Raw genomic sequence first — 143,238 nt, forward strand, 5'->3', positions numbered from 1 at the left:
AAATATGGTGTATAGTTCTACTGAGCATTGCTGCCCTAGCGGTGCAAGCTCTTGACATTAGGAAAAGTCTCTTTAAATAACATCTGCCTAATGTTTGGATTTATGTGGGCCTGATAGGGAGAGAGGGAGGTTGGATGGATGATGACAGTGTTAAGAATGGCAAAACCCAATGCACCACAAATTCATTTCTTTGTCCAAGTACAGAAGAGAGGTGGCAAAGAGCACAGTAGCTGCTTCCTCAGCAGCCCTTGGGCAAGGTTGGCTGCAGCGTCGTTTAAAGTCTGTTCGCTTGGTCCAACTCTAACATGAACAATGGGATCATGGCTTGGGCCTAGCCTTGGTTGTCTCTAGTCCCTGGCCCAGTGGTAAAGCACATGCTTTGCATGCAGAAGCTCCCAGGTTCAGTCCCTGGCAGCAAGCATCTCCAGGGTACAGTTGGGAAAAATTCCTAACAGGTTTGCGAAAGCTGCTGTCCATCAGGGTTAAACAGATAACTAAATGGATCAGTGGTTTGGCTCTGTGTAATATGCCTTCATATTCAACTAAATCTAACTTTGGTGGCAGAGATGCCAAGCGGCTTCGGTCTTGCCGAATTCTAAATTATGGGCATCATTGTTCTCAACTCCCTGTAACAGTTGCCTCCCATTCCTTTTTGAGAAAGCTGCAAATCAAGACTTGTCATATTCTCTTCCTTCCCTGCCACAATCTTTCAAGACTTTAAGCTTAGACCCATAACTTTTCTGTTCTTGGACTTGGCCCTGGGCTGTGAGGAGTCAAGTGTTTCTGACTGTGTGTGGAGTGGCTTCTACCAAGAGTTGTGAGAGCAGGGGAAAAGGCTTCCTCCTGCTTCAAGGCACAATACAGGCTTGCTATAATTGCACAATTCGGCCACTAGGCGGCACTGTATCACCATATTCAAAGCACAAGCTGGTCTGAGTGGGCGTGCTTTCCACTTTACCAAGCTTCTGTTTTTGTCTGATAGATCTGTGAATTTGTGATTTAGTGATGAATTTATTTACAGATGATTGCAGCCATGAGTGGATATGTGCAGGGGTGTATGTATTGGCTGTGGCAGTTGTAGGGCATGATAAAAGAGCTGGGGGGCTCAGCCCCATCAACCTTATTCATAGTGTCCCAGCTGATTATCACAAGCTACTTACAACCATATTTACAGCATCCTTTTTCCACACGGGGATTAAGCAGGATCAGTGGTAACTGGCTTGGGGTTAAAACGCCATGCAACAAGAGGGACAGGGAGGGATTATATAACCTTCCTCTTCTTTCCCTGTGCAATCCTCCTAGTCATATGTTGAAGCAAAGCTTCTGGAGGGCCAAAAGGGAGTTAAAGACAAGACTGGAAAGGAAGGACATGCAGCACTCCTGGTTTGTTAGGCCAAGATTGCTGTCTTAGTTATGGTCATGTAAACAATAGAAATAAGGCAGAAATTCAGCAGGTAGAGCCTACACAAGGACAATGAAGATGCAGTTATTCAAGACCCAGATGCTTGCTAACTTGCAGGTGAGCAAGAATGTATTAGGCAGATGAAGCTCTTTCCACTGATTACCTCCCTGCTAAAAAAAGTTACTCCTTAGGTTTCTGTGTATGTGCTGTTGCTGTTAAAGGTACAACTACAGTGTTAGATTAAAATTAAACACAGGTTGCAATCTCTGTATGGTTACCTGGGTGTTAGCCCCATTGAACATAGTGGGACTTGTGTCTGAGTAGACATGCATAAGATGGAACTGACAATCTGGCAATCTTAAGGAACTTCAGAAACCAGGACTCCTGTGTAGGGTTATGTGGATTGTGAGTGAAAATTCAGACTTGTATATGGGAGTCTTCTGAGTTAAATCTTGAGAATTGGAAGCCAGGATTCCTAGGTAAGATTGCCAATTCTCTCCCACCCCCAATTAGGTATACTGGGCCATCTGCAGTGACATCCCCAGGGGAAGATTTTCATAGGCTTGTGTTGCATGCTGGGGAAAAAGCTGCACCTGTGGAACTGTAGCTAGCCACTTTGACTTGTTGCACACCTGTCTTTAAGACACAGTAGCCCAGCAAGGGCTACAAGGAGAAGATCCTTGTAGTTCAAGTTCATATGATCTGCAGAATAGTTTCAAATGATCATTTGGATTACAGTGGTTGCTTAAAAGCTTCCTTGCTTGCCTCCCCATGTGGCCAAAAGCTGTAACCTATTGGCTTTTCACAGGGTTAGACAATGATTGCAGCATCATTGTCCTTTGAAGGAAGCCAACTTTCTCCCAGTATCAACAGGCTTTTGAACCCAACCAGTTCAAACCCACCTTCTGAACAGCCTCAGGGCCAAGTCTGTTACACACAATGCCCTTTATTGAAAAAGAGACACAATACATAAATTTAAACATAGCCCCCTTTAGTAAATTAACCCCTGCCACCCTCTCCTCATTTAGCCCCTTAAATTTAGCCCCTTAAATAAAGTAGTAAGAAGTCTGCTAGTGTGAAGGAGGGAGGAAAGCCACAGAAATGCAGAACAACCCCACATCTAGAAGTGATGTCTGCTCTCTCTGTATAGCTCAGCCAACCTGCCTCCCCCCTCCTTCAAAACAAGCAAAAGTGGAGGGAGGAATTTGCAAGGTAAATTTCAAATACACCCTTGGGAAGAATGGAGTAAGACCTGAGAAAGAGAATTAATCCTTTACAGAGAAGTACAACCAGAAAACAGTGAAGGTACATGGTGAGAAAATGTTGCATTAAGCTCACTCTGCAAAGTGTAGGAACTAGTGGTCCCTGGTCCTGATCCAATGACCTTTAGGCCTGGTCTGAAAATGTGGTAGAACAAAGGGGAGAATCCTAAATTAGTAGTGAGCTGGCATTAGTAGTAGTGCTGGAAGCCATTTTGGTATGTTCCCCTATGTTTTAAAAAAGATCATACACATGCAAAAGAAAACCTGCAAATGAAACGAGCACATCAGGCAGAAAAACTGTAACCCAAACTGCTCCCTGCTGTGCTTCCTGTTTGCAGGATGCCTTTCGCTTAAAACTTTCAGTGTGTCATTCCCGCTTCTCAAGTGAGGCAGTTCCATTCTACCATCTCATTCCACACACATGGGCTAAGCTCCAGTTTTCCCCATAGGAGTGAATGGCAAATACAATTCCAAACTTGTTCATTCTACCACCTCAGGAGTTGTGTCCTCATTAGGACCCCCATCCCAAGCCTGTTCAGCTGTTCTCAGTGGGCCTTACGTCTGAATATGCTTAGCTTTGGTGTCTGCAGGGCACAGTGGCGTAGCTAGAGGGGGTGCAAAGCACTAAGTGTTACAGGTGCCTGAACACGCCATGCAAGCGGCCCCTCTCCGCTTTGGAGCCATTCTGAGCGATGGGATCAAAACAGGCTGAATTCTCTGGGAATGGAATGTAGAAAAGATATTCATTAGAATTTCTGTGTTTTTTGGCTAAGCAAGGGAGACTTAAGGAGTTAGCAAGCAACCAGGCTTCCTGGGTGGCCTGGGAAAGAAATGGGTATTGGAGAATAGGACAATAGTCTGTGGGGACCCAGGACATTTGCGTGCTCTGAGGGTGGAGCAAGTTCTTGAATATAATAGTAGGAAATGTTTGAGGTTCCTGTCCTGTCCTGCTCCCACTACATAAGATCTCTCATATTGTTCATTTTATGTATCATATTTGATTCACCTCATTTGCCTCCTTGCAGTGTGTTCTATAAAGGGTTTTCCTCACTTTATATTCCTGTGGGGGACATTAAGGTGAGAGTGAGCAACCAGCCCTACATCTCCCAGTGAGTTTTATGGCTGAACGTGACTCTCAAAAGTCTGCCATTCTACTTCTTCATCTCTTTTTTTTTCCTTGTTTCTCTTTTTTACAATTACGTAGTCAAGGCTACATTCTCTACACCCATCGCAAAATCTTTGCAAATTGAATAGGACTTACTGGGACTACCACTAATAGAGCAATGAGGCTTGGGGGGGAAATCCTTGTTTTATAGTTGTACTCATTTTTTTGTTTTTGCACATGTACAAACACACACGGATGATAGGGGGTGTTGCAATTTTCCCCTGCCTTTTTAGCATGCATGCACACCACACACAGACATACACACACACACTTTCCATCTCTGTTCTTTCTCTTCCTCCTGTCCAATACCACTGCCCCTACTTTTTCTTGGGTTCATACTGGATGAGCTTCATTATTTCTTCGTTCTTCATCACCCCTGCAATAAACTCCTGTTCAGCAAGTTTATCTGCAAAGAAAAGGGGGGAAAGTGTTGTAAGTGGAGCATAGTGCAATAAAGGAGAGCATTTGAGATGGGACAAGGGATGAGGTTAATGAAGATCAGGATGGAAAGAGTGTATGAGGGAAGGGCAGCAAAAAGACAAACTGGAGGGGGAAGTATTGCTCCCTGGTTCTCTAACTATTTGGGGCAGCTTTGCAAAATAAGGAATGCTCCATTGCTCATTGGAAGAGTGGAAGATTTGGGTATGGAAGGTACAGCTTCAATCCCTGGTATTGCTATGGTAGAGCAGAGAAGAGTTCCTCTTTCAAGCCTTAGAAAGCCAGTCAGTGGCAACAATCCTGAACAGGATGGGCTAGTAGTATAAGGGCATAATGTTCATAAGAAAACTTTGCAATGTGTGGTGCTTCAACATGGTTTGCATATATTGTTGCAGTGTAATCTTTCCAAGAACCTTGAAAGGTAGGTCCAGATCATGTCTGTGCTACTGAGAGACAGCAGATTGCATAAGGCCATCTAGAGAGGTTATAGCCCATGTGAGATCTGCCAAAGTAGAGGCTTCCTGGTTCACATCTTAGACAGAGGATTTCCAGTTAAAGAAATCTTATTCATCACATGAGTTTTCATTGTCTAAATATATACATCTTTGCATATGAATAAGATTATTGCTGTGATGGAAAAGAGCATACTATACTTTCCTCTTAGGATGGAAGAGGCACCATCCTTAGAAGAGGCATTCCATGAGAGAAGTTAGCATGTCTCTTACAGGATGGCTCCTGCCATTTGTTGCTTTTTGTAATTGTACAGTTAATTTTAACAATCTTTAAAGAAATCGTGTTGACCAAATAAGCATTGTTACCTTTTTGGTCCGATGGGAAGTTTTTAATCCATCTAAGCAATGAATTAGCCCAGTCTTGCAGTCCTACTTATGAGCCCACACGGTTTTTCTTCCCCAGTCCGTCTGATTGTGCATTACTGTAGCCAACTGCAGGCCTGACAGAAAATCACCATGCTCTGAGATTCAAAAACCTCTGCCTTAAGTGCTTGGGAAGGATACTAACATGCAGCTTGAAACCAAGCAGGTGATATTTTGAGCCAGAGTAATGAAGTGGTTAAAAAAATTATTCACATGTGACACCTGCCATGTCCTGGTCCCCAATGGATCTACTTGGATCTATACCAGCTCTTTTGCTGCTGTAAAGCCGGTAAGTCCTAAAGGTCGTGTTGGGCCTAGGCTGGGGGTTCCAGATCTTGTGGATGCTGCTGATACCCAGATCCACTCTGACCTGCCCCCACCCAGCCCACTGCCCAGCCTGATTTCTCCCCACACCCCCTCAGCCAACCTACCTGGCACGGTGGAGGTTCTGTGGACCACCGCCACATGTGCATGGCCAGTAGGCCAGAATATCCTGTCCATAGGATTGGGCTGTAACCTTTCAGGTTTATTGTAACAATAAAATAGGAAAGGAGCTACCTATGTCACTCTCAACTTCTTCAAGAGGAAAGGTGAGATTTAAAAAAAGTATATGCCACATGGATGATGTGGAACAGTGGCTCAGGGACTTCTGTTCTAGCATCCGTAATAGCACCCTTTAACTTAAAATCATTATGCCACTTTCTGAGAGTCACAAACCTCTTCACTGAGCAAAATGGAGACATATGGCAGGAGTCTCCAAACTTTCAACTGCGAAGACCACGTCGCTCCTATCATAGGCTGGAGCAAGTCAATTATAGAAAAGAATGTATATTTTGTATACAACGCTTAAGAAGTTTCACAATAGGAGAAAAATATTTGTAGTTGTGGCGCCACTGGTGCTCTCAGCAAAAGTTGCTAAGCCCAGCAGTCACTTTATCTAGGAGGAGGAAAGTGATGTGCAGTGGTGGGTGGGGGGAGAAGAGGAGGGAGTGGAGGAGCTGCATGTAATTATACTTTGGCTGGGCTCAGTGGGCTGGTGAATATCTTGGTAGGCTGTAGTTTAGAGGCCTCTGATTAGAACAAGTGAGCATGCTGAATTATAAGCAATTGCAAAATATGCATTTCTGGTTAAGGACTGTATCAGATCATCTTCCCACCCACTCCCATTCTGAAGCTTTCTTTCACTTGCTATCCTTCCACTGATGAGAAAGCTTACATCAGAGTGAACTTTGGGGATATCACGAAAGCTTTCCATATAAACGAAACTGATATTTTTATCTTGGGAGAAAAGGATTTCTCTCTTTGAGAAATTTAAAAGAGAACATCTTGAAGTAAGACTTCCAAATGTGGGTTGGTCCCCAGTGTGAGAAAACACCATGAGACTATTCTCAAGGCCAGGTTAACACACATGTTTAGCCCAATTGATCTGACTGGGTAAAAACAACCTTAATTGGAAACAAAAATACCCTGAGAAGCATCTACTCATCTTGTTTGGAGAGGGATTTGAGAGACCTGGTTATAGTTGTTTTGAACTGATTATAGGAGCATAACAGAAAAAAGAACCCCAGAATATTAGGCAGGAGTTCTGGAGTTACAAATAAAAATCAAATCTAAAAATTATAAATAAGTTTTATATCAAGAAAATATCAGCAACTGCTTATCAGTCAGTGCTAGAGGTATTGGAAAATAGTCTTATTTATTTTACTCAGAAGTAAGCCCATTGTGTTTAGTAAGACTTGGGCTGTAATCTTATCTTACTGGAAACAAACACCTCTAGTCATTGCATAGGTCAGGCCAACAGGCATACTTGTCAGTATTTGGCTGAGGTAGACACAGCTAATGGAGAGCAATCTGCTCTCCATTAGCTGGATATCTAGTGGATTGGATATCTAGTGATATCCAATCTCTGATACAAGCAGTGCATGTTGCAATTGACTCTTTTCTGCTACTTGGTCCTTGTAAATCACGGTCTCTCTTGACCTTTTATTAGATGCTTTGCTAAAAGTGTGAGCTGACAGTTTTCTAGTCTTCAGGCTTCATCTCCCTGTTCCAGGTTTAAAAAATGTAACTGTACTGAGGTTTGTTTATGTGGGGTGGGGGCAGGTTTTAATGTTCAGGTTCCTTCTCTCCAAATGGCATCAATCTGCTATCCTAGAACTTCCCTTGACTTCCAATCCAGTCTAAGTCCTGGGGTGGACAGATATGTGATTAATCCAGGGCATCTGAAAATACTGTCTAGAGATGGATTTCTTACAAACATTAGTGTGGATGCTTCTTGCCTTGAATGCACATACATGTCAATGAGCTCACCCAGCACGTTAAAGTGTCCCATGTAATGTGCTGTCTGTCATCTCACACACTTGATCAATGACTCTCGTGTCCATAACAGATTGCAGGGCAATTTTTTTTTGTTCCGCTCTACTCGGTGGAAACATAAAACTAGTCCTACTGTGACTGCCTGGGGATGTTGGGCAGAAAAAAATCAGCTGTCTGCTAGGTAGGCCCATAAGAGGGACTGACTATCATGTTTTTCCTACTTGATCTCGTGGCAGAGGAGAGTATGAAGAAATACTGCAGAGAGAGAGCAGTTACCAGTGTCACCCTTGTTAAAATATTTCCACAGCTTGTCAGCCCGTTTCTGGGGGGTGTTTTCATCATCAGGCAGGATCTTCTGCTCTTCTGGAGGGATCATCTTAAATATGGCCTGGCAGAATTAAAAAGAAAAAATGACAATCATTTATAACACAGTCTGATAACATCTAGTATCAGGAGATTTTAGAGCTGATACTACTCAGCTTCTCCATAAAATCTGCCCCTTCCCTGGAGAACACAGGAGTCCATCCTCTCAGCTTCTTCTGTTACCCATGAGGTTCTTCACAGAGCTCACATGGGTCACATTTTCCTCAAATGCACATTATCTTCACAGATAGTGTCTGAATTCTCACCCCACCCAATCTGATTGATTGGAATTGTTCTATTGGGGAGGGGGAGGTGCCATTTTCTCCCCCTCCCCCAGCCATGTAAATGCATCAAATTGGACAGCTCATTCCCACCATTTTGTTTGGTGATTCAAAAGATGACTTTAAGCCCTAGATCAGCCATTTTCAACCACTGTGCCGTGGCACACTGATGTGCCACAGGAATTTGGGGGAAGGTCATTTATTAGTAGGGCCAATGGGAAATATGAGCCTCCCCCCCCCCTTGGTGTGCCTTGTCAATTGTCAAAAACCTAGTGGTGTGGCTTGACCATTTTCGTGCCTTGTCAGTGTGCCCTGAGATGGAAAAGGTTGAAAATCACTACCCTATATCTTGTTTAACCCATTTTTGCCCAGCCCACAGGTGTACACATTTGATCCCTTTGCGTATAGCAGAAATGGCTTAATGGAAACATAAACTCAACAGTAGTGAGGGGTATACTTAGAAACAGGGTTGTGCCAATCAACTGTGGTGAGACTCGAGCTGAGTTCTGAGTCCCCGCCTCCCTTTGATTCAACTCTTGCACAAGTCTTGATGGGTGCTCCTTGGGACTTGGACAGAGCCTTTTTGGAACTCTGACTCAAGTCAGAGTCTTTTCAATAAACAAGTCAGGAGTGAGAGTGTGTGTGTGTGTGTGTGTATGTGAGAGAGAGATGTCCCCATTTCATCTGTAACCAAAATATCTGCTATTCTTTGAGTGTGTGCAGCAGTGCAGAAAGTACCAAGTTTCCAAGTCTCCCCTGGTTTCTGAGAAAAACTCCCAAGTCACTTCTGGTTTCAAAACTCATGTGTCTTGAGTCTGCACAAGCCTGGGAAACATGTTTGGTGACTTGCACTCGAGTCCAGCTTGAGATAGAAAGTAGGATGAAAGGGTGTTTGCGATTAGGCGGGTAGAGTGTAGCTTTTAGCCATCATCACAGAAAATTACATGGGCAGAATAAGATGGTACTGCACATGGCGGTGAGCCCTATGTTATCCTTACAATAACTCTGTGAGGAAGATCAGGCTGAAGACCAACAATACCCAGTGAGCATCATAGACTGGAGATTTGTAGTCATGTTTACAGTCCAAGGCCAACAATTAGCTGCTGCATCACACTATCTAGATAGGCAGCTTGGCTAAATGCAGGTGGAAACAAATGAGTCCTCTTTAGAGGCTCTCAAGCCATGGAGAGTGCCCACAGTTAGAGAAGGTCCAGGAGCACACCTATCCTGGTGTGTGCACTGTAGCTCCCCACCAAGACAGTGTTTGTCTGTACAAATAAATGGTCTCCTGGGGCATGGGGGGGGGGGCCCAAAGGATCCACAGAAGGCCACATAGTCTTGCACCTTCTCCAACCATGGAGATTCTCCATGGTTAGACAACATTAGACAAGTAGTTAGCGTATAGTGTAAGCCCACAGATATAGGAGGAAAGGATTGAATGAGCTACAGGGATTAAGAACTATATGCAGCTACACAGAATTTAATCTGTTACCTTTCCCTCTGTGCTTCTTTTTTTTGACTTCATCCTCTTCCAAGGAAGCCACCATTTTGTTTGGGGGGAAATTTTCATTTCCCAGCCTCTCTTCTTGGGCTCCCTCAGTTTGCAAACTCTCCATGCTGTAGCTCTTGACCCGGCTCAAGCACTACTCTCCCACTCAGTTGAAGGTGGCCATTTTCTAGCATTTCAGTATGATGCACTCTCCTTCTCTGTGGCTCATCCATCCTGCAGGCCACACCTGTTCCTTCCTGACTTTTACTGTAGTGGGCAGGAAATGTAATAGGATATGTATTTACCATTTACACTTTGATTTAAGATTGATGCTTGATTTACAGGCAGTTATATGGACCTCCAGGTAACTCACGAGTCACAGGAGGTGCCAGGCAGGAAGTCTGAGAGGGTCTGTTGATGTGGAATGGTGAAGGATCTGCAGATGCAGATGGGGCTTGGAGGTAGTTATACAAACAAGGGGTGCAATCCTAACCAACTTTCCAGCACTGACATAGCTGTGCCAATATGGCGTGCACTGTGTCCTGCAGTGGGGAGGCGGTCGAGGGGGCCTCCGTCAGGTAAGGGCATGTTTGTTACCTTACCTTGGGTCTGCATCGCAGCTAGATCAGTGCTGGCAAATTGGTTAGGATTGCGCCCAACCCCTACTAGCCTTCGTCCTTCTTGTTATCCAGATCCATGTCTCATGACCCATCTCTTCCGCTGTCAGAACTGCTTACTTACAGGTCAGAACTACAAGCCGACCACTTAGCTCCATATCTGATCCTATTTCTTTTCATCCCAGTTCAGACCAGTGCAGGCCCATCCCACTGGGTTTCAAGTTTCAATCCTTTTCCCTCTAAAATCTCACAGTGTTTAAATGCAGGGAGCTGGGTTCCGTTCGTTTCCAAGTCAGACACTAACAGAGAGCAGTGGTTCTCAGACCTTTAGCATCGGGACCCACTTTTTAGAATGAGAATCTGTCAGGACCCACCAGAAGTGATGTCATGATCGGAAGTCATGCCAAATGCTGCCCCCCTTTACCCAATGATGTGCCAGCTTTTGTACCGCTCAATCTCCTAGCTCAGCACTCTCCTCATGTCCACATTCTCTCTTCCTTTTCCAATCCAAGGAGTGGGAGGAAAAAAAGTAATGGAGGCAGGCAGAGATGGGCATCCGTCACCAATCTGCTACCTGATGCGCCTACTTCAGTTGGCCTCATGGATGGGCCTGCCCTGCTCTGAGCATTCTGTTCCATGTTGATGTATTTATTTCCATTATTTTGTTTCACATTACAATACTACTGGTCTCACTCTTCATGCTCAGGCACAAAGACCTAAAGAAAGTGACTTGCTCAGAAGTTGAACCTAAATGGGGTTATTAACCATATTTAAAGCGGTTAAAGTTCCAGTGCTGCAGCCACAGTCCTATACACCCACAGTATGACCTTCAGAGATATGGGTTAACAATCATTTGGCATTATACATAAGTGAATGAAAAACCAGTGGAAGGTAAAGCAATTAAAAATCTGATACTTCAAATGTACCAAGTCATTTTTGTATAGTTTAAGCTGCAACCCTGTACTCGCTTACCTGGGAGTAACATCTCAATCCTAATTAACTTTCCAAGTGTCAATTCAGCCATGCCAATGGAGTGTGAGCTGCATCCTCCATTGGGGGGGCAGTCATGGAGGCCCCCTCAAGATAAGGGAATGTTTGTTCCTTTACCTTTGTGGCTTCATTGTGGCTACATCAGCATTGGAAAGTTGGTTAGGATTGGGGTGTAAGTCTCTTTGAATTCAATGGGACTTACTTTGGAGTAGATATGTATAGGATTGTGCTGTTCATCTGCTACCTGTTGACATTTGAGCATAGTGAATGTGCTGATTTGATTCCAACAGTGTCATGCTCCATCTCCTGGCTGGTTCTGAAGGCCTTTTGAAAGGTGGCAGGCTGTTGCCTTTAGACATGGGTTGTGTCGAGACTTTGGTTGCCTTTATCACATGCAGAACCCTAAATGTTTGTGTGAGCAAACTGGCCTTAAAGAGGTCTAACATTGATTAGTCAAATGGCTGATGCTAATAGCTTTTGTGGGGAGAAGGACTTAATCACAAACTGAGAATGTCAGATAGCCTGAGAAGACCTTTTTTCTGTACTGGTAATAGCAGAATAGAAGCATAAGATATATTTGTCCACAGGAAGCAAACCACTTATTAAGGGGAAAATTTGCTCATATTTCTTGTACAAAATGAAATTCTGGTACAAGAAAGTAAATTTCACCAGAATGACAAATCACAGATTATGCATTTACCATTTTGATAGTTTTAATTAAATGACATGACTTTTATTCATATTGTACCATCTCTTGCAGCATCCAGACATATTATTTTTGTGGTAAGCTTACTACAGAAGAGTATTTTCTATTTTTGCATTAGATGTACAGTCTTCTCCTGTGCTCAGGGAAAACCGTTCTGTTTGCAGCAAAAGCTGCTGAGTACAACACTGATTGGCTAGGAACTAATGATGTCACTAACTTACTTATTTTAAATATGATACGAAGAAATTGGCGAAGAGAAAATCAGCACCCCAGAAGAGAGCAGAACCATTAAAAATGTGGATTCAGCTTTCATTCAAGCCCATAGCTTAAAACAAACAAACAAACAAAAACTTTCTGCTTTGAGTATAGGGGAACCTCCTTATCCAAGGATTCTGCAGCTATGGATTTGACTCAGTGCAGGTACTGACCTGCCCTACAGGGCCTCACTTGACCTCCCAGGTACAACTGGAAGCGCCTTCTGGTCACTTCAGGGAGCTGTTCTGAGGCATGGGTAGGCTGTGTGCAGCTTCCCCAGGCCTTAGAATACTTCCCAGACACAACCAGGCATCTGGTGGCATCCAGTAGGTCATTTAAGGGCTTTCTATGAACCCCAGTATCTGTGGGGGTTTCTAGAACTGATCTCCTGCAGATACCAAGAGCCCACTTTACTACCTTTAAAAAGGGTCCTGGCAGCCAGTTTCAGGTACTTTGAATTGGTTTTGAACTTGTTAAATTCATTTCATGCAGAATAATATCAAACTCTTTTGCTTGCAATGTAACTCTCTAATGCAGTGGTTCTCAAGCTTTTTTGCACGAGGACCCATTTTTTAGAATGACTGTCTGTCAGGACCCACCAGAAGTGATGACATGAATTTAGAAATGATGTCATGGCTGGAAGTGACATCATCAAGCAGGAATATTAACATCCCCACATGTTCAAATTAATTACAGATATTAATATTAATTGCAAATATTAAGTTTACAATAAGTTGAAAAATTTATTTAAAATAAAGGACCCTCCTAACCCTCCCAAGCAGTTGCTCCTCAGTTAGAAAAAAGTCCCAAACATCTGAAAGGCTGCAATCCTATCCACACTTCCCTGGGAGTAAGCCCCATTGACTATCATTGTTAAAAGCATATACATAGTAGCCTGAAAAAATACTGATCTGTAACATTTCCCCAAATGCAGTCGCATACCATGGTAGCATCAAATCTAATATATTAAAAAATAAAATATATATTGAAATGAATAGGGACCCATCTGAAATTGGTTTGTGACCTCCCAACCCACAGTTTGAGAAACACTGCTCTGATATATTCCTTTTGAAACAGTTGTTTTTAAAGTTTTAACAAACAAAATGCAGGATTAAAACTGAATAAACTTTGGGTGGCATCCTGTATAATACTTGAATGAATGGAAGTACCCTCTGAGAATAGAAGAAGCCACTCTCCTGTGAACATAAGTACCTTCTGTGAACATCTTCCATTTACAGACGCATGACTCTGATTGCTGCCCATTCATGGCAAACTTGAAAGTTGAATGCCTGATTACTGAACCACTTATTTTTAACTTGTGGCAGTTTTGTGTCCAAAGCAGCGATTTTCAGCCAGTGTACCACAGCACATTGGTGTACAATGAAAGGTCCACAGGTGTGCTGTTGGAGTATGGAGCACACCATTGAAAATAGCTGAAAATCTTGTCCGGCCTCTGCGGCTGTTTCTAGGGCAACTGCCTATAATAACAAATTGTCCTTCCAGGGACACAATTTGTCACTACAGACAGTTACCCTAGAAACAGAGCTGCAGAACCCAGACAAGTCTGCAGGAAGCCGAAAGTGACATCACAAGAGGTGAAGACCAAAGTGATCAGTGCGCCGTGAGAAGAACAACACGGAAAATTGCCGGTTTAGAGATTGAGTTCCCGTAAAGGTTCAAAGCAACCAAGAGATTTTTGACTCGGGTTCAGTTCTGGTTAACTGAAAATGAATCTCTGAATATATTTTTGGTTTTGGGTTCAGTTTGGTTTTTCAAGTGAGGGACCATTCAGGAATGGTAGCCCTTGCTTGCAGTCTGGAGGAGTGCCACCATACCACCGGATTCTAGTGCATGTGTAGGTTTGGTTTCAGAAGGATACATGCAGTTGTGCTTTTTCCTTCTCAGATAACGCTTCCCCACCCCCCCAACCACTTAGAAGGAATGTCTAGGGTCGTGGCCTTGGTTCAAATTCCAGCTCTACCCATGGAGTGGCTTTGGGCACAGAACAGGTTTGCTCTCTTTTTTGGCCACAATTCCCTCTGCCTGTAAAATGGGAATAATTGTGACTTATCTACAATATCTAGCTTTCTGTGACTTTTCTCACATCCTATTGTGGGGATGAACAATATAAAACAATGTAGCTATCCTTCTTTAAGCTTCACCTGTCAGATTTCTACCTGTCAAACAGCTGTTTGGAGCCCAGTTAGGACAAAGCGTCCTATTAAGTTAGAATTAGATTACTGGGGGGACAACTAAAAATACCCTGAATTATTAGTGCTAAAATTTTAGTAGGAAAGAATATGGCTGAAAAAAGGACTCCTGAGTTCTCAGGAGGAGTGTCTTTACACCATTAGATTTAATGGTTTTCCATATCAAGACTGGGACATTTTTCATTCCTTGCTCCATTCCTACACCTACACCCAGAAAGATGTACTGCTTCTTATCTTCCCTCCCCAAGGCTGGAGGAAGCTATCAAACAACACAGTTGAAACAAGGTAAATACTGTACTGAGAGGGTTAGAGACTTAACCCTGCCTGCCTAATCCATCTTTAATCTCAGATTGCTTTGTCCTTCTTCCAAGACTTGTGGCGGATACGTTTTGGAGGGCAGTCTGGGAGCTTGGTATAGCAGCAAGGAAGGCCAGCAGCGAGGAATTACGTGTTACATATACATATCTGTTAAATCCGTGGAAATGGAAGTGAGGCCAAACATTTATGGTCAACTAGGCATCTCCTAACCTAATGTTGCCACTTTCCAGTCTGCCCTAAACAGTTTAGTGCAGTGTTTCTCAAACTGTGGGTCGGGACCCACTAGGTGGGTCTCGAGCCAATTTCAGGTGGGTTCCCATTCATTTCAATATTTTATTTTTAATATATTAGACATGATGCTACTATGGTATGTGACTGCATTTGAGGAATGTTACAGATCTGTGCTTTTAACAGACTACTATGTATATGCTTTTAATAATGATAGTCAATGGGACTCACTCCTGGGTAAGGATGGGTAGGATTGCAGCCTAGGATTGTTAAAAAATATCCTGCTTCATAATGTCACTTTTGGTCATGACATCACTTCCAGTGGGTCCTGACAGATTCTCATTCTACAAAGTGAGTCCTGGTGCTAAAACTTTGAGAACCACTGGTTTAGTGCATTTCAAACCACAGCCTTAATCCACCTGAGGAGGAATTTCCTAACCTTTGGGAGTGTACCAGCCCGTCAAAGGCATCTACACTCTAAATTTCAAACTTCAAGCCTGTGATGGATCTCACTCAGAGTATTGGGGGAATCATATTTCCATCTGAATCTCTATCAAGTACGACCATTTCAGCACCACAGGATTAGCTTACCCAGGCTCCTTTGAGGAGGCTGTGATGGTTGAACAGGCTTTTGAGCCCTTTAGATTAGTAGCATAGATGCTGTTAACATTCTTTACTCTCTGACTGTCAATTCCGTAGTGCTCTCTCTCATTTGTTCCCCAAACAATGAAATTGGTTTCCTTCATTTATTTGCTTCCAGAAAGGAACCAGTTGAGGACAGTTGAGGCCAGCAAGATAAAATTAGGAAAGGATTTAGAATTGTTTACTAGTGTGTCAATCCAGTTCATCCTGTTATATGAGCATAACAGGATTTCCCCCATTGGGCAAGGCTAATTCCATTTGGGTACAATACATAGCCTTCTGCCGAGGTAATCCGTTGTCATCCTATCACCTAGAGGTGAGTCAAGAGAATCACATGTCCTGCCATTACTTCCTCCTTACCCTCCCGTTATGAATTTTGACTTGTGAGGCTGCCTTCCGAGGAAGCAAAGAACTGTATTCATAGTTCAGAAAAACAAAAACAGTAGACCTGATCCAGACCAGAGGAGGCCTGAGAATCATTTAGACAGGCCTCTGCACCTCAGCCTGGAATTGGGCTGAACACCCATGTTTCTAGGTATGGTGTGAACAGGATAGTGGGGTGCAAGGGGCCATTGTTTTGTCTGGTACTGAACAGAAAAGGGCCTGATTCAAAGGTAGATGAGTCTATAGATATCCAAGAAGGAATGGAAATATCTGACAACTATTTGAGAGTATTTGGTTTCTTCACTGTCCTCCTTCCATGTTCTTACTTCCTGATAAAAATGTTGAAAAGTTCCACTTTATAGTGCTATGGTTGGGGCAGTTCACTCATCTCACAACTGAAAGTGAGCCCAAACCCAACCCATATGCTGCCGTAGTGGGGAAGCGTATCCCTATATACACCCCCTTGTGCCTTCCCCCAAGTTATTCCTGTAAAAATAACACCTCTCCACCCACTTTCCACATGGTCTCACTCACCGAGATTATCTCAAGGACCTCATTCTTGCTGATCTCTCCATTGCGGTCCACATCAAAGAGCGAGAAAGCCCACTCTAGCTTGAGGTCAGTCTTGCCAGTGGAGGTGAGGTGGAGGGCAATTATGTACTCCCGGAAGTCAAGGGTCCCATCATCGTTAGTGTCAAAGCTTCGGAAGACGTGGCGGGCGTACACCTTGGGATCAGAATTGGGGAAGAAGTTGGCATAGATCTTCTCAAACTCAGCCCGGCTGATGCGCCCATCAGGACACTGCTTCTGGAAACTTTCATACCATTTACACAGCTCATCCTCAGAGTACTTTGTGTTTAGCTTTAGGTCTTCGAGGATCTCCTTGGACAGGGCCCCACTTTTACTATTGCCCATTGCGTGGCTGTATGGTTGCTTGCCTCTTTGCCAAGGTTCCTAGCTTGTCCGCCCCGTCCTGTCTCGTCCAAGCCAGTGGAACTGCCAGTGCCTGGGGCACCTTCTTATATAGACTCCCTGGGGTGGGGGAGTGGGGTTGGGACCACAGAGTTCTCTCCTTGTTACAGTCATGCGTGCACACACACACATATAGTCACAAAGAGAAGTTATTTTGGATATGCTGATCACATTTGCCCCAAGCTCTTTAGCACAAGGAAAATCGGATTTGGGCATTGTGGGCCTCCCTCCCTGTTGCCCTCCTGGCCTCCCTTCCCCTAACGCCAGCTCTGTTTTCTATCCATGTGCCAGCTCTGAGAGTGATTGGTGAGATGAAAGAGAGAGACAGAAGAGAAGGCTGAAAACGTGGACTGAGGTGGAGAGTGTGGGGATGAACAGACAGGGTGATAGTTATCCTGTAGGAATGGAGATAAGGTATGGGGGGGGGAATATTTTAAATAAATAAAACACACAGTTCATCCTTCTATCATTTTATTGTCACAACTTTCAACTAAAGCAGGATGTGACTAGTAGTTCTTTATGAAAAGTAATAAATAGCCAAAGCAGAAAAACAGACACAGAATCCACAATCCAGCTAAAGTTAAGGACTTTGAAGTCCCGTTGATTGCAATGGGAGAGGGTTAGGAACATGCCTCCATTAAAATTTACTTAAGAGAGATGTATTTATATTTATTAAAATAAATTTATTAAAATTTATTTAAGAGAGATTTAAGCACAGACCTCCTATTAAAATCAGGGGAGAAAAAAAGATCTGCTGGGTAGCTATTTACAAGGCAGAGTTAAATCATTTCTTCTCTTCCTAGTATAAATGTGTGCGCTCTCTCTCTCGCTCTCTCTCTCTCTCAATCCACTTAATATTTCAGTGAATATCTCTTGACTTTCAACCATATGGAGAGGAAAGACAAGCACTTCCTCTATCAAGGCTAAGGCACATCGTGAACTTCACAAAAGACAGGCACATGTTTCCATGGTCACAGACACACACACAGTACATGACTAGCTACATCAAGGAAAACAAAGAATGAGTATTAAAATATATATATTGACAGCCCAATCCTAACCTGTGCTGGCATAGCCAGGCCACATGGCCTGCACGATATCCAACGCAGGTCGGGAGGAGGCTGGAGATCTACTTAGGGTAAAGGGGATATTTTGCCCCTTTTGCTGGGTCAAGCCCCAGCCTGCCCTTTGGGGCTCCTTGGATCTGTGCCAATTATTTAGCTGGCGCAAATTCAGGAAGCCCAGTGTAATGTCACAAGGCACAGTATGGGGGTTAGGATGTGGTGAAGGCCTGCTCCGCTGCTCCCGCCCCTCCCAGACCGGTCCCACCCTTCCCCATCCCAAAACGCTGCCTCCGGAACCCTCTCCCAGTCCCTGCACTGCTCGGCACAAACTCACCTCTGCGATGCCTGGGACTGAATGCAGCGCCAGTGGGCCACACCTTTCTGGCAGTGCTGCTGACTCTAGAGTAGCTGCAAATGTGCTTTAACAGCGTGCTGGTGGAATGGCAAAGTTAGGATTGCGTTGTGATGGCATGTATGTTTTATGGTGCAAGTTGCCTTAAGCAGTATTTGAGAGAAAAAATATAAGCTACTGGTCCTCAGTATTGGGCAGCCCAATCCTACCCCGTGCTGGAATTGGCTGGCCAACTGGCCTGCACTGTATTCAGTGCAGGGTAAGGGTTGGCTGCTGCGCAACAAGAGTAAGGGGATTTATTTCCCCTTACTCCATGGTGTGTGGCAGCCACTCCAATAGGGCTACTCAGATCTTGCGATTTTGCTGTTGCAGATCCAAGCAGCCTGGTGTAATGCTAGGATACTCGGGAAGGAGGTTGGGTCCCAGGCCATCCCCACCTGCCCTCCCGGTTCTCGAACCCTAAAGCCCTCAAGGCCCCCCGTCCAGTAGTACTGCCACCACCCTGTATGTGCCAGTGCCTCAGTCCAGGGACACTGAGACTCTCTAGGCTTAATTCTATCCCTTGCAGGCACTGAGCGCTTTCTCCAATTAAAGCTTCAGTCCTCAAGTTACTAGACCTCAATGAGCACTTGGTAGCTTGCTGAACGGCTAGGCAGGATTCTGAAACTTTGTTCCCAACAGGCAATGAAACAACTTAGTAAAAGAGATTTTAGTTTATTAAGTACATAAGGTTACATAAAGTTACAGTAAGGCAGCAAATGCTAGAGGCATGAACATCTAGGAAACATATCAGCAATAAAATAATAAAGCTAGCTGGCTATCTCTACTAATCCCTATCTCTCACCTGGGTCAGTTACTCTTGTAGATCTTTTAGCCCCAAGGTTACCTATTAGGCCAGGCGCCCATGGTAGACAATGGAGCTCGCAGCGTGCAGGATGTTGCACCCAAAAACTCTGCCCAAGAAGAACCGGGCACACCCCTTGGGGCACTCATTAGTATACTTCTTATGCTAATAGTACTGAGGTGACTGCATACTTATTTAGACTGTCCAACCAGAACCTTCTTGGAGTGGGTCTGGTTGCTAGCCCTCCTAGTTCTTACCCCTCCCAACTGGAGATCCATAGCTGCATTCCATTCTGCTTGATCAGGCGCCCCTCAGTCTACTGAGGTGCTAAACATTCCAATGGGTTGTAATTCTTGTTGTCTGTTCTTTCTGGGCAGCAAAGGAGAGACAACAATCTTTTTGTTTATTTACTCGCACTCTTGCAGCTAGGGACTAGCAGCTTCTCAGTTACATTGTCTTAGTGTGGTTCAGGCTTCTACTGCCAACCTAGGCCTAACATGTACATATTCATGACATCCACCCACTGGCTCCTCTGCCCCGAAACACCCCCTTCTGCCCTCGTGCCGGCCTCACCAACGCTGGAGTTGTCACAGATGTGCCTTACCATGCATTTGCTACACTCCTAGGGCGGCATAAGGGACTTACCATCAACCAGTTAAGATTGTGCTCTCAGAGGATCCCTTTTCCACATGAACTCTCTACCCCCCATTGCCCCAATCTTTGCTCTTACCCAATGATGACCTGTACCAGATGCCACAATAGTCAGAGGTCAGATTGTTCTTCACTAGGGGCAGGGCCTTTTTTGCTATGGCCTTTAGGTTTATAGAATGCTCTTCCTTGAGAGATCAGATGGTGTCATGGCTTGTCTCCAAATGAAGACCAGTGAAAAGTAACCAAACTTTTGGGAGTTGATGCCTTCATCTTTCCTTTGAATTAATTGCTGCTGCTATGATTTTTAATGACTACTCTTGTTACTAGATTTTTAGGTGTGTTCATTATTTAAATTTTATTGAGTTTTTTTGTTTAACTGAAAGACAATATATGAATTTTAATATTATGAATATTAAATAATATTTAATAAAAGGCTATGCATTGGTAAATAAGTATATTCAGGGTTTTTGTCTGTGTTGGTTTTATTTTGCTGGGATGTTGTAGAATTTTACTTTGCTTCATATGCATGTTTTGTATTTCTGTTCATATTTCTTGGTCTTGAGGATGAGATCCTTAGAGATGGCGGGATAAATATGAAAATAAATGTAATATTAAATAAATAAAGACAAAGACAAAGAGAAGACCAGACATGATTGTGAGGAGCTCCAGAAGGATCTCTCCAAACTGGCAGAATGGGCAGCAAAATGGCAGATGCGTTTCAGTGTAAGTAAGTGTAGAGTCATGCACATTGGGGCAAAAAATCAAAACTTCACATATAGGCTAATGGGTTCTGAGCTGTCTGTGACAGATCAAGAGAGAGATCTTGGGGTGGTGGTGGACAGATCAATGAAAGTGTTAACCCAATGTGCGGCGGCAGTGAAGAAGGCCAATTCTATGCTTGGGATCATTAGAAAGGTATTGAGAACAAAATGGCTAATATTATAATGCCATTGTACAAATTGATGGTAAGGCCACATCTGGAGTATTGTGTCCAGTTCTGGTCGCCACATCTCAAAAAGGACATAGTGGAAATGGAAAAGGTGCAAAAGAGAGTGACTAAGATGATTACTGGGCTGGGGCACCTTCCTTATGAGGAAAGGCTATGGTGTTTGGGCCTCTTCAGCCTAGAAAAGAGATGCCTGAAGGGGGACATGATTGAGACATACAAAATTATGCATGGGAAGGATAAAGTGGATAGAGAGATGCTCTTTACACTCTCACATAACACCAGAACCAGGGGACATCCACTAAAATTGAGTGTTGGGAGGGTTAGGACAAACAAAAGAAAATACTTCTTTACTCAGCGTGTGTTCAGTCTGTGGAACTCCTTGCCGCAGGATGTGGTGACAGCATCTGGCCTGGATGCCTTTAAAAGGGGATTGGACAAGTTTCTGGAGGAAAAATCCATTATGGGTTATAAGCCATGATGTGTATGTGCAACCTCCTGATTTTAGAAGTGGGCTATGTCAGAATGCCAATGCAAGGGAGGGCACCAGGATGCAGGTCTCTTGTTATCTGGTGTGCTCCCTGGGCCGCTGTGAGATACAGGAAGCTGGACTAGATGGGCCTATGGCCTGATCCAGTGGGGCTGTTCTTATGTTCTTAGAGTGTGCAAAACATGGCTGGAAAGGTAGGACAAGAAAGACATCACTATGAACAAGAGCTAGACAATACAGAGAGTTAGGAATTGACAGGTAGGCTTGAGCTAGTGTGGTATAGTGGTTAGATTATAATTAGGGAGACCTGCATTCAAATCCCCACTTGGCTGAACATGCTATTGGGTTTTATCTCCTGCTAGATGTCTGATCATGCCCCCCATACCCTCTCCATCAGTGTGGCTGCATTGGCACCAATGGTGGGGGATAGGATTGGGCAGTAAGGTGGCAATCCTATGCACACTTACCTGGAGAAAATACCATTGAACTCAATGGGACTTACTTCTGGCTAGACATGCATTGTCCAGATGTGCGAGAATTCTATACACAGTAACCATAACCTAGCTCAGAATCTGTTCTTAGGAAGGTCCAGAATTTTGCTGTGAGTGCTGGGGTTTGTTTTGGGGTATTCAGAACCTGAAATTCTGCAGCAACCTCCCAAATGGTGAGATAAATCCTTGTGATCAGGGACCAAAAATCAGTGTGGATATTAACCCCTTATTCCCTGTTCCTGATCAAACTCTGGCTAATAGCCAACACACAGCACTATCTGGGGTTCAAACTCCTTATTAATGGCACAATATAGTCCTCAGAGAACTTCAAGGACTCCAGCAGAATGCCCCACTTGGAAAAACTCAACAGCCCCACCTCCTGGTGGTTTCTGCTCCACTGCCCCCACTTCTTTAAAAAAAAAAAAAAAAGGTCCTGGCTCACACCTCAGCTCCCTCCTTTAGTTACTTAGGTCCTGCTCACCTCCCCAACAAACCCAGCAGTTCTGCTTCCCAGCCTTCCCTCCCGTGCTCTAACCATTAGGAAACCCTCCCTAGTGCTGTGCAGTTATGTAGACTTTGACCGCCTCATAACCCTTCACTCTGATGGCTAATTGCAATAGGCCATTGCTAATTTGGCTGCCCCTTCCTGCCCTTAGCCATATGTTCAATCCTCTTTGTCCATCCAGATCTGTCAGTAAAGCGGTATTAGTGTCAACAATAATCTGTCAAAATTCAGTTGGGGTGTGTGAATGTGTGTGTAGGAGAGATCACCCCCAAATGCTGCTCTTTGTAGCAAGGGGACTGGGGTAAAGGTACGCTGCATGGAAGGATCACACAGTCCCCTTGTGAAAGCCCCTCTCGGCATTAGAACAGATGGGAGTCAGTCTAGAGGGGAGCTTCTTTTGCCGAGCAGTGTGCTGGGGGAGCATCAGAGCCTGGAAACCCACCCGGACTTAAAATATCTTGGCCTTGCTGAAACTGGAGAGAAGCAGGTAGAACCCTGAATCCCAAAGGTGCTCTTCCAAACAACATGTTTGCTTCTGCCCTCTGGGAATGCATTGCCCACATCAACTTGTCTGCTGTGTGACCTCTGAGTGTTCTAGAAGATTCCAGAGTATGTTATACACAGCATTCTGGAGCTAGGGACACAGTTTATCCAGGAACATGGCCAGGCCTTTTGGAGCTTACACAGAGGATGCCCAAGACAAAAGTCAACACTTCCATGTGTACAGTGCATTGCAGGAGACAGTTGGTCCCTATAGGCCTAGCCCATCCATCAGGCCAACTGAGCAAATTGGCAAGGGGTGCACACCTCCATCCTGCCCATTTGTCTCCATTGCTTCTCCTCACTCTCTCTGGATTGAGGAAGGAAGGAGGGCAGAGCAGAAGAGTAAATGTGAAGAAGACAGTGGTTAGCTAGTGTTTTACAAATTCCCAGTACGAGCTTCACCTAGAGAACCTATGTCCACTGTCAGCTAATTAGCTCCCCAAGAATGGCCCTAGTTCTCCACTGCAGCACTGCTGGATCCCACCACCAGGGTAGCTCGCTTGTTCAACCTGCAGAGGTCCTCCTGCCAGCAGCTTCTCCAGCCACCACAGCAACACTATGGTCCTCAGTAGGTCTTTGGCATGGCAGCCACACACCAGTCTCCAGCAGTCCCTGCTCTAGCAGAAGTCTATTCACCCATCAGTCAGTCAGTCAACCAGTCAGTTAGTCCATTGGTCAGCCAGTCCACTAGTTCCTCAGTCCATTAATCGATCAGTTTAGTTCTCCCTCCCTCCAAGTTTTTCTCCTTCTACAACCCATACCCCCTTTCCTTCCTGCAGTTGCTGCTTTTAATCCTGAGGGCCTTTTAACCTCCAAGTGGCTGCAGCTGTGTAGCACACTCACTACAATCTACGGCCCTGGTGTTAACCCCATGCTTGCTTGCCAGAGGAAGGGGCCACTGTTGACACCACACCCTATCTCCTCTAGGGATCTTGCACATTTCCAATACAGGTAGAACAGTATTTCTCAACCAGTGGAACAGGCACCACCAGTGGTACTTGGGGTGGTGTCTGGTGGTACTCATGGGACCCCTGGACACCCGCCGCCTGTCAATGAGACCATGAACGTGCCACAACAGACAGTAGTAGGAGGCTCGGCTCTGCAGACGGAGCTCTAAAGCATGCTTTTCTGAGGTTGAAAAAGCCCTCCTGTCCACCCTGAGGCTCTTACCAGTGTTTGTTGTGTCACATCTGGCCTCCCAACTCAGAAGTAATGGCAATGATATAATCACAAGCTACTTCTGGTGGTACTTCCAATAGGTGGACCATGCGAAATGGTACAGCGGAGGACAACATTGAGAAATACTGAGCTAGAACATTTCCAATGCTCTAGCCCATCGCTCCCCTCTCCGTTATACTTTCTCTTCCATTCCTTCTCCCTTTTCCTTTCCCAGTCCAGGGAGGGGGAGGATCAAAGGCTGGCACATCACCAGGTATGGGGGGGCAGCATTAGGTACCCCACCTTAGGTGACAGACAATCTTGGGCTGGTCTTGGATATCAGGTGGACAAGTTGTTTCTGAGAAAGGTTTTCTGCTATTAATGACATTCTCATAGAAAAACTCCCTGATGAATTTAGTTTATTCTCCAAAGCCTTCCAAGAACACAGTTTTAAAACTTCTAGAATATATCCTTTGCCCACAGAACCCCAATTCTGCAAGCAAGTTTGACTCTGAAGCTGATTGTTTGACTCCAGAAACTTTGTCTTTGTTGGTGGTCAGTAGAACTTGCTTGCAGTCAGACCTAGAATTTGGTATTTTGATGTCCTACATAGTTTCATGCTCAGCCCCCATGGGTAGTGACTTTGTTATGGTATGTAAGGAGGGAAAATATATAACTCTATGAGCTGGTCATGTGTGGAGTTCTCTGCAGCTGTGGAAGAGAGTTTGTTAGTTGTCAAGAGCAGGGGCTTCCTTTGCATCAGAGCTTGGCCCCAGATCTTGATTTTAGTGCTAGAGCTGTTCCTTTAGCACATGTGAAAGAATATTATGCATCTGAGCATGTACAGAATGCATTCTCCTCATCATTCCATGCTCAGGATCATTAAAAAAAGGGATTGAGATTAAAACAGCCAATATTATGATGCCATTGTACAAACTGTAAGGCCACATCTGTAGTATTGTGTCCAGTTCTGGTTACCACATCTCAAAAAGGATATAGTGGACTGGAACTGGAAGAGATGCAGAAGAGAGCAATCAGAATTAGTGGGCTGGGGCACCTCCCTTATGAGGAAGGGCTACAGCTTTTGAGGCGCTTCAGTCTAGAACAGGGGTGTCCAAAGTTTTTGGCAGGAGGGCCACATCATCTCTCTGACACTGCATTGGGGAATTAATTTACATTTAAAATTTGAATAAATTTACATAAGTTTACATAAATGAATATATTAAAGATGAACTTATATGAATGAATGAAGGTCTTGCAATAGCTCAAGGCCTATTAAAAGGCCTTGCACAAAGCAAGGCTGGCCTTTCCTTTGCTGCCACTACTGCATCACAGACATGAAGCAGCAAGCAGTGGAGGAAGCCCTCATCCCACAGCTCATGCAAAGAGGCCAAACAGTTGACTTCACAGTGAGAGCAGTTGTGTTGGGCCAGTGCGGGCTGCAACAAATCTCTGGAGGGCCAGAGGCTCATTGGAGACTGGGGGCTCCCTGAGGGCCGCATTGAGAGGCCTCAAGGGCCACATGTAGCCCCAGGGCCGGGGTTTGGGCACCCCTGGTCTAGAAAAAGGTGCTTGAGAGGGGGCATGATTGAGACATATGCATGGAATGGATAGCGTGGATAGAGGGATGTTCTTTTCCTTCTCGCACAACAGCAGAACCAGGGGACATTCACTAAAACTGAGTGTTGGGAGAGTAAGAGCAGACAAAAAAATTCTTTACCCAGTGTTTAATTAACCTGTGGAACTCCTTGCCACAGGATGTGGCAATGGCACCTGGCCTAGGTGCCTTTAAAAGGGGATTGGACAGAGTTGTGGAGGAAAAGTCCATCACAGGTTACAAACCACGAGAAGTAGGCTTTGATATTTGATATATGAAATTTGATATATGAATGCCAGATGCAAGGGAGTGGTAATGGTATGCAGGTATCTTGTTGTCTTGGGTGCCCCCAAGGCCTCTGGTGGACCACTATGAGATACAGGAAGCTGGACGTAGATGGGCCTTTGGCCTGTTTTAGCAGGGCTCTTCTTATGTTCTTATGACTACGATCAGGCTCCAGAAATGTAATATTAGGAAAGTGGGCTTCCAGGACAGAGGATATGACTTGCAAGCAGACTTTCGACCCAGCACCCCTTACTTTAGAAATTTTTGTAATGTTGTAAATATAGATGATATGGGCAGCTGTGCTGAGTTAGAATCATCTCTAGGTGACCAATCAAGGGACTCGTAAAAGAAAAAAATCTAGATATTTCAATAAAGCGGACCCAGGTTCAAAAAATCCATGAAGCTCATTGGGTGACCTGATGCCAGTCATCATCTCTTGGACTGACTCCATAGACTTGTTGTGGGGCTAAAGGGGGGTGTGTGTGAATCAAATATTCCTTGAAGGATAAGAGGCAGCCCTGCCCCCACCAGTGGCGTAGCTAAGAGGATGCAGGGGGTAGCAATTGCACGAGGCAATAAACTTTAGGGGGGGAACTATCTGAGCTTGACATTAGTGACCAACATTGTGAAAACTTTGGTATGTGCAAATAATACCTTCATGTTATATATCATTGGAAAGGTAACTTAATGCAGAATGCAATGAAACAAACTACATTGTTTGTATATCTGTATTCTATCAAAAGTTATGGCCAATTAACCAGAAAATGAAAACATAACTGCCTTATGGAACAAAAAGTAGATTTTCAAACTTTGACCTTTGAGACTAATTGTTCTGAGAGTCAATAAGATGTTATTATGATACAACATGGAACCAAAAAGGTGTTAATATGTGTCAGCTCTCATTTTCATGTATCATAATATAGTTAGCCCGGCTAACTGGGTAAAGAGGCACTTTTTCAAGTGGTGCTCCTCTTATATTTAGTGGGGGGAGAATACAGCACAGTGTCTCTAACCAATAAGGGGCACACTTTTTATTTATTTACTTAATTAAATTTGATTTGGTCATGGGGGGGGCTACAAAATCTTTGACCCCAGGTAGCAGATATATGCCTTAGCTATGCCACTGGCTGGGGGAAGTAGTGGAGCAAGTGCGGGGTGAGCTGCTGGGGGGAGGGAGCGGGTTTCCCCCGATTTTAACTTCTTAAAAAAACCTGGGCGTGACATCACTTCCAGTTGTGACATCACATCACGTCATCATTGCGAGCTTGGCACTGCGCTACGTAATCATTAACAATGCCACTGCTTTCCCCCCCCTTTTATGTCGGTCTTGTGGCTCAAATGAAAAACAGGTGTGTGCAAATATGAGTAAATCATGATGTTAATATTTTGAGTGTTGACACAGGATATGTTTCATGCATTATAGACATATAGGATTTAGATGGATTGTGTGTGTAGTACTGTATGATGCAGTGTATACATTGTAAGTATGCTATACATGTTTTTTTGGGCATCTTATAGCATTTTTCAGGAGAAAGGCAGGATATGGATGTTTTAATAAAAGAAATAGGTTGTTGAGTAGGTTCTGCCTATTTATTTATGGGATTTTCTGTTTGGCTGGGTGTGTACCTGGGGTGCACAATGCACTTTGCTTGCACTGTGTATTGTGTCCAAGTTTCTCTGGAGCTTACTCAGTACAGGAACTCCCTAATGGTCTCCTTATCATTCCATCATCCGTGTCCCAGCAATGATTGACACAAAAATGGGGTGGCAGGGTGGGAACCAGCCAGGCTGGGAGTAGAGAAGGCCAACTGAGCCCAAGGGCAGATGCCTCAGGGGTGCTGCAGAAGGAGGACGGAGAACAGAATTGTGTCAGAGCCCGGGGACCAGAACGAAAACACTTTTGAGGTAAGAAGGGAGGGATATGTCCCAAGGGAATGGACTGGATGGTCCAGCTGGCTGGGGAGAAAGGACTCCTTTAAAGGATGCTGCTATAGAGAACCAAAAAGGCTTTGGGTTTCCCAACTTTTGAAATGGCCTCTGTAGATGTCCCTTCCTGTCAGAAGTTTCCACAGGCGATTTCTGCAGGTGATGCTTCTCTTGAAGGGACAGGAGCATCCCAGGCTTTTTTTTCCAATTGACACTTGCAAGTGACTTGCTCACAAGTCACAAGTACCATCACCACTTCCTGCGGCAAGGAGTTATACAGCCTCTTTCTTTACCCAGTGTGTAATTAGTCTGTGGAACTCCTTGCCACAGGAAGTGGTGACGGCATCTTTGCCTTGCTTTTAAGAGGGGACTGGACAAATTTCCGGAGGAAAAGTCCATCACAGGTTGCAAGTCATGATAGGTATGTGCAAGCTCCTGATTTTAGAAGTAGACTACTTTGGAATGCTCGATGCAGAGGAGGGCACCAAGATGCAGGTTGTGTCTTGCTGTTGTTTGTGCTCCCTGAAGCATTTGGTGGGCCACTGTGAGATGCAGGAAGCTGGACTAGAAGGGCCTTTGGCCCGATCCAGCGGGGCTCTTTCTTGTGTTCGTAGGTTCTTACAAGACACAGCTGCAGGCTGGCCTGACACCTGCATAACTCTGTGTGTGAGGGAAAAAGAGAGAGATGTCTGTGTCCATTCCTTTGCAACTCTTCACCAAAAGAATTCCACTTCAGCTTGGTAGTTTTTGAAACAACCGCTTGTAGATGTAACTTGAGCAAACACTAAGCAGATATCAGAAGGGAGATGGAGCCTTAATCTTCACTTGTTGATTTCTGTTCATCAAGTTTTTGCTGAAGGCGCAAAAGCAGGTTTGCCTGTCATTGCCCCCCCTTCCTGGCAACACTAGGTCTTGCTGTTCACAAGCAAGATGGTTTTCAGAAAGAGGCTTAATTTTAGAATAATAATTATTAACAATAGTTATATACCGCTTTTCAATGAAAAGTTCACAAAGCTGTTTACAGAGAAAATCAAATAAATAACTAATGGCTCCCTGTCCCAAAAAGGCTCACAATTTTAAAAAGATGCAAAGGAATCCCAGCAAACAACCACTACAAAAGACATTGCTGAGGTGAGGAGGGCCAATTACTCTCCCACTGCTAAATAATAGAGGAGCATCCACTTGAAAAAATGCCTCTTACCCAGTCAGCAGGGATAGAATGCCTTATGATCTTGGATGATACACATATACAGGGGCCGTGTTATCCTGTCTGTGTTTTATTTTCTCATATCTGGTCAGTTACTAGATTTGTAATGGATGTTCCTGTTATGATATAGGGCTGGGTATGGATTTTATGGTGTCATTTGGATGGAAAATGCCTGGAGTTCTTTGCCAGTAGATGGGGATGCCAATCTAATAAAATAAAGCAAATGTGTTCAGACCAGAGAGGGTCATGCCTGATAAGACCAACTGATGAGATAGAAACAAATTCCAGAGGGGTAGCCATGCCTAGAAACAAACTATGCCTGCCTTTAGACGCAAAAAACCAACAGAATCTTATGACCAAAAAGGCACAGAGAGAGAGAGAGAGAGAGAGAGAGAGAGAGAGAGAGAGAGAGAGAGAGAGAATGGAAACAGATGAGCGAATTTACTACAGGAAATGAAACAAGGTTGATCTGTAATAAGCTGAAAATTACACAAGATAACAGTGACAATTCACAAGCAGCTCACTCATAGTCCTGCTAAGTCAATTTGCAGTGTGAATTGTTACTGTATGTATTTTGTATAATGTCATGCTATTTTCATTATGCTAGATCAACCTTGTTTCATTTCTCTCCTGCAAATCCACTTTGCTGGTTTTCAGAGTTTGTGTGTGTGTGTGTGTGTGTCTGTAAATCAGTTGTCTTTAAAGTGCCACAAAGCTCTTTGTTGTTTTTATTATGTGGCTGAATGGATGGATAGACAGGTGGTTTTACAAAGGACAGTAAAAGGTCTGTGAGGCTTATATGCAGAAACAATAGATCACATATGGAAATGTGTTACTCATATTCAGGTTAGACACTAATATGTTCTATTTATTTTGTTCCAAGAAAAGTGAGGCTTCTATTTTTCCCATGAAGCCTAGGATCTTCTTTACTCAGCGTGTGGTCGGTCTGTGGAACTCCTTGCCACAGGATGTGGTGCTGGCGTCTAGCCTAGACGCCTTTAAAAGGGGATTGGACAAGTTTCTGGAGGAAAAATCCATTATGGGGTACAAGCCATGATGTGTATGCGCAACCTCCTGATTTTAGAAATGGGTTATGTCAGAATGCCAGATGCAGGGGAGGGCACCAGGATGAGGTCTCTTGTTATCTGGTGTGCTCCCTGGGGCATTTGGTGGGCCGCTGTGAGATACAGGAAGCTGGACTAGATGGGCCTATGGCCTGATCCAGTGGGGCTGTTCTTATGTTCTTATGTTGAAGCCCTAGTCCCCATACTCCCCTGTAGCTAAGCTTACGTAAATGTAGCTGAAATCATTATATGTTCTTCCCCAGTCTCCAGTTTCCCCATTGTCTTCTGTTGTGCCAAATCCCAGATTCTAAGTCCCTCCGAGAGGGGATCTCGATTTCCTAAGCTCTGCAAATTAAATTAGCTTGTCATCAAAAACTCCCTTGCCTAGCCAAATAAAACAATATTATCCACAGGGTTTGAGGAAGCCATGATGAGGATGATATTATATTATTATTAAATAAACATTTTGGATAGACATTGGTGAAGACGGGCAGGTCAGCAGTGCTTTCAGTACTCATTCTCTGCCCTAATGTGAATGTTTTTGGGTTCAATTCTGGATGCTGACTCGTATTTGGCTGCCTGAGTGTGACTGAATACCTGACCTCCCTTGCCCTTCTCTGCTCCCTTTTTCTGTCTTTCACCCCAGATTGGATGCTGGCATTGTCTTCCTGGCCACCATGTCTTACGATCATGTCACAGTGAACATGGAAAGGGAAGAGGTTTGCCTGGAGCGCGCCAAATCCTGCCTTGACCCCCGCCTTGTAAGCACCACCACAGGAGGTGTGGAGGCCTCATGTCCAGACTGCCTGCTTCCCTTTGGACTGGTGGTGGGCATCATTGGATTGGCAGCGACCAGCGTGGCTTGTGTCCATGATCCTCCTGGCTCAGTGCTGTCTATCCTGGGGTGGCTCTTGCTGGGGGTTGGGGTGCTGGGGATGGGCGCCAGCTGCTTGTGGCGGCACTACAGGAAACGGAAGAGGAAGCAGCGCCGTGGCAGCTGGTCAATGCTGGTGGGGGAGACAGAAGCAAAGAAGGTGGTGGTGTGAAGATTCCGGCTCAGGAGGTCCTGCTAACTGGCATCCCTTTTGATGTAGTCGGAGAATCCAACCCAGAAGGCTGGGTCCGAGCAAAGCTGTGGGCTGAACTGGTGTCAGGTTTAGAAATCCATTCCATGTTTCAATCTGAACCAGCGTCCATCCATTCCTGGTTTAAAGGCCAGCTAAGTGACCTCATTCCACGATATCCACCTAAGTCCTAAACTAAAGAATCATGCTGGATGGCCTCTTATTCAGGTGTCTTATTCAGTCCAAATCTATCAGTACCGCTCCTGTCACCTTGTTTGAAGTGTTTGATGCTGGCACATCTGGACTGCAAGAGTTTTGGAAAAGCCTTGACATGTTGTTTTTACCTGTAACACTGTGCCAACCCTTGGGCACGGTCCCAGTGCGCGCACATGCTTATCACTGACCAAGCTTATGTGCAACGTCATGTGATCAAACAACTGAGCATTCTGAGAATCTCAGCTCTGTCTTTAAAAAAGAAGCAAATTTTTAGTCCCCGAGGCTCCTCAATTTGAGCCTTAGCAAGATTTCCATGGGTAGTGGCTGATGAAGCTCTTTGTCCTTCCCTGTTAGTGCTCTCCCATGCCTATCAGAAGCAGAATAAATAGACTGGCAAGGAGTTCTACCCCCTGCTTTCCCCCTTTTTTCTACACGAATGAATCCTTTTTCATGGAGCAGCATTCCATTATGGAGCTCCACTACAGCTGTCTGTAGTACAGTCCAGGCACAATCTTACCATTTCATGTGTTCCTTTCAAAAACTACTCCTAAGCTTTGTGCAACATATTTGGCCCAAACCCATCCTCAGCAAAGGCAAAATCCCAAGAGGAAGGGAGAGCTCCCACTCCCAGACAACAAGCGTAACTGCATACAATATTCTTGCTGGCTGGCTTGATCTCTACCATCTTGGTGCCCAAGTGTAAACAGACAGCCTTATCACCCCAGTCCATGGTGCCACTCCTAGGTCAGGACATTGTTTGGAGAACTAGACTGAATTTCCTGGTGAAGTCACTTCCCAGGCTCAGCTGGGGCTCTGTCTAGGTACCACTCAGTCCAGATTGCATAAGGAAAGTCAGACGTGTACCTCCCTCATTATATACATCTCTCTAACGTCCCTACATCCTGGTTCTTGTCCCTGAATTGTATTATACAGTCTAATTCCCTGACAATGTACAGCCTTGATGCACACATTCCCATCCCAAACGTTACTCAGGGTCTCCAGCCAGTCCACCTAGGCTGTAAATTGCAGCCTGTAATGCCTAGAAATACAAGATTGCCCTTATTTTAAAAAGACACCTTTAAACTCTGTATAGATGCCAGTGGTTCAGAGATTGGGAGGCAATTATTGGGACCCATCCTTTCCCAAGGTCCACAGGCTTATTGAGTATGTCCCGCCATGGCTTAAGTCTAATGTGGTATGTTACACTTATGGCAAATGTTTCACATCCCAGCTGAATGTAACTTTACCAGCAGCTGCTGCTGTTTTGTCACTCTGCTTATCTTGTATACACATTTAAGTTTAACATAGAATTATCAGAGGTTGTCTCGCTTGCATTTTATGGCCATTGGTTCCCACAGTTTACATACACCCCCAACTTATTTATATAGAATAGATGCATGTGCTTCAGGCAACTGATGAAGTGGATCATAGTCCATGCAGTAGCTTCTGCTGCAATAATCTGTGCGTCTTTAAGCTATTTCTGCCTAACTTTGCATATATGTAACAGGGATCAAATGTATAGACCTATGAGCGGGGCAAAAATGGGTTTAGATGCCACAAGACCATTTTTACCTTGTATACAGGTTATTAGTTAGGCACTTCTTCATAATCAGGATTTTTAAAAAAATGGGAAGGGCATTTTTAGAAATAATTATGGGAGATGAAAGCACTGTACAAGTAAATATAATTATACTGTACTCATTATTCTACAAAATGCAACACAAATTGAAAACTAGTGTTCCTACAAAATTCAGCACTTGTGAAATCTTAGTGTTTTGTGTAACATATGCAAATTTCTAGTCCTTAAGATAGGCCTGAAAAGGTGGGATCAATGCATAGCAAATACTGAGCTTGCTCTTTGTGTTTGTTTGTTTAGGCTTTCCAATGGTCAGACATTCAGTGATCGGAATATATTTGCCTTGCCTAACAAGAGCTAAATAAATTATGCAAATCAAGCATTTATATGCAAATTGGCAGTCTTTTAGCTGTACACCTGTCACTATTTTTCAGAGTGAGGGATTCAAGAGATCAAAGACCATTGATAATCTAGTTAACCAAAGACATTAATCAGGGTGGTATGATAGGTTTCATGAGGAAGGGGAGGAAGCCTGCAAAGGTGGTTATAAGTTAGAGCAGGGGTCTCTGAATTTTTAGGCTAGAGTGCCACATAAAATATCTGGCATGATGTTGAGAACGGAAGAATAAATTTTAAATATAAAATTTAAATACATTAGAAAGCCTAAGGCCTTCACACGGCCCCAAAACGTCACTACTTTTTTCTTCTTCAGGAAAACCAGGAAGTGATGTTTTTAGGCCTTTAGAAGGCATTCTGAGGAGAGGGTCATGGCCTCCACAGCCCTCAGAACACCCTCCAGATGCAACTGGCACACAGCTCTGGTCACATTCGATTGAGCAAGCCAGAGGCTTGCAGGGGTCCAGAAAGGCTACGGTGTTTGGGCCTCTTCAGCCTAGAAAAGAGACGTCTGAGGGGGGACATGACTGAGACATACAAAATTATGCAGGGGATGGACAGAGTGGATAGGGAGACGCTCTTTACACTCTCACATAACACCAGAACCAGGGGACATCCACTAAAATTAAGTGTTGGGAGAGTTAGGACAAAAGAAAATATTTCTTTACTCAGCGTGTGGTTGGTCTGTGGAACTCCTTGCCACAGGATGTGGTGATGGCAACTGACCTGGACGCCTTTAAATGGGGATTTTCTCCTCCAAGTTTCTGGAGGAAAAATCCATTACGGGGTACAAGCCATGATGTGTATGTGCAACCTCCTGATTTTAGAAATGGGCTATGTCAGATGCAAGGGAGGGCAGCTGTGAGATACAGGAAGCTGGACTAGATGGGCCTATGGCCTGATCCAGTGGGGCTGTTCTTATGTTCTTATGAGTCTTGCCGCAGGCTGGATAGAGGCTTGTTGTGGGCTGCAACCGGCCCCCAGGCCAGGGTTTGGAGACCCCGGAGTTAGAGAATAAATTTTGAAGGTTTAGGTTTTGTATATGGATGGATAAAAATGACATTGATTATCAGAGGGGGAGGAAAGCAAGTGCAAAAGATCTTGGACTAGATTTTTCCCCCTTAATTTTATTAAGCATCAGATACTACACACAGTAAGAGTTTCTGATGATTTTATCAGCATTCTCCCCAGTGTGGCTTCAGGTATTTTTCTATTGTTTTGCACTTTTATTAACACAGTCACTGTACTCTTGTTCTTAGGCTTTACAACTTCATAAATCTAGAAGAAAGTAGGCAGGGGCAGAACCAAGGGGGAAGAAATGCTCCAAGTCTGCTAGTAAAAAAAGGTAATTAAGGGCCCAGTTGTATTCTCTAACCCTGCAGATGCTGCCACATCGAAAACAGGCATCTAGTTGTGGATGGGGAGGCTTTGGGGAAAATTATTCCCGACTGCTCCACAAGCCTTCCACGTTGCAATGGGTCTTCTCAGACTGGCACCAGCTCTGTAGCTGACACACATCTGAGGAAAGGGGACAGGGAGGCTTGCAAGGGAGGGTTTATGATCCAGTGCATTGGATCCTATCCCCTCTCACAACCTCCCCACCCCCACCAATGTCTTGTCTACTCCAGTGGGTGCAGTAAGGTCCGGCAATGGCCCTTGCAGCATCACTCCCAAAATGGTCACCAACAGAATGTGCCATGCACTGCCGGCAGTATTTTGCAACAGTGGAACTCTTTTCAGCTGTCTCAAACTCTGGCCTGTTTTCAGATTGCCAAGGGAAAATGGTTATGGACTAGCAACTTTTAAGGTATATTGGCAAGGCTCCAGCAGTGAAAAGGATTGAACTTGGGCTGGGGAGACCTACTTAGAAATCACTGCTCAACCATGAAACTCATTGGGTGACACTCTTACCCTAATTGACAGGGCTGTTGTGAGGATGAAAGGGTACAAAAATGAGCTCTTGGGAGAACAAGCATGATGGTAGAATGGTCCTGGCTGGACTTGCTTTCATTTGTTCGTTCATTTTCATTTGAACAAATTCAAACACACAAAACCAACCATTAAGCGAAAGGGAACTCTTCATCCTAAATCTGGCTGCTGGCTCCAGTGTGGCCCCCAGGAAGAGCAAGCAGGGCAGGAGAGGGCAGAATGTACGTCAGCACGGGGCTTCAAAGAGCCACCTGCGGTCAACGGGAGGCCTGCCAAGTCCCTGCTGACTCCATTAGATCACCTTGCTTTGGCTCAGCAGGCACCTCAAAGCACCAACAAAGATAGCCTTCGGATGGAAGCCAGGCAGAGACTATCAAGCACCTCTTCTGGCATTTCGACGGCTGGCCACTGCCTGCTTTGCACAGAGCTCCTCTCACCCAAGAGGCACGTACCAAGAAAAGAGACAGGGGAGATTGACAGAAAGCAGCTCCTCATCCCTTGTCCAGGTTATCTGCCATTGCACAAGGCAGTCAAAGTGGATAACACATCCCCACCCACTGCCAGATCTAATTTCTCAAGTCCATCTGGCATATGTTCTTCCCACAGGCCTCATGCCTCCAGTCAACCCCAGTGGGAATTAGTTTTCAGAGATTCCAAGGCAACTGAGAGCCACTGTATAGTGGACAGGCACTGCCCGTCAACAAAAGCAGTCACGGATTCAGATCACTATTCAAGCCATGAAACGTGATACTAATGATCTCTGTACTAGTCTCCTTCACAGGCTTGTTTTGAAGGTAAAAACAGAGGAGGAAGAGAACATGCTTTAAGCCTGTTGAGCGTATTGTGATGAAGAGGTAAGATGAATATGCAGTTATGAAATAAAAAATGAAATGTTCTTTATCTGCATTGAGTCTTATCCTAGATTCCCCACCCCAGTCCTAGGCAGGGGGAAGCTTGTGCCTGAATGGAACAGAAATAACTCTTCACTCTCAAGTGATTTGACCAGGAAGGACCCTCACCATCTGAACAATTACACCATACAGGAAGGAAAAGCCCACCCTTTCCCAGTAACTTCAGTGAGAACTCAAGAACTAGTTTGCTTTTGGATGCCTGTAAGAAATTGAAGTGTCCCGCACAGGCAGAACACCATCTGATACTGCTGCCCAAGGATGGACCAAATTTACTTCTCCAATTATTGAGCAACCACAGACAGAACCACATCTCTGAAAAGGCAGAATTTCCAGGTACAGGTGCATGTTTCAGGCACTTTGGAGTCTCACAGTACATGCATTAGGAAACTCAGTTTTTAACATGCATTGTAGTAGGCCAGAAGGACAACAAAAACACACTGTGCTTTTGCTGCAAAGGGGCTTTAAACATAACTGAGGGGTAGCTCCAGCCATCTGGAAGGTGTGGGAGGGGCTCATAGCCCCATCTGCAGGCCTCCCTATTACTGAGAAAGGCTCTCATCTCTGATCCCAACCCTCTTCTGGGTTCACAATCACAAACAGGAAGTGGGTCGTGATAAGAGCCTCTCAGCAGTGGGGAGGCCTGCAGAGGGGGCTGTAAACCCCCTGCACTCACCGAATGATGAGAGTTACCCCTCAGGTACGTTTAAAAGCCCCTTTTTGTGGCAGCAGTGCAATCGCTGTGGTGTGGTCACTGCTCTCCCACTCTTGCAAACACTTACCAGGTTCCCAACTCCACTGAAGGAGTTTGGGAACCACAGAACTAGAAAGAACCTCAGTATGTTGACAGCTGCATCTCCTCTGGATTCAATCTGTCAAAGAGAAGAGATTTGGATAGTCTTCTAGTCAGAGAAAAGCTGGTAATGGGAAGGAGGCTGAGGACAAGGAAAATTAAGGATTTGAACACTTACACTGCTGAGATTTTCCTCAGCTCTTATCTGCCACCTATTGGCTGCCAAGGCAATTAAACAAGGAAATTCCTCAAGGATAAATATTCCCAGCAGTTTAGTTATGTTTCCAGCTAATGCTTCCTCCTACTGATATTCCTGCCATCTTTTATTCTGGCAGCAAATTCCAGGGTGGTAGCTGTGTTAATCTACTTTCCACAAGATATGTATAGACGTGAATACAAGAGTCTGCAAACGAGAGGGACAAGAGATAATTATATACACAGATGCCTTACAAAAACAAACCACTGGCCGGCCCATCTTGTTGAGTACTGTCCAGACTGGCAGGAACTCTCTTGGACAGCAGGGGCGAGTTAGGGATCTATTGACCTATAGATCTAATGATTAAAACAGAAACCTTTCACAGACAAAACATTAACTCAGAGTGCAATCCTAAGCCTGGGATCCACTGGCACAGCAGTTCCTGTACCGGTGAAAGATGTCGCAAACATGCCACACAGCAGACCATGACACGTGGCAAGCATCGTCAGTGGAGGCCGAGTAGTGGAAGGGTAAGATGCCAGTGGAGCGACACCAGTGGAGGTGATGGAAGAAAAAATGGAAATGAGGAGGGAGTGTTACTGGGCTGGGGGAGGTGGATTAGATCCAGGTGGGGGTGGGATCAATGGAGCAGGTCACCACCATATCTGAAACCCTGTCCTGGGTCTTGCAGCATTGAAAAGGCTGCTTGGACTTCTGCCAACGAAATAGCTGGCAATAGTCCAAGCAACTCCATATGGCAGAGTGGGGCATTACTCAGGGTAAGGGGAAAATATCCCCTTACCCTGAGGAGACCTCCAGCACGTTCCTAAGCAGCATTGGATGTCTCGGAGGCCATGTGCCCCGCTGCACCAGCATAGCCTAGAATTGGGTGCCTGTGATTGTCCCAACTCATTCACAAAAAATTCCACCAGCACAATAAACCATAGGAAAGATTAAACTTGGTAGGAGTTACATTGATCTTGTGCAAGTGTACCTGGAAAGATGCCATAAGAAATATGCTACCAGCCCTGTAGAACCCATAAAATTCTCCTTACTGACCACCCCAGTCAGCTGTCCAAGGCTTCAGAAGGCAAACAAGAAGCCCATGTACCTTCCCTCATTCTACAAAAGGGACCAGTGTGTGCCACCTTAGGTGCTACTCTATGCTGCACCAAGTTCCTGTCTCTTCCCCACCCCCACCACACGTAGGCCTTTGCTCAAAAGCAGAGCATGGTTAACTCCAGGTTGCAAGAACATTTCAGGCCACTGTCTGTGCAGCACCACACTCCTCCATAGGATACTGTGAAGAAAAGTAGAGTCACCTGCCACTTTCAGACAGGCTGCTCTACCTCTGTTTGTCCCTCCACACAGGCACTTTGCCCTCTCTGTCTCAGCAAAGATCATCTCATTACAGAAATGCAAAGATCAATTAAATGAGAAAGGCAACCAGGATTCCAACTGCAGGCCAGGATTCCTACGTTCAGTAGGAAAGAAGCAAGCCTGGAATTCACAACCTTATCCACACTACTCAACCACACTGTTTCTGGGTCTAAATTAATCCTTTATTGGATATTTTAGGAACTCTTATGCAGCCTTGGTAGCCCGGGTCCGCTTCTTCTTCACCACCACTGGCTTCTGGCTACGCAGAATTGCGCTGGCACGACGCAGTGCAGCCTAGAAAGGGAGAGAGGATGAGTGGGTGGAGCTTCAGATTGTCCCACAGCCCCAGTTGCTTTTTCTACAGAACTGTATCCAGTCAACCTTCCCATAACCACTCTGGCCTATAGAACGGTTTAGGTGCATAAGTTCTGTCACCTAAAGCATGTTGGCTCACCCTGCCTGACAGCAGGGTTGACTCTCCAGCCTATACTATTCGTCCTCCTCAAGAACCAATCTGATGAGTGCACTTCTCACTTCCAAACAGAGTAAAAATAAAAATGCAGGGAAAATGGGAACTTTTCAGCCTTTAGTAATGAAAAGGCCCAGTGCTTTAATGTGCACCCTTTATCAGTTCAGTGACCATGACTCCTCACAATACAAGCAAAGAAGATGTGCCACGCTGATATCAGAGTATGACACAGGGCTTTGTAGACAGCTTGATCCTCACTGTGAAATGTACTGGTCAATCTGCAGCAAGAGATGATTCTGATTTCTCTCACTTTCATACACACACCAAACTTCAAAGACCACAGCCTAAGCAGCCATCTTGTTTGCAATAAGTTGTCAGTGTCTATAATAGTCTCTGCAAGGACAATGAATATACAAGTGTTAAGTACAAAGCTACAGTGACAGAATGAGAAAAGAGCAGACCCTCTTACCATGCGAAGGTCCTTGCGGTAATTGTTCTTGCGAATAATGTGGCGGAGGCTCCTGAGCGTGGCGCGTGCATTTTTGTTGATAGTGATCTTCTCATAGGAGGTGGCTGGCTTCCGTTGGCCTGCAAGGGGGTAAAAAAGAGAAGCTTAGGCTGTGGGGGGAGAAGAGAGACAGATATAGACTATCAGGATGTAACAGCTCCAGTTCCAGGATGGTAGTTCAGAGTATGGAAAAGGTTGTACATAACTACAATACAAATAGTTTTTCTCTTGCCACTTCCCCATACTTCAAATAAAATACCTTGCAACCACCTTCTAAGGTAGGCTGATGTTCTCATACCAAAGTTACACAACAATGGCTAAGAGAATAGCCAGCAAGTTAATTCAAGTAAAAATTCTGCTAGGCCTGCATCCCAAAGCTCGTGCATTAAACCAAACTGTTGCTACATCAACATGTTCCTGACCCCCATTTACAGGCATGTGCCTCATTTTTAGAAAATGCATTCCATTCAACAAAACCAACATTTCCAGAAACCTGAAATGTGTAAGAAAGCAGTGACAAAGGAGTACTGGTTTAGAACAGGCGTGCTTGCATAAGGGCAGTACAGACAAGGAGCTGGTAAAGGTATTCAAGCCCCACTCTGTTTTAACATTTAATCCAATACTATCTCCCCACATGCGCTTTGAGACTACTAGTTGTGGTGTGCCATTTAGGTTCTTCCACCCTTTAATATCCATGGCCTATCAATAAACAAAACCAGCAAGTTTGTTGTTCCCTTGTGTCTCTCCCAACTCAGTAATGTTTTGCTCTATTTGGGCTAACCCACCTGCACGTTTCTTGAGGACCACAACAACACCCTTCCCATCAGCAGCTGGCTCCACCCCAACAGTCTTGCGGTGGATCAGCCCATTGTAGCGGAAAGAGTTGCGGGCTTTAAGGTTGTTGGGTTCCTATGAAGAAATAAGAAAAGCTATGATCAGGACTCCTTGGTTGAGTTAGGGAAGGTCAGCGACAGGGTCAATGCTCCACTTGCAGAAGGTCCCAGATTATCAGCCCCAGGGTTGGGCTGAGGAAATACCCAGAAGGGATGTTGCCAGCAGTGTAGACACTAGTGACCTGGATGAACCAAGTGTCTGTGAGAGGCGGTTTCCCATGCAGTGAGCACAGAGGTTCAGAATAAGAGGGCTGGGAGAAACATGGTCAAAAACAGAATGGAGGAGTCCTTTAGGAAAGAACTGAAAGCCTGGACTCCTGTGTTCTTCTGTGGCTCACCGTGCTATATGTTTGCTTGTTTCTTTTGATAAGGAAACTTGAACAGTTGCGTATGATCATCCATTGCAGGTGGGCAGACATCTTGCAGAAACCTGGATGTGAGGAGACCAAGCAATTGAAAACAAGTACTTCTATTTCTTTAACCATCACTGCTTCTACCTCCTGCTACCTCTTTAAAAGTTTCAACTGTTACCCTCACAGTAGCCTTGTGGGAAAAACAGGAAAAAATTTTATGATTTTATGATCTTTATTACTGCAACACTCCATTTAATTTAGGTGAGTTGACTTCTTTTGAGAATGAGGTGGGAAAGTCTCCAAAATAAATCCTTCCTATTCCAGAAGTCATAAGTATCACCATTAGGGTCTCCTTACCACCCCCCTTAAGTCCCAATTATACTTCTTTTATTATATCGGTGCTTCAACCAATCTCTCTCATTTCCACCTATTGCAATAACAACTGTATCCTAGTTCCTCCAAAAGGAATGCTTACATGGGGATTAACTGGCATCTGATTACTAATCTGTGAGACAGACCAATAAGCAAGATACTCTATTCCAAAATTTACATGCAGCATTCCCTACCAATACACAGAAGTTAGAAATCATCATTTATCTTCCTCCTCCTTTCTCCAAATCTATGCAACAACAAACATCAAAACCAATGGAGGAAAGAGGAAAATATACTTAAGGGCTACGCTCCCTTCCCTCACTGTGGACACAAACATGATATTCTACTACTAGGATGCTCTATGTAGTTCAGAAAACCATCAAATAAAGATCAGCATAAAAGACTCATTATAAGCAGCAAGGACCACACTCTACTTCACCCACCCATATTCTACTTAACACATGATGTCCAATATCTCTCATTACAGTCTTCACTCTAATTACAATCTCTAGAATACCTGTTTTCACAAAAATCACATGCTTTGTGTTGTGTTTCTACTTGAAGGTGTGCTGTGGTGCAGGGACCATCATTCCGCTCAGCTAGATCACTCCTTAGCTGGACATCCTAAATCCGGGCTATTCTGAAATCTGGACTTTTTTTCTTGTTTTTTGTAGTGTGAACACTAGGTATTCTGCTCATTACCACATACAGTGCAGGTACAGGCTATGTAAGTTCTACTCTCTGCTCTGCAGTGCATACCTGTATTGACACTATTGAAAAATGTCAGAGGCCAGCAGGCTAACAGTGGCAAGAGGAAGCATTTCTCATTATTTTAATGCAATTATTCTGAAATCTAGACAAATCCAAAAACCAGACACCTTCCTGTTTCAAGCAATCCAGATAAGGCACTGGTTCCCAACTTGTGGTCCACAAGACCCTGAGAAGTGGTCTGCGAGGCCTCAGGAAAAAAATAATCATAGACCACCAGAGAACAGACTGAGAATGGAGAAGCTTCCAGTTGTGGGCAGTCCGTTTTCCAAATTCTCTAGTGACACTTGCTTGGGAGATGCTTCCCCATGGACCACCAAAGAGGGTGGAGAGACACAGAAGGCTGCAGCTGTGGGCAGTCCATTCTCTGCCCTTTCTGATGGTCTGTGGCTGAAGATGTTTTCCCAGAAACCACCAGAGAGTGGAGAATGCCCACAGCTGGCACAGCATCTGGTCTGCAACCATTCAGATTTTTGCCTTAGTGGTCCATGGGCTCCTAAAGGTTGGGAACCCCTGTGATGAAGGATACAGCCTGTAGCAGTCTCTCATTCACTTAAGACAGAAACAATGTGTACTTCTACTTAAGAAGAGCCCTGCTGGATGAGGCCAAAGGCCCACCTAAGTCCAGCTTCCAGCATCTCACAGTGGCCCACCAGATGCACTCAGGGAGCACACATGATACCTGCATCTTGCTGCCATTCCCTTGCACCTGGCATTCTAGGGCAGCCTACTTCCAAAACCAGGAGGTTGCATATGCCCACTATAGTCTGTGATGGAACTTTCTTGTAGAAATCTGTCCAGTCTGCTTTTAAAGGCATCTGATGCCATCACCACATCCTGCGGCAAGGAGTTCCACAGACTAAAGGCATGATGAGTGAATAAGTATTTCCTTTTGCCTTTCCCAACTCTCCAAACACTCCACTTGAGTGGATGTCCCCTGGTTCTGGCGTGGTGTGTGAGAGAAAGAGCACCTCTCTCCGGCCAGATTCCAGCACCACGTCCTGTGGCAAGGAGTTCCACAGACTAACCAGAGCCCCACTGGAGCAGGTCGGGGGGGCATCCAGTGCAGCCTCCTGCATGCCACAGTGGCCCACCAGACGCCTCAGAGAGCGCACAGGAGGCCCGGGCACCAGTCCCCTGGAAGCAGGTCCCCGGCTCACAGCCCCCTGGAAGTCAGCAGGGCGCTCCAAGCACACCCGCTGGACCAGCCCCAAGGCCTGCCCAGGCCAACCCAGCCCTCCTCGATCCTCTGCGCCCCCCGCCTGCCTGCAAGGCCAGCTTTCTTCCCCCTCCCAACCCCTCCAGGACCAGCACGAGGCGCAGCCCTCCCCATTCACCTCCTGTCGCTACGGCGGCCGGAAACGGAAAAGGAGGGGCTGCGCTGTGGCGAGGGGGTTTTATAGGCATGCCCCCTCACCAAGCCCCTCCCATTCCCTCAATCCCGCCTCTTCCGCTACCCGCCGGAAACCATAGAGTCGCGCGTCAAAGTCGCTTCCGGTGCTCTCTCTCCCATAGAAAGCTTTCTCACTACCAAAGAGACGTGAAGGGCTAGAGCGGCACTGTTCCGTTCCCATAGAGACCCTCCGAAGGGAAATAAGAGGCCGCCTCAGGGTCTTGTCCCTAAGGTGGAGGTTGAAGTGTCAGTCGGCTTCCGTAGGGCGCTGAGATAAATGGATCACGTTATTTCTGCCTCACAGACTATAACGGTCACTCCCCCGCTCGGCAACCTCCGGAGGAAGGCCTCGGCTGCCTTCGGAACGGGGCTCGGCTACCTTCGGAAATCTTCGTCAATCTCCGCAATCGGCTTCGGATAACTTCGGCTACCTTCGGAGACAGGCCTCAGCTGCCTTCGGCAATCTCCGGAGCATCTTCGGCTAAAGCCTCTCGGCTGGCTTCGCGCAGTCTGAGCGGCCCGAACGAAGCCGAGGATTTCCGAAGGGCGTTTTCGGCCGTCCGCTCGTGGTTTGTGCTACCTCGGAGGTGGCGAGAGCCTGCTTCGGTTTTGCGCATTTCATTAACACGGCGAAGTAAAAAAAGCAGCTTTTTTGAGTTTAGCTGCCTCAGGGCACAATCCTAGGCAGGTCTACTTGGGAGTAAGTCTCATTATATTCAATGGGACTTACTCCCAGGAAAGGGTGCATACGGTGGCGTAGCTGGAGGGGGGTGCAGCGCCCAGTCTGGTGGGTAGTGGGCAAGTGGCCCCTCCCTTTGGAGTCATTCCTGGAGGGGGGAGCAAAACGGAGCTGTACTGCACCCCCCTCCAGCTACACCACTGGGTGTATATAGGATTGCATTGCAGGCTCACTTTGTTCCAGCGCAAGCGTCCTGTGCCACCTCAAATGACAGATACACTCTGTTGTGATGGGAGCTTTCTGGTGCCAGAGCCGCTTCTTCCAAGTTCATGGGTGCTGCCTCAGCATGTGATTAACCTGTGGAACTCCCTGCAACAGGATGTGGTGATGGCATCTGGCCTGGATGCCTGTACAAGGGGACTGGATGGGGAGTCTGCAGAACTCCTTGCCACAGGATGTGGGGATGGCATCTGGCCTGGATGCCTTTAAAAGGGGATTGGACAAGTTCCTGGAGGAAAAGTTCATCACAGGTTACAAGCCATGATGGGTACATGGTCCAACCTCCTGGTTCTAGAAGTAGGCTACCTCAGAGTGCTGGTTGCAATGGAGTGGCTCCAGGATGCAGGTCTCTTGTCCTGAGTGCTTCCAGAGGCATCTGGTGGACCACTGTGAGATACAGGAAGCTGGACTAGATGGACCCTTGGCCTGATCCAGCAGGGCTTATGTTATGATGGGTATACAGACCCAGAGTAGAGAGTGGGGGAAAAATTGTGTGTATCCAACACACAAAAGTCACAGAATTGTGACACACACAAAAGTGGGACCAAAAGTCAAGTATTGCTAGAAGGAGTAAGCATGTATTGGACAAGATGTATGCTGTAAATTATTTCCCTGCCTCCCTCTGTTGTTATCCCTTTGTTGGCAGGGCAGGGACCTGTTGTTTTTGAAATGTTAAATTTCTATAGTTATGCATTTTGATGTTGCTGTATAAATAACAGAAAATAAAAGTAGGTCAAGGGGCTGAGTGGAAAGTTCACACACAATACTTTTGATGTGGCATTTAGGGAGAGGGAAAAGGGGAATAATTTCCTTGGAATTGCCCCCCCCCCCTTTGCTACTATGGTATTTGTTTTATAGTAACACTCCTCCAGGGCGGTTGCTGTGTAGCATTAATTTAAGGGATTTCTGGCAGACACCAGGATGAATACCACCACCTGTAAATTTGCCCAACTGTTTTTGTGTATTTTCCATTTGTATAATGCTTTAATTTGTGTTTAACTTTTTTATATAAACTGCTTAGAGAACACTCATGTAGAAAAATTGGAAAAGTGGTACATAAAGACATAAAATAAATTCTGTAATAGGACAGTAGTATGTTGAGCACAGATGAGTATATAATTTTATCCAATTTTGTAGCCCACTCCATAGCAGAATTTGCTTATATGCAGTGATTCTTTGAAAATATATTATAATAAAGTTGCCCAAACCAGATTAAAATGTGCAGCTAAAAGCCAGCCCCCACCCCCCCTTTTTGCATTCCAATTGATAAAACCTCAGAATGTTACTTTAGTAGGGTAGGACCCAATAGCATAGCTAGAAGGGGGGCAGTGAAGTAAGTACTGTAGGAACCACAACACACTGTATAGGCAGCCCCTCCCACTCGCTGTCAGACCCATTCTGGGCAGTGATAGCAACATGCAGGAGATGCCTTTTGATTCAGTGAGCGCCTGCGCATTGCTGTTGCTGCCCAGAGTGGCTCCAATGGTGAGTGGGAGGGGCTGCTTACACAGCATGTTGAAGCACCTGCAGTACTTACCTTTTTGCCTCCCTCTAGCTATGCTACTGGTAGGACCTCCAAGGGAAAAGTTGGAATAAAAAGCACAACTAGTCCAGCACTTCCCTCTCCCCCACCTCCGCACCTATGCCACAAACAGAGAGGAGATGTACTATGACTTGTGCAACTGTGTTAAGCCACAGACTGAAGGCAACAAACCCACAGGCTCATAAATCAATCTGACTTGTGGTGAAAATTTCTTTCTCATCCCCTCCCAGTGGGTCAAATCCTCAGCAGTAGCAAAATCCATTCATTGGATTGTCCCAAGTGAATTTTAATTAGCAGAACTCAGAACCATCTGAGATCACAGCGCTGGTGGTGGAAGGTGATGGTGATGATTATAGCACCATCTATGCGCATGACACTTTATAACAGATGAGAGGACACATCCCTGCCAAACAATCCGGAAATAGACACAAGGGAGACAACAGAGAAAGAGGAGGCGAAGTGAGGCTGAGTAAACAGAACAGGCAATCAGGAAGAATATGCAATTATCTCATGCACTCATACTTCAGCTCAGTTGATTTGGGTAAAGAAACTAGGGAGTCACACCAGTCCTCATGGAAATAGTGGGTTTTGAGGAGGGATCATACAGGTTCTGATGCCACAGAGAAAGGAAGGAAAGGGGGAGGATCTGTTTTATGACCCCACTAGCCTATAAGCAAAGCAGTAACAAGGTGTATCCTTAATAAATGTTCTCATTTGTCTCAAGCCCCATGACGTTCTCTGCTCCCCTAATTCAATCAATGTTTACAGCCCATATTCTTTGGGGGGGAGGAACAGCTGTGCATATCTACTCACGACGTGACTGACTCCTATATCCCCATGTTCTTTTGCAGTTTGTGTTTCAAGCACTCCCTCCCCCCTCTGATTTATTCGCTGTCTCTTGTACTTTTGTTCTGACTGGCTTTTTTTTTTAATGCCGCCTTGTGACTTTCTTCATCTCCCTGTGTAATCTTTTACACCTCCCCACAACTTGCTTTGCACGTCTCACACCCTCCCCCTCTATTTTCCACTTATTTTCTCTTTCCCTGTAAACCTGCCATGCTGTGATTTAAAAAAAACCACATTTCTGCATAGTTCCCCCTTTGAACTCTCCTCTGGACTAATTTCACACTTTCCTCTTCAATGCTTGCTCTGCAAATGATTTTTGACTGTTGCTGGAGACAGGCCCCTGCAGGGAGGGCGGCCTCAACATTGCACAGATGTAACAACTGCCTTGAGGACCAGACCTGCAGGCGGACCAAAAGCCAATTCCTGGATGCCCCCTGCTGATACCAATCCAAAGGTGTGTGAATAAACAAGGAGTCTTGTTGACCACCATGGTTCCTTCTGGAGGAAGCAAGGGAGGAGAGTGTGTGCTGACCATGGGTGACGATATGGCCTGCCTTTTGGTGGGGGGGAAGGAAATGTCCTGTGTTCCATGAGTTTCTCTCACATGTGTCAAATGTCCTGGTTCACAACCTCACTGACCCTGCTAACTTGTCTTCTGCTCTCCATTCCTTGTTCTTTTGCTTATTCTCCAGCTTGAAGACTCAAATGCTTGCCATTTAATATTTTTGTCCTTTTTGGTTGGACCTAAATAAAGCATTGTCCTCTCCTCTTTGGTCTGACACCACTACTCTGCTCCGCCTTGTTCCTGGTTGACGCTACCTTCTCACTGCACACTGTGTCCTCTTTTTGATTTTGAAAATCTGACTTAGCAGCAGTGGGGGGTGGGGGGATTGCAGTTATATTCCGTCCAGAATACCTGCTGGGTATGCAGAGCCATTCCTGGCTTCTAATTTTGGAACTAACAGCAGCACAGCAATCTACTATATCTCTGGCATCTGCATCGCCTGAAAGCTGCTTGGGTATCCCTTGCATTGGGCCGCAGTAGCAGTGGAAGTTCCTTCCCCCATGTTAGTAGGCACATATCACTGGGTAATGTTTGGCAACCAGAGCCTGGCTTGACCCGATTTGGAGGCAGGGGGCTTCCTCAGGACATTAATGCGCTGGTTCAAAGTGCAAGGCCTTGATGGCCAACAGGCAAGTCTGCCTGCTCTTGTCCTCATTTTCTTTTACTTGTGTTCCTTCAACTTCAGGGCAGTGAGGGTGTGCATGTTTTTGAGGTTGTGGGTCAGGGATGGCGGAAGTAATTAACCAGCTATTGATTGTCCAGGCGGGTGGAATGATTTGGAAGGGAAACGAGGCCACATTGAGCACCCACTCAATGCACAGTGTGAAGCTGTCAAGAAGGGCGCGGTGCAGATGGCATTGCTCCTCTGGCTCCTCCTGTCCCTGCTTTGGGGTGGGGGGTGCCCGTTCGAGTTGCAAGAGGCCATCCAGGAACTGCAGAGTGAAAATACGCAGCTCCAGGGCAAGATCCAGAACCTCACTGAGTCCCTGAGTGAACTCAGGCTCTTCATATGGAACCGATCACAGGGTGAGACCTTGGCACCTGGATCACAACTTCCCTCCCCTCCATCACCGACACAATCCCAATCTGTACTCCTCCCACTGAATCTTATGCCTTCTCCCTCCACCTTACCCCATTCCCCATTTTTCCAATAAATTGATTTGTAGTAACCTCCGATTAGAGCTATGTGCAGCAAACATGTAGCCTTTATGGCTGTGGAGATAAGCTTGCAAATGTGTGGGCAATGGCATGTTCTGAGGGTACATGAAATAGGCACTTTGCTGAATCTAACCAGGTTTTGGTCTCATCTGTGCCTGAATGAGTGACTGTTGAGAACTCCATGTAAGCCAGCTTGATTTCCATGGTGAAAGAAAGGTGGGATTGAGACTGAGGGCAGGGATTCAGTGTGATGTACGGTGACAATTAGTGTCCCTAATGCATGTGTTTGCTAACCCTTCGAGCAGGACAAGGTTTGCCATCAAATAATGAGGAAAGGAAACTGCCCCACTCAAGCGCTGTGAGTAGCGGGTGGAGAATAAATTGTTCAAAATGAGAATAGACATGCTTAATATTTATATATTGCAGAATTTGGATGACCTTGGGGTGGAACTTGAGCATAGACCAGACACCGATTCTTTCTTTATTCATTTAGTTTTGTAATATGTTCCAAGTACTCACCTACCCATTGTGCCTGCCTTGGTGGGCTGTCTTAGCTGAGAACGTAGCTCTGGGTGAGGCCAGATGCCCTGAAGCTTTGAAAGTTTGCACATTTTCATGTATGGGGCAGCAAGAGATGATGGGAAAATATACAGGCATTTAAATATGAAAACGCAGCAGTTTTGACTGCTGTGACTGAGGGCACAATCCTAACTGCGCCCTGGGCCAGCACAAATCCCTTGCACTGGCCCAGGAGTGTTGCAAATGTGCTGTAAAGCATGTTTGCACATCCGTGAAAGTAAGCTGCGCCAGTGTACAGAGGTGCGCTGGCCCGCAGAGGCCAAATCCAGCTTCTGTGGCAATAGAAGACAGTATTTCCATGCTGGCCAAGCTCAGCCGGCACAGGGGTCTGGGGGGGGACAGGCAGAAGGCAGGGAGAAGGCATTTTGGGATGTGGGGAGGGAAGGCAGCAGGTGAGCCTGTGGGTGGGTGGGCAGAGAGCAGGAGGCAGAGCCAGGAACTGGTAGTTATGCTGGATCCTAGCCACATTCCTGGGTGACGTGGAGCGGCTCCTAGCTACTCCGTTCTGCTTGGATCTGTGCTCGTCAGGTGGCACAGATCCGAGTAGACCCATTGTGGCCCCTGTGGCTCTTCCTGGGGTAAAGTTTCCCCTTGCCCCGGCTGAGCCACAGTTGGCCCCAAACTCGTACCAGATACAGAGCAGGCCTGCCGGCCTGCCTGTTCCAGCACAAGTTAGGATTGTGCTGCCCAACTTGAAAAGGTAGTGACAAAGTTGTGATATATTTCTCAGACAATTGGGGACTTATTTTAGAACAATAATGAAAATCTGCACCCGTGAATATCAGCTTTGTGATGTCTAAGGACTCTTATTCCTCAGATAGCCCAATCCTGAGCTTCCTGGCATCCGCTGGAGCAGCAGCGCCAAAGCAGTTACCACTGTATCCAGCAGGCGCAGTGTAGCAGCCGGAGGTCTCGGGGGATGGGGACTTTTGTCCCCTTCCCCTAGAGAAAGCCCCAAACCCCACAATGGGGCTTCTCAAATCTATTTTACCAGCACAAACTTGAGAGACTCCTTCTGGCCCAACACAGACTTCAAGGTCCAATGAAAGAGGAAGGTCTGGTCTTGTACCTTCTTGCTGCTCCAGCCCTTTCCAATTGTGCCAGGGTTGGGCCAGGCAGAGCAATGCTGCATGGTCACTGTGGCAGCAGCAGGGCGTCACACAAGCAGGCTACGAGGCCAAGCACCCCCTACCGTTCCATGAAGTAGCACCAGTGCTATTTGTACCACTGGTTGGAAACCACCGCCCTGATATTTTGCTGGGGAAAATCAGTAGATTTGCTTCTTGTTAGGCAAACAAGCGCTTCTTGCAGTATGGGAATGAGCCAGGTCAAATGCGAGAGATGTTTCTGGGGGTTCTGTTGGTATCCATGCCCAAATAATGGTTCATTTCCAAATATGTCCTTTCTTTCAGGTCCTACCTCTGAACACCTTCTCCGCGAGCACCTTTCTTGTCACCCAGATGCCCACTGGCGAAACAATGGCGCCCCCTGCCTCTGTGCACCTTCCTGCTTGCTTCTTGTTGTTCTATCCCTTATGGCTACGTTGACCAAAGTCATAGGATGAAGAAAACCCTCCACTTTGGACACTGAGGTTTGTGCTTGCCCTATTTCTCCACCACTGCGGGGAGTGGGGCTTTGACATTTCCCATGGCTCCCTAGGGGAAGGGCTGACATCCTTACCCTTGCAGTATCAACAGTTTGAGCTTATGCCTCCTGTTTTAGGACTCTTTTCCTCCTTCTTATCAGTAGATTTCAATGTAGTCACCTGTCCTTGCCCTCAAAGCAGATGGTTGGGCGTTCCAATTCTACGTATCCTGAGTTTGAGTTGTCTTTTACTTAGAGAGTAAGTAGAGAATAGATTTGTGGTTTGCCCTATTTAGATACTGAGTTCACACAGAGTGAGGCACATTAAAGATCTGAGACAAAACAAGGGGCAGGAACAGCATGGTCTTCTGGTCAGATTACGTTGCCTCTATGTGTCATATGGCACATTGGAAGCTGCCTTTACACAGAGTCAGACCATTGGTCCATGCTGTCTGCCCTACTGAATGATGGTGAATCTCCAAGGTTTCAGGGGTTTTGTGAGCTGTTACCTGCTGGAGATGCTGAGGATTAAACCTATGATGTTTTGCATGGGCTCTGAACTCTAGCACCATGCTTCAATCTCGCCTTGCAGAAAAAAGATATATGACAATTACAGTATATTTAGTCAATCATTCCCCTCCTGTTAATGTTCAGGATTTCAATTTAAGATGAGTGGGCTCTGTAGAAGCTGCACCCAGTGTAGATAATAGGCACACATGCAAAATTCTTGGTTCTTATGTTGGAAGGGCGGCAAGGTGGGTGGGTAGGTGGGGAGAAGATTCTGAAAACTTCCCAGATGACTAAGAAAAAGTCAGAAATACACCTTTTATTTTAGCAGGTTTATTTTTGGTTTTCACAAGATCCTGGGAGTGTTCATGACTGGTTATTTTGTGCGCTCTCCCCCTCTTTTTATTGGCCCTGCCCAAAATTCAAAATTTTATCTGTGTAATTCTCCCTCTGAAGCTAATTACATTTTAAGGGGTAGGGTCTGAATTGGGAAATCAGTGCAGAGGCAAAGAGTTACAGCACACATGTATACATGTTTACTCCAAAGGAAGTCCCACTTTATTAGTGGGACTTACTCTCAGGCAAGTGTATTTAGGGATTGCAGACTGAGGGCCCAATCCTATCCAATTTTCAAGTGCTGGTGCAGTTGTGCCTGCGGGGTGTGTGCTGCATCCTGTGGTGGAGGGGTAGTCACTTGGGCCTCCTCATGGTATGGGAACATGTGTTACCATGGGGCTGCATTGTGGCTACATTGGAGCTGGAAAGTTGGATAGGAATTTTGCCCTTAGAGCCCATCCTATCCAACTTTCCAGCGCTGATGCTTGGACTGCTTCCTGCAGTGGGAGGGCAGTTACAGAGGCCTCCTCAAAGTAAGGGAATGTTTGTTCCTTAACCTTGGGGCTTTGTTGCAGCTGCATCAGCACTAGAAAGTTGGATAGCATTGGGCCCTTAGACTCCTTATGTCTCAGTCTGATGAAATGGGTGTGGGTGTAGGCAATGCGTTTGCACCTCCTTTTGGACAAAAAATAAAATTGAAAAGGTATCCAAAATATCACTTTAGCCAAGATCAAGTGCTTATCATTTTTTTTTAAAGGAGGCTGAGGCCTGCTTGAAAGCAAGGTTGCCAACTTTTTATCGGCCCTGCTCTTTAACACCGACCCATTGATTTTAAACTTCTATATATTGCAGAGCCTTGACATTTCAATTTTATGAATCAAGTGTACCAGGAGATATGCACAGGTCCCAAGCAATTTAGCAGCTGAAGCTTTCTTCATTCATCATGCAAGGAAAAGCGTCACCATATAGGAAGTTCCCCTCCTCACCAATTCCTAAATGTATTTGAGATCTGAATTTTGGCTTCTTGGTGATGTGCAAATGTTCAGAGATAACTTGCCTTGAGCACATCCATTTAGCTGAGCTACTTTGAAGCACTGAGTCTGCATTGCAAGGGTAATTTCCTTAGGAATGAACTATTGCAGGAATTTCTCTCTGTGTGAAATTTTTGTGGGGAAAATAAAGTCAGAGAAGTCCTTTACTAAATAGCCACTCCACATCTCAATAACATGAGGGGATCCCTGTAGAAACAGCTCAATTCTTGAACTGAACAATTCAATTCAATGTTCAATTCTTCCCCTCAAACACACACACGCGTGCGCACAGACACACAGATATCTGTCCTTGAAACAATTTATTACGAACTGTCACTAATCATGCCATCCTAAGGGAGGGGTCAATGCAACTGTGGCAAATATGGGTCATTCGATGGGCTTTTTCCATCACGCAGGACATGTTCCCATATGGTTTGTCCTTGCAGGCCACAGTACAGTATAGCCTCCTCTGTGCTCAAGCCCCAGGGCTGATTGTCCCTGAACAAGCCAGAAAAAGAAAGAGAAAAATGACCTATAAATTGCAGTGAATATGATCTCAGAGACATGGCTGTTGTTTATTGTAATATGTCCTTTTTCTGTGATCGTGAGATGCTGTTAATAAATTGCCTGAGAATCCATACATCCTGATTTCCAGCCCCGCTCTATTCAAAACCGCTAGTCAACCCCGGAGTCCTCACTCCAGTTAGACTGATTAGAGGACAACTGTACCATTCACAGTTGTCTAGAGGAGGGAATTTGTGTAATTGCACCTTTACTTACCCCTATTACAGTATGATGTGACAAGCTGCATCTGCTGAAAGTCTCTCTTCTGTGCAACTATTAAGGGTACTAGAACCTTCTTTCTCCATTACTCCCAATAGCATCTGGTGGTCCTCCTACTCCTAGTTCCTCTAATCCTCTGTGCCCCACACAGAATTGAGGAGCCCCCAGTTTGCTTATTATAATCCAGCAACTACACATGCTTACTTTTTTTGAGAATTCTGGAGTCCTGACTTCTGACCCATCCAGCTAGATTCTCTCTGTTTTAATTACTTTGCTGTGTTTAAGCCCGTGCTGGCTTTGGTGAAAGTGGTTTCGTTCTCCGACATGTTGACCTTAATGAAAGGGACACACAAAAAATCTCCTTATTGCCAGCTGGATGTTAATCCCAAGAGATGCCGACCCAAAAGATGAGAACTGTGAACCCAGGGCAGGAGTGATGGATTGGTTGGGGGACATCCAAGGGAAATAGGACCCAGCCATGCAAACAACGAGACTTGCAAAACACAGGTAAGCACATAGACAAGAAGCACTTACAAGGAGAAAAATGCAATATATCAGACAGACTCAGAGGAATAGCCTCTCTAGAGATCTGTCTGTCTAGACATCCATATACCCACCCACCTTTCTGTATTCATGCCTGCCACCTCTCCTCTAATCAATAACTATTTTATTGGGGGGTTCACAATAGAATTCTACCACACTTTCAAAACTCCCAAGTTGCAGACCTTGTCAGTAACAGCCTTGCTTGCCTATCCTGCAAGTAGGCTATCTGCGAGAACTGCCTGGTCCCTAAATGCTAGAAATGCAGATTGCTGGGAAATCTTCCATTTCAGAAGGAATTATCAATATATGGCAGCAATCAATGCACCCACTGACATGCATGTCTCTGACCGGTTATCGATTCCTCTCCCATTATCTCACTTCAGTTCTCTATCCATACAGCTCTATACAATTTGCCTTTCTGTCTACTCATCCATCTCTCAATGCACTCTCTTTCTCGCTCTCTCGCTCTCTCTCCCTCCATCTCTTCTGACCCCAGCTGCTCCCTCATCTCTGCATCCAATTTCTCATCTTTTCCTGGGAGCTAGCTGATTGCAAAAGGAAGACCAGAGCTTGCTCTGTAAGGCTCTTCCCTCCTCCCCATCCCCTTTATTAGATGCTAATCCCCACACTTGGCACTGGTACCCCCTTGGCACTAATGAAGAGGTTTTTTTAATCAGCAGCCGCTGCACTTCTCCGCCTGATTCCTATCCCCCAGGGACCTTGTTGCGCTGGAGGGTGCCGGAACTCTTCGCTGCCTGCTCATTTATCACACAGCTTAGGCGACCTCTTCACTCAGTGCAGCCAGCTTTGAGAGAACCTCCTGAGTCTATTGCTGGGCAGTGATTGGGGAACATTTTCTATGGTAGGCACGCTTAACCCTCAGAAGGAGTTTCTTACCTCCTTCCAAGCCTTTCGGACGACAGCTACTCAGAGGGTGACTTTGCAAGCATCACTCCTTCACTGGAGATCGAACTTGAGACTATCTGTCCAATGGTGGTCCAAGTGCGGTTCAATTGGATGCTTTTTGGGTTGATCTTCATCCATCAGATTGACTGAGGGAGTCAGGATCTTGACCAGCCTTTTTTGGAATTCGTTGAGCGGCCCATCACCATAAGAATCAGAAGTAAAACTTCTTGGGTATTGAACACCAGGGATTTTTTGTCCTTCTAAATGGAGTAATTTCAGACTGAATCAAACAATTGACCACTGAGTGAGAGCATCAAAGTGACACTGTTGCTTTCTGTTGTTAATGGATGACATTTCCGTCTCTTCATGGAGTCAGCTCTTCGTCAAGCGACAGACCAAAAGGCTGTGAACAAATTGCAGTTTTTCTGAGGTTGAGCATTACCCAAACCATTCGGGCAGCTGTCCAGTCACAACCTTTTTCAACCCCAGCTTTGGGTTTTTTTTAGCACTCTTATGCTTCAACTTTGTATGAACTTCAGATTTTGTCATTCCTTTCAGAGCAGCTGTTTGACGCGGCGGATCTCAAACTGCTTACATCAAGGTTGTTGTAATTGCCGTGTCGTCTTTTTAAATTCTGCAGCCTTGTAGGAGAGAACTGGAGGTGATTTTTTTTTTTAAGACGCAGTGATAGATTCAGGATAGAAGATAAGAGATTGGATTCGTTCTTTCCGGAAGGAAAGTGGATTAGAATATAATTCTTAAAGGAGGATGAACAAGCAGCTTTCTGAGCTGTCTGATCCCCAAGGGACACAGCTGTGTGGATTTTGGAGGCAGAGGTGTAACTGTTCAGGGGGGCTGGCATTGAAGATACCTTCTCATTGAGCTGGAGGGCCAGAAGGTGTCTTCAAGTCCCAAACCTTGACAGAAGTGGCAAAATTGTTTGAATGAAAATTAAGGAAAATCTGAGAGAGGGATGAGTGCTTGTTATATTTTGAGCAGAACCTAGAAAGGACACAAAGGACAGGTTTTGAGGGTGAATAGAAGACTGTGCCATAAGGCGCAGGAAATTGCAGGCCCTTTGGCCAAAATCTGAACCACCAAGGCACCACTCAGCCCCTGTTGCCAATCTAGAGGCAAAAGAGCGTTAAGGTGTCGGTAGAGATAGGACTTGCTAGCTAGCGTCTTCAAAGAGTTGGGGTTGGAGCCTCCACTATCTTCAAAGTGTCCCTTTCCTCCATAAAACTCCAATTGCTCATCAGGGCTATACATGGCAAAATTTCAGAGGTTGATCGAGGTTTTGAAGGGCTGCTCTTGAGCCCTTCCTCTCAGCACAGAATCAGAACCAGCAAATCAAATCACTTAATGCCTTGTGACAAACATTGAGTTTGAACTAGCAAGATAATTTTTCCATCCAGGTTTCTTAATTTGATCCTGGGGGGGTGGGGAGCAGTTTTTCACTCTTGGAAGTTAGTTGGCTTCTCACAGTTCTGATAAAACATTTCAGGGCAATCCTTATAGCATTTAGACTGTGGCAGGTGGGTGTGCATGTGGGGTGTGTGTGGACACTTCAAAATGTGAAGGAGACCCCCTCTGCCCATACAAAAGAAACTTGGTTTATTTAGAAGAAATGAGAAAGAAATCATAACTGTGGATTTTAAAAGACTTTTGGATCTGCTTTATCCCATTACCATTCTATGAAATTCTTAAGGGATTTAAGATTTTAATTTAATACATGGTTTAATCTGGACAAATGACTTATAACTGTTTTTTAACAGGACATTGAAAGATTTATTTATTTTATTAACACAGTAATGAAAGGGAAGGATTAGCAATGACAGCGAGAGAGAGGGAGTGAGTTTAAAAGACTCATTTAAAGATTGGGCACAACCTTGAAATCTATCAATCAATTATTCTAACCACAAATGTCCAGTTGTAACCTGGACAGCCTAGAAGTAGATTCTGAGCTCTCAAAGCATTTTCATCCACGAACTCCCCTTCCTTTCCCAGATGAACTTGTTTGGCATCCAATACTCTCTGGCCTTAGATAACTCTTATTGAACTCTGGTTCCCACCCCCCACATTCTCAAATAACTAGTCACTAAAAAGGACAGAACCTGGTTCAGTTGAATTTCAGATACTGTTTCCGTGCAGTGGTTTGTATTAGAGGAGCTGTGGATGTATTCAATGGATGGTCCACAGCGTATTAGTGAGGATGGAAAAACCATGTTCAAAGGAAAGGCAGGACTTGTACTCTTTGCAAAAAGGAGTTTGCTCAGAATTGACCTCTCTCTGCTAAAAAAAAGGAAGCATTAGAATTATCTGTTAGAACGTTAGGGTGACTTTGAACCATTGGGTCTAATTTTGAACAGCAAAATTGCCAAATCCTTGCACCTCTTGGACGATGATTAAATTGAGCCGCAGGGCCCGCTCGATGCTCTCTTTGGGCCTCAACTCACTTGCCCTCTGCTTCTCCGTCTCGGCGTTCTGCACCAGCTACTGGTGTGAGGGGACACACAAGGTGGTGAAGCCTCCCTGCCTCTCGGCTGTCAAGAAAGGGAACTGCGTGCCTGTCAACAGCAATGAGACCATGGATGGGAATGTGACGATGGACCCCCATGTAGTCCAGTACATCTGGGAGACAGGTGAAGACAAGTATGCCTTTCGATATTTCCACACGGGCTTCTGGCTCTCCTGTGAGGAACATCATGGAGGTATGAAACGGGTACACACCTCAGATTCAGGGGCTGTTCTTATGTTGCTAGATGGGAAAGGGGGAAGAGGTCAGCGACTGGAAGTCGTGTGGATACAGTCAGGAAGAGTCAACTGGTCAGCTGAGGGCTGGGGCTGGTGCATGTATCAACAAAATGTTGGTGAGGAGATGCAAGTGAGGAACTGTGTAAAATAAAATAAAAACAAATAATCTGGAGCACTCCAAGGCAGGTACAGTCCGTGTGGGAAGAGGGTAGGATGAGAGAGAAGGAGGACATTGAAATAGGGACTTTTCATAATCCTATAATTTGCTGTTTTAGGGCCCAATCTTATCCAATTTTCCAGCACCGGTGCAGCCTCAATGCATCCCTAAGGAAAGGGAACAAACGTTTCCATACCTTAAGGAGGCCTCTGTGACTGCTGCCCCACCACAAGATGCAGTGCATGCCCCATTGGCACAGCTGCAGCGACACTGGAAAATTTGGTAGGGTTGGGCCCTCAGTTCGTATTAACAGGTTGGCTAACAAGACAATGCCTGTTTATTGCTTGACACTCCAATTATTATTTACAAGTTCTTAGAGAACAACGGCTGCTTCTGCCGGTGCTTCTTTCACGTGTCTGAATCAAACCCTCTCTAGAGGGTTTTAATGTAAGCCAATTTCACCAGCTCCACATGGGACCTCTCCGTGAGCTCATTACCAGGTGAATCTGGTGTCTTTCTCCACAGTGCTGCAAACCTCTTGCTGAGGTGCAGAGAAAAGGGCCCAATCTGGATACGGCTGCGCAGCGAGCAGCTAGAGGCTCACTGCGTAACAGGCGTCTGCGTGGAGCAATCTAAAAGCAGCCCACGTGTCGCAGCCGTATTGTATAAAAAGGACTATTTGGGAAAATGTTTATGAAAGAAGCAAGGACTTGAGGAGGAAGGAGTCGAAGATAGCAAGGCTAGCCCTCCGCAGTCAAAATAATTCATTGACCATCAGGCAGAAATTTGTTGCCTGAGACTTCACCTACTCATTCTGCCTAACAGGAGTGTCGTTGACAGGATACAAGGAGAGATTGCATTTTCAGGTGGAGAGAAAAACCTTGGGCACAGAGAATGGGGTGGAACTAGGAAATAGATGGGGCAGTAATAAATGAGCTTGTTCTGGATGGTATGAATGGATGGTAGAGGGGTGTGTGAAAGGGGAAACTCAGATAGGTGCAATTTTTAGGTTATCTCTGTATTGTGGTTTGCCCCCAGAACCCCAGTTTGCATAGGTACCTACATTGTTAGCTGGTTGTGTAAAGTAGCAGTTATGTGGTTCTAGACCCTTCAGATCAGCCCAGGTCCTCCCTACCACCACCTACATTCCTCTTGCTCATGGTGTACAGTACTAGGCTAGACGTCATAGTTTGCCACCCCTAACAATATGTTCCGCACCCCATATCTGGTGGGCTGGTTCCACCCCCAGAGCAGGTTCTGGGCACACTGACTTGGGTTAAGCTGAAGTTACCAGCCACAGGAGACAATTGCCTTCAAGGTTGGGTGAGAGGTAGTGAAGGACTGTTATCTTTGCTGGGGGGTGGGGGAGAGCAGGAGGAGTCTTGACAAATGTTGGCACTAATTGTCAAGTTCAGATCCAGCCTTGGCTAAACCAATGTCTCCTTCTTCCATTGTCCTACCCTTTCCAGAGGAGAAATGCCGAAGTTTCATCGAGCTACCCCCAGAGTCAGAAAAAGGTGAGACTTTGGAAGTGCACAGCTGTCCATTTTTGTAAGTGTTAAACAGGTGGAAAATGGCTGACTACATGAGGCTGCATTATGTGACTGTTGAGCCCAGCGTTGAATTTTCCAACCATCCAAGGTTACAAGCTGTCTTTTTCAGCCCTCAGAACTGGCCCATCTATGAGGCCAACTGAGGCCGTTGCCTCAGGCAGAAGATTGACAGGGGTTACCCTCCACCATCTGCCTGTTTGCCTGCACTATTCCTTCTCCTCCAACTCCCTGAAGTGGAAGAAGGAAGATGGAACTGAAGAGAAAGTGTAGTGGAGAGGAGAATCATGGGCTACAGCATCAGAGACTCTTCTCCACACTTCCTCTTGCTCCATCCCCTTTTCCAATTTCAGAAGGACCAGAGGCTGGTATATAACTACAGAGAAAGACTGCTAGATGTCCACTGGTAAACTCTGAACATTACATGCAGAACCTTCAAAAAGGAACTGTAAAACGTGGGACCCAATGAAGTTAACAATAATAACAAAGGAGCTTAACAACACTGAGGTCTTCACATAACATTCACTTTGCAAATCCCATGTAGAGACTTTGTACAGTAGAACCTCCAAAGTTGACCACCTCTCTATATTGACCACCTCCTTACATTGACCTAATTTTCACAGTATGAACAGACACTGCATATACACTATGGGAGATCAACCTCTCTATATTAACCACCTCTGTAAATTGTATCTTGACCATTTTGAGCATTGCACAGAGTATTAATTTACCCTCCGTAAGTTGCCCACTGAACGCGATACTGTGGGCCTGTGTTTTGTATGGTTTGTCCCATCTTGGAAAAGCAAGAAGCCACGCGAAAATCCCTCCCCTACCCCTGCTAGCACATGTGCAAAAGGGTTTTTATAGGTGGGCACACTGCACATAGCCGACAGACCTGCGCCAGCTGCCAATTGTACCTGATCATGTACCAAGTTCTGAGGGACATGAGATTGCTTGTGCATAGTGAAGCCACTGTCCTTTCACTTTGGTTCCCATCACCAGTGCATTACGTTACACTTCTATTGAAACACAACTGCTATTTTGCTGCCTATTCTCCTGGTTTGGAGAGATCCTTCTGGAGCACTTCACAATCCCTTCTGGTCTTTACCACTCAGAAAAGTTTAGTGTCATCCACAAACTTGTCCACCTCTCTGCTTATCCCTGTATCCAGGTCATTTATGAAGATGTTGAAAAGCACCAGTCCCAGGACAGATCCTTGAGGCACTCCACCTTCCACCTCTCTCCACCTTTTTTGTCAGTTGCCCATTGACACCCATTCTCTGTTTTCTGGTCCTCAACCAGTTCCCAATCAATGAGAGGACCTGTCCTCTTATTCCCTGACTGTGGAGTTTTCTCAACAGCTTTTAGTGAGGGACCGTATCAAAGACCTTCTGGCATTTAGTGAATCTGAGGAGACCCAGTGGAGGCCAGGCAGCCTAAGTAAAAAAGTGTTTTTGTTTTTTTCGCTGTTGGGGCAATGTAACATGCTACAAGCTATGGGCTGGCAAGGGGTAGCATTGGTCTACCTGTCTGCTATGAAACCAAGTATTTTTTTTTAACTTACAATTTTTTTAAGCTTATGAATTTTCAGGGGTTTTTTTAAACACTGATTGTGGGCTATTTATTCTCTGTCTCTTGATATAGATGTAGATGATATAAATAGTAAGCATCACAAGAGGATCAATTCTCATTGATATTTGCAATAAAACTTTTTAAAAATCCAATCTAAATAATAACTTGGCCTTGCATTTATTGTCCTGGGAGCTAAACATGATAATATTTAAATGCCTTTTTTCCCATTTGTTGACCACCTCCCTATGTTGACCCAATTTCTCCAGTCCCTTGGGTGGTCAACTTAAAGAGGTTCTACTGTATTTTAATTTATAGTATGGGAACATGACCTTGATGATGCATTTGTGTATTGGATCTGTTGTAAATGTAAGATTTGTAATGTTTTTATGGAACTAAGTATATGCTTATACTATGCATTAAATATTTCCAGTCACTATTATATCCATTTTCAGAACAAGTAGTGATAGCTAACAATTAACAATATAATCCTATGCATGACTACTCCAAAATAAGTGGGTCAGTGTAGACAGGATTGCACCCTTAGTTACATCTATTGTGCCATTCTAAAGGTTTGCAGTAATATCACTATATTAAAAACATTCGACCTTTATAAATATTAAAACTCTGCTGCTTCCAAGGTTCACTGGGGCCAACAGCTTGAATGTCAGTGGCTTCCATTCTCTACAACATACATTCTTTTTGCAGGGGTGCTTTGGCTTTCCGTCGCCTCAGAATTCCTCTATATCATCCTGCTGAGTGTGGGATTCCTGCTGATGTGTTTAGACGCTCTCTATTATGCAAACTTCATCGACGGACTCAAGATCAATGCTTTTGCTGCCGTGATCACTGTTCTGTCAGGTATCTCAATGTTGATCCCCTTGCACGTGAGCCAAGACTTCCCATTTCTACTTTCCTTTGGACCAAGAGGCTCCATTCCTTTCTAACCAGAGCTCAGGTCCCAGACTTGATGGTCCCAACAGGCAGAACCAGTATGTAGAAGCGCCATTGCTGGGTTCCCTCTGAAATAACTTTCTCCTCTTCTGACAGGTCTCCTGGGTATGGTGGCCCATATGATGTACATGACTGTCTTCCAGGTGGCTGTGAACCTGGGACCAAAAGACTGGAGGCCTCAGACATGGTATTATGGATGGTCATTTGGGTGAGTAACCGATAGGATTGAAGATATGGGATGTAGGCCTATCCTCTTCAAAGTTTGATAGCATGTCGTATGGCTGTGTGTACTGATAGGGATGGAGGAAAAGAGGAGACTTGAGTTGGCAGGCAGAAAGGAGGAAGAGACAGAATGATGGACAAGGTGTAGGAAGATGGATAGAAGAATGATAAGAGGAGAGTTGTTGATAGATGAACAGTGAAATACTTGCATGTTGGAGAACTGTATTGAGCCTCAGCGATAACATAGTGGATTTTCAAGAACTGTAAATTCATGAACATAAATTTCAAGAACTTAAATTCATGATTTGAATGTGAGTTTTTTAATTTAAAAAAATCTGAAATTTCATTCTTTCATCCTGAGGAGTATGTTTGAAAAATGAAATGGTAACTCCTGATAATTAATTTTAAAACCACAAGACAAATATCATGTTTTTCATTTTCTGTTTTTTCCCCCTAAAATCTTAAAAGACATTGGATTTGAATTTTTGCAAGCAAATTAAGATAGAAGAATTTGCTTAAGATGTCTCAACCCTCCAGTTTTGTTTTAACTCTGGGCATTGGAACAAGTTACTCTTTTTGCACCTCAAGGCCTCTGTCTGTAACATGGGCACGTGATCGACTACGTAAGATTAATGTGAAGATGTGCGAAGTTGAAGGATTCTAAAACTTTAGAATTAGGACTCTGCTGGCCCTGTTCCTGATACCTGGATGGATGAAGGGATAGACAGAGGTGTGAGCATGAGTGGATAAATGGAAGGAGTGGGCGGCCAGATAGTGCAGCTAAGGAAGAATCAACTTGGGTCCTGCATCTTTTCCCCTTGAAACCTCTCCCTGATGTTTTCCTCCACAGCATGGCCTGGCTCTCCTTCACGCTCTGCATGTCAGCCTCTGTGCTGACCCTCAATACCTACACCAAGACCATCCTGGAGTTTAAATACCGTCGGCGGATTTTCGAGAAGCACACGGCATCAGCAGGGAGTGGCGGTGGCCCTGGTTCACCTGCTCTGGCCCCTGACCTTGAACGTTTCCTGTGGGACAAATACATCTTTAGTGTTAGTGACTCTCTGGATTTCTCCCCTGGCCCGCCAGGCCCCATGGCTCCTGGTGGGGTGCGAAAGGCCTACTCAGGGGGTTATGCTGGGCTTGCAGGGGGACACAGTGGTGATATTGGTGATGAGGATGATGGGGAACTGTGCTAGAGAGAGTACACTGGATGGAGAAGAAAACTGTCCTCCTTCACATAATCTCTTTTCTTTCCTTCCATTTGCTTCCTGACTCACCAGGCCATTTGACCCCACATATATGCCGACTACAGTAGAACCTCCAAAGTTGACCACCTCTCTATAATGACCACCTCCTTAAGTTGACCTAATTTTCTAGAGCCTTTTTTTCCCCATATGTTGACCACCTCCCTATGTTGACCAATTCCTCCAGTTCCTTGGGTGGTCAACTTAAAGAGGTTCTACTGTATTTCATTAAACCACAAAAACTGTGGGCTTAGGGCACACCATGACAACTTAGCAGACTTTGGTCTGAATACGATGTTTGGATTGATGGATTGGAACCACCTTGAACCACAGAAACAACCTAAGCAATTGATTAGTGGGGAAGTATTATTTTGGGGGTGCTACAGAAGCAACACACAGACTATGTGTGCTTCAGGAGAGGCAGTCCTGTCATGAATCAAGGGGGGGCAATTGCTTCAGCGGTGGATTTTGCACTCTATTAAGGGTGGAATCAACAGATCTGGCCCACCAGCAAGGTCCACCGGGAAGTTGTGCACAAACCTCTCAGAGCCATGTAACCTTCTGGTGGGTGGTGTCCTGTATTAATTACTGCTGCTTGGAGTTTACACCTCCGGCATTAAATATCTCTGGCTACTTCTGTGGCTCAGTATTCTTTGTGATGTGGCAAGGATTCTGGGATGTACCCCTCAGATTGTGCAATACAGTTGAAGGGGGGAACAGACAGCAGAATACTTTGGCCCAGTTCTGTTACCAGTCCTTTGATGCGTCTGCCTTCTGAAAGATTCCGTGTCTCGGTGTTGAAGGCTGCAGGTACTGGGCTTTCAGCAGCCCGGTGGAAGTAGCTGCAGCGACAAACTTTTGCCTCGTTGTTTGGGTGTTGTAACATCAGTTTGTGCTGGTGGATCTCTGCAGAGCTCTTTCTGCTTTGTTACCACTCAGTCTAATAACAGAAGAGTCCCATTTACCGAGTATTTGCTGATATACAGGATGGGACACTTTCCCCCCCCCAAATCTGTTTATATAAGGCTGCAACTCTGCACACTTCAGAGAAAGCAATGTTGACCTCAGTGGGACTTATTTCTCAGTAAAGCTACAAAGGATTGGTCTGTAAATATTACACGCAGATTGCATTTTGCAGAGTTAGATGCTTTCCTGGCTGCTTCAGCACCTCTCTTTTCCTCTGGCCCTTTGATAGCTCCAGTGTGTGAAGGGGAAGCTCCCACAGCCTTCCATTCAAGTGCAATAGTGTCTTGTTCTGTTTTTCAAACGTGTATTAGTAGTTGCCATTGTAAACTACCCGCCCTCCACTTTCTTCCAGTCAAAGTCTAGTTCAGTGTGTGAATAGGAAACTTCCCATGCTTCTCTATTTCATTGCACCCATGGCTTGCTGCTGTGATGAGGGGTGTTGAGCAAAACCCAAACAGTTGTTCTGTTTTCAGACTTTTTTTCAAGTATTCACTGTCTTATCTGTTTTGGAAGTACCCTAACATTTTTTAATACACCCACCATCCTGTGCATGAGCCTGTCAGTCCAAAAGGCCCAAGTATCTTTACATGTGTAGTGTTTATCGTTGTTTGAGTAGTACAATTTCCCATTAGTGGCATAGCTAAGGGGTGTCAGTGGGGTACATTGCCCTAGGTATCACGCCTTGAGGGGGTGTTTTAGATAGCTCTGAAAGGCACTTCTGGTTTTTCAGAGCCCTCTAAAATGTCCTATGGGGCTGTTAAAAATGGGGGGAGGTGTTATGGGGTATGGGGAGGTGTTAAAAATTTTTGAGCTCCTGTTGCCGTATGCCTTAGCTATACCACTGTTCCCCAGAGCCATTTCATCACCCATTTCAGTCACAACACCATTAAAGGGCTCTAAGGTGGCAGCAACCAAAACACTGAACACTTCTTACTTCCTGTCCTTTTTGGGTCTTTGGGCTATTCTTCCCATTCTAGCCTCATCCCATCAGCACTGCTGCCGCAACATCCCACATCGCGCTCCCTCCCCCACTTCAAATCCTCTCTGCAAATCTGTCTGATTTATCTTTTCTGCTTTGCTTCGTTTAATGTCCCCATCAGCGGGGAATCCAAAGATCAAGAATTGTTAATTTCTGGTTGATTAACGAAATTAAAGAATTAATCAGTGTCAGCCTGCTTCATTTCATGAAGTGGAGGGAGCCAGGAGGGTGATAAGACAAAGCTGGTTATCATTTGCAAACTCAGTGAAAATAAAGACCAGCAGGAGGGTTAGGGAGTCTAAACCCTGTACTAGATGGTAGATTCCTAATTTACAACAGGAAAATAACAACTGTAATTAACATACAGATCAAGTCCAGGATCCCTTAAGAGCTAGTTGGTGGAGGAAGAAGAGGGGATGGAGCCAGAATGCCTGACGAGCTACATTGCAGTGGTGGAATCAATCCTCAACATCTCCTATTAAAATGGTTAGAAAACAACCCCAGTCAAAAAGCAGAAGACAAAGTTGGTAGCTCTGGGCTAGACAGAGTAAGGCTGCAATCCTAACCACCCATTCCTGAGAGTAAGCCCCATTGAACAAAATAGAACTTACTTCTGGGTAGACCTGGTTAGGATTGTGCCCTAATGGTCTGACAATATACATGATAGCCAGGATGGTATAGCGCAGGGGTGCCCAAACCCCGGCCCGGGGGCCACTTGCGGCCCTCCAGGTCTCTCAATGCGGCCCTCAGGGAGCCCCCAGTCTCCAATGAGCCTCTGGCCCTCCGGAAATTTGTTGAAGCCTGCACTGACCCAACACAAATTCTCTCAGCGTGAGGGTGACTGTTTGACCTCTTGTGTGAGCTGTGGGATGAGAGCTCCCTCCACTGCTTCTCTTTCACATCTGTGATGCAGCAGTGGCAGCAAAGGAAAGGCCAGCCTTGCTTTGTGCAAGGCCTTTTATAGACCTTGAGCTGTTGCAAGACCTTCATTCATTCATATAAGTTCATCTTTAATATATTCATTTATGTAAACTTATGTAAATTTATACAGATTTTAAATGTAAATTAATTCTTCCCCCCCCCCGGCCCCCGACACAGTGTCAGAGAGCTGATATGGCCCTCCTGCCAAAAACTTTGGACACCCCTGGTATAGCGGTTTACGAGGTGGACTCAGACCTGGAATATCCAAGTTCAAATCCCCCCTTAGCCAAGAAGCTTCCTGGTGAGCTTGGGCCAGTCACCTTCCTTTCAGCCTCACCTACCTCACAGGGTTGCTGTGAGGAAAAAGGAGGAGAGCAACCGCGTACACCGCCCTGAGCTCTTTGGAGGAAGGGCTGTATAAAAATGTGATAAATAAATAAACAAGCCAATATCAACAGTTCACAAAATTGTCCTTTGAGTTCAAAGTCTTATAAAGCAATTCTGTGCATATCTAGTCAGAAGTGAATCTCATTGAATTCAATGCAACTTGCTCCCAGGTTAAGTTCTATGCAATTTAAGTTAAGTTCCATAGAATTGCAGTCTTAAAGGCAGAGGAACCTTCATAGTCTGAACAAGGTCACTCTAGAAGCAAGTGTGTCTGCTGCTGCCTCTGGTCTTAGCAAGGCAGACAGGTGCTTGGACCCAGGGAAATGGTTTTTACTCTAGGTGGGCCAGAAGCAGCTATGGGGTCCAAAACATACAGGTGCCATGACTCAAGGCAGCAATCACAAAAACGGAGCAGAAGTGCTCTCCTGCCAGAGGTAGGCTGCTCAGAAAGAGGAGCAAGCCTGGAGACCAAGGGCTTTTCAGGACCAGGTGAACAAGTACAGGTCTTTGGGGTTAGCTAACTAAATGTTGAGGCTGGCTGGTAGTGCAGCCTAGTAGTTAGTATTCTTGCACTGTAGAGCCTGGTCTGCCAGGCTTGCTGAGTGGCACAGGAGGATGGAAGTCTCCTGAGCTTGACTCCTTGAAGCCCCAGTTTGAGACACTCCCTGGTTGCCTTCCAGCCTGAGCACCAGGTTGAAGGTTGCAGGTGGCCATTTATTTGAGCCACACTGCTCTTTTCTAATACATTTGTAAGTGAATACCACTATTTGCCTCCCAAACAGAGACACAGCTTTTTTCCGTTGAATCCATTTAATTTTTTTATTTCAAATTTAATTTTTTCCATATTTTTAAAATCTTCATTACAAAAATGAAAAAAAAAAAGTGAGAAACTGGTCAATAAATACTTGGAAGATCCTCAAAATAAAATAACATTCATAAAATAATACTAATAATAATAATGACCACAATGGCAACAACAACAATAATAATTACTATAACAACCCAGACTTGGAACAGATAATAAATTAAAAATAATAACTTACAAGAAAGAAAGCAAATGGCTTTATAAATACCCAAAAGAAAGGATAAATACCTGAAACTGGAGGGAACAGTTAACTACAGCCATGAAAAAGTATGAAATATGGGACAAACTTCTCCATCCAAAACAGAAGCCAACATTTTTTCAGTCATACACTGATATCTGGAGTGGAGGGTGTCCAAGATTGGTGGTGGTCTGGCCTGTGCATTGCATAGATGTATTTGTCCATAATTCAGCATGGGCAAGTCCAGCAGGACACACATTCCAGCTCCGTGGGATTTTATAGGCTTTTTTCAATAGGCTTGAAATGCCGTTTTGGTACTTGCTGAATTCTACTGTGCCTTTTAAAAACAGCCCCACGTTGCCTGCTACAACAAAGCCAAAAATAAACCACAAGGGGGCACTGCTGGTAAAGGAAAGTCACGTTTGCCTTGAAATTTTGGAGACTTGTTTCTGGAAAAATGATAATTCCTTCAATTTTTCTGTGTTCAACATTCCAACATCCTCCCACCAATTTTTTTTTTTTTTTTAAACCTTGACTTTTTCTGTATGGTTAAAAAAAAAACCCCTCAGTTACTAAATTCTACTAGAGGCATTTTCTTTCAATGAAAAGATGCCATAAACTCCTGATAACCTTCCATACCGCTGGAAGAACTTTAATCAGAAGATTTAAAACTTGCTAGAACTGTCCTCTCTGGCCTGTCCTGGCCACTAAACCAAAGGTTTAGTGCTGAGGTTTTCAAACTCTCTGGGAGTTTGAAACCCGCAGTAAGTCTTTGCGAGGGTGGGGGGGAAGGCAGCAGGGGCAGGGGGAAGGCAGCGACGTGATCCCATGCAGGGCACCCCAGGTCAGGGAAAGGGAGAGTGGAGCGATCTGCTCTGCCTCTGCAAAAGCGGAAGCAGAGCGTGATTGCCCCACTCTCCCTTTCCCTGACCTGGGGAGTCCTGCTGAAGGTTCCCCGCACCCCACACCCCCAGGAGGCCGCAGGAGGCTTGGCAAGTGCACCCAAGTCCCTGCAGCCCCCCTTGAATAGCGCGATCCTGTGGATCGCGCCACTGCCTTCCCCCTGTCTCCTGGCTGCCCCGCCCCTTAAGGGGGCAGAGGCCAGGACCCACAGGCTGGGGTGTCGCGACGCCCCAGTTTGAATATCACTGGTTTAGTGTATGAGCTTTGATGATTAACCAAATTAATTGATGAAATCGGCATAAATTTGCATATGCTTAAAACAAACGTTGAGGGGAAGCATACTGGCTGTTTAGGTGATGCAAGCCTAGAAGAGGTATTCCCTTCTGTGCAAGTGAGAAGGGGGAATGCCTTTTCTAAAATAGCACTTGCTACCACATATTTGTTGTGTGTGATTGTCTTTTAAAAAATGAATGTTAAAAAAACGATCAGGTCCACAAACACACAAAATGCTGCCCAGTGAATTGGAGGGTCAACTTTTTGGTTGAACCAAAGGCTATGCACACACTCACACAAGATACAATCCAACACATGCTGGATAAGACAGGATGAAGACCATTAATTATGTGATGGATTGAAGCCTGAGTTCTGGTGTGTTCTCAATTTTCTACAAATGGAAAGGGAAAGAACCAGGCAAGGGCCTGAAATTTGGCCTGAAAGCGCCAGGCAATTTGAAATCAAAATCATGGGTCTAGAAAATCTGACTGCCTTAGAGATATGAAACTTCCCATTGTCAGTGAATCCTCTCCTCAGTCCATATGCCAAATAATCTCAGTGGCTGAGGATACTAGGATGTTCTTGAACTCTCTATCAGCTGGGGTCAGTGTCTAGGCCAGTTATGACTCTCTCTTCCATAAAAATTGAGAGGGTGCCCTAGATTGTGTACATTGTGGGGAAAATTCAGTACAAATGGACAAGCTGACTTTTGATCAGGTTATCTATCATGACATTGTCCCACTGCAGAATTTCTGACAGCTGCTGATTTATTCTAATGTGCCACACTAAGAAGGGGTCCCCCATTTTTGACACAGATCATCCAGAGTTCCATCAACAGTGTGATGGCAAATACTGTAAGTTCCTGAAAGATGAGGAAACTCCCTCCTCCCCAAATACTGTCCCATGTCTACAGTGCCCCTTAGGGAAGGAGATGAGATGGTTGTTTTGAGCATTAAAAAAGTCCCCTCATGTTCCATAATGAACCCCTCAGTACAGGAAGGGTGTGATCGGGCCAAAAGTCTTACCCCTCCCACCACGCTGTACCGCCCCAGAGGAGGAATCCAGTGGCGCCCTGTCTTGTGGACTTTCTTTTCTTCCTTGCACCCTCTTCCGCCGGTATTGCTGAAGCAGCATCTAAGAGTTCCAGGTCCGTGAGAAGCCTTTCCAAAATATCCATGGCGGTTTTGTTTCTCTGCCATTCACAGCTTGTTCCGGATCAGAACCAGCACACGGGCTGCCCAGTCCAGGTAAAGGTGAAAGGAATGGATAATGGCATGTCCTGCCTGAACTACAGACCAGTGAGTGCCATGGGCTGGGAGGGTTGGCAGTGGGTCATTGGGCCGTGGGAGGCTGAGCTTTGCCATCTGTGGTAAAAGAGAGAGATGGGTGAATTTGACTTTCAGGAGGAAGAATGGCATTCCCAATTTAGACGAGGCCCCTCCTTTTAGACCACACGTTCTCTCATTCCCTTTCTCTTAACGCCCTTACCAGGTGCTCCAGTCTCTTGAGAAGACGTTCAAGCCGGCCGTGCACTGCGCTGATGTCATGCTCCATGGGCCGTAGCAGCAGCGGTGCCGCCTTGCGCAGCCATTCAAAGTGCCGCTGGTAGCAGTGCAAGTCAGAATTGAGTCGGGCCAGACCCCCAGAGACCTGAAGGAGGGAAGAAGAGAGGAAAATGATTAGGTCTTATAGGGAAGAACTGAGAAGAGGAAAGCAGGGCCTCAGAGGCTGGGTGGTCTGCATATCCCTGAAGAGAGAAACAACTCGTTTGCTCCTTGTCCCTGCAGGCCCCATCAAAAAATTGTGAAAAACTGGAAGCCATTTTGGAATATGAGGTGACAGAAGAGGCAGCTGTCCTAAATGATGCCCTCCTCCTGATGCCTCTTTGGGACAATGGAGACCCATCAAGGTGAAGACAAAAACTGAGAACCAGTTGAGAAAGATGAAGAAACTGGAGGTAGTGTGAGGGATCTGAAACGAATACCACTGGGAAAATGAAGTTCCTAGGAAAAGTTGGAAGGGTCACAGGGTATTCTCTAAAGTGGCCATTATGTTCCTATCAGGAGGAAGACACTGAGAAATTTGCTTGTGATAACAACTTCTGGCACAAAGGAGGACCTCCAGGGGGCACTGGTGAGCAGGGAAAACAAAGCATTTCTCTCTTGCTCACCTGAATGTTGGCGAGTTCCACAGCATTCATGGACAAGACAGGCAAAGTTTCAAGTTTGTGTTCACCTTCAGCAGGATAGCGGTTTTTCTGTTCAGGGAAGAAAAATGGAGAGAATCAGCCATCATTTACTTGAACAAGCAATTCAACAAATAAAGAATTAGTTCACTGGTTCCCAGACTGTGGGTCTGGGACTCACCAGTGGGTCATGACGCAATTTTGTTGGGTCATAAAACTGACAGGGCAGATGAGACTCTGTGCATCAAAGCTTAAACAAGCTGTATGGGGGGAGCACTGCTGCCCCATCTCCATTATAGCCCCAATGCTTGGTATTTATAAATCAGGCTGCAGCCTCTAGGACCTCTCAAAAGTTTGGGAACCACTGATAGCTGAAGGCAGGGGTAGATGAAACCCCAATTTTTAAAAGAAACAAAAGGGGGAATATATACTGTAATTTGAAACATATTGTTTTTTCTAGGTAATTTGAAAATCTCTTCAAATTACCTAGAAAAAAAAATGTTTCAAATTACAGGATTTATTCCCCTTTTGTTTCTTTTAAAAACGGGGGTTTCATCCACCCCAATCACTAAAAGAAAAAATCGCTAAGAGGAAATATGAATTCATCTTCAAGACCAATTCTTCTTTTGAAGAGGAATTCATATTTTCTCTTCGTGATTTTTCAGGCAGGAAGCCAATGTATATCTCCAATGGTACACAGCCAACTGACACAGCCAACGGCAAAAACATAAACCTAATGCTACTTACTTGGTTTGCTGTCCTAAGCTCAGTCCTTGGTGGAATGAAGCTCAGTGGCAGGGCACCTGCCTGGCATGTCCCTGGCAGAGTTTGTGCCAGATGTAGCCCAGACAAGGTCCATGTGCCTCTGAAGGCTTGCCTGGCTGACCCTCAGCACCAACTTCTATGATGTGCACCCACACATGGCTAAATGTGGGGTTCCACAGCTGCCTTCCAAGCATTAGTGGCTGCAGGGTGGTGTGAGGAAGGGAGGAAGGACCACATAGGCTCTGACACTCTCCCCTATCACCTAACCAATCAGGTTTTTCCAGGGACCCTCTGGGCATAGAGGGCAGGTGCCAACCTGGCCAGGCATGATTCAGGGGCCTGCAAATTGATGGGACCTATGCTTGTTCCTGGCCATGCCCCCCTTTATTTGCTGCAGTGGCTGCTTCCTGTCCATTGTATGGAAAGCATCCTGTGGCTCACCAGGCAATGGGGAAAGAAGCAGCTGCAGCAGCAGTCCTATCCCCCTTCTTGGCATAAGCCATTAAAAAATGGCTGGATGCACTGCCCCAATGAGTTGGTGGGCTGGGGCATCTAGGAACTTCAAAAAGGTTGGCATCTGGGACAGAAGATAAACTGCAAAGGAGGTGGCCCCTTCTCCACCGCCCAGTAAGAACACTATCACCTACCAGATGCCTACTGAGTGAAGGGCTGGGGAAAGCAACTGCAGCAGCCAAGGATGGCTCTCCTTCTGTCTCTTGCCTGACCAGTTTCTGAGCAGGTGGGGGGGAGGGGGAATGGGGTAATTGGCATGCACACATATAAAGGGATCCCCAACAGGGTTCGATGCCTCACCAAGCTGGTGCCAACACTGGCGGACAGTCCCTGGAAATAAGCCCCAGGCCTGCTTGCCTGGCCGACTATCAGCCAGGTAAGCAGGAGTTAAGATGGCAGAGGGAATGGGGCTTTGTGTGCTCACTCTAGGCAACCTACCCCTCAGCATGTCTTATAGCCTGGTGCAACCTGGCACTACTCCTGCCTGCTGGTATCTTGTGTAGCAGAACCACAGGAGTCCCTGGAGAGCCACTTTAGACAGTACTAGGTGAGATGGGCTAATGGTGCAACATGATCTCAAGCCTGATCTACACATGTAGCAGACCAAGCTGGTGGAATTCTGAGGTGGCAGAGTAGACGATCACTCCAGAAAGTGACCCACCACTGCAATCTGTAATGGTACAGTCCATTTTTGCATCTCGTTCCCACCTCCTCTTTCTGCTACATGGTGTCATTTGGCTTTGAGGTGGCTTCATCTGCTCCCCTGTCTCTTCCAGTGGCATCAATCAGAAGTTTTGGGACTTACGAAGTGGTTGAAGAGGGTCTTGGTGTCACTCAGCAGGTTCCTTGCCAGGTTGACGATGGAATCAAACTCGGCTCGGGGGTCCGTGGGCCGTGGTCGGGGGCCAGGCAGAGCCCAGAGACCCTCACACAGACTCAGCAGCGTCACCAACACTTGACACAAACAGTCTGCAAAGAAAAAGAAAAACGGCAGATGAAAGAAGGGGCAGGAAGACTGGGCTTCCAGTGTGTGTGTGTGTGGGGGGGGGAGGCAGGCCCATATGCAAGGCACAAGCAGGGCCTCCCCCAAGTGATTATTGCATCAATACACTGACTGGGACTACTTGTCTCTTGTTGCTTCCACCCCACACAACACTATGGTATTAAAAGATACACGGTTCCATTTAGCCATGAACGTGGAGGCTCCAATTAGCTCTCATGGTTGGAATACACATGATGGACTTATCCTCCACAAATTTGTCTAAGCCATTGGGAAGCCATCAGCTTCCCTTAGTCATATATATATTGGCAACCTTCAGTCTCGAAAAACCACAGCATCGCGCTCTGAAAGGTTGCTCTGGCACAGCGCCCAGTGTGGCCGAAAAGGCCAATTCGGGAGTGACAATCCCTTCCACACCAGGAGCAAGTGCAGTCTGTCCCTGGTCTGTCTCCCTGGCTATGGGCCTTCCTTCTTGGCCTCTTGGCCTCAGACTGTTGGCCAAGTGTCTCTTCAAACTGGGAAAGGCCATGCTGCACAGCCTGCCTCCAAGCGGGCCGCTCAGAGGCCAAGGTTTCCCACTTGTTGAGGTCCCCTCCTAAGGCCTTCAGATGCCTCTTGCAGATGTCCTTGTATCGCAGCTGTGGTCTACCTGTAGGGCGCTTTCCTTGCACGAGTTCTCCATAGAGGAGATCCTTTGGGATCCGGCCATCATCCATTCTCAGTCAAGGTGCCATCATTTGACCTCAGTATCCTATTTTCAACATGGAGGTACAACACTGGCCTACCTTTTAAGGGTGTTGGACAGATTACAATCATAAGGCTTATGAAACACTTTGAGCAGGTAGGGGAAGTGCTATGGTTATTATAAATAAACCAACTGTCCCTTCACAGGCCTGTATTTAACAGGCTTGTTCTAAAGACTTATGTCTGCATACACTGACACGGAAGCCTCAACTGTGTAGGCAGCTGAAATGAGAGGGGAATGAGGTCTTTGAGTCTGAAGGCAGTGGCAGCATGGAGTGCACTAATTCTGGCTGCAGGAGGAGTATCAGATTTCCCAGTGCTCTCCTGCATTAAGAAACAAACTCTCTGCCTGTAGAAATGTGTTCAGAAGACAGCTAGGAGCCGTCTTTTCTCCTTCATGTGCTGGATTTTGCTTGCAAGGAGGAGGCAGGACTGGTCTTTTTGCAGGAGGAGCCTGCAACAGTATGATCCCCTCACCTGCAGTCCAAAGCAGCACAGCCCCCCTCTTATCACCACCTTGTTCTACTGCATGTGTCAAAGAGGAGTCCAGCAGGCTACAGCAAGGAGACAGAGAGTCACGACGTCCAGGTTCCGTGGGCAAAGAGCTGGCTGGCAGTTTGGGGAGGGGGTGCGGCTAGAGATTCTTGGGTGGGTTCTGTGGAAGAACTGACAGTCTGAGGTATGCTGTATTGCTCCCCTCCCACCACAGCCAGGACTCTATCAAGTACACCCCCTCTCTGCTTTTCAGCTTATTCCACTTTCACCCTCTGAAGCTGTGGGTTCAAATCCTGCCCCACCCTGCCTTGGTCAAGTGCAGTTGTTGTCCAGCCTTGGCCTCTTGCCCTTTTCCTGTTGCTCCAATGGAGCAAAACGCTGGCCGGCCAGCCGGCTGGACAGACTGACTGTGGGATAAAATGTAATTTTGTACATTCTTTCCTCCTCAATTCCACCCACTCGTTCGCAACCCGGTGCTGTTTTCACTGTGGTGAGAGAGGAAGTGTAGAGAAATCTATACTGCTTAATACTTTTAATAATATTTTCTGGCTAGTTTTGTCTCTGGGGCTTTGGGTGGCCTGATTCCTGTGGCAAAGGATGTGGGAAGTCTCTGGTTCAAGTCTTTGTGTTCTGGAAAGGTGTTCACCCTGCAAGCAACCCTGCAATGTGATGGCACAGTTAACCCCATTTTACAGCTAGGGAACTGAGGCTGGAAAACACTTGCCAAAGGCCACCCTGTGAGTCAGTCGCCCTCCTGCTGAGCCTTTCCCTTGCTATTTATGCTCATGTTTGAATGATGCAAATGCAGGATCAGGGCTGTAGCCATTGTGGGGGGGAGATGGGTGGGCTGTAGTGGCCTGGCCCCTTGAATATCACTAAAGTTCAGGTTTCATTTTTAACCATTTCTAGTCCTTTTAGTCACAGAGCTATAAGGAAAACGTCTGGAGCCTGTTTTCTGCTCAATTGCTCACCGAGGAGAGAATTTGGGGTGACTTCTGTTTTTGTTCTGGCTGACCTGCAATTATTACCTCTCAGCCCGAGCTGGTACTTCAATGAGGCTGCATGAGATGATTGTCTCAGGCAGCAGATTGGGGGGAGGGGGTGCCTACCTCCATCTCCCCATCCTCCCCACTGCCTCCTTTTATTGGAAGAGAGAAGGACAGAGTGAAAGAGAAAGTGTGGAAGATGCTGTAGCCCACCACTGCCCTCTCCTCCACACTTCCTCTTCCTTGTCCAATCCAAGCAGGAAGAGGCTGGCATATCACCAAATAAGAGGGCAGCATCGGGCATGCTGCTCTGGGAGCCAAGAGGTCTCGGGTCAGAACATTTCTGCCTATGGGCCTGCACAGCTAGACAGAAAGCGACAGTTTTTTTTTTAATGCAGCTCTGTATCTCGCCAAACAAAGGTTGTGCATCTGAATTAGGAACCCCAGGAAAACCAAACGGTGCTTCTAGCTTTCACCTTGTGTGGGTGAAAACTGAAGGGAAACTGGAGGGAGGAAGGCACGGCCCAAAGGTGGCCCCTGAAGGCAAAGACATCTGGCAGGAGTTCTGAGTGTACGCTGGTTGGCAGGCTGGACAGGGAAGGAGGGGTTGGTTGGTTAGGGAATTCCTGCCCCGTGACAGAGTCATCCCGGCGCCTTTGCCGTGAGGTAAGGAAAAAAGAAGCCGTCGGTATTCGGAAATAGTGATGCCGTTGTGAGAGGGAGGGGTGAAGGAGGGGGTGAGTCAAGGTGTTTTCATGGAAAAGCCATCCCATGTTGTCTTAGAGAGCGAACTGCATATTTTCCTCTTGCCAGGAGTGAGGGAAATCAGTCTGAATTTCAAAGAAAGTTTTTTTCACCACCACCCCCCCCCCCCCCAAAAAAAACTGTTTGCCAATTCATCAGAGCGGCCCAAAAGGCCCTTTGATTTGACGACAGCTTAGAAGCCATGAACCCCTCTTTAGATTTTTTGCCAGAGCCCGTTCTTGCAATAAGGGTATAGAGTTGCCAAGTCTTTCACCAGCCCCTGTTTCTGTGCCTTTCACAATGGCTTGATCTGCAGCAGTTAGGATGGGGCAGCAACATATATCTCCATGCTTTGAAAACCTTCAGCCACAGCTGCATTATCAGGACACAAGAGCAGGCAAAGTAGGCATTTCTCTAGCAACCCTATTACTACTCTGATATAATATCTTGGAACAACCAATGCCTGTCACGTCATTCCAGCAGCGTGTTGATAGCTGTTTGCTTCTCTCAAGCTTCATTCCCCCCTCCCCTCATTTCCCACAACTGAAATCCAAAGGTAGGATTGACATGACCCCCAAATGACAAAATTAGTCCATGTGATTTGTCCACAACAGCTCTCTTCTGTTTTCTCTCACACACCCACAATTCTCACACGTTACTTGCTTAATTCTTCCACTCAGCAGGGCAGTGGACTGAAAATAAGGCAGTCCCCACTATAACCTGGGCAAGAATTTCACCAGGTAAATGCTCTCCCCACCTATTCTGGTAAGTCAAATACCACTGCTGCCTGCTGCCCACCCCCCATTTCCTTCTTCACCTCCCCTCCTGCCTGCCTATCTTTCGTGTCATCAGATCTGGAGCCAGAGCTCTGCATGCAGAAGGTCCCAGATTCAAGCCCTGGCATCTCCAGGGGTGTCAGACTTGTTTCACATAGTGGCCTGAACAGCATTCCTGATGCCTGCTGAGGGTCAGAAGTGATGTCATTAATCAGGAAGTGACATCATTTAGCAGGTGATGGCCAGAAATAAGCACTTTGTTCTCACATAGGCATTCATTCGCTGCAAATGACAGAAGAGAAAGCGTACAAATCTCAACCATATTTTCATGAGAAAGCCCAACTATGATGCTGGGAGAGCCCAACTATTATGACTGCCCTTTCAGCAGCGTCACTTCTGCCACAGCATCACTTTGCAGCTCAGCAGCTGAGGGGTGCTCTACAAAGTGGCACCTCGGCAGAAGCGGCACTGCTGAAATGGTAGCCCCCGTAAAAACCGGGCTCTCCCAGCACCTCGGCGATGTCTCCCTCCCTCATCCCTCTTGATCTGCCCCTGACTCTGTATTGTTCCTTGGCTTTTGAGGCCTCCTTCTGTCTCCCCCCTCCCAGACTCTCTGCAGAAGTGGCACTGCTGAAAGAGCAGCTCTGGGAGAGCCCAATTATAATGGGGGCCAGATAAAGAGCTTCCAGGAGCCGCATCTGGCCTGTGGGTCTTAAGTTTGACACCCCTGAAGTCTTAGACGTTCTCATGTTGAAGGGCAAGGAGAGGACTGTTCTCCCTCTGAGATTTTGTAGAGTTACTGCCATCCAGAATATCACACTGCCATCCAGAATATCACACTGGACTAGACTGACTATGGGGTGGGACTAGAGCTCCTTGGCAGAGGATCTACTGTTGCCTCCATGGGCTGTTGTGGCTGTCTGCTTGGCCAATATGGGGAGGCTGGACTAGACTGACCCTTTGTAGTTTTTCCACAAAGGAGTAGTTATGAGAGATGTACAAAGTGTACAAAGTTCTTAAGCACTGGATGTTGCTGCAGGGATAGACATGACACATGGCTGTACACAAGTATTAGGGTATTTGTGTCCTGGACAATTGGTTGGCAACCTTCAGTCTCGAAAGACTATGGTATAAGCCTACAGCACCTGGTATTTCCAGGCGGTCTCCCATCCAAGTACTAACCAGGCCTGACCCTGCTTAGCTTCCGAGATCAGACGAGATCGGGCATGAATTGTGTCCTGGTCAAATTTGTCCCAGTCATTGGCGTCAACTGGTTTTTGTGTGCCCCAGTTATTTGCATCCCACTATAATTTGGCAACAAACGCCATGTTCAATATCCTAAGCCTCTTATCCCAGTCCTGACCCTAATCCTACCTTTGTGTTTTAAAAATAAAAAAAATTACATCTAATATAACTTTATGTGTACTGGAACACAAATATCTGGGATGCAAAAAGGAAGCAAATTTCCAATACCAGGACACATCTGACCATTGTCCAGGGTGCAATGGTCTTGTCACTCTAGTCCCACAATCCCAGAAAGCCTACGTGCTGTGGAGGAAACAAAATGCTGATTTGTTAGACCAAGATCTGATCCAGCAAAGCATTTCCTAGATCCTTAGATCCTTGTGCTATTGGTGTTTTTCTTAATATTTTATTGGTTTATTATCAATTTGATTGGAGCAGTACTGGATCATTTGATGTGTTGTAATCTGCCTTCACTTTATTGTTAAGAAAGGGGGATAAAAGAAAGTTAAACAAACAGATACTGTAGAGGACAGAGGCTGGGTAAACTCACCCCAGGACCTAAGTCAGTCTGCATTTACAGTGGGGCACTCAGAAGTGAGTGGCCAGAAGAGGTTCTCCCACCCACAACCTCGTAAAGCACTGAAACTAGGACTCTATTACCACAACCTTTCCCCAGCCAACTCCACTATTGAAATCACCAATCCCTGAACCTCTTTAGCTGCTGTCATGAGCAAATGGAAGTGCACAGTGTCAGTGGACTTGTGCATAAATGTTGTGGATGCATCAATAAAATCAATAGGTAGGGCATGTCATGGAGTGTCATGTCATCAACAGTGTCATGGAGACTTGTGCATAAATGTTGTGGGTGCATCATTAAGATCAATAGGTAGGGCAAGCAGAGAGATGGGCATGGAAAGGGCGGAAGGGAGAAGAAGAGGAAAAAAGGAAGGAAAGAGAACATTGATGGGAGGAAGGAAGGAAATTGAGATTTTTAAAATCAATATCATGGCTAGGTGAGTGAACAAACAGGCAGAGGGATCAATAAGGCTGGAGATGGCAAGCAAATGAAAGTCAGATTTTGCTGGAAGTTCTGCCTTTGAATTCTTCCCAGCCAGAAAAGAGACAAGGATTGAGCTGCAGGAGACAGAGCAAGACAGAGTCCCCCAGGGGGGCAGTTGGTTTCACAGCTTTGGGATTTACGGGTCTGGCTTGGCAGAATGAAGCCTCGTAAAGTGCCTCAAAGAGGCAGCGAGGGAAGGTGTGAGAAGCAGTGAGGTAGGGGGAGAGCCATGCTGGACGCGGCAGGTTCCCTACACACAGACACACACGCACGACCAGGCACACAGCTACCGAAATGGTGCCGCTCCAGTGATGTGCTCATATGGATGCAGGCGATGCACTTGATGTTGATGTGCAAACACACACCCAAAAGAAGACCACAAAGACAAACAGGCAAACCTATTACTCAGAAGTAGACAGACATATAATTTTTGGAGTTTTTGCATGAAGGAGTGTTCAGAAGTGGAAGCCGCCACCTGCAGCCTCCATACGCAGACCGCCACACCACAGGTGCTGCCGTGGCACACAGAGGCTGAGAAAGAAGCAAAACCAATAGGAAACACCAAAGTATAAGCTTTCATGCAGGGGGTGGCAGGGGCAGGAGGTTGCAAGCCTTCAGGCTTCCATGCTTTTTCCCATCCTTCAAAAACTAGACCACATGTACTGAAGAACTGAACCACAGAAGTGGAATAAATGAAGCCAAGTCAAGCCCGCACTGTACCTGCACAATATGCTAAGTTATCACTCATTTGTCAGAAGAATTCAGCAAGATGTACCCAGCAGTCTGGGCGGAGACAAAAATGTACCATTTGAGACCACCTTGTGGAGAGGAAACGATTGCTTCAAAGCAGCCAGCAAGGGGTGCTGTCTGATGCCCCTTAGACCCTGTGGTGAAGAACAATGGCTACTGGATTGTTGCTTGAACCTTGCTCGTGATCATAGGACACACTGGCCTGCTCCTTGAGATTGCCCTCCCCCAAATGGATGATGCGCACAAATCCATCTAGAGTGCAGCCAGGACCAGCCCAGGACCTCCTGACAGCATGCCAAATGCTGCTGCCTTTTACCCAATGATGGGCCAGTCTGCTCCCCCCACTCTTCAGGTTCTAGCTCATCACTCTCCTCCCCTTCATATTTCCTCTTCCTCTTTGTTCCCTCTTCCTTTTCCAATCCAGGGAGTGGCAGTGGAGGCTAGCAGGCGGACAGAGATGGGCGTCCCACCAATTTCTGCCTGAGTTCAGTTGTCCTCATGCATGGGCTAGCCCTGAATGTTATAACACACCAGTGACTTTGTTAACAGAACTATTCTATGTATGTTTACTCAGAAGTAAGCCCCACTGTGTTCAGTGATGTTTCCGTTCAGGTAAGGATATCTAAGGCTGCAATCCTAACCACACTTTCCTGAGAGTAAGCCCCACTAAACAAAATATGACTTACTTCTGAGTAGACCTGGTTAGGATTGTATCCTAAGAGTGCAGCCACAGCCATGTTCCCTCTCCATCACCTGGATACTCCCAAAATCAGTTTTATAATTCCCAAACCCGCAGCCTTTAGCAGCCACCTCACTCTAGCTCATTGCAAGGTTATTTAATTACTTAATTTTCCTCCATGCTATTAAAAAAAAAATAGCATCTTGTTTCTCATTTCAGCTTGTTTGGCTATAACTCCTTTCTGGGTTTGTCTCACTCTGCAAGATTTGATGTCTGACACTGTCTCCTCATAAAGAAAGGTTTGTACCCCACCATCAAATTTACCCTTCACCTTGAAATATTACTCAGTGTTTATAGAGCGCTTTTAAAGCACAAATCACTTAACAATCCTTAGCTCATTCATCTACAAAACAACCCTCTGAGATCGCCATCACTTTACCTACCTCCCAGGGTTGTTGTAGGGCTAAATGAGATAAGGATTGTAAAAACACTGTGTCCACTAAAAATTGTCTATAAATACTCAATAATCATGGCTGGATACAGACAGCTGGTGCCAGAAAAAGAGAAAGGCACATTAGGTAAGCTTTATTTCTTCTGGATCAGGGTTGCTTTTTTTTAGAGGGAGGTGTGCTAGCTATGCAGGCTATGCAAGCTTTTGACCTACACAGAACCCACCCACTGGACTGAGAGACTTCTGTGTGTGCCAGAAAAGGTTGCACTCTCAGATATCAACAGGAGAAAAGCTGTCTGAGGAAAAGCTGAGGAAAGTCTGAGGAAAAGCTGAAGTAACTGGGAATATTTTGAGATAACATTCAGTGACAAGATGATGGTTCAAATTTCATGCATCTCAAAAGGAACATAGAAAGAATGAGGGTGGATCTGGAAAACATTTGCTTACCCCAGTGTTTCTCAAACAGTAGTATGGGTACCACCAGTGGTACTTGAAGTGGTATCTAGTGGTAGTTGTGGGACCTCTGGATGCCTGCCGATTGCCAGTTACTTCTGGTGGTACTTCGAATAGGTGAACCATGTGAGGTGGTATGGTGGAGGACAAATGTTGAGAAACACTGGCTTACCCTACTGGTTGAGAACCGAATGAGTTTTAAGAACTACAGGATGATGGGTTTTGGACAAACCATTAGGGCAATGTTTTCTAATAGTACAAGGACTTCAGATCAGATATACTTAGTTATACAACCTTCAAAGGAGGAGATGGGAAATGCCCTACAGGAAACAAGACACACATTTGCATACTTTTTTTAAAAACAGCAGTAATTTCCTTCTCTATGCTGATTTCAGCAATAAACTACTTGTACTATTTGCACTGACACTCTTCCATGGGGAGTAAGTACACCTTTCCTCTCTGCTTTGTCCTCTGCCTGAGAAGATTATCCCATAGTCCTTTGCAACAACTAAGGGAAGATGGAAGGTTCCGACTTTCCACACTACCCAGCTATTTCTGCCCAGGACTTTCTCTTTCTGCACTTTCTCTTTCAAGCAGCCCTGGTTAACAGCAGTAATGTAAGACTGAAGTACCATGGGTTATACGGTGTATGGGGTAAAGGGGTTAGGCTTGGACTGGTGGTAGGACCATATTCAAAACTTGTTCAAAATTAAGTGCAGGTAATAGACCTGCATTTTTGGACACTTTGGTCTGAATGCAATTCCCTAGCTATGAAGGGGAATACTGTCTATTCTGCATAACAGACATGCAAAAACAATGCTGCTTTCAGAGCATTTGTGCTTTTAGCCATGGGTATGAGTAGGAGGGAATGATGTTTGCAGCAACCCCACCCTCAACCTAAATGCATTACTTTAAGGAAATATCAGCAGAATGGATGGCTCTTCGGGCATGTTCACACATGCATGTCCATCACTTCATGACTGAAGCATCAAGTGGGTGACTTTTACCTCTGAATAAAACTATCACAGATCAAACACCACAGACAGACTATTCAAGTTGCTTTTCCTCCTCCTCCTCCTTTAAGCACAGTCTTTTCAGTGGCATCAGTTCACACATTCAAGAGATCAAGCAGCATCCATGCATGCCTGAATGAGTTTTTTTAATTTCCAAGTTTACTGAAAGTGCTTTGACCCAGGGCTGCCATTATATCTTGTGGCAGGAAGTGCCACAGATTAACCATGCATGGTGTAAGGAAGCACTTTGGCTGGGACTGCCACCAATCTGTTTCATAAGGTCACCCAAGCATCCAGTGTTTTGGCAGGGAAGCCATGATTCAACTAAAGATAAACATGTTTCAGTCCAATGCTAATTGTTTTTATTTAGCAGTCCCATTGTTTTCAGTGGGACTTACAAAGCAGGTTTACTGAACAATGCAGCCTTTGTCCCACTGAGAAATATGAACATGCTTAAATCTTTCCCACCAAAATAAATCAGAATGAAAAATGCTTACACTTTGATTGTATCATGCTCAGAGTGATTGTTTTTCCGGTTAACTCTGTGACAGATTTTGAGACAGGATACTTTTTAAAAAAAATGTTTCCCTACATGCCAAAAATTCATTGCAAATAAAAAACTAGCACCTGAAGGGAAAAGACCATTATAGCCTACTACTCCCTGCTGTGTTAGTTTTCTACCTGCAAGGTTTTTAAATAATAACTTGAGAAAGCATTAAAAAAATGTACAGTATTCCTTATACGTAGCTTGAAGTCATACAGACCATTCTAACCCCACGGTTCATGTTGTGGTTGGCAACCTTCAGTCTCGAAAGACTATGGTATCGCGCTCTGAATGGTGGTTCTGGAACAGCGTCTAGTGTGGCTGAAAAGGCCAATTCGGGAGTGACAATCCCTTCCACACTGGGAGCAAGTGCAGTCTGTCCCTGGTCTGTCTCCCTGGCTATGGGCCTTCCTTCTTTGCCTCTTTGCCTCAGACTGTTGGCCAAGTGTCTCTTCAAACTGCGAAAGGCCATGCTGCACAGCCTGTTTCCAAGTGGGCCGCTTAGAGGCCTGGGTTTCCCACTTGCTGAGGTCCACTCCTAAGGCCTTCAGATCATGTATAGACCAGACATTAATGTAGCTGATTTACACATTCACAGCACAATCCTATAAGTCTGCTCAGAAGTAAGTTTCATTATGTTCAATGGGGCTTGCTACCCAGGAAAGTGTGTATAGCAATGTTTCTCAAGCTGTGGGTCAGGACCCACTAGGTGGGTGGTAAGCCAATTTCAGGTGGGTCCCCATTCATTTCAGTATTTTATTTTTAATATATTAGACTTGATACCACCATGGTATGTGACTGCATTTGAGGAAATGTTACAGGCCTGTACTTTGAACAAGCTACTATGTATATTCTTTTAACAATGATAGTCAATGGAACTTACTCCTGGGTAAGTGTGGGTAGGATTGTAGCATAGGATTGCTAAAAATGGTCCTGCTTGATGATGTCATGTCCGGTCATGTCATCACTTCCGGTGGGTCCTGATAGATTCTCATTCTAAAAAGTGGGTCCTGGTGCTAAACGCGTGAGAACCACTGGTGTATTAGGCTTGCATCCTCAGGGCCCAATCCTATCCAACTTTCCAGCACCGGTGTAGCCGCAATGCAACTCCAAGGTAAAGGAACAAATGTTCCCATACATTGAGGAGGCCTCTGTGACTGCCTCCCCACCACAGAATGCAGTGCACGTCCCATTGATACAGTTGCAACGGCACTGGAAAATTGGATAGGATTGGGCTGTCAGTCATCACATGTAGAGCGATCAAGTGTTGAGCTGTGCCTGCATGAATCAGTCCAATGTATTTAGAAAAAAATACCCCAAGGGGCAGTTGTTTATGGAGCAAGCCTATTTTATGGTACAGGAATGGTCTGGAATAAGGAGGATTATTTAGATGTTGCCTAGAAGGCAGCCTGGGGTGAGGGAAGGCACTGCAAACAAAAAGCAGTGTACTGATATTTGAAAAACCTTCCAGCTGAAAACAGCTTTACATTCTGAAACATTAAGCTTTGGCTGCTGGAAGGGTTGGGAGCTGAGTCATTGATAAGGGTCTTTGGGAAGGCAAATGAGGAAATCAAGATAACAAGGGATGGCTGAAACTTCCTAAAAATTATGGGCAGTATTGGAGACCATCAGCTCTACCCTATCACTCTCCTGTCCTCCACACTTCTCCTTGCCCTCCATCCTCCTTCCTTTTCCAATTAAAATAGTGAGAAGAAGAGGAGGCTCAGTGGAAGTGGAGGTGAGCTGGCAGACAGAGGTGGGTGCCTTCCACTAAGCTGCTCCCTAAAGTGACCATCTCAATTGGCCTCATGGATGCACCGACCCTGCACACTGAAGCTCCTTCATTTCTGTTGTGATGCCAAATCAAAAATGTGAGTTAGGAAGACTCCCATTCAAACCTTGCTTCAGTTACAAAATTATTGGGTGGCCCTAGGAAAACTTCTCTAAACTGTGCTTCCTCTTCCTTCTGCATCTGGACCATGGGGATGGTACTGCTACTATACTGGCCTACCTTACAGGGCCGTTGTAAGGATTACTGAAAAAAATTGCATGGAGTACTCTGAATACCCCAAACGCGCTACGCAAATAAAATATACCATTGGGATGATGTGTTTGTTATTTCTATAGTACCCCCAATTTGCACAGTGTTTTGCAGAGAAACACCTGCAGAGAAACAGGTCTGAGAAGACCCTGACCATGACTTCTCAGGGTCAAGTCATGTCATTTCAAGGACACTGGAAAGGATTTCTGACCCTTGTGCTTTTCCAGCACCACCACCCTCCATCATTCAAAGGTCACCTGCTCTCTCAAACAACTCTCCTTTACTGACCCTTATTATTGGAACTGCCTCCTCGAACACATCCGGGTGGCTTCCTTACTAACTTCCTTCAAATCCCTTCTTTCCCACAAAGCCCTTGGTGCTACCTTTCCCACAAAGCCTTTGGTGCTACACCTTAGTCCCCTTTCCCTATTGGAACTAAACTGAATACATGCGACTGAAACAATTGCATCTGCTACCCTTGTTTTCCTCTGCATCCATTGCCTTGTTGTCACCCTTGTGTCAATATCTAAACACAGGCACATGTATATTACAGGATCAGGCACAGGTTTCCAAACTTACCAGTGACATGATGTCCTCCCTCTGCAGGTTGCAGAACCCGAAAGTTAGTGCCAATGTTGCAATGACACGTGACATGATGACATCATGATCATTGGTACTTACTTCCGGGTTCTGCAACCTCAGACAAACCTAAAATTGGTGTTAAGTCAGGGCAGGCAGGGGGGTAAAGAAAAAGAAAAAGGGAAAGCAAAACAGGGATACAACACACAGCCCAGAGGAGAGCCTCTGCTCCACTGTCATACTGTGATTGTCCGGCTGAGTGGCTCAGCCTGTGTGTGTCCCACAACACCTCTGGGGACTTGTCGTAATACACAGTTTGAGAAAGCTCTGGGATAGGGTATTAGGATAGGTAGACAGACAGACACATAGAAAAGAAGTAGAAGAGAGACCTAAGAGGGAGACATGGGAAAGAGGTAATTCACATGTGAAAGTCACCACCTGATGCAATGGCCATCAAGCAATGACTGTACAAGTGTAAACCTACCCTAGCCTACATCAAACTGATATATATCATAGAAATTTTGCAGACTTCTGTCTAAGGAGAAGCAGATTCATTGTGTATTTGTGTGAAGAACTCACCACTGAGAGCTGTGTGTTATTAACCACTCCCCCCCCCCCCCCAAAGGCATACGGGGATGTGGAACAGTGGTTAAGACACTGGCTATAATAGCCAATGTGGGAGCGCTTCAGAGAGCAGGGATAATTTTATAGCAGCTGAGCAGGAAAAAATGCAAGATGGTGCATGCAAAAGATGTTGAATGATACTCAGATTAGTTGCTTTCCCCTCCTGGGGCCAAAAGAAGCTGCAGTGGAGGGCATCCAGAAGAGGTCACTGCAGCAGGAGCAATGGGTTAAAATCCCCCCCCCCCCCACACACACACTGCAGTCCTGATCCTCTGTAGCTGCTACAGACACCCAAACATCTCAATATCCAATCACCAGGTTGCATTCCTCTAAGAGTAGGAGAGCTTATTTCTTTACATATTCTATCTGGCCTGTCTTCCAAAGAGCTCAGGGCAGCATAGATAGGCTTATTCTCATTGTATGAGCACAATGAATGAGGGTGGGAAAGGCTGCCAGGTGGCTGACCAAAGAGTCATGGCTGAGTTAGGATTTGAGCCTGTGTCTCAACCCAAGCCTAACCCTCCATTCCCACTACACACCTCTGGCTTTCAGGGGGACCCTTTCACTATGCAGCAAAAGGGGTACAGGTTGTTGTGAGTGGGGTGGGAGGTAGGCAGGAAAGAAGAAATAAGGAACAGAAGATGATTAGCTGAGAGGGGAATGGGCACCTTTCATTCCATACTGAACTCTGACTTATAGAGAATAGGTTCTATCCAAAACAGTCATGACACAGTTCTACTGAAATTAAAGTAATTTACACAGTTAATGTTCCTCACTGATTTCAGTGATGCTTAATTAGGATTAACTTTCTTTGGACACAACCTGATATTTGCTGTTCAGCCCTTTTTTTCCTAAATGCATTATGAGAAGATGAAATGTCTGGCTTTAACTTTGCCTTGGGTCTTTTGTTCTCCCAGCTAGCACTTTGATCTCTCCAAGTCGAGTCCTTGGAAATAAGACTGGAACATAAGTTATTTCTAGGCAAAAAGTTTCATTACAGCTGCAGTCCTAGGCACACCCACCTTGCGTTCAGTGGGGCTACTCCCAGGTTACTCCCAGGTGAGTGGGCATAGAACTATAGACTTAGTTTTGAGAAAATGTGCATGGACTGCAAAGTTGGGATGCAGAATGGTGAGTCTCTGTGGGACCCTTCATCTATGAAGGTATATTTTAGGTGGAGAAAGAATAAAAACATGCACAACATACAGAATATGCTCTGTATGCATGAGAAATGTACCTGTATGTTCTCATCAGTACAGGAATAAAATTCTCCCCCCCCCCAAGAAACTGAGAGAGAGAGAGAGAGAGAGAGAGAGAGAGAGAGAGAGTACAAATTCAAGATATACAAATAGACACAATTCAGCCCAAATTAAATCCATTTAAGACTCAGCACAAACTCGCCCCCCCCCACACACACACTGAAATCAATTGACTTTAAAAGAGCCTGGCAGTGTCTTTACTGAGCCCATGGGTTGTAGGTAGCCACAGACTGTAACCAGCGCATGTGCACCAAACAAGGTGGGAACAAGCAGAAAGACAGCTGTCTTGGATGGATGAGGTATGGAATACATACAGAGCTTCGAGGCAGAGATCTAGAAACAGATAACATAATCCTGACTTCAAACACTAAGGCTGGTAGAAAGACAGGTCTGTGCATCCTAAATCATTCTCAGAAAGTTCTACCTATAAGCAGCAGCTGCGTAAGGCAAACATCTGCTTATCTAAGACAAAAATTGACCACCCTACAAAATGCAATAAACCTGATTTATGAGACCATAAGTCATGCAAAGTGAATGAAGTACATACATTATCTGCCAATATGTACATTTCAAGGGAGATAGTGCTGTCAAGACGGGCGTAGAACAAGTCCCTTGAGAAATTGATTTAAATAACAGTTTTTATGCATATGCATGCCAGAACAAAAGGAAAAGTTTTTTTTTAAAAGCAAATAAAACTTACTTTTCATGGTTTGGAGCACGATTTGAGGGTTTCTTTTCCCTGAGTTTAAATTCCCCTCTTCTTGAAGAACAGGAAAAAAAAAGTCCTCTCTTGGTTTTAGTTGGGCGTTATTCTTGTAGGGTTTAATTTGAAAGTTGCATGTTTTGTGGGGGCTTTCCTTAGGGAAGGAAAAAAAAAAAGTTGTTTGGGCTGCAAACTTCTTCCACACCTGCTCTCACTCTGCTTTGAAAGAGGTTCAGTCCTTTGAGGTAGATGAGTTCACACACAGACACATATGCGCCCAAAAGCACCCAAGATGACAATAGCCAGCCTGATAAATAAATAAATAAATACACAGGTAGATGGATAAATAAATAATAAAATGGATAGGTGCAAGCAGCTCTTTAAAAAAAAAAAAAAATCTATATTCTCCTAGCCTGCCCCTTGTCTTGGCTAAAAATTTAAAAAAAAAAAAAAAAGAAACATGGGGAGACTGCTAAATTAATTTTTTTAAAAAGTCACCCACAGAGCAGCTTTTAACTGTTCAGAATTTGTATATGTGCATGTGTGTGTTTTACATCACTACAAATTGGTCTTTATATACACCCGAGCTCTTGTCTAGGCGCGTGTGTGTTTTTTCAAACGGTGACACATCTTGACTCACACACTTTTCCATTCAAAAAAAAAAAAAAAAAAAAAAAGAAACATACACAGAGAGAGAGAGAGAGAGAGAAAGAAAGAAAGAAGAAAACTCGCAAGAAAACTCCTCTGAGCTAACCTTCTGTTTTGAAGTGGGCGGCTGGATGACACATATTCTCTATAATGCTGTGTGCTGTCCCTTTAAGATGGATTTTTAAGGGGTGTGTGTATGTTTTAGTGTGTGTGACTGAATTTTTTGGGGGGTGGGGGGTTTGAAGCTGAGTGTGTGATGAGGTCATGCTCCGATTTCCCCCCTCCAAAGCTCCACAGGTTCTGCAATGTCTCTTACTCTGAAAAAGAAAATGGACACCCCTTCCCCAAAAAACACACAGCCCTCAAACACATGCAACTACATTGACTTGGAGAGAGAAAAATTATGCAAGCCTGTGCAGGTCTACTCAAAAGTAAGTCCCCTTGTGTTCAGTGGGGGCTTACTCTCAGGAAAGTGTGTAGAGTTCAAAGAGACCAAAATTCAAGTTGGGAAAAGCAAAAAGCTAAGAGGTTTGAGATGAAAAGGTGTCAGTCAAGAGAGAAAGGAAGAGTCTATGAAGTTTGTTCCAGGCATTCCTACTCATCAACCACTGTATTCAAGGGATTTCTGAATGGAAGGACTGACATTTGCTAAATCAAACTGTCAGCCATCCTAATTTTATCAACTTTGTGGCAGGAACAGTTGTCATGAGTAGTGTGGTCTTTCCTCTGATCCCAGAGACTCTTTCAGAACTAGGATACATTCCTGGTGGGAGGATTTGAACCCAGAGCCTCATGCATATGAATGCATAACAATTGCTGCATCAGATCACAAAGGTTCACCTAGCCCAGTACTGTGTCTCCTTCAACAAATATCCTAGTAGGGCAAGGTAGTGGTAATCATTCCCTGCTGTCATCTTCACCATCTGGCTGTCAGAGGTGGACTGCCTCTGGATATGGAGGCTCTGTCTCTGGTGCTGATGGGCACATTCTCCATGGATTGCTTGTTAATTTTAGCACTGCCTATTCCTGGTGCCGTTGTAGCATCTTTGAACAGTGAGTTCCATTGGTTAATCATGTATGGTGTGAAGAAGTATTTTTATCCTCAATCAACTGCCTAATCAGTTTCATAGAATGAACTGAGCTTCCAGAGCCTTTGATGGAGAGACCACAATTCAGGCAAAGCAAAGCACTTTTCGGCACAGTTCTACCTGTTTATTGGGCAGCAATTCCCTTATTTCCCATGATTTACTTCCAAACTAGTTTACTTAACATTGTTGTCCTTGTCCCACTGATTTCAAAGGGATTGAATATAAATCTTTCCCACCAAAATCAACAGGCATTAAGATGCTGTATAATCATTTCAGCTGGATCGTGACAAGAATTAATATTTTTTGGCTGTTAACTCTTACTTCCCCGTAATTTTAGAAACCTGTATCATGCTTATAGAATGTCTTTTTTGTAACCTAACAAGCCCCATTGCTTATTCCTTTCTTCCTAAGGAAGACAATCTTGTCTCCACTGTTTAGTTCTCTTATCAGTGGCTTCTCTAGCCTTACCATAATTTTATAAAGTGGGATATAAGAACATAAGAACAGCCCCACTGGATCAGGCCATAGGCCCATCTAGTCCAGCTTCCTGTATCTCACAGCGGCCCACCAAATGCCCCAAGAAGCACACCAGATAATAAGAGACCTCATCCTGGTGCCCTCCCTTGCATCTGGCATTCTGACATAACCGATTTCTAAAATCAGGAGGTTGCGCATACACATCATGGCTTGTACCCCGTAATGGATTTTTCCTCCAGAAACTTGTCCAATCCCCTTTTAAAGGCGTCCAGGCCAGTCACCATCACCACATCCTGTGGCAAAGAGTTCCACAGACCAACCACACGCTGAGTAAAGAAATATTTTCTTTTGTCTGTTCTAACTCTCCCAACGCTCAATTTTAGTGGATGTCCCCTGGTTCTGGTGTTATGTGAGAGTGTAAAGGGCATATACCTAATGCAAATTAAACATGGAGGCACCATACTTCCTAGAATATCATTAAAATACTTGTTGATACCCCCAACTTTAAATACTTGCAGTCCATCTTTGAGCTAAATTCCACATATGTCTTCTGTCTTTGCTAGAGAAAGACTCCTGTGATACACAAAAGCCTGCAGACTCGTGACTTGTCTATTCAATTAGATATACAATTTTATTGACTATGTATCTCCAGATAGATGCACTGAATAGATGTACTCGATAAATATTTATTTATTTCATGTTTCTCCAGTTCTGTCCTTCCTCCAATCCTGCCCTTCCTTCAAAGTGCTCAGGGCTGGTCCGCTTATGAGCAACCAAATTGAACTTGGCTCACCAGCTGGGTACGGTGGGCCACAAGGGACCCCATAAATGTGTGTGTTTGTGTATGTGGGGTCATAAAGTACAGCCAGTAGGCTGCATTTGGTTCAGTGGTGTCATATGTTATGCAAGCTCGTGCTAATTTATTATACGCATTTAAAATTGCCCCTTGCCTGGCATTGAGGCCAAACCGGGTAAACTCAAACTCAACCAGGCCCTTGTGGCAGCACTAACCAAGGCCAGGATCACTAGAATATCAAGTGTTTGATCCATAGAAGATAAACAAGCTCCTGCATTTGGCAGGGGGAAGGAGAGATTAATGTAAGGCTGCTTCTTACGAAACATTTGTACTCTGTTCCCCATACCCGAGTTTAAAAGATGCATATTGCTTCCATTATGAAGGTTGTATGTCTGTATATTCTGAGGCTTTTTTGGTCTCAAATATGTGCAAGCAGCAGCCCAATCTTTTTTCTGGTCACTGAAGGGAAAAACCTAAAAGATAACACACATGTGCCCTTCTAAAGCGACATGATGTGCGCATATCTTGTACTTGTATAATCGAGACCAAAATGCATCATTACGCAGCTGTCCCATGGAGCCCCACCGTTAGAAGACGGGCCTGGAGGGCCTGTAGTTGTGTCTCAAACACAACTACATTGAAAGCTTGTGCTCAAGTGAAAGGTAAGTCATTCCCTTGCCCTGGCCTGGCCATTGGGGGAAAGCAGACAGTCTCAGAGATGCCTGCTTTCTCCCAGCCTCAGGAGCCCAGTGACCTGAGCAGCCCCGCCCTTTTTCCTGAAACTTTCACCTACACGTCAAGGGATGTTGGACGGGAAAGAGGTACTTCCTTGTTTGCATCACCTTAAGCGAAAGCCTGGCCCCGCCACAAGCCTTGCACGTAAGGCTGAACCTGACAGATGAGGTCCCACTGGCAGTCGGTCTGTGTGGGGTGTGTATGGCAGGGTCAAAGGGTCACATCTGCCCCTCCCGCAGATTTCCAAACCACATCAACACACCTGCCCGCAAAACAGGCACATTCCAGAAGTGGCTTCCTTTCCTCTGGGGTGGTGGCAGTTGTTTACACAGCAATCACTTGTCTGGTCTGGAGCTGTAAGCTGACTCTACGGCTGGAGTAGCACTACTTCAGATCTAAAATGAGATGACTGAAGCCCATTTTGTTACCTCTGGTGACTGATTCATTAGATTTTTCTCATCCCCATACAGTCATGTGAGGTAGGTCTGTCTGAGAGATGGTATGTGGGTGAGATGTCAATTGAGATGTCAATTGAGATGTCAATGACTGGGGACACATCTGACAAGGACACAATTGTCCAGGACACAAACACCTCAGTACCATTGAGCCTAGTGCTTTGGTAATTACATAATAACTACATCCAATCAGAAAATAGGGGCAGGATGCTTATCTGTAAGAACCTCAGGAAAAGTCCTCCAAAGACCACTTAGGGCACAATCCAAACCCACTTTCCAGCACCGACATAAGGCAAATCAGCTCCGAGGTAAGGGAACAAGCATTCCCTTACTTTGAGGAGGCCTCTGTGAGTGCCACCCAACTGCTGGGTGCAGCATATGTCCCATTGGCACAACTATGCCAGTGTTAGAAAGTTGGTTAGGATTTGGGCCTTAGTCCAACATCTGCCATCTCACAGTAGCCAACCAGGTGGCTCTCAGACATCATAGGTAGGGCAGGAAGGCAACAGTCCTGATGGTTCATGGACCTGGAGTTTCCACTGAGCCATCGTGACTAACAGACATTGAAATAAATCCAGTTAGATTTGGGTTGACTATGGGGTGTCATACATCCAATCTGATGTCATGGAGGGTGCTCTTCCAGGATGGCTGTGACTCCCACCTTGGCAATGAAAAGGGTTTTTGTGTGCGTTTAATTTATTAGCATTTGTCTGCATTTCAGGTCATGATGCTACTTGAGCTGGTCACTCATCATAAGAGGAGCAAATCAGTCATGTATTTCACTCATGTCTGTTTGATCTGCTAGATCAGACAGAAACATTTTGCCCATTAATTTATTGGGGAGGGGTCCATGCGGAGGTAATACATAACCTTCAAGGAATACTGTGGGTGCCACAACTTATGTCTTGGAAGCCTGGCTCCCTTGCTCACAGATGTGTTGGCGCCAACTGTGAGTAATCAGCAGTAAGACAGAAGCATTTAGCACATGCCCAGAGGCACTTGCATCCTGATTACAGCTTCTTAGGCTCCCTTATTCCACCACAAGGACAAAATGGCTTGTATGTTAGGTTGAGTTTGGAATGTGAGGACCATCACCTCTTGGAAAGTGCCCTTCACTGTGGCTATACTGGGAGATCTGTGGGGTGGGAAAATATCAAATATCTCTGCCAGAGGAGGAAAGAGAGCAGCTTCCTGATCAGATCTACCTCAGGTTCCACTGGCCACTTTATTCGTACAGCTGAGATGAATAAAATAAAATTTAAATATAAATAAAATTTGGTCAGTGTGGGTGTCCTGGGTGAAAGTATGATGTCACATTTGAGTGCATGTGTATGTGTGACTTTTCCAATGCGTTCAGTTTAGGATCAAATACCTGTTGGCAACCTTCAGTCTTGAAAGACTATGGTATTGCACTCTGAATGGTGGTTCTGGACAGCGTCTAGTGTGGTTGAAAAGGCTGATTCGGGAGTGACAATCCCTTTCACACTGGGAGCAAGCGCAGTCTGTCCCTGGTCTGTCTCCCTGGCTATGGGCCTTCCTTCTTTGCCTCTTTGCCTCAGACTATTGGCCAAGTGTCTCTTCAAACTGGGAAAGGCCATGCTGCACAGCCTGCCTCCAAGCAGAACGCTCAGAGGCCAAGGTTTCTCATCTGTTGAGGTTCATTCCTAAGGCTTTCAGATCCCTCTTGCAGATATCCTTATAGCACAGCTGTGGTCTACCCACAGGGTGCTTTCCCTGCACAAGTTCTCCATAGAGGAGATCCTTTGGGGTCCAACCATCGCCCATTCTCACGACATGACCAAGCCAATGCAGGCGTCTCTGTTTCAGCAGTGTATACACGCTGGGGATTCCAGCTCGTTCCAGGACTTTTGGCTAAGCTGTTGAGAATGTTGCTGTTTTGGGGGCAGAGTTAACTATGAAATTTACTTGTGGGGTAATACATTCAGGTACTATGTATGGGTACCTGCACCATGGGGCAAAAAGCTGCCCCAGGAAAGCAAACAGGAGAGGAGGGAAAGAATTAAACTCTATCTCCCCCAGTGATGGTCCCAGTCTGAATTTGGGCTCCTTCCAACTACTTTGTCCTTTAAAAAAAAACATAGGCAGGCTGCTTGTGGGTCTTTTGACATCATATCTAGTTTGGCCCTCAGAGCCAGTGATCAATGGGGCAGGTCCAGTTGGTCAAGTAGATGTGAGAAGCCACAGCTCCAAAATTTCTCTCCCCTTTACAACTCTGGAAAGTAAAGGAATTCTGTTTTGCATTTGGTTCCAACCCTCACCACCACACACCCCCTTTATTCCCTTTTCCTGTCTGTCACTCATTCCCTTACAAAGTGGGTGAATTAAAAAGGTAGCTTTGCTAAAGGTGTAACCCACTTGCAGGGCCAAAGTATCTGCTCAAGACCAGTGCAGTGGGGAACCCAGAACATGTTGTTTTGAGGAAGTAAACTTAATTCCTTCTCACAGGTTGTGGGACTTCCCCCAACCCTGCTCTAAATTCTAGAAAGAGTGTATAGTGGTAGAATATAGGAAACAGGACTCTTGGGTTACCTGAGATGGACATTTAAAAATAGCACGGTGCAATAAAAAGGTCACAATGTACAGGAAAACAAACAGGATCTCATGAGTTGGAAGTCAAGAAACTTGGGGTTTCTGAGAGGAATGGAAATTGGAAGGAGGGCCTGCTCCCAGAAGATGATAAAGTTGGACATCTCTGCAAAGAGTGACAACAGCTAACTGCACCAACAGTGTTGCCATTCTCTTGTTTTTCACAGAGTCCCAAACAAATTCAGAGACCCCAGTCTCTTCCATGTTAAAGGGCATCAACTAAAGGTACATTGTCTGAAGACCCCTAAATCCTGTAGTGAGCACTTATTGGAAAGAAGTTAGAAACTTGGGTTCTTTAAAAAGAAACCCAGATCTAGTCAGAGCAAGAAAAGGGGGAAATCAAGATTTTTCTGCAAGAGGACATGGAACCTCATAGGATATGGCAAACAGGGATCCGGAAGCCTGGATAAGTCTGAATTCCAGGCTTCTCTAGAAGAAGATGGAGTCTGATCCATCATTCTTTCATTCTTTTGCAAATGAAAATCCTTCTGGAAGCCATGCCATGTAATTTGGAGTACCAGGTTCTAGTTGTGTGGGAGCATACTGTGTTCATATTCACTGATATGATGGATCTGTACTTTGCACATGCTCAAAGGCACACTCTTTTTGTTGGAGATTAGGAGGCAGGATGCCAAGAATCTTGAGGAAAAAGGAAAGGGGGTCAAAAAGAGGAAGTCTCAAAAATCAGGGCTCAGGAATTCTCTGGTTGCCGTCCTGTCCATGACTCAGTTCTGGAAAGGGCAGATGGGGCAGCTAGGTCAGTCACCTTTCCCTGTGGCCAGATTGTGGTTCTGAGCCCAGGAGATGAAAGTTTGTGATCGGAGACTCTGAATCCACAGCTATGACTCTCCTCGGGCCAGTTGCACAAGCTCACAGACCCCCCCCCCCACCTGTGTCCAACTTTCTGAGTCAAGGCCATGAGTCCTTTAACACTCTCATTAAGTGGAGTCACCAGCTGCTCGTCAAAAATCATCGATTCCTGTTTTTAAAAAAAATGAAGAAAACTCCCAGGGACCACCGGTCTTCCGGATCTAGCAAAAATGATGTGTCAGCTGCATGGAACCCACAAATCACTGATGGTGTCATAGCTTGGCCCCCCCTGCGAGCCATGTCACAGTGCTGACACAACACTCTGGGACTGTGACAAAGCGAGTCTCCATGTTCTCTGGCAAAGAGGAGACTCTCCTGAGTGACAGCAGAGGGAACTTAAAGCCAGGATTCCTGGGGCTTCTGGAGCCAAGGTTTACATTCCTGCTCCTTCCCCCCTCCACACACACACACACACACACACACACACCTTTGCAGGTGCCTTTCACTTCCTTTGTGCCTGGCAGAGATGAGAAGACACGGGGAGGGAGACAGCCTGGCTGGCTGGGAGGGGATAGGGGGGAGGGTCGTAATTGGGAGAGACAGTGACACAAACGCTGCACAAAAACTGTGCAGTCATCGCCTGCACGGTCCGTCTGGGAAAGCAGTATATAGTGGATGGGAAACCTTGCCTCTTCCCAGTATCCTCTGCTCTAACCCATTAGGTCGTGCTCCCTTCACAAAGGACCCAGGAGTCCTGGCTCCTTCACAGCTGCTTTTATAATATCTCTCTCCCTCTCCCCCCCCTCCTCTCTAATCCAGTGATTTTCAACCTTTTTCATCTCACGGCACACTGACAAGGCACTAAAATGGTCAAGGCACACCACCAGGTTTTTGACAATTGACAAGGCACACCATGCTGCCACTGGGGGCTCACATCTCCCACTGGCCCCATTAATAAATGACCTTCCCCCAAACTCCTGTGGCACACCTGTGGACCAGTTGCGGCACACCAGTGTGCCACGGCACAGTGGTTGAAAATGGCTGCTCTAATCAAATTCCACTTCCATCCCAGAGTACCCAAGGTCCTGCTTCCTTCCCTTGCCCCGTGAGGTCAGAAAAATCAGGGCCCTCGGTCTCATTTATGAGCTTGTTTCCTAGCAACCCCCAAAGTCTCATTTGTGCTGTAACTGTTGGGGGGGAGGGGGAATCAATATCTGTTTTAGCAGTGATAGGAAGGTGACCTCTTAGGTGGTGAGACCGACACTGGGGTGAGTGTCGGACATAGTCCTGGGTTCCAGTCTCCTCTCAGCCTTGCGTTTCAGTGGGTCACTCCATCCTCTCTCAGTGTAACTTACCCCACATTGTATCATTGAGGATCACTGAGGATACAATGAGGAGAACCATATACCATCCTGAACTTGGAGGACAGAGTCTGTTCCCTCTGTACAACTCTACCCACCCCAAATATCTGTACTGCAAGGGAAATAATTGTATATTTCTCCCCAGTTTACTCCTGCCTCCTTTTCCCATGTATACATTGTAGACTGTAAACCCCTCAGGCAGGGACTTGTCCTCTCATATTCTGTAAAATGACATGCCCATCAATGGATGGGGGGGGGGGGAATCTGTGGAAGGATTCTCTGCTCTTGCTGCTGAGCTTAAGTCTATATCTGGCAGCATTAAAGGGTCATTTACATAAGATCAGCTTACTTTGCATCGATGCTTTAAGTTTGGCTAGGTTATATCACATACAGTATATATGGCGCTGTGATAAGCATGTTCAGTTTGGTGCACTAAATCAGGGGTGCCCAAACCCCGGCCCTGGGGCCACTTGCAGCCCTCGAGGCCTCTTAATGCGGCCCTCAGGGAGCCCCCAGTCTCCAATGAGCCTCTGGCCCTCCGGAGATTTGTTAGAGCCCACACTGACCCGACGCAACTGCTCTCAGCATGAGAGCAACTATTTGACATCTTGCATGAGCTGTGGGATGAGGGCTCCCTCCACTGCTTGCTGTTTTACATCTGTGACACAGCAGTGGCAGTGAAGGAAAGGCCAGGCTTGCTTTGTACAAGGCCTTTTATAGGCCTTGATCTATTGCAAGTCCTTCATTCACTCATATAAGTTCATCTTTAATATATTTATTTATGTAAATTTATTCAACTTTTAAATGGAAATTATTTTTTCCCTGGCCCCCAACACAGTGTCAGAGAGATGATGTGGCCCTCCTGCCAAAAACTTTGGACACCCCTGCACTAAATCATAACTGTAGCATTTCAAGTTATGGTGATCCAGTGCCAGAAGCTCAGGTCAGAGCAAGACAACTGGCTTGTCCTGTTGCAGTGTAACTCAAAACAAAACAACAACAAAAATCACACAAAATGATCAAGTCTCCAAAATATAAGGAACTGCCCTGGGGCCCAACATTCAGGTCCATCAAACAGGGTCTGCCCTACACCAACCCATCATAGACAAACCCACACAATCGAGATCCACAGTCTGCCAGAAGAGTGAGCAGAGGTGGGCAAGGCCCATTGGACCATGATACCTGCAGAGCAAATAAACCTAGGTGGCTCAAGCTAGCCAGCCAAGCTATGTGCTACAGGGAAAACAAAAATAAATGAAAATCTCTGGGTCTCCAGCCATTTGAGTGTGGACATGGAAGGCTCTCTTAGCTTTAAATACTGTAAGCAGAATGGAGGATAATCATTCCCAGAAAGGGGTGCTGAAGAAAACAAACTCTACCTGCGCAATTTGGTGTTGCCAATTTTCGAGAAGAGCCATTGCGGAGGCTAGAAGTGAGGTAAATTAGCAGCTGCTGATCCCCCTGATGCCACATTAGATGCTACCATTGCCACTGGTACTAAGGGTTCAGTGGTCAGCCCAGCCAGGTGGGTCCTCAGCCAGTGCCCACCTCAGACAACCCTTTGCACCATCCCTGGATTGGTGACCAACATTTCTAAACTCATCCTCACAATCTCATGTGAGGAAAGATAATTATTATTCCCACTGAGAAAGTTAGACAACTGAGGCTGGGCCAAGTAATTCCTCAAAAAGTACCCCCTGAATCCAGAGCCGAGCTGAGACTTGAACTCAGGTCTCCGTGTTTCAGGTCTAACACTTTATCCTAGAGGTTGGTGACATAAGGTCCACAGGATGTAACCTTCTCATGCACTTTGAGTTGCCCCAATATACACCTCACAACCCATTTGTTCAAGTGAGCAACCCGCTTGTTCCACAAGTGAGGAATGGCAGATAAAGAAGATGCCACTGCACCAGTCTGCTGCTGGAGGAGACCACTTCAGCTGGCCTCATTGATGGGCTGGCCCTGCTGCACCAGAAAAAAAACAAAAAACAAACAAAAAAAAACTCTGCTGGCACCACTATTTAGGGAGCTAGGAATGTGTGAGGTGGTGGTGGGGATCTTCATGAATTCTAAGTCCTACTTCATGCCCAGTAGGAGGTGCTATTGGGAGAACTACTGTAGTGCCCCCTACTGGGGAAAACTGCAGCTGCAGTGTGTGTGTGTGGGGGGAGGGATGTCGCTCCCCCATGGTCTCCATAGGGAAGAGAGCATAAACATCAGGTCCTTAGAAGTAGCTTTGAGGCTGTGAATGGGGCCTGTGTGAGCTGACGGCGTCGTAAACGCTCTCCATAACAACGCAGGGAAGCAACGGAAAACACAGGTCAGCTACGTCTCTGCCAGAGGAGGTAGTGGGGAAGGGCAGGTGTGCAGCAGAAAGAAAGAAATCCCCCACACGTGTGTATGCCTGGGAGGGGGGGACGACCTGGGGACAGACTAGGGAGAAACACATCCTTTTTCCTTGCCCAGTAGCAGCCAGTTCTACATGGTCGCATCTGCAGACCAACGTATCTGCTAGTCTGGGACCAACTGGCTCCTCCTCTCCTAGAACTGCCCCCTTCAGAGGCCAAGTCACCTGACCATTATAGCAATGAGTGTCATGTAAAAATTCATACTTAAACTTTATTAATAATAATAAAAGCACTATATTCTGCCTTTCCACCCTAATGCACCCAAAGGGCATCCAAACCACAACAGTCAAAATCTGTAAATAACAAGACAAAGCATGACAAAAGCAAGACACCACAAATAATTAACCACCTCAAACCATAATTTACTTATTTCTTCCCTTTCCATTCCAATTACCTTCTGTACCAAGCCTATCCATGTTATTATATTAAATTGCAAACCGCCTTGAGACTGAGCACTAGCACTAGCAGAAAGGCAGTACATAAATGTAATAGGAAAAAACATACATGTATACAGGCATACATAAATTGTATAGTCCAGCTCTGCTTGGTGCTACTCATCGATTTCCTTTTACAAGCTGCCCAGGTCAGTTAGACGATAACTGCCTAGAGCAGTGGTGTAGCTAGAGGGTGTGCAAAGCACTAAATTTTGCAGGGAGTCTCACCACAGCGTGCAAGGGGCCCCTCCCCTCCCCTTTGGAGCCATTCCAGTCGGGGGGAGTAAAACAGAAGCTCCCTGCAAAATTTAGTGCTTTGCACTTTGCACGAATGATCCTGATGTAATTGTTGCAACAACCCTGTAAGATGGATAGGTATTATTCCCCTATTTTGGCTGGGGCACTAAGGTGAAAAAGGCCAGTCAGAGAGATAAAGACAGGTGTGGGTGAAGGCATACTCCCGTGGCATGGGGCAGGGGGTGCTTTCATTTTTTTGGTGATGGCAACTGTCACACTCTTGCTGCATTTCTAGTTTTATTTGGTTGACTTGGTTATTTTTGTTTTTGGCTGTTGTGTACCACTTTGAGCACAGGAAAGATGGTTTATAAAGGGTTTTAATACATAAATACCTACCAGGCAAAAGTTTGGCTGCAGGACTTAGGATACTTAAATACTTAACAGTCAGTTAAAAACTCCCAAGAGGGACTGAAAGCTCCTCTAAATAAACATGCCTGGACCAATTTTCTGAAAACAAGTCGGGGTACGTGCTGATAAATTTCTCTGGCATCTTCCAGAGATAGTAGGAGCCAACATGGTACTGGCTCACCTATGGGGACTGCAGGTGGCCCAAGGGAGTTGGCTTGGTGACAATAGGGTGTCCTGCACTCCATGCCCACCTACCACCTCCCCCAACCTGCCACTTGTCTGGCTGGTCCCCTTGGTTACTGTCCCATCCTCTTCCTGGATACTCTCCTAGCAAGTGAGCAAGGAGAGGATGGGGGTGCAGATTCCCTTGTTCTCCAGCAGAAGAGCTGAAGTAGCTACCACTGTTGTCTCCAGTTCTCCCTGATGCTGGGAGTGAAAGAGGTGAGGTGGCAGGAATAGGATGGGTGTGTGCGTGGGTGAGTGGGTGAGGTGCGTGCGTGAGGATCGAGTGGGTGCGTGCTGGCCAGGGTGACCAGATACAATGGAGGACAGAGTGCCTATACCTTTAAGCACTGTATAGATGAGGGAATTTTGACTGGTGCAGCTTTTTAAACCCTTCTACACTGAGCTGCACCTGCCAAAATTCCCTCTTCTATGCTACGGTTAAAGGTATAAGCACTCTGTCCTCCATTGCATCTGGTCACCCAGGTGCTGGCAGTGGGTGGCAAAATTTGGTATCACTTTGGTGCTGGATTGGCTTGGGCCAGGCCTGGACCCATCTGTCAGTGGTCAGAGTGATGCTGGGAATTAGGGGCCAGAGTAAGAGCCCAAGAGTTAGAACCAAATAACATTCTGAAAACACAACCACAGTCAGGAGCTATTGTTGGCAAACTGGAAGCTTTGTATAGATCTTCTGTCTGCGACGGGGGGGGGGGCAGGCCTGGGTAGAGAAGGACAGTCCACAGTCTGAAAGTATGTACTACCCAGGAAGATGTTCCAAACTGCAGGCCTGGTGGCTCAATAGACAGAGCTGAAAGTTCCCAGTTCTAGCTCCAGTAACCTGATAACACCACTATAAAGGCCCCATCTGGGATGTGCATGTGTCCGTGTGTGATGGGTATTCACAGGAAGGCCTCCCTTGATTAACTCAGTGGACAGCAGACCCCAGAAGAGGAGAGGCCAGGATACCTTTTGTGGGCAAGAAGTGTTAACTGACCTCCATTTTGCAAAGGCTGGAGAGTTCCTGGCCAAGAAGGGTCACTGAGTTGTCCTGGTTACCGGTCACTGCACATCAGCTTCAAGCCCCATCTGTAAAAATCAAGAACTAGATCTGATACAGAGCAAAATTACTTCATACATAACAATACATTATCGGTAGCTACACATCTAAGACTGTGTCTGGCTACCGATAGTGGGTAATGATGGGCCGTTGATGGGTGATATCTATGTACGTGGACGTATGCAACTCTCTCCGAACTGCAAAAATAGCAGGAAAAGGAGCCTTGGGGGTGAAAAGGTGATCAGAGAAGCAATAACGGGGACAGGGGCATTTAATCCTTTTCATGCAGGCAGTTTTTCAAATCAAAATTGTCCTCTCCAAACAGCTGCTTCTTCCACAGGAGGTCATTGCTCCATTCCAAATCTCGGTGTGTGTGTATGGCCCAGGGATTCAGGGCTTGAACGTTGTCTGAAGCTGGGAACTGGCCCAGTGAGTTTCCTGGAAGGCCTCCAAGCCCTGTTCAGACACAGAAGGGAATAAGGAAGTGCAGCATCAACCTCCATCATTGGCACATAGTCTGAAACTTCTGGATCTGCCAGGCCTGGTATAAATGCCTGGTATAAACAGGCCTTCCTCCTTTGTCTGGGCCACAGACTGGGCAGCCCTACCCAGGGGTGGGTCATTTGTCAGTCAGGTTGAGCACTGTCCAAGGACCCATACCCATCAGAGCCCACCTGGCCAGAATGATCCCTAAGCCTCACAGATGGTGATTGCAGTAGTACCCAGCAGGGGTGGGTTCGATGGTGGCTGTGTGCTGGGTTTTGCCAGAGGGCCTGCTGCAAGCTGTTGCTGGCACTGGCTCCACCACCAGAAAACAGGGGGGGGGGGGGCTGCCTCAGGTGGAAGATTGTGAATATCACTGTCAATTGTCAGCTATGCAAATGTTCTTTTCCCCCCACCCTGCTGGGGTCATTGTTTGAATGTTTCACTGCAGCCATCAAAATGTTGTGACTTGGTCCTGTCATCAAAACAGTACTTTCTGCCTGCTTCTCTTTAAGTTCCCATCCCGTATCCATTCCTCAGCTCCAGCAACAGACCCCAAGGGCCCATCACCCTGGGTTGAAGAAGATCAGGATTCAGGTACACTGCCCTGGTCTGGCTGTGACAATGCTGTCAAACAAACTGGTGCTACTTGTTGCAGCTAGATCAGTGGCTGGTCCCCATTTGGCCATAAGATATTTGGCCATTGTGTGCTCTGATTCTGTAAGGAAACAAGGGGTGGAGCAAATTGCTGCCGTCCTACTCTGACTGCCAGTCCTGGAACGTGCTGGAATCCCTAGCATGTATGCACTGCTGAAACAGAGACGCCTGCGTTGGCTCGGTCATGTCGTGAGAATGGATGATGGCCCGATCCCAAAGGATCTCCTCTATGGAGAACTCGTGCAAGGAGAGCGCCCTACAGGTAGACCACAGCTGCGATACAAGGACATCTGCAAGAGGGATCTGAAGGCCTTAGGAGTGGACCTCAACAAGTGGGAAATCCTGGCCTCTGAGCGGCCCGCTTGGAGGCAGGCTGTACAGCATGGCCTTTCCCAGTTTGAAGAGACACTTGGCCAACAGTCTGAGGCTAAGAGGCAAAGAAGGAAGGCCCATAGCCAGGGAGACAGGCCAGGGACAGACTGCACTTGCTCCCGGTGTGGAAGGGATTGTCACTCCCGGATTGTTGGCCTTTTCAGCCACACTAGACGCTGTGCCAGAACCACCTTTCAGAGCGCGATACCATAGTCTTTCGAGACTGAAGGTTGCCAATATATATATACTCTGACTGCCGCTTGAGCCTCAACCTGACCAGCCATTTTTGCTGGTTCCAGGAAAAGTGGAAGGTCAGTTGCCAATGCCCTGCAATCCCACAACGAGCTCCTGAACCACTCGGAGGACACATCAAGAGTGGAAAGCACAGACTTGAAAAAGATGAGAAAGACCACAGCAGAGAGTAGAGAGAGACTGTCTAGGAGCCCTCGTCCTTGGGATGGCTCCAATTGCTACCCCCCAACTGTGTCCTGTCTCTGTATGGAAAACAGAGTCATTGGAAGAAAACGGAGACGAAGAGTTGGTGCAATCTGGGCTTTTTCAGGGACAGCCCCAAACCGGGGCAAGTTCCTGTCCATTGCACCCCTGCTGAGCGTCTTGAAATGTCAATGGATCAGCAAGAATGACCAAGAGCTTGGCTGGATTTTACAAAACAAACAGTTTGGAAATCCTGAACCTAGGCCAAGGAATGAGGATCCTGGCTCACGTCAGCACTGTACTGTAAACGGAAGTGCCGTCTGACTCCACAGTAACCACAAGGTGTGGGGCTTATGAGTCTTCCTTTCTTGCTTCCCCCAAGTGCCCTCTGTTGAGAAAAGAGTTGGGGTTTCCCACCCCCTCCTGCCAAACCTCTTACCCTGGTTCCTTCTAGCACCCTCTGCTGCTGCGAGAAGCCAAATGAACAATATATTTTGCAGTGCTAATTTCTTGGGGGGGGGGGAAGAGACAAACTTAACAGGGCAGGCATTTGGGAGAACAGAGCCTCCTGTGAGCGGCATGGCTTTGCCTCTGAGGGGCTTGATAGGAAGAGGCCCACTGCCAAGGCTGCAAATGCTGGGTTGAAAGCCAGCCGGTGCTGCCAATGTCCGTGTAAGCTTTTGATTTATACAGAAAAATTGCATAGCACTCCCCATTGGAGAGGACCCTGGGTAATTCTGAGAGGATCTAAAAATTCTCCTTTGCTGCATTATGGGCCTTTGAGGGGCCAAGAAATCAGTACTGGTTTGGGGTTAAATGCACCAAGATTTGGGGTGTAGTGGAAGGAAAACAAACGGGCCAGAATATACAGATGTAAGAATAAAATCTACAAAACACTTATAAAACTCCTTGCTTTCTCAACCCCCCCCCCCCGCAACACACTCAGCTTCTTCTCAGGTAGACAGTTTCTGTCTGTCCATTGGAAGGCTGTCTGTCCGGCCCTCCAGCCGGGCGGGCCCCAGACATACAGTTTCCCCCACTGTGACTCAGGCATAAACACAGCCCCAGGCCAAGGTGTGTGTGCAGTGAGGTGGCGTGCGGGGGTGTGTGAGCATGTGTGCAATCGGAACTTTACCATCAGCCGGCCGCTCGCCTGAGCAAGTGGCGCACTTGTATGTGTGAAGGAGACGGATGTCTCACATGCTCCCCTTCATCTCTTCTCTGTGGGCGGGCGGGGGGCACTCTGATCTACCTCCTAGCCAGTAGTCATCTTTCTCAGCCGCCCTGTCCTCAAAGGCACAGGCATGGCCAATGGTGTATTTTTGGTCCCCTCAGAGTAATTTGTCTGCCTTTCTCATAGTGTTTCTAAATGAGGCATCCTGGAGTTTCTTTATGATGATATCCACCTCTCCACAAATCAAGAAAATCCTATTTAAGTATCACCACTATGGGATTAAGGGTGCATGTGTGTGTGTGTGTGTGTGTGTGTGTGTGTGTGTGTGTGTGTGTGTGTGTGTGTGTGTAGGGGTATCTCCTGTCCTGCGTTCCTTGTCTTCAAACACAACTCTGGGGATATGCAGGCCCACAAAGTCCCTGCAAATCCTTAGTAGATGGAATAGGATCTAGAGAATGGGGCTCATCAGGTCTACCCTTGGACGCCTCAACTAAATGTTTAGTATGGAAGACTTTATAAACATTAAGATTTTCCCAGTATTCTCTGCTGCATTTTTCTCAGACTCTTGTTGGCTCCCAGTTCAGTTTTCTAGTTGGCTGGATCAGTTCAGGTCATTCCCACTCATCCCTGAATTGATGCTCAAAACAGAGGATGCTACCAGGAAGTTGGTAGAAAAGGCAAATTACAAAGGGTTACATCAGTTACAGTGATGGCTGTTAGACATGTTAACTGACACGCATGCAGTACAAGTCTATGCATGCTTACTGAGAAGTTCTATTGAGTTCAAAGGTGCTTATTCCCAGGGAAATGGGCATAGGACTGAGACCCTAGAGTGCGATATCCAGCTGGCCTTTTAACTTTAGAATTGAAAATGGGATCAGGTGAAGATAACTCAGATTTTCAGTACGAGAAAATAAGGGAGGAAACAAGGTTCTAGTAAGGATGAGAACACAGTTTGGTCATTATAACACCACTTAAGAAATCTTCCTCCTGATCTGCTGCAAGACACTCACACTGTTGATGTAATTCCCGGTTCCCCCTGTGCTCAGGGCATGGGTCCCCTCTCCGATTTGGTATGCAGTGGTGGAGCACAAGCCTGGCTCTGACCTAGAAGCCTCAGATGTTAGGACAAAAGGTGTTCATTACAACAACTGCTCCTGGTGCAGTTTCTTCAAACAAGGGCCTTCTGGATTGATTTACAGGGACCGTGCGAATCTTCGGTCAGCCCCCTCAATCTCTCACCCATCCGCCTGCTGCCCCCCAATGCAAAAATCCCTTTGCTCTTCCTCACCTCACTTCCTCTTTTTCTCCCTCCACCTATCAAAAGTGAGCGTCCACTGTTGCTATAGCACTCTCTGGCCCTCCTCTCTTTCCAAGTGGTCTAGAACAGTGGTTCCCAAACTGTGGGTCGGGGCTGTAGCTGCTAAATTACCCTGCAAAAAATCTCAGCTCCTACAATTTGCAAGCATTTGTAAATATAGGGAGATAAATGTTTGAGGGCGTTTTTTTTTTTCCTGGTTATTATAAACAAATAAATAAAATATTATTTCTTTCTAGATCTTCTTTTTTAAAAGTCTGGAAAATCTAGGTGGGTCCCGAGACAGTGTCAATTTAAAAAGTGAGTACTGGTGCTAAAAGGTTTGGGAACCACTGGCCTAGAAAGAAAAAAATAGTAGCAGCATACAGTGATTGACCACAACCAAGCGATTGCTTACTTTCCCACCCCTCTTGCCTGCTGGACTCCTGAAGGTAGGTCTCATGTTGCAAGCTGGGCTTTCAGTTGGCTCCAGCATTACACTGATCAGATGTACCCTCAGAACCCTGTAATCAGGGTTGTGTGTATCTTACCATCATACACAGGAAAAGCACAGAATGAGCACAGAGTTCAGAAGTCCAGCTTTTTTCTTTCATTTTTTAAAAGCAAGTTTCTAGACCTTAAGACGCCAGCAAAACCAGACTTGAAACAGTGTAGGCAATGCCTTGTGTCACAGTCATCTCACAGCTTTCCAGGAGCATCTTGGGTTGAAAACAGCCTGTGCATGGCAGACATGCTGGTATAATATGAAAACCTGGGATGGAATATCAAGGAGCAGTGCTGTGCCAAGGAAAATATAAGCCGGATAGGTAAATATTTGGCCATGAGGTGATGGGGGAAACCTTCTCTCTGTCTTTGGCTTGGAGCCCATGGGGGCTTTTCCAACTGAACACCAACTCAACTTGGTGGCATGTCAGTGCAGAATCCCAGAGTAAGCGACTGGGAAGGGGTCCACCTTCCTGCAAAAGGAAAACAGGCCCTGGCAGGAATCATCTGAATGTACACACTCTTGCCCACACAGTTTAACCATACTCTGCGAATTGTGAGGCTCTACAGACCAGCATACGCGCCTTCTGCCCAAACAATTTGCATCCACAGCAAACTGCACGTGGCAAAGACATTTTCTGTCAACTACATACTCATAGTTGGTCATGTACAAGGGGAGGGCATATGTGTGCACATCTACGCGCTCTCTCTCTCTCTCTCTCTCTCTCTCTCTCTCTCTCTCTCTCTCTCACACACACACACACACACACACACACACACACACACAGAGGCAGGGTGACCAGATGTCATAATCGCAAAAGAGAACAGGGCACCCCAATGTGTAGGACATCCCCCAAAAATGTGGACATGACAAAATAAAAGCTAAAAACACTCGTATATTGATTTCATGCGGTTAATTAAAACACTTATTAAATTTAAAACTATATTAGATATCACTTATTACATTTAATTTAGTAATTACAAGAAGCTATGCGCTGCCTACAGGGGCCTGCTCACAGGGAAAAGGACAGTTAAGTTCTTTTCCAGGACATGAAGCTAAAAAAGAGGGCATGTCCTAGAAAAAGAGGACATCTGGTCACCCTGCATCCAGGACCACACATCCTGGTCTTTTGCCTGCCTAAGGACTGGAAAATTCAGACCTGGAGAAAAAGAGATATGCCTCAAACTCAGACACAGTGCACCCCCCCCCCCCCCAATATATCACAGAAGAAACTCTTCCAATACCTTATCCTTAATCCCAGGGTCACTGCTCCACTCTTCCACTGTTAACTCACTTCTCAGGGTCCTACTCTTCTTGCTATATCATGTATTAGAACAGGTAAGCCATCAGGAATGCTGGCCACTATTGCTTTTATTAAGTTAATCATTCATGAAGGGAGTAAATGGTTCTTAACAACTCCCTTATCAACCCCCTAAGGGTCTCAGATGTGCTCCTGGATAGACAACTTCCTTCTTGCTTGCAAGACCATCATGCAGTCAGACCTGAGGACTCAGCCATTCCTGTGCTATGTGTGTGGGAACCTCAGAGCTCCGCCATACAGTAGACTTTTAGGGCACAATCCTAACCCCTTATGTCAGTGCTTTCCAGCACTGGCATACCGGTGCCAATGGGACGTGTGCTGCATCCTGCAATTGGGTGTCAGTCATGGAGGCCTCCTCAAAGTAAGGGAAGGTTTATTCCCTTACCTCAGAGCTGCATTGCCCTTGTCAGTGATGGAAAGCACTGACATAAGGGGTTAGGATTGCACCCATAGTGGCCTAAGATGTTTTAAGGGTACATCTAATGTATGAATGCAATAAATTCATTTGTAAAGGCAGGTATCATACAGGTATACATGTCAGGAAGCCAGAATTGACTGCAGCTCCATGTCAAGTGTACACTGGGCAGTATATCCACGTTTGCCCTTAGGAACGTGTGAAATGGTCCCAAGCAATTCTCATGAGTGATTTTTCAAAATTACAGGGTAGGTTTCTTAAGTTTGTTTACACACTTAGGATAAGCTATGAATTCAGTTATCAGCTATTAATTCAGTTTCATTTATTGGAGAGTCCGTCTCAGTACAGATCGAATGAGAGGCTACGGTGAGGAATAACACCAGGATATAATGCATGTAATCTTTTGCCTAGCTGAAATAAAATTATAATTGAAAACAGGCTATGCAACTCAGAAGTGAAATATCATCCACAATGTGGACATGTCATAGGTTTTGAAAATGAAATGCGTATTACGGAGGCATGAGGCAAAATCTGGCTTCCCTAACCCAGTTAATTGCCATGTACATTGACAGTGCTACGTAAAGAATGATTACAAGAAAAAGTTCAGGGTTTACATTATTTTGATTCTTCAGTCAATTTGCTGTCTATTCCAGAAACTGGCACCGCACTCAAATTCTTCAGCCTTTCCCATCTTTGATGTAAAACTAGTAGAACTGTAACTACTGGTTTCAACACTTTACACGAGTTAGTGGCTAAAAGGAATTTTATTTCCTGAGGTAAAAGATAATGAGTCTTTTCCTATCAGCAGGGGTTCTGACCAAGACAATCTTAAAAGCTGGTAAGAGGAACAATAAAACAAGCCCTAAAGGTGTGTGTGTGGGGGGGGGGGGGAATCCAGAATTACGCAGGCAAATCTGAGGAAGGCTCCAATCCTAAACACACTTTCCTGGAAGTAAGCCTTATTGAACACTTTGGAACTTACTTCTGAGCAGATATGCGGGGGGACTGAGCTGTGAAACCTAGATTTCATCAAGGCGGTAAACTTGCTTCCAGGTTGTATAACTTCAGACAGCAAGTGGAAACTCACAGGACTGTTACACCTCCAGACAAAAATGTCCTCCAATGTATATTAATAGTGCAATGGGACTTACTTCTGAGTAGACATGCACAGGACTGCTCTGCAAGGCTGACTAGGCTTGAACCCTTCTCTGTGATATGTTAGTTTCGTAAAAGGCATGTTAATTTTTTTAATCAGCGGTAAAGCTGCTTGATGCTGAGATCCAGGCAGAATCCATCAAGCCTAGTAGGTCTGCTTTGTGCATCAGGGACTCTCCAAGGTCTCAGGCACATGCCTTTCCAACTCCGCTACCAAGTTAGGGATGTCATGGACTGAGCTGATCACCCTTCTGTTTATATTTTTACAAGTTGCAGGGCCTCCCCCCAACCGCATTCAGATATGGACCAGAAGGGGAGAGTTTTCTTAATGAAAATCAGCTTCCTGAAACACCTATTTACCCTATTAGGTTAAACAATTTTTTTTTTCCTAATTTGGCAAATAGCTTTAGGGGGAAGGAGATATTCATTGGGGAAACAGTTGGGGGAAAAGGGTCAACCCACGTCCCAAATCCCGAGCAAAATCAGGTAACCCTGCAGCTGCTTTTTACATTTTTGCAAAAAGACAGGTTCTGACCAGAGATCTCTATCATCTCATCTAATGTAGCCCATATAGCTCAATCCTCTCTTGGGGTTACAGTGGTGGATCTTGTGATCTGCCACCGTTAAGTCCTGGGCCGATTGTGCAAAAGCCATGTGCTCTGGGGGCTGCCACTACAAATAGCTGGAGGCCCTGCACATACAACAGTAGGGACAGTTTGGGGGGAGAGAGTGGGCTGGGCAGGGGGTAGGAGGGGGAAGATCTCTGCAGTAGCTGCACATGCTGAGATCCTATCCCCCTTTTCCTGCTCCAAACCAGCCCTCCGACGGCCCAATCCTATTGTAACTCAGCACCAGAGTTGGGTGTTTAATGTATCTTAAAGCACGTCTACAGCACTCTCCATGCTGGGAGCGCTGGCCCAGCACCAGAAAGATACCACCTGGAGCAAATTAAGAGTTCCGGGTGGCGATAAGGCCTGTTGGGGAGGGGAGAGGCATTCTGGGGTGGGGGAGGGCAGGCAGGGGGAGGAACTGGCCTGGGCGGGGGGGGGGGGACACCAGCAGAGCCTTGTTCTGCCATATCCTATCCTCCATGTCTGGTTGAAAAGCTTGACATAGAGGCTCTTAAGTTTGTGCTGGCAAAACAGTCAGCACCAACTTGAGAAGTCCCATTGTGGGGCTTGGGGCTTTCCCCAGAAGAAGGGGACAAAAGTTTTGACACTGCTGCACCTGGCAGCGCTACCAGGGATAGGATTGGGCTGCCCATCTCCTCAGACTTACACCATCTAAATAGCTGCCGTGGGTCTGAGGAGACCCACTGGAAGCCAGGAAACCAACAGGGCTGTAAGGAAAAAAGGTTTTTACTTACCTCTCCTGGGTCAACTTGGCGCCACCCTCCCATAGCATTTCAGCTCACAGTTGGTCAGTGGCACTGCATGCTATGGCTAGCAGGAGATAGGATTGGGCATGCAGGGACATGCAGAGCATGCGTTCCACCCCGAGCAATGGCCTCTTTCTCCACATACAAAGGGGGAATGTGTCATGTCTCCTCCATGACAAAATGTGTCAACACCCTCACAAATTCTCTTCTGTCACTTAATAGCTGGGAAGAATTTTATCGCATTAATTCTTTTAAATAAGACCACTTTGTAATTACAATTTTAAAAATGATCGTGTTTTATGGCAGATGATTTTATGCAGCAATAATAATAAACTTTAAAAAACAATACTTAGGTTTGGGGGTGCTTCATCTATATCATCTCGGTAATATAGATAATCTCGCAGCAACCCCATAAATTAGTTCATAATTCAGACAGCAGGACGGGTTATGAACCTAAAATATATTGTTTTTCTTTTCCATGGGGTAGCCATGAGTTTCAGTGCAAGACCAGCTACGTGTGAGCTATTGGATATGCAATAATCCCTTCAGTTGTGTGTTTTAATGTACAGAACAGAATTTCGTTTCATTTGACCATGAGATTGGTTTGTGGATTCAATTCATTCTGTATGTGCTTTCCTCCATGGGGTTTGGGCGGCCGCGCATCTGTTTTCATTGGTTGAATGTTGGGAGTGGATAACCGTGGAATTGGAATTTATGAATCCATATATTCTCCTGTGTGGATGTGTGTGGTTCTTTGCTTCGCTGCCTGTGTGCATGTGGTTGTGGTTTTTCCTTCATGGGCAGAGCTTTCAGATGGATGCAGAATGGTGTAATCACATTGGTTTGTGAATCTGCCTATACGTGTGTGGTTCATTGCTTCGGTCTTCTTTACACAGCCATTGTTACAAGTGCTTGCAGGTATGTGTCATCCTGCATTTCATGAACAATGAACATTGTCTGGTGCATAGTTGCGTACCTCATGATATATGCAACGGTGAAATAGTATCATTTTATAAGTACTGTATTTCTGGCTGTGCTGGGTTTCCTACGGCAGCAATCCTATGCACGCTTTCCTGGGAGTAAAGCCATTGAATTCAGTTAGATTTACTTCTGAGTAGACATGCATAGGATTGCAGTGTCACAGCCCAAACTTAGGCTTGACTACTCAGAAGTATGCCCACTGAGTTCAATGGGACTCACTCCCCTTCAAGTGAAGAACTGTGAATTTCCTGGTGAGGTGTTGTGCATTGTGAGGAAAGACTCATTCAATGCGTGTTCATAGCATATGCTCAGATGCAAGTTGCAGATGAACTAATCAAGAGTTTAAGGTTCTAGGGCCCAATTCTATCCAACTTTCCAACAGCAATGCAGCTGCAATGCAGCCCTGAGTTAAGGGGACAAATGTTCCCTTACCTTGAGGAAGACTCTGTGACTGTCCCCCCCCCCCCACAGGATGCAGCACACACCCCATTGGTATGGCTGCATCAGTGCTGGAAAGCTGGATAGGATTGGGCTCCTAGACTGCTGGCCTATTATGCTCAACATGCAAAGGTTCAAATCCCACCAGTTGTCTGCGTTGTCTTCAGAGACAGAGTGTTATAGGTTGAATGCACTGGTGCAGGGCAGCAAGGAGACCTAAATTCAAGTCTTGACTTGGCCACAAAGCTCACTAGGCCACTCATTGGTTGGTTGGCAACCTTCAGTCTCGAAAGACTATGGTATAAGCCTACAGCACCTGGTATTCCCAGGCGGTCTCCCATCCAAGTACTAACCAGGCCTGACCCTGCTTAGCTTCCAAGATCAGATGAGATTGGGCCACTCATTATATCTCAGCCTAACCCACCTAACAAGGCTGTTGTGTGGGCTAAATGGTGGGAGCAGAGAGAACCACATACACCCCTCTGACCTTGGATGGGAAACAAAACTAATACACAAATATCTGTGTTTCACTGTCAACGCAGAGCTGCACACCCAACTGGCTATCAAATGTGAGTGTTCCCTAGCCTGGCTGCGTAAGCCTGATTTGCCTGTGCACTTTTGATTGTATCTTTTTTAGCTGGAACAGATGGTCAAAGTTTGCGTGGGTGGATGGGGGAACAAAGCGGGAATGGTACAGGAAAAACAGACTGGGATTTAGGGGGATTGGCAAAAGCGGAGGGGGAACCCCTGGGCTGGGAGATCAGGAGAGGGTGGGGGGGTCCTGTGGCTCTCTCAACTGACTGATGCGCTCTGTGGTCAAGCTGCCAAAAGGTCATTGTGGTCAGCTTCTCCTTTGGTTTATTGTTTGCATTTTGCTCAGACATTGCCACAGCAAAAGGCTATGATGAATCTCCGTCCCGGCGTCATTGGCCCCCACTCACTGGCTCTGACCCCCACCTGGGGGGAAATGGACTCACTATGAAAATATCAAGCCCCGGAAAAGAAACAGCCCCTGAGCAAGAGAGACGGTGGAGAAAGACCACAAGGCTCCGCACAGGAGACAGGGAGGGGGCATATTCATCACACAGTCCCCCTTCCCCCAGTCCAGGGCTCTCCCCTCCTCATGCAAATCCACCGAGGCCTCACCAGATCATGGGCACTATTTCTGAAATTCACCAATTCCTCTCTGTCTCTTACTTCCAGAACCACATATGCCGTGAGAATAAAAGTGCTGTGTTTACATGCTTCACAACTGGGTGAATAGTTATCGAAATGCATGCCTGCATTTACCTGCCAGTCAGGCTATGATTCAATGTACATATTAATTTAAAACATTTATATTCCATCTTTATGCCAATACTGTCCCCCTCTCCCCACAAGGGGCTCACAATAAATAATTAAAAGCAATCCATAAAAAAAATTACAGTGGCTACTTTTTTACATTTTCAAGCAGCATGAAAATAATCACAAATACTACCAAGAGCTTCGGTGGATAGCAAAGTTGGCAATCTGTGCCTGAAGGCTTGTGGGAGGGGTGTGTGTCACAATAAGGCTAACATAGCCCAATGGCAGAGTGCATGATTTGCATAGAATCTGTCCTAGATTCACTCCAGCATCCCCAGGTAGCACCGAGAAAAACACTTCTCCCTCTGGAACCCTGGAGACCTGCAGCCAGTCGGTGTAGACAATACTGCACTGGATGGATTGAAGGTCTGACTCAATATCTAGTAGCTTTGTGTACGGTCAGCAATTGTGTGCCAAACAAATGTGCCTGGGGGAGGGCATTCCAGAGTCTAGACACCACCATAGAAAAGACCCTGTAATCCAACAGTCACCTGTCTTGCATCCAAAGATCTGGGCATGCAGAGACTTAGCCAAAAATTAAATTCTTGGACAGGTTCATACGGGAGCAGACAGTCCTTCAGGTATTCTGGTCCCATGCCCCTTTAGGCTTCAAGTACAAAACTGGCACTTGTTCCCAAACTGGTAGCCACTGACAATCTGAAGCAAAGACAAGACACAATCATATTGGTTGTTGTTGTTGGCAACCTTCAGTCTCGAAAGACTATGGTATCACGCTCTGAAAGGTGGTTCTGGAACAGCGTCTAGTGTGGCTGAAAAGGCCAATTTGGGAGTGACAATCCCTTCCACACCGGGAGCAAGTGCAGTCTGTCCCTGGTCTGTCTCCCTGGCTATGGGCCTTCCTTCTTTGCCTCTTTGCCTCAGTCTGTTGGCCAAGTGTCTCTTCAAACTGGGAAAGGCCATGCTGCACAGCCTGCCTCCAAGCGGGCCGCTCAGAGGCCAGGGCTTCCCACCTGTTGAGGTCCACTCCTAAGGCCTTCAGATCCCTCTTGCAGATGTATTGCAGCTGTGGTCTACCTGTAGGGCGCTTTCCTTGCACAAGTTCTTCATAGAGGAGATCCTTTGGGATCCGGCCATCATCCATTCTCACGACATGACCGAGCCAACGCAGGCGTCTCTGTTTCAGCAGATCATATTGGTAGTATTGGTTTATAACCTGGTCACTCTTCACAAGCAGCCCCACACCCACGGCATTACAATAGTCTACTACTTGGTATATTCCAAATGGCACCAAAAGGATGACTCACACTTCACAAAGTCCTTACACTGAAGTAACTCCCTGTAATTAATACCTGAATGACCCAATCCTATGGGGTGGTTGCACTGGCGTGCCATTGGTGCAGCAGTTTTAAACCATGCACTGCCAGCAGCATGGTGCAGACTGTCCATCAGCAGGGTTCTGCTGGCAGAGGGGCAAGAAACGGGCAGGGATCAGGGCAGGACTGGGGTAGGTCACAGCAGAGTCCTGGGGTTCTAGCCCCCCATCTCAGAGCTGCTACAAGTCAGAGATTGTAATGGAAGGGATCAGAGGAGTAGCAATGGGGGAGCTGGAGGGGCTCCTACCCTGGGCACTATGCCAATGACGGGCACAATTTTTCTGCCCAGCCACAGCAAACCTCCAAGCGCAGAAGACGAGAGCCAGCCAGAGCTTCCCAGAGCCAGAGCTGAACTTTGTCTTCAGCCAAACCACAACACAAGATGAAAGCCGGTGGGGAAAATGCTGTAGTGGTAACAGTGGCAGCTGCCACCTTGTGAAGCCACCGCCACCCTCCTCCAAACTGGAAAGTGACGTTGACATGTCACACAACATCACAGCCCCAGGTGCTGCTGTCCATCTTTACGCCTCTGGAAGGGATGCCTTTTTATTCCTTCCTGGACCTGATTCACCTTTCCAGGTCAACACAGCTGGCACAGGACCAAGTTGTCCTGCCGGGCCTAAGCAGGAACAAATGAATGATGCGCTGTTTGAAGTGCTTCCTTGTCTGTTCCAAATCTTCAGTGGAAATTAATTCAGCATGCGATGGTCAGAGCTGAGCCATCCACAATGTGAAACTGGGGAGGGGGAGTGCTTCGGGCAGTGATTCTTTATATGACAAGAATGTGATAAGTGGGTTCCTATTTTCATTTCGTGTGAGACATACATTGCTGTACACTCTCCTCTTTCTGTGAATTTCTTTGAATTGTGATATACCATTTGAGAGAGTTTGAAGCACTTTGCATACATGATCTCGGTCATCCTTATCAGAACCCCCAAAAAGGATTGTTAAGTCTAGGCTGTGGGTCAGGAAGCAGAGGCAGAAAATCTTTTCTAAGGCCATCTAACAAGTTTTTGGCAGAGGCGAAATCTCAAATGGGGGACTTTCTGGGTCACAGCTCAGTCATCAGCCTCTTGAGATAAGACCAACTCAGATGGATGAATGGACTGATTTGACAGAAATCAGCTTCCTATGTTCCTAGATATAAGTAAATTAAAAGCTATTTGTGAACAATAGTCAGCTTTTGTTGTCAACACAAATGTCACATATGGAAGCCACAGAGAAATCACGACATTCCTCCAGAGATATTCATGGTTGCCTTACTTCAAAGCGAGGATGTGAAGAAGCAACACAGGCGTCTGTGTTCATTCTGTGAACTGGAATGCAGGAGGTGGACCAGAGGTAGTGAGGAGGCTTGGAGAAGGTGGATAGATTGAGAGACACTTTTGTTGCAAAGATGACTTTATGCAGAATTCCGAAGCCTGACTGTTCAGATGTGCAGGATTTTGTGTGCAGCTGGAAGCCGACACCGATTCCCAGACTCTCTCCGGGAGAAGAATGGCATTTTTTGTGGTATGACATATTGCACTCTAGATGCAAGAAAAATGCAATACCCCTCCAGCAGAAATGCTACTTGGAGGAAAGACAGCTGGACCTTCTGCAGCAAATGAGTAACAAACTGCAAATTTATTGCCTGTAATAAGTTGTTGCTGTGTGGGTCAGCACTGGCGTGCGACAGTACTTGCGACAGTGCATACTCACGCTTCTCTAGCACCCTGTGCAAGCGTGTGCGGATGTTGTTTGTATACATGTGCGTGTGACTATGGCATGTTTGTGCATATGTGTAGGTGTGAGAATTTGTGAGTAGACTGTTGCGTACAAACGTCTGAGTAAGCATGTATTTTGAGTAGTGTGTGTATGTTTATAAGTATATTTGCCTGGATATCTATTCCCCATTCTACAAGCCCCTCCCCGCTAACTGGCCACTCTGGTGTGAGTCCCCTCTGTCCGATGACACAAGCGCCTGGATTATTGTGCCTGTGTGTGACAGCAGAGCTTGCTCCTATCTAAACATCTCCCTTGAAGCTTCCTGCCACGTCAGAGCTACTGGGAGTGTGGAGCGGTGGGAAGAGCTGGCATGTCCGACCACAAAGTTATGACTCTCCTGGGAGCTGGGCAGGGGAGCTGTAACCACAAGGTCCAGGAGTTCACAGACGCAACTGCCTAACCTTAGGCGATCCAATGCTTCTGAGACAGAAGGGTCAACAAGAGGGGGACAAATGTGAGCTGATGGATATGGGTGACTGCGTGTGTAGGAGGGATTTTTTTAAAGGGTTTGTGGGTGGGTGGGAACCTTTTCCAGCATCTTCCCTGTTTTGCAGAAAGTGTGGACTCAAAGTACACCAGAGAAGCATTTTAAGGTCTTGAGAAAGCCCACATCACACACATCAACAACGGTCAGGAAACAGACATAAACCAACATTCCACATTATAATTTTTGCTGTGGTGATTTCAAAACAAATTAATGTTTTGAAATATCTTAAAAAATTAGAGTGCATTTATTTGTTTTTTTTTTAATTACAATGTTTGTCTCGCCTTACCTTCAAGAATCCCAGAGTAGCATACCTGGCACCACATTTTGTTTTCAAAATACCATGTGAGGTCAGTTAAGCTGAGATATAGTGACAGATACAGGATCATCCAGGAAGTGTTATGAGTGAGGAAGGATTTGAATCCAAGTCCTCCCAGTTTGCACTCTGGTCATTACACCATACAGCAGAGTTTCTCAAACTGTGGGTCAGGACTCACTAGGTGGGTGGCAAGCCAACTTCAGGCGGGTTCCCATTCATTTCAATATATTATTTTTAATATATTAGACTTGATGCTACCATGGTACGTGACTGCATTTGGGGAAATGTGACAGATCTGTACTTTTAACAGGCTACCATATATTTGCTTTTAACAATGATAGTCAGTGGGACTTGCTCCTGGGTAAATGCGGGTAGGACTGCAACCTGGGATTGTTAAAACTCTTCCTGCTTGATGATGTCGCTTCCGGTCATGACATCCCTTTCGGTACTGACAGATTTTCATTCTAAAAAGTGGGTCCCAGTACTAAAAGTTTGAGAACTGCTGCATACAGTTTAAACACATTTCCATTGCCAGTGCTTTTAGAGCAAGTGTTAAATGTCCATAATATATCCTGGAGTTTAATGAGGCTTCCTGATGGACAGTGCCCGAGGTACAGGGAATTTTGTCAGGTTTATTTTATACACACACGTATGTATTTTATACATACACGCGCTGAGCTCCGCGTAGGGTTTGCTGTCCAGCACCAGCTAGCACTGGATGGACACTGCCTGAAGCAAGGGAAGAACTCCAGGTGGTGGTAAGGACTTTTGGGGTTGGGGAGGCATTCCAAAGCAGAGGAGTAGGGGGCAGGGGGAGGATCTGGGGCAGGAGGGGGGTGGAACTGGCATACCCTATCCTCTGTTTTGGGCTGCCAAGCTGGACAATGTTGGGCTGCGAAGCTCGGCATTGCAGGGCCTGGGGCTTTCCTCAGGGGAAGGAGACAAAATTCCCCTTCCCCCGAGGAGAACTCCTATGGTGCCACTAGATGCCAAGGTACCCATTGTGGCACCGCTGCACCTGGTGGCAGGCCTGGGGATAGGATTGGGCTCTTGTGGACGTTAACCACTTTGTGTCAACTGAGAAAGGTAGGAGAATTTTGTAAGAATAGTTTTCTACTTGCAGGGAGTTTTCTACACAGAAGAGCAATCCTAAGTGATATATTCTACATACACTCTCACATTTCTCATCATAGAATTTGTCTTTGGCTTCTGCTGGAGACGACAGAGTCGGTGCATAAGCGCTGGTGAGAGTGACAGGTCCTGCTGATGACTGGAGCTGCAGGGACAAAATTCTTTCACTTCCCACAGTAGGTGGGATGATGGATTTCAGCAGGGTGTTTCTGACCGCAAAGCCAACACCATGTTCCCTGGTTTCGTTTGGTGGTTTTCCCTGCCAGAAAAATGAGAAATTTCTCTCCTTGACAGATCCAGATTCCGGCAGCCTAGTCTCTTGAAGGGTGACGATGTCCTTCTGCAGTCTGCTCAGCTCCATGTCGATGACAGCTGTTTTGCGTGCGTCGTCTATTTCTTGCAGGTCATTAGAGAAGCCAGGTGTCATTGTCCTTACGTTCCAGGTGCCCAGCTTTAGGGCAGGAGTTTTCTGTTTTCTGTTGCATGGTGCAGAGTTGTCGATCCGCTTGTCGGTTTTCACCCTAAACCCCACGCACCCCGTGAGGTTAACGGACCGTGGCAAGGCAACAAAATTACTGGCTGGGGACTGCCCAGCTTAAGGTGGGCGGTAGCTGCCCAATGAGATGCAGTGATCTCTCCCACCATCGGAAGCAGCCCCTGGCGTCACACTACGCTAATCGGGCAAAGACTTATAACCGGTAACTGCTGCTTCCTGTGTTGTGCCGATGCCGTATAGCGACGTTGGAGTGCCCTCTCCAGTGTGCGAAGCCTGGGTAAAGAAGGTATGGAGGATAGACTGTTACCCATGCAGCAAATCCCCCCTCTCCACGTCGCTGGAATGATCCAATGGAAAGGCAGAAGCCAATACGGTTGGTTCCAGCAGCGTCGCAGGAGTTGCCAGATTCTCCCCAAGATTGGATGTCCACCCAGGCTCCTCAGCATCATCAGATCCTTCCACAAGGACATGAAGGGCACTGTTGTCTTCGATGGCTCCACATCAGACCCCTTTGACATCCGAAGCGGCGTGAAGCAGGGCTGTGTTCTTGCACCAACCTTGTTTGGGATTTTCTTCGCTGTTCTGCTGAAGCATGCCTTTGGAACTGCAACAGAAGGCATCTATCTCCGGACCAGATCAGATGGAAAGCTCTTCAACCTCTCCAGACTGAGAGCAAAGTCCAGAGTCCAGCTGAAATGTCTGCGTGACTTCCTCTTTGCCGACGATGCAGCTGTCACTACCCACTCTGCCAAAGATCTCTAGCAGCTCATGGATCGTTTTAGCAAGGCCTGCCAAGATTTTGGACTGACAATCAGCCTGAAGAAAACACAGGTCATGGTTCAGGATGTGGACTCACCTCCCTGCATTACAATCTCTGAGCATGAACTGGAGGTTGTCCATGACTTTGTGTACCTTGGCTCAACGATCTCCGACACTCTTTCTCTCGATACCGAGCTAAACAAACGCATCGGTAAAGCAGCTACCACGTTTTCCAGACTCACAAAGAGAGTCTGGTCCAACAAGAAGCTGACGGAACATACCAAGATCCAGGTCTACAGAGCTTGCGTCCTGAGTACACTTCTGTACTGCAGCGAGTCATGGACCCTTCGCTCACAACAGGAGAGGAAACCAAACGCTTTCCACATGCACTGCCTCAAACACATTCTCGGCATCACCTGGCAGGACAAAGTTCCTAACAACACAGTCCTGGAACATGCTGGAATCCCTAGCATGTATGCACTGCTGAAACAGAGATGCCTGCGTTGGCTCGGTCATGTCGTGAGAATGGATGATGGCCGGATCCCAAAGGATCTCCTCTATGGAGAACTCGTGCAAGGAAAGCACCCTACAGGTAGACCACAGCTGCGATACAAGGACATCTGCAAGAGGGATCTAAAGGCCTTAGGAGTGGACCTCAACAGGTGGGAAACCCTGGCCTCTGAGCGGCCCGCTTGGAGGCAGGCTGTGCAGTATGGCCTTTCCCAGTTTGAAGAGACACTTGGTCAACAGACTGAGGCAAAGAGCCAAAGAAGGAAGGCCCATAGCCAGGGAGACAGGCCAGGGACAGACTGCACTTGCTCCCGGTGTGGAAGGGATTGTCACTCCCGAATTGGCCTTTTCAGCCACACTAGACGCTGTTCCAGAACCACCTTTCAGAGCGCGATACCATAGTCTTTCGAGACTGAAGGTTTCCAACACACATCTCACATTTCTACCACCTTATTCTACTGCATGTCTTGGAGAAGAGGAAAGGAATAACTCTTCCCCTTTTTTCCCTCTCCCTGTGTCAGTACAGATCAGTCACAATAATACGTGTAACGGTGCCCATGTGCACAAGGAGGAAGAGGGCTGGGTCTCGTCCCCTTTTAAAGGTCCACCGTAGCTGCCCAACCCAGCCCCCTTTCGCCTCCCCCTTGGGGAGGGACTCTCGTGTCCTGGCCAGGCAAAACAAACTCCGACCACCTCCTTAAAGGGGGCGATCCGGATACACAAAAATTCAACACACACACACACACAAAACTCATGGCTGTGTTAAATTCAGGGAAGTTGCAAACTGGTTGTAATAATTTAGCGAACCAGGAAAATAAAACAATCCCTAACGCAATCCTAGTTAGTCAGTTCCTAACTTAAGCTACTTACAATGCTCAAGGAAGTACCAGTTCTTGCACTTGCTGGGGGGGGGGGGGGAGTGAGTGCACCAATCAGACCCACCAACAAATGAGTCACTCAGTGACTGGCAGAGAACAACCGGGATGTCCTGTGGGCAACAGGATATATACCGGTAACCTTGCCTGGATGATATCATCAAGTAACCTGATTGGACAAGTGGAATCCACCTGGTCACTCCATCCCACCCTTTGACCTAGATGGACAGGTTTGGCTGCCCTAAACACATGCCAATCTCTGTAGGCCAGAGGGAAAGGAATTTCTCCAAACTACAGATGCATGTGGAGGCACTGTTACCCTGCACATGCCTGATCTCATCTGATCTAGGAAGCTAAGCAAGGTTAGTACTTGGATGGGAGACCGCCTGGGAATACCGGGTGCTGTAGGCTTATACCATAGTCTTTCGAGACTGAAGGTTGCCAACCAACCAACCAAAGGAAGGACAAGGGCTGCTTGCAAAAGATTCCCCATCAGCTTTTTAGACCCCTGAACCTGCACAGGTTTAGTGCCCCAGAAAAATGCATGCTGTCTTCCCACCCCCCCACCCCCAGAAGTCTGAATGTAAGGAAACATTCCGAAATAAGTGGTACAAGCTATTCTAACACCTCATTCTTCTGCACGTGTAGACCAGGTGCCTCACACTATGGCAGGTGGTACTTGGCCCCACTGACATGATGACCATATGACACTGCCTTGCCTGACCCAATCAGCTGGGGCAGTAGTGCACCAATGTGCAAGGTGTGCCTATGCCGTTTCCTGGCTCTTCAAAAGAGGCACAATTGGAGAAGGAGGATGCAGAGCAAAGGCTCAACTGTGGGGCAAGCTGTCCTCTCCTGTGAATAGCTGCTGTCTCCAATGGTAGGATGTGCTTGCAAAACTGGTGCCGGCAAAAGGTGGTACTTGGAACTGGTGCTTGCAAAAGAACAAACCAATAAAAATGTCTTGCTTTAGACTACAAGAAAGAAGAGTATAATTTTTTTTTTTTTTGTAATGCTCAGTGCTGGTACCATGTTGTTTGGGGCCTTGGAGCAAAGCTCTGCTCTGGACGCCCTATGCACCCCCTCATGGTGCACTGGGCTCTCACTGCCACCAGTACTGAGGCCCCAAAGCCAGGTTGGCCCTCAGCCAGTGCCTGACCTGGCTAACCTCTGCTGCCATCCCTGACAATACTAGCCCATATGAAAACCTCCCTCTCTAGTCTAAATAATCAACTAACACACTAGAGAGAAAGGTTCAGCACACCTCTCTGATGTGGGGCAGCAAAAATATGGGCAGCAAAAATATGACCCTCCTTGACCTGCAGTCTGAAGTGGTATGCCCTGGGATTCTCCCCCCCCCCCCAATTCAGTTAAACCATTTCTGCCCAATGTTGCATATAAGCAATAGGGACCAAATGTGTGCACCTGTGAGCTGGGCAAAAATGGGTTAACCCCGCCTGAGGGGGCCCCCCCCCCCACGCAGATCCCAACCAAAGCTTCAATCTGCAATTTACACTTAGCCTTACATCCCACCATGCATTCTGGGCTTTTCCCAGTTGTACCAGTATCCTTTGAGCCTGACCACAAATACAGTCCCCTCACATCAGCCAACAGCTGCGCTGCGTGTCCCATTTTCTCTGTCTCTCCCCCCTCACCCCTGCCTTCTCTTGAGCATGTTCCAAGCACAAACAACAGAGAAACACTGTTCCTGGCCAGAGAGGATTCCTGGGTCGTGGAAAATCTGCTGAATCAGCCACTGGGTAGCTAGGGATTAAAGAAATGTACAGACACACAGCGCTCTCTCTCTTTTCAACCCCCTCTCAAGCCCCACAAGTCAGCCTATCGATGTCAGAGAACGGCATGAACCTTACAAATGCTGGGCCCCCTTCCCCCCCCCCCCCCCAGCCACTGAGGCCTAGATTTTGCCCAACCTTTCTCTGACGCAAATACAGTATGTGGCATGTGTAGAGGGAACTATAGTGTGGTTTGGCTAAGGAGCGACATAGGAGACTGGGATCTTTTATATTATAAGGGAGGCTATAGAAGACAGAGAAGGAGGTAGGAGAGTGAGAGCACTGCAAATCCACACAGTGAGCTGGTACAGCAGGTTTATTAACAGAGCTCCCCCCTGCCAGGGTTCTTAAACTCAGTATGTAGTGCGGTTTTGCCTACTCAAAGAGAATAGGTGGATGGCAGGGTGAACCTGGAGGCAGGATTGTCCATCAGGAGACAGTACCTGTTTAATTCACTCTGCCAGAATACAACACAACAGCCACACACATTGCACACAAGTACCCAAGCTGCAAGCTACATTCCCTCCCCACATGCACAGGCTCGAATGTCCACATTGGTGTACCTCTCCCAGTTTGTCTGTGAGGGCATACAGGTATATTCATGATCTGGGTGCATACCCACAAAAAGAAGGGTCTAACATCCAAATGTCACCAAGTGCTCTGAAAGGGGTGCGTGCACTCGTGCATTTACGGCCACAGTAACTTACTCCATTGGTTTTTGTTTCCTTTAAAATCTCTGGGTCTGTTTCAGAGTCAGCAAGTCCTGATTTGTGTGCTGAATATAACACATGTGATGGAAATTGAGCATCACATCTCTCTGTGCTTAGGGACATACAGTTCAGGACAGGCCTTAGTTAGGATAGTGTGACAAGAACAGCTGCCCACCCTGCAGGTCTCAGACGTGTGTGCGCATGTGTGTGTAGTCAAGAGGAGGGGGGCATGTAGCCCTAGAATTTCCTCTACAGCAAATGTGGTGATAGCAGCAGCAGCAGCAGCAGCAGCTCAGAAATGCTGCCTTTGAAACTTTTTCAAAGGACTTTGAGAAAAAGTATAACGCTTAGCAGGAGGCAAACTGAGAAATTTGACTAGGGCACATGTTAATGCCTGAGCCAGAGGTGGGCAACCTTCTTCCACACAGGGGCCAGACATCAGATCCATCAGTAGTAAGAACACATGCATGTTCAATATGCACGCATGAACCTCCCCCGATTAGGCCATAGAGCTAAGAAAAAGATGGGGCCCAGCATGGAGAGATTCATGTCCAGACAGAAAAAAGATGGTCTGCTTACATGGCAAGCCTTACAGAGACAGAACTGCAAACTTGAATTCTTTTTTAGGACCACCATGGGCTGAGTGAATATATCTTTTTGGGACAATGGGCTGGATGATTTTGGAAGGTGAGCTGGATGTGGCCTGAGGACTTTAGGTTACCTACCACTAGTCTAAGCCATAATCTTTCCCCAGGGTTGCCTGAGAGATAGTATGTAGCTCGTATTACATTAGGCTTCGGTCCTAACACACTAGGTAGGACTAAATTCTGGGTAAACATGCTTAGAATAGCATCCTCATATACCTTTTATATTTATCTGGGATAATTTTTAAACTTATTGTTTTTCAACGGTTGTGTCTTTCCTGTAAACTATTGAACCCACTCCAAGATTTTGAGATGACACGAGCTGCATATTTAACAGTACAATCCTACTCGTGTCTACTCAGACGTAAGTGCCACTGAGTGCAGTGAGAATTACTTCCACGTGAGTGCGTATTGGATTGCAACCTAAATGAAGTATGAGTAGTTTTAAAATAGGAATGAGTGGCAGAAGAAAAAAAGAAATAAAAGACACACTAATGAAAGAATTAAAAGTTGATTTTGTTGTTGCTGTATAGTCTTAGTGGGGCATGCCTGTAGGGCTGTCACGATGAGCTCCAGAACTTCAAGTCTGACTACTACTCCACTGTGTGGGACAGTGATTTTCAACCTTTTTCATCTCTTGGCACACTGACAAGGTACTAAAATGGTCAAGGCACACAATCAGTTTTTTGACAATTGACAAGGCACACCATGCTGTTGGTGGGGAGCTCACGTCCCCATTGGCCCCACTAACAAATAACCCTCCCTCAAACTCTGGTGGCACACCTGCAGACCATTTGCGGCACACCAGTGTGCCATGGCATAGTGGTTGAAAAATGGCTGGTGTGGAACATGAGACAGGACCAAAATGCAGCATTCTAAAATTGCAATTTTTGCTCCATAATTGAAACAGGCAGGAAAGGGCACAGATATACAGTACAGGTTTGCCCAGGTAACCCAGGCCAACACAACCCCTCATCTTTCACAGTCTGTGTGCTTAACATTGCCCAAATCACACAGAGAGCCACTTCACACTAACAGCCTATCACACGTAGCTGCCACTTTATGATTGACTCTTCATTGAGGGGTTCCCCCTGTGACTGCTTGAACACCTGAATTGTGCACAAGAGATACTGATGCTCAGGTTAGCCTGGAAGTCTTACTCCCTACTCTCAGATGTGTGTGTGGAGGAAGGGTGTGGTTACCTAATGGCGAAGGGAAAGGCGTCATGCTCACAGTCTTATTAAACAATTTCTGCCCAACGTTGCATATACACAACTGGGATCAAATGTGTACATCTGTGGGTCTGGCAAAAATGGGTTTGTGTACCACTTCTCACCACTTGCCACTTCTTATTAATGCTCATCACTTCTTATTAATGCACATTTTTCCAGGGCTGAGCCACAGCATTGGAAACTGGTGTTCTTGATACAAAGTCTTTAATATGGCACAATTCCATTCTCTCTGATATTATTATTATTATTATCATCATCATTATTATTATCATTATTATTATTAATAATAATATATCTATGTTACTTTTCAAACAAAAACAAAGTTCTCAAAGCAGCTTACATATTTAAAAGAATGAGGCAACAGCTTCCTGACCCGAAAGGGAAGAGATAATTTAAAAAAGAGACACAAAAGCGATAGCTGCAAAACAGTCTGAAGAAGACACAACTGGAAGAAGAAACAAACTGGAGAGGATATTATGCCAGGGAAAATCGAGACAGCTGCACTCCCCTTGTTAAGAGGAGCACTGCTTTAAAAAACATGTCTCTGCCCACCTAACAGGGGTATCTCCGTTGTATAACAGACCTCAGAATGCCCCCAGGCCTAAAACCAACTGCGCCATCTTCTGTTATATGTGCGAACCCAGGGAATCCACATTGTGGAAACCAACTGCGTGACCTTTCAGCTAGCCCTAGAGGACGTGACTTAATTCCTTTTGCTCTGCAAGTGCCTTTAGGGAATCCCCCGGCAGGCACTAAAGCAAAATGACATCCCTTCTGCCAAGTCCCCCATTGCCAGCCTGGTTTGGCTCCGGCGTGACAGGGAATCCCGTGCAAAGGAAGGCTGGCTTTGTATCCGGACTGGCGTCTAGACATTCCAGGGGAATCCGGGATGTGTTGCCAGGGGTGGGGTCACTTTTTGGGCATGGTGGTTAGACTCTTGAGGTTGCTGTGCTCATGGGGCGAATGAGCTGTTCCAGTGAGCCTTGTCACTGAGACGGAAAAGTTCTTAGCGAGCAGGTGACGGAGCCGAGAGAGCTGTGGGAGGCTCCCGTTTTTGCGTGTGGTAGCTCTCCCCATTCTTGCAGCAAGATGAGGTATTTGGCAGCATTTGCTGCCAACCAGCTGGCAAAAGACCCTTTTTGCATTTGACAGATGAAATAAGCACTGTAGTGTATGAAGCCAATAGACAGGCAAAAAGTACTCCCCCCCCCACCCCAAAAGAGAGAGGAGCTGTGTCTGGTGGGACGAGGAGGACACACAGCCATGCTAGCGCACCCCAAGAACAACCAAAGCCTTTTAACTTCAAAAGCTCGGCAGGATTCCACAGTGCTGATGGCAAGTTTTTTTTTTTACTTTTTGATGCCACAAATATTCAGTCAGTTTAGAATTTCAAACAGAATTGGAATTAATTTCTGGCTTGAAGCAGTGGAGGGAAGGGGGGTATCTGTACCCACAAGGTTGGTCCCTGAAACGGACCCAAGCCTATGGATCCATCTCCCCCCACAAGGTCACGTATGCGCACAGCCCTCCCTCCTCCCTATGTTCGAAACTTGCAATTCTTCCTTCCCACCATGCAGCCTCTTTTCATTTTGAAGAGAAGGGGAGGGGAGCATCAGTTTCCCAGGCCTGGTTTTAGATTTTTGTCTGCTTGTGGATACTTCTAGAACAGGGGCGTCCAAAGTTTTTGGCAGGAGGGCCACATCATCTCTCTGACACTATGTCGGGGGGCCGGGGGAAAAAAGAATTAATTTACATTTAAAATTTAAATACATTTACATAAGTATACATAAATGAATATATTAAAGATGAACTTATATGAATGAATGAAGGCCTTGCAATAGGTCAAAGCCTATAAAAGACCTTGCACAAAGCAAGGCTGGCCTTTCCTTTGCCGCCGCTACTGCATCACGGATGTGAAACAGCAAGCAGTGGAGGAAGCCCTCATCCCACAGCTCATGTGAAAGGTCAAACAGTCGCCCTCACGCTGAGAGCAGTTGCGTCGGGCCAGTGCGGGCTCCAATAAATCTCCAGAGGGCCAGAGGCACATTGGAGACTGGGGGCTCCCTGAGGGCTGTATTGAGAGGCCTCGAGGGCCGCATGTGGCCCCAGGGTCGGGGTTTGGGCACCCCTGTTCTAGAGTATTTGTGGGAGCACCCTTCTCACTGGCCCACAATGGGACGGGTGGGCCCAGAGGCAGAGTGGGAGATAAGTGGGTGGCAGATATTGCTGGTATTCATCCTCACCACTGCTGCCGTCCCACAGCAGAGACTGGGACAAGGGGATGGACAACTGAACAGCTGCTACTTCTGTTTTTCCTCCTCATTGCCGTTGGCTGCAGGCTGGCCCTGGCAGATGACTGATGATGCCAACTGCTGAGAGATTGCCTTTGCTGTGGCCAGTATACAAACTCCCAAGTCTCAGGAAACCAGTGTGATGCTGGATACAGAGTGGACCTGTATCCAAATCCAAACTCAACTCCAGAACACAACCCTCTCCACATAGGACACTTTTGTGTAGAAATGAACATAAAATCCTATTGTAGCTCACAGTTTTGCAGGCAGGTTTTTCTTCTACATACCTGTGGTGAAAAATTAGGGTTGCCTTCGGCTTCCACCTGAATGACTGCAGAGCCAGAAATCTGCTGGGACGGGAGCAGCAGCTGTAGAATGGTATGACTTCAGTTGCACTTTAGCCTCTCTCAGTTTTCTCTCTGTAAAATGGGCATAATCGTGGCCTACTTTATGGGGTTGGCATTAGGCTCAGCAAGGCAGCAAAACAGTCACGCGACTGCATTAAGTGACTAAAAACAGCAACAACAGAGAAACTGGAACCTGGACTCCTGTCTAAAATCTATTAGCTCCAAATCTGCCAGCCATGTTTTGTATTTGTTTTGGCACTATACACTAACCACTGCAAAATTCTGGCCCATTTCTAGAGGGCAATTCCAGGGATTCTAAATTATCAAGCTCAAGAAACTTGGAGATGCTTCGGTTTTGGATTTCTTCAGTTTTGGCCCTGAGGGCCTCTGCTGCCCCAACGTGGCCACCATATTTCTCAGCAGCGCCACAGCCCAGTACCAGTCTCACCTCGCCCAGAGAACCCAGGAACCCTGGCTCCCAGAGTCTCGTACAGCAACCTAACTCTAGGCTCCAAGCTTCACCTTGAGAACGTTTCTTAGAGAACAGTTCACACAGCCATGGTGTGCAAAGGGGTTTACCCTCCTGCTCTCTGTAGGTTCCTTTAGGGAGAGCTGGGCCCACATCAGCACATTCCAACTTTGAACCTGCTGCCCCGGTGGGCTCTTCCAGGCATCCCCCCTACCAAGGGCTCCAGGCTTCCTCCCCTCCTTCCAGACCTCCAGCACCAGCAGACAAGTTAAGCCTCCTCTGTTCCATTTCTTACTTGCTCTGAACTCTTGCCCAGTCTGAGGTTTGGGAGGCAGCCTACTTGAGGGAAAAGGGAGCCAACTCCTGTCCCACTCCTTGCCGTCCCTTCCTCCCAAAGAACTCTGATCCTACTCCTCTCCGGTGGCTTTCCCACAACTATCCCAACTCTCCAGAGAATCCTGGCTCTGTGCCCTTTCATTCTGGCCCTTTTCCCCCTTTGGGGCCACCAAGTCAGGGTTTGGCTTTGTTTTTTGGAGGTGCTCAGTGCTCAACAATGGCCAAGTTTAAATATGCATACATGTAGCTGAAGCATGCAAATGAGCGACAGGCCTCTCTCACCACCTACAACCACGCACCATGCCACAGCAGGCAGGAGTCCCCTCAGACCAAGCAGTGCTGCCATGCTGCTCCACTCCCAACAGACTGCGCCTATAAAACCACCCGTTCCACAGTGGTCTTGTTCGCAATCTTCCCATCCTCCTGGGCCGGTGCCTGGTGTGCAGGGAGTTCCCTTCTTGCTGTGGCTCTGGCTAGTGGGCCCCAGTGGCTTTGTGGTCAGTTCAGACAGGACAATCGCAGCCTCTCCCTCCTGTTTTCATCACAGCTGCCCGTCGTCTGTCCCAACCAGAGGTCGTGAGGCCAAGATGGTGGGGGGGGGGGGCAAAGAGCCAAGTCTGGCTGCAAGGGACTATGGAACTTCAGCCCCGAGGATGGAGCGACAAATACAGACCTATATAGTCTGTAAACACAGACACATTTGCATCAGGCTCCTGCAGGACCCAAAGTTCACCAAGGGGCCCACTACCGATCCCCACTATTGTCTTCCCTTGGAATGCATATAATTACTTATTTTATCCAGTGATTTATACCCCACTTTCAAAGATGCCCTTAAGGAGTTAACAAAAACACAGAAAAATAATTAGTTTAAAAACCCCAATCACAGCAACATTCAATTAAAACTGACTCCATTAAAAATGAACACAAGCAGCAGCCATTCAACAACTACCAGGGGAAACAAAGCCCTGGAAGCCCCTTCTCCTATTCTCAGGAGTTTTGGGAAGTTCTACAGGCTTAATAGAAGCACTACATATATTGTGAAAGGCATGGTTGTCTTTTTTTTGTTTGTATGTCCCCTAGGGCAAAATGGGACTAGGAGCTTGGCCGGCCCATTCATGAGGCCAACTGAGGTGGTTGCCTCAGGAAGAAAATGGGTTGGGAGGAATAATAATAATAATAATAATAATAATACAGGTATTTATATGCCGCCTTTCTTGGTCTTTATTCAAGACTTTATTCAAGGCGGTTTACTTAGGCAGGCTTATTTAAATCCCCATAGGGATTTTTACAATTGAAAGAAGGTTCTTTCTTTCAAGAACCACTACATTCAGGTGTTTCATTCTGTTCTGGTTTCACATTCTGGCCTCCATCCTCCCACGCTCAGAGCAGGTGGAATAGCTCGGCTTCAGCTTGTCAGCTGCTTCAAGGTCGCACGGTGCCCGGTGGCCTCGAACTGGCGACCTTGTGGATGTTATCTTCAGGCAAATGGAGGCTCTACCCTCTAGACCAGACCTCCTGCCCATCCATCTCTCTCCACCCTCTCTGCTGCTTCTCCCACTCCATGGATTGGAACAGGGGAACAGAGCAGAAGAGGAAGTGTAGAGGAGAGGAGAATGATGAGCTAGAGAGAGAAATTCTCTAGCCCACCACTTCTTTTTTTCCTTTTCTTCTCTGTTGCCTTCTTTTCCCAAACCAGGGACTTGGATGAGCAGATTTTGGCATATCACAAGAGGGGGCAGCAGCATTTGGAATGGTACCACAGGGTTCGGGAGATCTGAAGGTGCCCTTAAATAGGAGGGTTTATTCTCCAAGGGCCCAGGAAAATCTGGCCCTGACTCTGTCCATAGAGGGGCACTGAGACCTGCAGTTTGCAGCTGATCCGACAAGACGAGTACTGCATCATCAGAGAAGCTTGTGCAATCCACGCAACATTGCACACTCCGATCCACTTTACACCTTACTTCCTGTTCCACTCCTCCATGGGTGAAAACAGATTTCCATTCTAAAGGGCAGCACTTAGCAACCTGGGAGGGGCACCCAGTCTGCTGCTTGGCTGGACAAAACAGCTGTGAGCAACAAAAGGTCTGGCGCTGAAGAGGAAGGGCTCCAGCCAGCCATGTCAATCAAGAGGGGAATCTCTCAATGGGCACGTTCACCTCTGACAAAGTAGCACCTCAGTCTCTTGCTTGGCACAGCAACTGAGGGCATTACAGAACTATGCATTTTTACCACTGTACCAACTATGGTAGTGCCTTCACCTTCACCTAGCAGTAGTTATTCTCCCAGTGAACTGTTCCTAAAGTATAAACCTCCTCTCACCTTGGAGAATCCAAGTCACTTCACTAGTCCACTGACTGCCTACATTATTCACTTCTGCTTTGGATTTATCTTGCAGTGCACACAGTTGGAATATGTTCTTCAGGCTTCAGTTTCATGCAAATGTTCTTGTGAATAAATGTCATTGCAATCACATGGATCTGGCTGCTGATCTCTTCCTGAGGCACACAGATGGACCAGTCTGTCTCTCACACACCTCCTGCCAGTTTTAATCTAAAAGCCACCACTGGCTAGAATTCTCTCACAGCAACAGAAGAAAAGCAACTTTCCACTTTTATGCAGTTTCTTTGGGTGCCTGGTAGCATTGCTCCAACCATGGCATTACTGGGTTGAAAATCCTTTATGGTTTGCACTGGCAATCACTGTTGCAAAATGTTCAGTTGAGTACTATAAGTGCTAGTACGAAAAAAAAAAAGCTGCCTTGGGTAGGCTCACCTTAAAGCTGAATACTACCCAACTTTCTAGCACTGATACAGCCGTACTAAAGGCGTGTGTCCTACATCCTGCAGCAGGGGGACAGTCCCAAAGGCCTCTTCATGGTAAGGAACTGTTTGTTCCCTGACTTTAGAGCTGCACAGTGGCTGCACCAACACTGGAAAGCTGGATAGGACAGGGCCCTTATCCCACTTTCTCTCTGATCCAAACAAATGATAGTGGGGTAACCTTTAACTCATTGCCTTCAGAGGTGCCATACATCAGCCAATGGCAAGGAGTGTTGTAGAGGACTGATGTACTTACATGAGGTCAAACAGATGTATTCAGAGAGTCAGGAGAGGGGCGCTTCCCAGGTCTTGAGTTCAAGTCAGCGGGTTTCCAGGGCAACCATGAAAAGCTCTCAGGATCCAGGTTTTCAGAATCAATTAGTTATGCAATTAGTTTTTAGTTGTTGCTGAATCAGTGTGAAATTGGGGGGCTTTGTTTTCAGCTCACAGCACTTTACAATGCATGTGACTGCAGGTGATATTAGGCTAAGGGAATAATCAAGGGTCATCTCTGCAGACTCTTGCACAGCCCAATCCTATGTATGTCTTCTTAGAAGTAAGTCCCATTAGAGTCAATGGGGCTTACTCCCAGGAAAGTGTGGATAGGATTGGGCTGGCAACCTGATGCCAAGAAACAGAGGCACAACCTAAAACAAAATATTACAAAGCATGGAGAAACTCTTACATAATAAGGGGAGGGGATCTCCAACTCTGCTTGCTGAGAGACCCATAAAGCTTCTCTTTAACAATCAACTGAACACTTTGGTTCCTATACTAAGGCTGCCATCATGTACACACTTTCCTAGTAATGATTAAATGAGATTGTCAGGGTGACCAGATGTCATAACTACAAAAGAGGACAAGGCACCCCAAAATGTAGGACATCCAAGAAAAATTTAGGACATGACAAATTAAAAGCTAAAAACACTCATATATTGATTTCATGTGATTAATTTAAACACTATGTTACTGTACTTATTATTATTATTATTATTATTATTATTATTATTATTATTATTATTATTATTATTATTTATGTCCCGCCTTTCTCCTCGAAGAGACTCAAATTTATTACATTTAATTTATTAATTACTAAAGTTTATGTGCTGCCTGCAGCGGTCTGCTTATAGGGAAAAGGTTAAGTTCTTTTCCAGGACAAGAGGCTTAAAAAGAGGATATGTCCTGGAAAAAGAGGACGCCTGGTCACCCTGGTCTGAGCAGACATGCATAGGATTGTGCTGTAGGCTGCTTTCACTATGTCTAGTGCCAGGCAATTTTGTGTCCTAGGCAAGGCTAACTGAAACAGAATTTCTTCGTAAGTCTTTATAAATTATGTTCCATACACTATTGTGGTATTTATCTTAAAATAAAAAACTAAAAATTGTCCACTGCATTTTTTACATGGTTTTTTGTTGTTCTTTTAAACTAATCTATATAAAACTATGTCCCTCAAAGGTCAGTACTGCACCCCTCTGAGGTCTGCACCCTAGGTGGCTGTCTAGTTGGCTTAATGATAGCAGCAGCCCTGGATATGGTGCCCTTGATGGTGGTCAAAATAATTTGATTTCCGAACTACCCGCTGAGTTGGCTTGGGAAAGTGTGATTCCAGAAGGTCCCAACATTAACGGTGATATTCAGAATCTAGGTTGTGATTTTCATTATTTAGATTGCCAGACTTGTTCTGGTGCTTCAGATTTCTAGGGGAAATCGGTGGAACTAAGAGATATCTTGGTACTTCGACATTTGAAATAAAGCACCAGAACATTTAAAATATCTAAGCTGGTCAAATAAACATGGGGGAGTTCCCCTGTCCATGTCTTTTGTTTGACAATATACATTTGGCAAGTGCAATTTCTTTCTTCCATTGTGCTTCAGTGGTAGGGAAACTTGTGACTGTAAGACTTCTTCTATCAAAGCAAGTAGGAAAAAGGGATGTGCGGTGGGTGGGAAGACAGGTGAGGCAGTGCCTCCCCACCAGAGTCCTTCGAAAAGCACCACCACCATTGGAGGTGCTAAGCAATGCCTCCCCACCGGAATCCTTTGAAAAACGCCACCGCCATGGGAGGTGCTAAGTACTCACAAGGGCACCGCCCATGACGGTGGCAATTTTCGGAGGACTCTGGTGGGGAGGCACTGCCTCACCTCCTTCCCCACCTACTGCACGTCCCTGGTAGGAACCACAGAAGAGCTCTGCATTATCAGGAGTCAGGCAGCAGCACTGGGTCTAAAAGTCTTCCAGTGATTATAGCTGGAAACCTATTCTCCTCATAAGGGGTTGGTGACCTCTGGTGCCCAAAACCTGTTACTGCAGGACATTAAAAAGGGGCAGCAGTAAATGGGCTCTAAAAGACACATTGTCATCACCCATCACCAAACGGCAGGCGTCCTGAGTCCCAATTCTGTACCTTTGTTGTACCCCACCAAACTACCCAGGATAAGCAGATCCCAAGCTTACGAGATCTAGATTGTATTTTGAGATCCTCCAACTGCAACCTAATTCACCACCCAGCACCTTTTGTTCTTGCTACTGTTAAACAACCTTGTTGGTTTGCTGCAAATCACACAGAGATCCCCAACTATTTTCTCTTCCTCGCCCCCCCACATCACTACCCCACAATCACTCACTGAAGTTAACTTTATTGTGGATCCAGGCTATCCACAAAGGGGTCAGCTGGTGTAGCAAGAAACTCCTCCAGCCCTGAAATGGAGTGATCTTTGAGTATACAAAAGTGGACCCTCATTGAACATCCTACTTATTGCCTCACCTTCCCACAGAACATGATCAGCAATTACACCTAGCAAGGTTAGGGAATTTCCTTTATCTGAGAAGCTTGGCTGATTTACAGCCTCACAGTTGTGTGTTTACTAAAGGATAGGGGTCAGCAACTGGTACCTCTGGATCAAATCTGCCCCTCATCCCACACAGTAGCCAGCCTAGAGGGAAAAAAGAGGGAGTTGTGTGTAAGATGACAAGATTTGCCAGCAAATTATCAGCAAGTGCTGGGGTTGGGTCCTTGGCTAATGCCCCTCTCAAAGTAACCCCTTGATAAAGCTGGTTCCCAGCCAGGGCTGTGTAGAATGACAGGTAAGTGATTTGTCAACACGTAGCGCATAGACAATTGAAACTCAAGTCTGCTGTGACTTAGCTATAAAAACTTTGAACATTGTGGGAGCCTCACGATAATGTCAGATACTGATGGATACAAGAGCCCTGCTGGATCAGACCAAAGCTTCATCAAGTCTTGATTCCCACGGTGGCCAGCTCATAAGGCCAGCTCTTGTGTGTCCCCAGCAGCATCCAGAGGTATACTGTGCCTGAACATGGAGGTTCCATTTGTTCATCATAGCTATTAACAGCCCTCTCCTCCATGAATATTTCCTCCCTGACTGCCAGGCATTGTTTGGCTGCAAATTCTGTGAGTTATGTAGTGTGTGTGAAGAAATTCTCCTTGCTAACCAATTGCACTCACTGCTAATCAATTTCACTGGGTGACACTTCCCCTTCCCCCTGCAAGGTCTAATGTTATGGAAGAGACAGGAAAAAAAAAAACCCTGTACACTTTCTCCACACTTTCATGTCTAATTTTATAACCCCCCCCCCCTCCCCATGTTCCTCCACTCCTGGTCATTTTAAAAAACTAAATGAAAACTTTCTCTAAACTAAAACTAAACTTTTTTTTCCTAAACTATAGGTTTTGCATCCTGGGGCGCAAAATGCTTTTGATTCCTCAATCTCACTCACTGACATAAACTGCTATTGCAGGTAATTAGTACAGTGCTCCCATTTTACAACTGGAGCAACTGAGGCTGAGTGACTTTTCCAACAGGCTACCTCTGTCCTTCTCTACCTTTGTGCGGGATTCTGAATAAAGATCTTCCAGACTTATACTGGTTCTTGGACCACATTTGTTGTTAAGCCAGCATTGGGGGGGGGGTAATGTAAAGTTGGGGGCTGTGGGCTTGGATTAGGGGGGTTTCAGCAGCTATTGGGGGCGCGGATTGAGTTAGGAAACCCTGCAGGGCAGAACTTCGCAGTATCTGTAAGAACTGCAGGGCAGGAATCTGCTGGTTCCTTCCCATCATTTCCCCCGGGGCACTACAGCCATGAGCTCAGTTCCCAATAAACGTGAAGGCTCCAGATTTTATGGCCTGAGCCTGCTGTGGAGGGAAGGAGGGGGGGTGCTGCTGCATTTAATAACCCTTGATTAAATTGTGCTTCCACGCTGCTGGGCGCCAGGAATGGCGGAGCCACGAGTGGCCGGGAATCTGTAAGATGGCTTCCCGCTAGGGTGGGGAGCAAGGGCAGTCCCCCCTCAACCTGCCCCCCAAGAAAATCATGTTGATGAGAGCAAGGAGGAGGAGTGACTGGAGACAGCCTGGCAGAGCAAAGAAAGCACCATTGCACAGCACAGGACCCATTTCTAGAAAGATCTTGTGCATGTTAAAATACCTGTCACATTCCAGCAATTTGGTTAATTGTACAGGTGCAGATGGGTCATGGCCTGAGGACACAGGCTATGCAGCCACCTTGCAGCAGCCAAGCAGGTCTAGAGTTGGTCAGTGTCTGGCTGGAAGCTTGCCTGGGAGCCTCAGGTATGTTGAGGCTTCAGCTCCAGGGTGGAAGGAAGGTGGCAACAGAATTAAAAAAAAAAACAACTTTGGAATTAAAAAGCAACTTGAAAGCAGTTTAATTGCCCTTCTCATTGGCACACGTCAAGCCGCAGGACACAGGCACAAGAATCTTTTGTATTCTTTTGTGATTCAAGAGGTGATTCAAGATGGAAGATCTCCCCTCCCCCTTTCGGTGTACACTGACTTGTGGAATGAGGATTCTGACCCAGGGTGGTAACTGTGGACTGGTTGTGGCACTGGTTACATTAACCCAGAGCTACAGGGCTATGCTCTTGTGCCTGTGTTTTGGAATCAATCTGACTGGGGAAGGGGAATGCAGTTCTGTCAAGTGAAGAGATGACCAACTTTGGTTTGACTTGATTGTGCACTAAGGAGCATGGATGATCAGTTGATATGGTCTCTTGATGTGGTCTCCATAGCTAGCTAAGAGTGTCTCCTCCAAGAGCTTTTGAGTCAATGAGCATTGAGGGTTGAACTGCCCCCACTGCCATCATAGCGCACTGTAGACCCTCCTGGAGTCACTGTTGCACGTGGCACACCTCTCACCATTTGTGGCAATGGCCCAGCTGCGTGCAACAATGACCCGGGTTTTGTGACCACAAAGGACCTTGCGCAGCTGGAATGCTAGTTCCAGCAGCACCAGACTCCAATAGGATTGGGGCTTTAGTGAGCTACAGGACAACTCCTGAGGAAGACAGATGCCTGAGTTTTACAGCAGGTGGGAGGGAGAAAGAGAGGGCAGGGTAAGGTACCAATTAGCAGCGATGTTAACTTTCGTATGTGGTGGGGCTTGGCACTCCTTTCCAGATTAGCATTATCTCTCAAAGCATTTGCCTGTTCAACATGTATATTTGTGAATAAACAGGTAGCACAAAAATTCCCACTTCCCCAGGCAGTGAGATATTCCAGAGGCAGCGCTAATAGGTTTCCTTTGGATGAGAGAGCTCTGGCAAATGCCTCTTTATTGCCACTGGTTTTTGCTTTGCTTACTGATATGCAAGCAGAGCGTCAGTAGAGGCAGACACTACTGCAAGGCAGACAAAGAGCACCTTGTGCCACTCCTAGGCCTTGCCCGCCCGCCCTCCCCCCTTTTAACTAAGTCCAGCAAGCAACTCTCCACTCTTTTAGCTCCCACCCCCTTCTGTACCCAAAGGTGTCATTTGATTCAGCTTTGGTGATTCCGCCTGTTGGGGATGGGGTTGCGCCCTCTTGAACAGGTGGGCTCACCACCAGCTCAGACGGTGGTTGTGGCCAGGAGTGGTTTTGCCCAGTTTAGGCTGGGTGCCAGCTTTACCTGTTTCTGGGGAAAGGTGGATCTGGCCATTATTACACAAACATTGGTTATATCAAGCAGGACTACTGCAGTGTGCTGATTTTTGCCCCTGGAGGATTCATCTGGGAGAAAGTGAGGAGCTGTGTGCCCGCAAAAGAATATTTTATATGACAATCCCCTTCACGGCCACTTTCCCGTGCCCAATCCTTTCCCGAGCACAATCCTGCTCGTGCTCTTAGATCATCTGGGGGGGCCCTTTTGACTGTGCCGCCACTAAGAGATGTGAGAGGGGCGGTGGCCAGGAAGAGGGCCTTCTCGGTGGTGGCCCCCAAACTGTGGAATACCCTCCCCTTAGAACTGAGAACTGCTCCCTCGTTGCTAATGTTTTGGCGTGGACTGAAGACCTTTTTATTTCAAAAAGCTTTCAATTGTTGACAGGCTGGCTGGCGTTCTTGCTTTTTATATGAAAATCCACGGGGTTTGTTTGTTTTTAGTTTTGTTTTGTTTTTAATTATTGTAAATTGTTTTTTAATGTATTTTTAAGGTGTTTGTAAGCCGCCTTGTGTGCCCGCTGGGCAAAAAGGCGGGGTATAAATTAATAAAATAAATAAATAATAAATATTTCCCTGTCCAATCCTGCTAATGCTGCTTCTCTTCCCAATCACAGGTCTGAAGCACTAGGCAAGAAAGTAAAGTCAGCCCAGGAGCCAGCCCTCCTATCTTGGTGTTGCCCCATGTATGTGGGCCCTGGAGGGCTTTCTGGGCAGTGAGTAACAACAGTTGCACACCTGAGTACCAGGGAGACAGAGGTGCCATTTTAGCCCCCCCCCCCCACAATGCCCCCATGTAGTATCACGCTGGAAAAATGGGAAGGAGGCAGAATTGAAGGAGAGATTTTTTTAGGGGGCCCAGAAGTCAGCAGGCACCCTCCCCTGGCACACAGGCCCTGGCGTTTGTCCAGGGGTGCCAAGTGATGTTGCCAGGCCTTCCTGAACCCTTGACCTCAGCCTCTTCCTGGTTGCTAAGTGTATGAACACTCTAGAACTCCCAGGTTCTGTGACACCTCCCTGCAGTTCTGACACTGTCCACGTCCCAGGCAGCCTCATGCCCTCCTAACCCCATTAGAATAAGGTGTCTTTCATTCTCTGAAATTCCTGGGGGGAGCCTGCTGCAGGCACCGACCCCACATGGAACTAGCATCCCCAAAGGGAGAGAGATATGAGCCAGCCTGGGCTGGCTTTACTTTTTTGCCTAGTGCTGGTCCAAGAAGGTGCGTGGAGGGCCCCTGGGCTGGGACTGCAGGACCCGGAGGGATGTGAGAGGGCAGCCAGGCCTGAAGGGGGGGCAAGGGGGCAAAATCCCCAGGGCCCAGGCTTCCAGGGGACCTGGTTGGCAACCTTCAGTCTCGAAAGACTATGGTATAAGCCTACAGCACCCAGTATTCCCAGGCGGTCTCCCATTCAAGTACTAACCAGGCCTGACCCTGCTTAGCTTCTGAGATCAGACAAGATTGGGCACCTGCAGGGTAACAATTGCTGGGCCACGACAAAACAAACCACTGTATACAGTGCAAAAGAAATTTATTACAACATAACTTTCAGTACCCCAATCTCAGCCTACCCAGGACTGCGTTCCCACTACAGCTTTAATCCACTTTTAATGCACTTCTATTACCCCAATGCGTTTAGGAAGGGGACGGGGGAATTGGGTATCTTGCTCCGGACCCAATGCCAGCTCTCAGTGAAACTGAGGGCAGCAGATCTGGCAGATATTTGTTTGGGGGGGGGAGGCAAGGATTGTGTCTCATTGTCTTATTCTGCTCCTTTCCTTCCATCAGGTACTAGCGATAGTTTTTTCAAGCCTCTCAGTGAGTAAAGTGTTTAATTTTCATTCTTTCCCCATCCAACTACTTTTCTTCTCACTTTGCCTCACCCTCCCTTCTCTTCCTCCCCACCACTCCATCCTGGTCTCAAAGGACTAGTCAAGGCCCCCAGTGGAAGCAATTATAAGAACCAGAGCAATTATAAGAACCAGTCTATCAGTGCTGAAACCTTTTCTTTGTTTTTTGCATGGTTGAATGTCAAACCTACTTTGCCCACTTGCTTCTAACCCCACTTTCACAAGGACTAGAAACTTGGTGTAAATAAAGTAAATAAATAAAACAAGATAAAAATTGTAGGTTTTGTGTAGAGTGATAAAGAAAACTGGTACTCTCAGGATATACTCAGTTGTATATCCAGTACTAGTTTGCATAGTGCATTGGGGAATACACACACACAGCCCTGTCACATGAGAACACAGGTCCTTTGTGAGATAGAAAGCAGAAGTAAAGAGAAACATAGTAATCCTTGTATTAGTCAACATATCCTTCCATAGGGAGGGCAATTTGAAAGAATCACAGTCTGATTGTGCAAACTCTCCTAGGGAATCTCCCCCTCACTGCTAAATCACAGGGGTCTGGTTGCTCATTTAAGCACATTCAGCTTTTCCTTTTGTTTTCCTGCTTCCTTCCTCTGTGACTGATGTTCCTTCTAGGCCCGATCATTTTCTCCCTGTGAATGCATCCAAATGGCTCTAGATTTAGGAGTTCCAGTGCTGTCTTTCCATGTAGCCAGTCTCTGTAGCACAGAGAGGTAGGATGCATTTGAGCCTCCAGATCACAGGATCTCAGCCCAATGTGATGGGAACACTTGCCCCACAGTCCATACACGTCCCTGAGACTCTGGAGAGCTGCAGCTATATCGTCAGTATATAGACAATGCTGAGCTACGTCAGCCAATGATCTGGCTCAGCTTATGACAACTTCAAGTTTTCCTATAGCAGCTCCATGCACGATTTGTCCATGTTGCTACCAAGAAGCAGCCCATTTGCAATCCGCACAATTAGAGCTGGCCCATCCATGAGGCCTACTGAGGCAGTCATCTCAGGCAGAAGATCAGCAGAAGATCCACCTTCTCACTTCCACATCCTCCCTTACCTGGGCTGGAAAAGGAAGAGGGACAAGGCAGAAGATGAACTGTGGAACTGATGCTCTAGCTCACCCTCTCTCCCCTCCTCCACACATTCTTCTCCAATCCACCCCCCTCTTCCTTTTCCAGTCCAGGAAGTGGGAGAAGCAGAGGCTGGAACATCACCAGATAATAGCAGTTAGCATTTGACATGCTGCCTCAGGCACATGAAGGGTCAGCTCTGCACACAGCCAGCTTTCCATGGAGAATACGAGGTATCCTTCCCATACCTGCCTTTCCCACAGTCCCAGTTGAACATTTCCTTCATATTATCCTTAACCAAGTCAAAATACTTGTGCAGCTCAGCTCATTCTGGCTTAACAATCACACAAAACAGTGCCAGTCTTCTATGGGTGCATATGAATTGCTGCTTTTTGAATTCAGCTTTCTAGGAGCAAAAAAGAAAAAAAGAAAACATAATAATAATAATAATAATAATAATAATAATAATAATAATAATAATAATAATAATAATGTTTTCTTTGAATTAAATAGATTTGCCCCTGAAAAAAATCTCTTGCGTTTGTAACATGATAGGAATCTTATTTATGCATTACATTTTCTTCCAAGCTGCTCAGGGCAGGATACGTGGTTCCCCTCCCTCTCCTTTATCCTCACAACAACCACGTGAGGTAGCTTTGATTGAGGGGGAAAAACAGGCCCATGGTCACCTTGTGAGCTTCATGGTCGAGCAGGGAGATTTCTATGGGTGTATAGCCAGTATCTGTAGCATAGAGAGGTAGGATGCAGGGTTGGGTTTGCATTTGAGCTGGGCTCATCACTCAGTGGCAGAATGCATGGTTTGAATGCAGAAGGTCCCATGCTCAGTCTCTAGAGTAGTCTCAGTGGGCCTCATGGATGGGCCAGCCCTGACTGGGTGGATTTCATATGCATTAATTCTTGGCAGCAACATGGAACACAAGAGCCACTACACCTTCCAACATTTTGCAGATGGAAAGAATCACACGCTAACAACATCTCCAGTCACATAGCACGGATCCTTTCCAGCCTCATCCTCATCCTGGATGCCTAACCCCAGGGAGGGGCAAGAGACATACCTTGATGGCAGAGCACAGACTCTGCATGCTGAAGGTCCCAGGTTTGATCCCTGGCAGCATCTCCAATTAGGCCTGGCAAAGACCCCTGTCTGTATGGCCAGGCAGTGTAGACAGTGAGAACTAGAGTTGGAGTTGGCTAAGGCAGCTGCATATGTTCCTATGTACAGACCATGGCCCCATTGCTGTGAACTGCATTCATTTACTCTACAATTTCAAGTATTCCACAAATGGATAAATCAGGAGAGTGATTGTTCTTTTGGTGAAATACATGCTAGGGGGAAAAAAAAGTGTAATTGGCCTACAGCAGGATGATATCATCAATAGTTCAAAAGAAACCTTGGCAACTGCAAAATGGCAGGCTGTGTCCTGTATTGTGCCTTAGGGCTCACAGCCATGTGTATCAGGACAAAAAATGCACCCACTCTAAAGCTTCCAGAGACTCTGGGGACTGAATGGAGTCCTGAGTGATCATAGGAAGCTGCCTTATACTGAATCAGACCACTGGTTCACCCAGGTCAGTACTGTCAACACAGACAAGCAGTGGCTCTCCAGGGTTTCAGGTTCTGGGGATGTCGGGGATTGAACTGGGAACTTCCATAGGCAAAGCATGCAGCAGCATTTCCAGCACAATTTCAGCAACTCACACTAAAAATATGAACACTCTTTCCAAAGACAGAAACAGGGACAGTGATTTTCCAAGGCTAGGAGCCAGAAAATTGAGGCTGCCCTACATCATTAGAGACCGTTGGACAGTGGCGTAGCTAATGATCGTGTAGCCCGGCGCCAAGCTCAAAATGATACCCCAGAAGTGATGTCACAACCGGAAGTGATGTCACGCCTGGGTTTTTTAAAAAGTGAAAATCGAGGGAAAACATGCCTCCTCCCCCCAGAAGCTCTCCACCCACTTGCTCTGCTGCTTCCCCCCAGTCAGTGGCATAGCTAAGGCATCTATCTGCTACCTGGGGTCAAAGAAGATTATGTAACCCCCCTTCACAACAAAATTAAGTAAATAAATACAAAGTATGCCCCTTATTGGCTAGAGACACTGTGCTGGGGTGAAGAGGGAAGGTAATTCTCCCCCTGCTAAATATAAGAGGAACACTACTTGAAAAAGTGCCTCTTTATCCAGT

At 46.2% G+C, this 143,238-nt stretch overlaps 5 protein-coding genes and 1 long non-coding RNA gene across 6 annotated transcripts; 3 read left to right on the plus strand and 3 right to left on the minus strand.

Moving 5' to 3' along the window:
• Positions 1–4,146: 4,146 nt before the first annotated feature.
• RCVRN (recoverin) lies at positions 4,147–16,856 on the minus strand. Its single transcript, XM_066628800.1, has 3 exons — positions 16,476–16,856; positions 7,735–7,846; positions 4,147–4,235 (listed from the first exon to the last, which is right to left on the minus strand). Exons 1-3 carry the CDS (start codon positions 16,854–16,856, stop codon positions 4,147–4,149), a joined length of 582 nt encoding a protein of 193 aa, XP_066484897.1.
• Positions 16,857–17,316: 460 nt separating this feature from the next.
• On the plus strand, positions 17,317–31,082 carry LOC136653468 (transmembrane protein 100-like). The gene is made up of 2 exons (XM_066630365.1): positions 17,317–17,327; positions 30,683–31,082. The coding sequence occupies exons 1-2, from the start codon at positions 17,317–17,319 to the stop codon at positions 31,080–31,082; spliced, it is 411 nt and encodes a 136-aa protein (XP_066486462.1).
• A 7,572-nt stretch (positions 31,083–38,654) lies between these two features.
• On the minus strand, positions 38,655–43,298 carry RPL28 (ribosomal protein L28). The gene is made up of 5 exons (XM_066627778.1): positions 43,195–43,298; positions 40,703–40,794; positions 40,257–40,380; positions 39,433–39,551; positions 38,655–38,788 (listed from the first exon to the last, which is right to left on the minus strand). Exons 1-5 carry the CDS (start codon positions 43,262–43,264, stop codon positions 38,699–38,701), a joined length of 495 nt encoding a protein of 164 aa, XP_066483875.1. The 5' UTR covers positions 43,265–43,298; the 3' UTR covers positions 38,655–38,698.
• A 3,557-nt stretch (positions 43,299–46,855) lies between these two features.
• LOC136654288 (uncharacterized) lies at positions 46,856–53,704 on the plus strand. Its single transcript, XR_010794595.1, has 3 exons — positions 46,856–47,051; positions 50,312–50,490; positions 53,513–53,704. It is a non-coding gene; the product is annotated as an uncharacterized lncRNA (long non-coding RNA).
• A 2,635-nt stretch (positions 53,705–56,339) lies between these two features.
• LOC136651771 (germ cell-specific gene 1-like protein) lies at positions 56,340–63,304 on the plus strand. Its single transcript, XM_066628442.1, has 5 exons — positions 56,340–57,300; positions 58,970–59,017; positions 61,328–61,480; positions 61,670–61,781; positions 62,646–63,304. The coding sequence occupies exons 1-5, from the start codon at positions 56,991–56,993 to the stop codon at positions 62,992–62,994; spliced, it is 972 nt and encodes a 323-aa protein (XP_066484539.1). The 5' UTR covers positions 56,340–56,990; the 3' UTR covers positions 62,995–63,304.
• A 6,409-nt stretch (positions 63,305–69,713) lies between these two features.
• IL11 (interleukin 11) lies at positions 69,714–73,693 on the minus strand. The gene is made up of 5 exons (XM_066630366.1): positions 73,627–73,693; positions 72,783–72,946; positions 70,685–70,771; positions 70,003–70,164; positions 69,714–69,878 (listed from the first exon to the last, which is right to left on the minus strand). The coding sequence occupies exons 1-5, from the start codon at positions 73,691–73,693 to the stop codon at positions 69,714–69,716; spliced, it is 645 nt and encodes a 214-aa protein (XP_066486463.1).
• Between the last annotated feature and the right edge of the window lie 69,545 nt (positions 73,694–143,238).

The sequence above is a fragment of the Tiliqua scincoides genome, chromosome 5 (genome assembly GCF_035046505.1).
Source record: "Tiliqua scincoides isolate rTilSci1 chromosome 5, rTilSci1.hap2, whole genome shotgun sequence".
In the NCBI taxonomy this organism is placed as follows: Eukaryota; Metazoa; Chordata; class Lepidosauria; order Squamata; family Scincidae; genus Tiliqua; species Tiliqua scincoides.

Coding starts and splice junctions, on each gene's coding strand:
- IL11 (XM_066630366.1), bottom strand. CDS start 73,693: ATGGATGATGGCCGGATCCCAAAGGATCTCCTCTATGGAGAACTCGTG. Junction 70,772..72,782: donor AGACCCTCTTCAACCACTTC/GTAAGTCCCAAA, acceptor TTCCCTGAACAG/AAAAACCGCTATCCTGCTGA. Junction 69,879..70,002: donor TCAAGAGACTGGAGCACCTG/GTAAGGGCGTTA, acceptor CTTTTACCACAG/ATGGCAAAGCTCAGCCTCCC.
- RPL28 (XM_066627778.1), bottom strand. CDS start 43,264: ATGCCTATAAAACCCCCTCGCCACAGCGCAGCCCCTCCTTTTCCGTTT. Junction 40,381..40,702: donor ACAAGCAAACATATAGCACG/GTGAGCCACAGA, acceptor ATTTCTTCATAG/GAACCCAACAACCTTAAAGC. Junction 38,789..39,432: donor ACCGCAAGGACCTTCGCATG/GTAAGAGGGTCT, acceptor CTCCCTTTCTAG/GCTGCACTGCGTCGTGCCAG.
- LOC136651771 (XM_066628442.1), top strand. CDS start 56,991: ATGATTAAATTGAGCCGCAGGGCCCGCTCGATGCTCTCTTTGGGCCTC. Junction 57,301..58,969: donor CTGTGAGGAACATCATGGAG/GTATGAAACGGG, acceptor TACCCTTTCCAG/AGGAGAAATGCCGAAGTTTC. Junction 61,782..62,645: donor TATTATGGATGGTCATTTGG/GTGAGTAACCGA, acceptor TTTCCTCCACAG/CATGGCCTGGCTCTCCTTCA.
- RCVRN (XM_066628800.1), bottom strand. CDS start 16,856: ATGGGCAATAGTAAAAGTGGGGCCCTGTCCAAGGAGATCCTCGAAGAC. Junction 7,847..16,475: donor AGGTCCTTGAGATAATCTCG/GTGAGTGAGACC, acceptor TAATTCTGCCAG/GCCATATTTAAGATGATCCC. Junction 4,236..7,734: donor TTTTAACAAGGGTGACACTG/GTAACTGCTCTC, acceptor TTTTCTTTGCAG/ATAAACTTGCTGAACAGGAG.